We start from the raw sequence: 120,681 nt of genomic DNA, 5'->3' as shown, positions 1-120,681 counted from the left end.
CCTTTGAAATGCCTAATACCGGTTCAATACACATCCATTCTCTTCTCTTCGGGAGATGGCAGAATCCATGGAATAATGTTTGAAACATTCCATTTATGAATATGATATAAATGGATTCTGACAGTCCGCTCTCCTTAGAAAAAAGATGTGTCCATCTGTAGGGGAAGAAAAGAAAAGAGAAGAAGAAAAAACATATGTAAATGTTAACTTGGTTTGTTCGGATATTCTGTATGAAATCTCTTAAGCAGCTTTGGTGCTTTAACATGGTGTTTGCTGACCCATTCATTTTCTGAGGAGGGGAGGTGTTTCCAAGCCACTAAATATTGGGTTGTTCCATGATGTTTCCTGGAATCCAGAATTTCTTTCACCTCAAAATGTTGCTCTCCTTCCACCATGATGGGAGGTGGTGGTGGTGGAATTTTTGTTCATAGGGGAGATTGTTGTTCTCTCTTTATCAGACTGCAGTGAAAGATTGGGTGTATTCGTCTAAGATTTTTAGGTAGCCCTAATTCAACTGTTACTGGGTTTATGATTCTTTTAATTGGAAAAGGTCCAATGTATTTTGGTCCTAGTTTTTTACAGGGTTGGAGAGACTTAAGGTATTTTGTAGACAGATATACCATCTCTCCCACCTTGAACGGTGTGGGATCGGCTCTTTTCTTGTCTGCCTGTGTCTTGTGTGCTAATCTAGCCTCTGTTAACACTTTTCTGACAATAGGCCAGGTGTATTGTAACTGAGCAATCCATTCCTTTAGTTCTGGAATTACCGGTTCTTTTGGAGTTAGATCAGGTATGGGGTTGAAGCTCTGGCCTGTGGCTACTTGAAAAGGAGTGTAACCTGTGCTGGAGTGAACTGCGTTGTTATATGCCACTTCTGCAAAAGGCAGTAGATCCGACCAGTCCGACTGTTGGAAACTTATATAACATCTTAAATATTGCTCAGGTACTGCGTTAGACCGTTCCGCTTGCCTGTTCCCCTGAGGATGATGACTAGATGTCAGTCCTTGGGTAGTTCCTAACAGAGATAAAAATTCCTTCCAAAATGCTGAGGTAAATTGCACCCCCCTGTCAGATATGATGCGTTGTGGTGCCCCATGCAATCTGTAAATATGTTGTACAAAAAGTTTTGCTAATGCTTTTGCAGTTGGAATTTTTGGGCAAGGTATGAGATGGACTTGCTTAGAGAACAGGTCAGTGACAGTCCAGACAACGGTGTTTCCGTTGTTTTCTGGTAGTTCTACAATAAAATCCATGGCTATTTCTTTCCATGGGGCTGAGGGATTCGCCACTGGTTGTAACAGTCCTGGTGATTTCCCTTGTAACCTCTTGGCCATTGCGCAAATTTGACAACTGCTCACATAGCTTTCTATGTCTTTTTTCATAGATGGCCACCAAAATTGCCTTTTAGTTAAGTGTAATGTTTTTACAAACACGAAATGTCCTGCTGATTTTGTATCATGGCACAGTTGCAAGAAATTGGTCCTCTGGGTGGCAGGTATGTATAGCTTCTCACCCACCCAAGGTAACCCATCTTTAATAGTGCACACATGCCTATTTTTCTGGAACCATTCGTCCCCTTCCAAGGACTTTCGGAATTCTATTCCGGTTTGGCTATCCACTTCCAGCTTCATTTTTACTTGTGCCCTGGTGGTGACTGGTGCTGCCAGTTGTTGTTCTGGTAGAGTGGTTTAAAGTCAGTTACCCATGTGCTATTATATTGGGGCATGCGAGATAATGCGTCTGCCAGGAAGTTCCTCCCCCCTGGCAAGTGTTTGAGAGTGAAATTGAATCGGTGAAAGTGTTGGGACCAGTGGGCTTGCTTAGGAGTGAGTTTCCTGGGCATTTTTAGTGCTTCTAAATTTTTGTGGTCAGTCCAGACCTGGAAAGGTATTTTATTTCCTTCCAAAAATTGACGCCAAGTTAATAATGACCACAATGAGAATGCTTCCTTCTCCCATATTGGCCATCGTTGTTCAGTTTCTGTAAGTTTCCTGGATGTATATGCACAAGATTGCAACGCCCCCTCATCATTTTCCTGTAGTAATACGGCTCCGACTGCTACGTCGCTCGCATCTGCCTGTATTACAAAAGGTTTGTTGGGATCTGGGTGTTTAAGTACAGGTTCCACAGAAAAGAGTCTCTTTAGCCTCTCAAATGCTGCTTGACATTCCATTGACCATTTTAGAGGCTGGCTGGGTTTCACGGGTGACCCCCCCTTCGTTTTCAACAAATTTGTGAGGGGCATGGCTATTTGGCCAAATGCGGGGATGAATTGGCGGTAGAAATTTGCAAACCCCAGGAAACTTTGCAATTGCTTCCGTGTGCAGGGGGGGGTGCCCACTCTAGTACTGCCCTGACCTTCTCATGGTCCATTTCGATGCCCTCTGGAGATATGCAATATCCCAGGTAGTCGATTTTTTCCTGATGGAATTCACACTTCGATAATTTAGCATATAAATGGGCAGCTCGCAACTTCTTCAGGACTGCTCTGACTAGTTTGATATGTTCCTCTTTGGTTTCTGTGAAGATAAGGATGTCATCGAGGTAAACCAGGACCCCCTTATATAGGTGCTCTCTCAGCACGTCATTAATTAATTGCATAAAGACTGCGGGGGCCCCTTGCAGTCCAAATGGCAATACTTTGAATTGATAGCACCCCATTGGGCAGTTGAATGCAGTCTTCCATTCATCTCCTTCCTTAATCCTAATACGGTAGTATGCTTCCCTCAGGTCTAGTTTGGTAAAAAATCTTTCCTTTCAATAGGTGGGATAGCATATCCTTCATTAGGGGAAGGGGGTACAGATTACATTCACTAATTGTATTCAGATTCCGGTAATCCATGCACAAGCGGAAAGAACAATCTTTCTTCTCCCTGAACAGAACCGGGGCGGCCACTTTAGGTTTGGCAGGCTCAATAAATCCTCTTTCTAAGTTTTTCTTTATGAATCTTTCCATTTCTGCCATTTCCCTTGGGCTCATGGCATACATCCTGGGTTTTGGGAGTTTTGCCCCAGGTTTGAATTCTATGGTGCAGTCTGTGGGGCGGTGGGGGGGGAGCTCATCTGCTCTTTCCTCACTGAAAACCTCAGCCAGGTCCCTGTATTCCTCCGGTATCTCTGGTAACCCCTTCTCTTTCCCCACTGCTGCTGTCTCCTCCCTCTGGGTTGGGGGGGGTGTTTGGGGGTTTTACGTTTTCCTGTTCCCCTTTTGGGAAGTTGAGTTCTGCTGTCCTCCAGTTTATCCTGGGGTTCCATTTCTTCAGCCATTCCAGTCCTAAAATCATTGGGCATTCCATGCGTGGGGCCACTATAAATGTTATGTCTTCCTCATGGGACCCCAGGGACATGTGGATTGGTAGAGTGGCTAGGGTAGCTGGTCCCCCCCTGCTATAGAACCATCTAATTGACTGAAGGAGATTGGTTGTTTTAGCCTCCTCACTGGAATGCTCAGTTCCTCCGCCAGTGTTGGGCTGGTGAGGCAGTGGATGCAGCCAGAGTCTATCAGAGCCTTTATTTCATTGGCTTTTGGTACAGAGGAAGCTAATATAGTCACTGTCTTAAGTATGGGTGGAAGAGGTCCACTTACCAAAGGTTCTCCCTCTGAGCTGTCTTCCCAGGTGTCCACCGCCCCTGTGGTGTAGGCCGGAGTCCAATCCCAGGTTTTGGCAGGAATTGTGGACTCTACAGCCTCTGTCCCCTTCATGGAAGATTCTTTTGGGTTGCCTTGAGACTTCCCCAGCTTTTTGGAAGATGGTGCCTCTGTTTTGCGTGGAGGGGCTTTCGAACGACATTCTGCAGCATGGTGGCCCTCTCTCCCGCAATTGAAACATATCTTTGATTTTTTAGCCGTGGCTGGTGGGTTTTCCCCCTCACGTGTTTGCTCGAGTGGCAGGCGGCCCCATGGTTTTCCTCTGCGTTGTCTCTTCAATAGGTCTATTTCCACTTCCTCTGCCAGGACATACCAGTCGTCGAGATGGTAGGGGTCTCCCCGAGGCAGGCAAGTGTCATACAGGTCGTAGTTTAGACCATCTTTGAAATGGCTGAGGAGGATGTCTTCTGGCCAGTTCAGCTTGCTGGCGATGGCTCAGAATTCTTGGGTATATTCGGCCACTGTTCTCCTGCCCTGCCTCACCATTTTGATTCTCTCCCGGGCCTTCCGGTCAGCCAAAGGGTCCTCGAATCGTCGCCTCAAGGATGACATGAATCGGTTGAAGTCGTTGAGTTCTGGGGCATTGGAGTCATGCAGGTTCACCACCCAGTCTGCAGCCGTCCCATCCAGGGCAGATTGCACAATTCGGATGCGTGTTTTGTCACTGGGGATGTCCCGTCCGTACTCTTCCATGTAGCTGAGGACTTGGGTTAGGAAAAAACCCAGTCGTGATGGCTCCCCCTTGAACTTTGCTTCCAGGGGTGGGAATCTTTGGCTGGAGCATTTTCTGCACCACAGAGTGTATCGCTCCTCATCTCGATCCCCGTCTGTGGGTCTGTGGGTGGGTGGGTACCGCTGAGTCAGCGGCTCCTGTTCCATTGGATGGCCCTGGGGTTTCAGGTGTTGGATCCCTTCCATTACCCCTCCAGTTGCGACCCCAGGTGTTGTGTCGGTTGCAGTTTCCAGCTCTCTCCTCCCTTAGTGAGCTCAGGGTTGTTTTCATCAAGTCAATAGCTTTTTCCAGAATCCGCTCTTCCTCACTGGCGTGCAGGGAGTTCTCCATCTCTTGTTTCCATTCCGGTTGGTAGTCGCTCCGTCTCAGGGTCACTTCTCCCAAAGCCTTTTCCCACTCACTTTTCCTTCCAACGCCCATCGACCACCGGGGTTTTCGTTCGTGCTGCTCCGCCGTTTCCTCCCAGGAGGAATATGACGCTTCAGCTTCCCAATGTTTCTGGGAATTCGGCTGGGAGGAAGGCTCCTTCTCCGTGGGGCTTCCCTCCCTTCTTGCTTCATCGTCAGACATCATATTTATTTGCAAAGTCCCCTGGTAAGGTTCCTCTTCCCAGGTTGACTTTCAGTGCAAGTCCTGTCTAATGTCAGGACCCACCCCAAACCATGTCTTAGGAAGACAAAATTCTTGGAGTCAAATCTATTCCAAAAAGAATCTTTACTATGACATGCTTGGTTGTAGGAAACGAGACAGGACTTAATATTATTCCACGAAGTAAACCCTTATAAAGAGTTCCCGGGTTAACCGCCCTTAACCCCATTTGGTCAGTCCCCCATCCTTTATCTTGTATTATCCCTCTCCTGGGAAAAAGAAACTTAGGACCCTTCATGTTTATTGCTCTCTTCCGTGACACAAGCCAGATGCTAGCCCCCCCTTTTGTTTCCCCAGTTCAAAAGGCTTCTCCTTTCCTTTGAAATGCCTAATACCGGTTCAATACACATCCATTCTCTTCTCTTCGGGAGATGGCAGGATCCATGGAATAATGTTTGAAACATTCCATTTATGAATATGATATAAATGGATTCTGACAAAGAAACTTATTTCCATGTTAGTGGGCATAGAATCACTGGCTTACAAATGGGATCTTTTTTATTCAAATATTGGCTTGAGTGCTGGATTCAGAAGATGTGTGGGTCAAGATTCTGACCTTCATTTACCTACTTTGAAAATGTGGCAAAGCTGAATTTTATTTATGTATTTAAATAATTTATATGGTCACCCATCTCATAGCAATGATTCTGAGCAGCTTTACAAAGTTAAAATTAATGAATGGCCAAAATTCCCATGTTTTCTTTAAAATTCAGTAAGATTACTGCATAAATGCACTTCAGTTTGCTGCCTTTCCTACAGATGTGTTGTCATTATTGTTAGAATTAATAAGGGTTACAAAAAAAGAAATGTAATTAATTTTGTGTTTGACCAACACCAGAATCTGTCCACCAAAAATTAACTGTAATTAAAATGTATCAAAGCACATCTAGCAGATAACCACATACAGTTTCCCTTTGTCTAGCCAAATTAAAATATTGTCTAGCCAAATTAAAATAATATGAATCTGTCTTGCTCTATTTGAAAGTTTACCAGCTGAAGCTATTTTTCTCTTCTAACTTCAACTAACATCTTGGTTAATTATCTGACTTAAGAGGCCATTTTTTCATCTTCATCACAGATAATGTGAAGAAATAAGACAAATTTAGTGGTCTACTCAAATAAAAAGCTGGAAAATCTCATTCTAATAATCTGCTAAGAAGCTCTTCAATTTACACCCTCATGCTCTTATGCAGAATGGATGAGCTTTAGTTAGTAGATATAACACATTGTCATTATCCTTACATGTATAAAATGCCAGGTATAAAAATGGCACTTTATGAAGAACCTTTTTTTATACAGACACAGGGAATCAACAGAGGAGGAATGAAATGGAGGTAGGAAAGAAGAAAAATGGCTGGATTTGCAATGATCTAAACTATAATTTGTAACTATAGTTTGTTGAATAAAACAACCCCAGAGCCATGGTGGACCATGCTTGCATATAAAACACCTGCAATTCAAGCAAATCTCATTGTAGCTTATGTGGTGTGCAAAACAATACAGTATGATTTCTTCAACTTTCACACTTCGTTTTTGCACAGTTGTCAATTTTATCCCATGGGAATCACTGCCAGGAGGGGAAAGTGTGGATTTATCCTTTTTCTTTAACAACTTCGGTGAGAAAATATGTCAGTTTATGCTGATTTTAATTCTTGCAAAATTGAGATCGTTTGCAGTGAAAAACCGCAAACAAACCCAGCACAGTTCCTAAGTGCAGAAGACCTATGGCGGGAGAGCTCTGTGCACGGCTGAAATGTCTGCATGAAATGACTGGAAAGCACCAACACGGGAGGCGCCGCCTCTCCTCCTTCCCGTTCCTGGCTTCTCCGCCGGCGCCGACTGTTCCCATCCTCGGGCATCACGTCATTGTCAAAGGGGCTGGTTTCCTCTGTGGAGGAGGAGGAGGAGGAGGAGGACCCCGCTTTCCATCAGCACCAAGGAGAGCTCCTCCCGACCTTTTCTTCCCCTGTCGCCATTCGTCCGGCTTTTGTTGCTTTTTTCTCTGAACCATCCAAGAAGGGGGCTGGAGCTAATTTGGGGAAGAGAGAGAGGAGGGAGACACTTCAGAAACATCCGCTCTTGGGGGAGGTTGACCCAACGCCTTGTTTTCTGGGGGAAAATAGGGAGAAGAGGAAGGGGGAGGGGAGGGGGTGGGGAGGAAGAGGAAGAGGACGAAGAGGAGGAGGAAGAGGTAGCAGTGACACCACCCGGGCTATTGAGAGCATCTTTCCCCTGGATGGAATCACATTGTATCCGGTCTACCATGGCGCTGGGGTTGTCCTCCAAGAAAACCTCTTCCCGGAACATTTCAGTAGAAAGGAAAAACCTGATTACCGTCTGCAGGTAAGAGACTCTTTCATTGTGGGGGTGGGAGTGGGGGATGGAAGCCGACTGAATAAAAGGGAGTTCACGCATGCATGTTCCCTAAGATAAAGATGGGACGAAGGCCAGATTAGTGGGCAAGGTGGAAATGAAAGGTGACATTTCTCAATATTTTAATTCTATGTTTAATTAAAAAATTGAAAAAAAAGAAGTCTGGTAATGGCAAAAGGCTTACACAAGGTTTCACATATATTTTACATAGGTAGTATGAATATTCAGTGCTATGGGGGTAGGGGTAGAAAAGTTAAAAGGTGAAAATATTACTACATTGAGTGATAGAAAAAACAATCAGGGTGATTGGAATTCAAGAGACCTAAGATGGCAGGCTAGGTTGGGCAAACAAGCAAATTAAAAGTAAAAAAAAAGGGGAAGGGGAAAAACAAATATCAATGGTTGTGTAGACTCCCAAAGCACTAGACATTAACAGAAGATGGGCCACACTATTCATCACTCCACTCAGCATAGTCAATGGACATGTTAATTGGGAATGAAGTGAGGTTCAGTCCAGCACATCCTCCATTATGTTTTCAGCATATCAAGTTATGGATTAGAAACTCAAAGAAATTATGATTTCCAGAAATATATCCTTAATTAAATCTGTAGACTCTAACAACCTAGGAGGTTCTCCCACATGGCCAGTAGACTTCAGGAAAACACCATACATTATATTGGCCTAGCTATTTTCAGACTTGAAAACCTTATTTTCATTTGCAAGGTGATCAGTTAGCTGAGACAGTTTCAGACTGTCAGCTGGAATTGAAGCTCCAGGGCAAGGTGGAAAATTCTGGTAGACAAGAGAAAGGCTTTGTGTAATTATCACTTGTGATGGTGAATTGCTGCCCTTTAGAACTGAAAACATCAAAATTTGAATTCCATAAAGAAAGAAAAAAAACAGGAAACAAAGTCACAGGGAGCCCTTTCAATATTGGAATCTCTTTTATACCATTCTTTTTCTCAAGGAAAAGGAGCTCTCTTGGAAACAGTGTTGACAGAAGAATGCTATGGGCATCCATTTAGGGAGATATGAGATCTGGGAAGTGACATCACTGTAGTGCAGTAGAAGGGACAGGAGGAGAAAAGGAGGAGGAGTGGGCAGCTGCTATAGCAACAATCTTCGTTTTCAACAAAGGCACTGAGCAAAAGGTGGGAGAAGAAGGAGAAACCTAGTTTCTTCAACCTATCACAATAGCATGCTGAAGCAGAGAGAAGATAGTGCAGCTTTTGTTGGAAGGTTAATGTTTTTATTCAGATGGACTTGCTTAAAATAATAATAGGAAAAGAACAGCTTGGGAAATAAAAGCAGAAGAGACAATGGGCTTCTTCTATTAGAATGAATTCCATATATCTGACACCAAAGACTAGATGACCACTGCTTGTCTGTCAAAGTCAACTACACAGAAAGAGGAATAAATGTGAACAACCATATCTTGGAATCAACCAAAGCTTCATGCCTCTTCCTTCCTGGGGTTGGCCAGAATTTGATGGCCTGCCTCCAAGCACCCTATACCTTTTATTCAACAGGGTGACAGGGAGACTGTGCTTTTCGTTTTCCCCAATGAAGTGAAGGAAGATCACCTTAACAGACTTATTTTCAGGATTGAATGGGGTTTTTAAAATACACAATTCTGTTGCTTTTGGAAAGCTGGATGGAATGTTGATCATTCTAACTTTCTGAAAGGAGCAGAGGTGGAGAAGATGGAAAATGGGGAGCTAAAATGATGAGAACAGCTTTTTCCAGTCTGTCTTTCCAATATTTCCAGCCAGCACAATTGTTGACTAAAGTATAAATCACAACCCATCTTTCTTAGACAAGCAAACATCAATAATCAGGGCTTTTAAATTTAGGAGGAGGAAATAAACTCTGGGTGATGGATGTAAATCAATATTATTCACACTGTTTTTAAATACAAGTTTTCATGGTTTCCACTGAAGAAAAAAAAATCTACAGGAAGCATTTTTGTACGCAAGCTTTTGGTGCTATGCTCTTTTTCTTAATTTGTATAGTGCTTACATAAATTAGAAGAAAGAAAAAAGAGTAGATAATCTTGATTGATAAGATCCAAACATTATCAGCAAATATTTAAACTGACCATAATTCTATTGAATTTAAATAAGGCCATCTTCTAGCTAGTTACACATAAGGCTAGTCATATGCATAACTCTCTTTTTGTCCACATGACAGACATATTTGGTAACAAAAATACCACAGAAAAAATATTGGCATACAAAGTGGAGGAGAGGCTTTGTGGAGAATCTTGAACATGTACTAATTATTTTTCCTTACCTTTGGGAGTCAATTCTGTGAAAAGGCTACATTTTGAATGTTGCATTAAGGAATGAGAAATTGTGATACTCATTAACACTATCCATCCTTCTCTTCATTTTACTTTTAAAAATAAGTATATATATATATATATATTAAGAAACTTGATAAATACTCGAGTGATAAATTAATCAGCAACATTCAGAAAGGTACTCTTTGAGCAAATTCAGCCAAACCACTGAAGATAAATTACAGGATTATGCTTCACTTACTTTGACATGGTAATAATCTATATATATTTTTTTAATTTCCATTTATATCCCACCCTTCTCCGAAGACTCAGGGCGGCTTACAAGCTTAGCAGTAGCCTTCATTCTATGTATATGCCTGCTTATTAGGGCTTTCACACACACCCCAAGCGGCATTATTACAAAGTCAGCTTAATTGCCCCCAATAATCTGGGTCCTCATTTTACCTACCTCGGAAGGATGGAAGGCTGAGTCAACCTTGAGCCTGGTGGGATGCGAACCTGCACTAATTGCAGGCAGCTGGTGTTACTTAAGGAGGCATTAGCCCACTGCTCCACCAAGGCTCTGGGTGACAAGATGCCTAGGAGTGGATAGATATCACTATCACTTTTTTTCTAAGTGCATCTAACTAGTTGCTATCTGAAGAAAGAGAACTGAGTTTTAAAGAGAATTCGGTCAGATAATCCTGGTGTTATTATTTTCAGTCTTCAGGTAGTTCACAGAATGTAGAAGTTTAGAGATGAATAAAAACACTCATTGCTTTCTGGGCTGTGCAAATCTTTCATATCAGCCTGGAAAAAGATGAAGCTTCTCTAATATGAAAAGAGATGCTTCACGCATGTTTCCATATAATTTTAAAAGTTTAAACAGCTCTGGTGCTTATTTTGAATCACTTAAAACATATTTTCAATTAGCTTTCAGTTCATGATTTCATGGAACTTTCAGGAATATTTTTTTCAGGAATTGCAGCCACAGCATAGGTAGGAGATCATGAAAAGCCAATTTAAAAAATGATTAAGTTGCAAAGGCTATGCAAAACAGGCAGAAAAGCAAACAGCAAGGGACAATCTGAATGAGTTTAATGCCAAATGCATCACAGGAAGCTAACTGTCAGTAGATCAAGTAATCTTTTATATTGTTTTGAATCAGGAGTCTTTACTGATTGATTGATCCTCATTAACTGCCAGCTCCAACAGATTTTTCAGGCATACATTTGTACACAGCTGCTCATTTTAAGCTGGGTTGAACCAAAAAGCTTTTATGAGAGTTTTGGCCAATTAAGAGATCAGGTTAGCAACTAAACTGAATCCAAGGAATAATTGAAGGAATCAAGAAGAATGTTCAGTTTTCCAAAAAATTTTGGAATTATCAATTGATATTAGCCTTTATTAGACAGAACTGACTAATTTCAGGTGCATATTTAATGGAAAAATACATTATTTTTATTACTAAGCATTATGAGTTCCTCTTTGCTTTCTCAGAGTTCTAATTTTTTTGTGTGAACTTTCAATGAAAAGTCTACAACCTAGGGTTGATTTTCTAATTCATACTTGAATACTTAGCTAAGTAGCTGCAAAGTTTGTTTACAGACTATAATACTTAATTATTACACAATGCATTTAATGTTGTATAACATATGCAGTTTGAGCATCAAACAGAAGCAAAATACATCAAAATACAATACACTTTAATTAAGATATAACAGCAGAAGTTGTAAAATGCAGAAAAGTGAAACATTAAGTAAAAGGTATGTTTCTCAGACTCCTGAAAGCGAGGAATTCTTTATGTGAACTGTTTGTACACATACTTTGCTTTGCATTTAAAAGAGTTTACTTTTAACATATAGAGAAATAGAAATTATCTGCCCTAACAGAATTCTAATTACTATCATTCAAAGATATGGAAAGGTTTTCTGACTGGTGGAAAGCCAGCCTAGAGTGGTGATTCATGCAGAGATGCTATTGGTAGCCACTTCTGAGGATAAGTAATTTTTTAAGAGGGACCAATCACAGATGATGCACTATTGCCCAGCATCCAAGAAAACTTAGAAAAAATATGGCCAGAGAAGCGAATCATATGGAAATGCAACAGCTACTCTATTAACAACTTAATTTGTATATGATACCAATATCCCAATATTAATTTGCAACAGAGCACTTAAGCAGTATTTATATACTTAGAGATGTGGCTATAAGTCTCAACAGATTTATGTCAGAAACTTTTAAGTATTGCTTAATGCATTGCTGCTTAAAATCATTAGTAATAATAATAATAATAATAATTTTATTTATATACCGCCCTTCTCCCGAAGGACTCAGGGCGGTGAACAGGGCAAGAATAAAAATACAAAGTTACAAAAGTTAAAAAAGAATTAAATATATGCCCACTAAAAACAGTAAATACAAATATTAAAATAACAATAAAAAACCCCACCAATCCCCCATCAGGCCAGGCCGGCTTGTTCAAATAAGAATGTCTTTAGATCGTGACGGAAGGAGCGAAGATCGGGCGCCATCCGGAGCTCAACCAGTAACTGATTCCATAGCTCCGGGGCGGCCACAGAGAAGGATCTCCCCCTGGGGGCCACCAATCGACATTCTCTGATCGGTGGCACCCTGAGGAGGCCCTCTCTGTGGGAACGCACAGGGCAAAGGGAAGTTGATTATTTGTTATAGTAGGTATAACAAATAATTATTTGTTATAGTAGGTGTAGCAAATAATCCATTCAATAATTTTCCCAAAGCTGGATGCTTGATAGCAGTACTATTGAAACATAATACATTTGCAAGAAAATCAGTAATTAAAAATGCATGCCAGGAACACATTGAAATGATTATGTTTGTTCCAAATAAGGACTGGTAGAAGTTGGACTAATTCAAATTGCCCTCATTTTACAGGAGAAAAACAAAGAAGCACATAAATATAGGGAAGTTTAGAATGGTCATCTGTCAAGGATAAATTATTCCAATATGGGAGGAGATGAGTTTCCGGTACCTGAAGCCTGACCCAGTGCTCTCTCTTTCCCCCATCCCATGTGCTTACAAAGTCCAAGTTATCTTTCACTAATCTGAACAGCACTTCTACCCCTAGGATCCCCAATAGAAGTCTCCAGCTCTCCATTTCCTAAATAGCAGGATTTTTTATGACCAGTGATTAAGGCAGATTTTTTTTAAAATGCAAAACTACATTTCATCATGGAATTGTGATTGTGGAAGACATGAATGATGTTTCTAAAAGCTGTATTTGCTGAGCAAACACATGGGAACAACAGGCTATAATGAGTATTAGTGTACAGGGTCAGAACTACCTCATTAAGGCTTAGCCCAAGGTTTCAGCTGCTACTTTTTGAGAAAGAATCAGCCCATTATGGAGGAGGAAGAATTTTGTCTTATATTTGTATTTTACAAAGAATTTAAAAAGCTGTACCTGGTGATATGGCTTCTTTTTCTCATTTAATTCTGTTTATGTTTCCTTTTTTCATTCAATTGTAGATTTTCTGTGAAGACTTTATTGGAAAAATATACGATAGAACCCATTGATGACTCATCAGAGGAGTTTGTGAACTTTGCTGCAATTTTAGAGCATATACTCAGCCATCGTTTCAAAGGGGATCATGGTAAGTCAAATAAACGTATCTTGTGGATGAATAGGATGGTGGTGGTGGTGCTAATCTGCATCACAGCAAATTTTATATGAGGAGCTAAGCAAAAACTGCCAAGCTTATGCCTGACTGCTTAGCCTATGCCTGACTGATGCCTGTATAATGTTGAGGTGAAACAGAGATTTCAGATTCCTTATGTATCCAACATAAGGTCAGATACAAAAAAACATATAGAACAGAATCATAGAATGGGATTCGTAATGTTAAGTCTCCTGATGTCAATATATCTAATCTGAGGTGTCCAAGACTGAACTTAAGCACCTTTAAAAACCAATGGTTTGATAAAACAGTAGTTGGTCTGCATACCCCTCATTATTACTCACAATACAATATAAACTTGAGATATGTCTCAGTGCAATATAGTATTTTATCCTACTGCTTGGTAAACCGTTAACACTGTTTACTTCAAGGTCACTCTTATCAATCCAATCTGTTATATAAATAAGAATTATTGCTTTCTTAAAGACTGAAGAAATTATGTTATTATGATTGTCAAGAGATAACCATTGAATGTGATGGATGGATGGGTCTAGGAATATAAATGAAATCCTTCTGTATGAAACCAAAGGTTAATTCTATTCATAATTTTGTGTCATATATAGATCACCGATTAAGCAACCAGGAAGTTCTAATGGTTATCTTATGGCCCCGAATATTTAAGAGTTTAAGCAAACAGGCTAACTTCTGCAGTGATCCTTTAGCCAAGAATATTTGTATTAATTATTGTTATTTATATCCTACCTTTAAGTCCTCCCATGATAGTCAGTTTGGATAAGATGCTGAACTATAAATGAAGAAACTAAATCCTTGTTCTCTGTTAGGCATAAAAGCTGGCCGGATAACTTTGGCCCAGTCATTCTAGATGAGAGTGTTATGTACTCTATCCTGAATTGTACAAAATAAAAATAGGATATAAATGCTTAAAGGCAAATAAAAACAAATATTTTTATTTATTTTTAAAGAACTAAAACTGTTCTATACACTTCTTTCTGCAAGGCAGTTGGTGGTGGGAGTCCTGTAAAAGAGGTGAAAAGAGTACATCTGAGTAGGCTTCTAAGATAGTTATCAGCTGCCTTGTCCCCTTTCCATGAGTCTTCCCAAGGGATGGCAGGCAGTAACTGTCTCATTGTGTATAATAACAGATGTGGGAATGACCATGTTTGCTGGTGCAACTTCAAAATCCACCTTCTAAATAATATCTGAGATACAATTAGAGTTAAGTATATCTGACTTTGACATTTATACAAAATGCCCATTCATCCTAATTGTTATAATACTATATGTGTTGTATTTTTAGCAATCAATCAAATTGTTTTGTGATTCCTGTTGTAGCTAACAACTATTTTTCAATATACTCTGAGATCTACCATTAGAGACAGACCTGCCTTCTGATGAACTCTGATAAAAAAAGTTAGTCAAAGTACTTTATATTCATCATAGACTAGACTAGATTTAGAAAGTTTTAATACACTAGGGATGTTGAAGGAATGTGAATACATAAAAATGTTAATGTGCTTCTATTATAGATTTAAGATTAGACTCCTTAGCAAGTAGCAACTAATAGATAGCCATTCATTATTGATCAGTATTGTCTGCACTACACTACAAGTCTTTCCCCTCCTTCCCTCCCTGCTTCCTCCTAGGTCCTGCCAGTTGGTTTAGCTCTGATGGACAACGTGGCTTCTGGGATTACATCCGCCTGGCATGCAACAAAGTCCCAAATAACTGCGTCAGTAGTATTGAAAACATGGAAAACATAAGCACCTCCAGAGCTAAGGTCAGAAGATCTCAGGGACTGAGGGAAGCCCTGTTGGACCACCTCTGGCATTACATATAGCTAAGTGGTCACTTCAGGCAAAATATGTTGGCAGTTGTGAGTGGCAGCCAGGTGTGTGAAGACACAGCTGTTCATGCTATACAGCCTGCACCACCTCTCCAAGCTAACATGTTGGAGAGGATGAGACATTCTGACTTTCTAAAACATATTTATTAGGAAACAGCATTACTTGATGTTACAATGGGAACCTTCACTTGGTTGTCATCCAGCTTTCCTTAGATTTTCCCTAGCTATCTTTACTTCGAGTACAGATTCAGGTTGAACTAGATATAAATCTGTACATTTATTATAAACAACTTTTGTAGTGCTGCCTGTTGTAGCAAACTTTCTGTTTTAGGGCCGGGCGTGGATTCGTGTGGCCCTGATGGAGAAGCGCATGTCTGAGTATATTGCTACAGCACTTCGGGATACCAGAACAACCAGGTAAGAACATCTGTGCTTGTAGCAAATAGCCACACATCCTTTTCCTTTCCTTTTCCTGATGAAGTAGGCCTGGAGTCCAATTTCCTAGTTACTTTCCAAACCAAAATTACAACTATATGGAGGAGCTCATATAGGCCCACACATCCTATCAAATAGGAAGGAAAAAAGTGTCTGTGTTAATAAATGTAAATACAGCATAAACTTAAGATACATGTAATTAGTCACTGCAGAATTTCAAAAAGTGGATTCCCATTTGCAAAACTTGTACTCAGTATTGTTGAAAGAAAAATCTTCATCAGGGTCCAATCCAAGCTGAGAAAAAACAAAATGGAGACTGCTTTAGAAAGAAGGGTGGAGTTTATTGAAGAGGAGAGCCAGACAGAAAGATGGCTCTAGGAAAAACTGACCACATATAGCAGAGAGTGATGGGTTTTTATACCTTCTGGGGCTCTTGAGGTTGTTTCCTGTTCCTGTTTGAGGCTTTGTATTTCCTCTGTCATGCACTTTGACCTGAGTCTGGGTATGCCCTTTTGATATTGGTAAATTAATCCTATTATGTCCCCAAAGGTCATGTCTTTTAGAGTTTGGCTGGGTGTGTGTAGATTTTAGGGGTCTTTGTCTTCATAATCTCATCAGCTTCTAGCTTCCTGGCTCCAACCTTCCTGAATAGGATTATCACATCTGCATTTCTAAAAGCTGGCGTCTGCCTAGTTTCTGCTTGGGGCTATAAAAAAACTGGGCTTGCTTTTCTGCCTTTAAGCTCCTTTGGGGGAATATATTCTGTCTTTTTAATATTCCTCAAAATATTTTCTTCTCTGGGTGACCTCCCACAATCCCCCCTTTGTGCCGTATAAGTGTGGGTAACACAGTTTTACTAGCACAAGATTAAAATGTGATCTGGTCAGGAAGACTTGATAGGCACTTCTATGGGGCTCCAGGATGTGGGAAAACAAGCTTTTAAACTGTTAATGCAGGAAAAAAATGGGGTGGGGGGTGGGGAAAACACTAATAGAGGCAGCAGAAAAAGATCCTTGCAGAGGCTCCCAAAAAGGGGAAGCCTTTCTACCATGAAGATCTAAAAGTCAGGGCAAAAGTTCTGTTAGGCGGAAAATAAATTTATAGAGTCCAATATTCTGTACAAATTATTTTCAAATGTTGGATGTCACTTTGAGCTTCCAGTCAGGTTTGCACATTCCTCAAAACTACACACAGCCATGTTTGCCTCAGTACATAACCATTGGCTGCCCATTTTCAAGGGTTGTTTTCTGTCTTAGCACATAGTTCAGTGCATCCAGGTTTGTGATGTCCAGTTGAGCTTAGCCAGGTTTGCAGGCCAGTTTATTAATTTTTCTTAAATTGCACACAGTGAGCCCTAGGACTACCATTCTGAGTCCACCAGTGCAACATATTCAGGGCTTGGGTTTGGAGATCTCTTTCCTGCTACCTCCACAGTGAGAGCATATGAGTTGCAAATCACCTGACAGGCCTGGTTCCCTCCCCCTTGGAATTTGCAGGAGGTTGTGTATGCAAAGCTTTAATGCCACAGAGCAAGAATCAGGCTGGAGCTTTACTGAAGCTAGGTGAAAGGGATAGACTCAGTGTGATTCTGAATGGTGTGTGTGCATTTGTGTATGTAACTACTTATACAAAACAGGCAATACAAGCATCCTGTACAAATTTTTCCTCCCACCAGACAGAAGTCCAAGGTGTTCAGTACTTGCTGTGCCAACCATTTCCAAATGCCATCCCTCCATAAATACATTCAAATGGCTTATTACAATACAAATGAGGCAAGAAAGAAAACCTTACAATGAATTTCTACCCTCCTCCACGGTCTTTCCCTGTTGTCTTGTGAGGCTTCACATGGGGGCCAATGGTTCCAGGATTCCTTCCTTCCTCTGCAGCTTTCACAGACTTCTGGGGGGATGGTAGGACTTGGGAAGATCTGTTCCACTCTGGTTGCATGGTGGCTTTCTAGGGGATGTCTGAATTCAAACCCAATTCTCTGGCTCAAATGGATGGAGGCAGCATCTGGGTCAGTGTGCTGTGCTTCCAAAGGTTGTGGGGGTAATCTGTGCAGGGCTGAAAGACATAAGAACAAGGTCCCATCTCCCCTTTCCGGGTGGACTCTCCCAGGAGAGGCTTTGCTGATCATACAAAGGCATGGAGAACAGAAGATAAGAAATGGAGAAGTAGAGGCTTCCGGTCTGTGCTCGCGGCACTGGCAGATGTGCATGGAGAGCTTCTTTCCCCACTGCCCGGTTTCCTCCGTTAGGAGATCCTGAAAAGGGTTGAAAGTCGCCCTGGAGGGGTGACGACCATAAGGAGGCCCTCCGACTGATTGCGGAGGGGTGGTAGCCCCTCCATTTGATCTGGAGCAGCTCCTCTGGAGCGACAAAGAAAAGGTCGGTCATCAACATGGCCGACCATCAAGCCCTACCAGCCAAAAGCCAAAAGCACTAACAAGCATGACGAAAGCGATGTGGAGGAATTGGGTGAGACCCTACCTTTCTTATTTCCCCAACTACTTTCCTGTGGGAGCATTTTGAAATTTTCCTCCCCCCACTTTTTGGAAGAATGGCGTCTACCTACTTGGGGATTTAAAGTTTTGAAAAGAAAAAGAAAAATATAACTAAAATTAAATAATTTAAAATTGAACTTGCTCTTTTTGGACATTTGAGGTCCCCAAAACTTCTTATTTGTATGGGGACCTACTACCCTATCCATTTGCTAAGCTGAAAAAAAAGAGGAAAAGTCTAAACTGGATAAAAGACTAACTTGAGCTTGGAAAAGGATTCTATATGCTACTAAGGACATCTTGTGGTGAAGCCTGGTACTTTCTACTGTGAGACCTGGCTACAGACTAGCTGTCCTTGGCATTATCTAAAAAAGATAAGAATTTGAAACATCTGGCAGAGAAAAACTCCCAGGAATAGTGGAGGTGGACATTCACTGACTTTTATTAAAAATAGCCTCCACTAGAGAACTATCTGTAAACACCTTAGAAATGGAGGAATACTATCCACAACTTAATTATAAACTCATCCTTGAAACAATCCTTGAAATTACTTAGCAGACAAAAGCTAGATTGAAAGACAAAGGTGCCAGCCTAAACTTACAAAATGAAGCCCTGATTCCAACTAACGAATCTACAATCCAAAAATCAACAAGAGGAAGAAATTAATACCAAGACAGAGGACTTTAAAGAACAACAAGTACAATCTATTGAGAATTTTGATAGACAAACCCTGATCTCAACTATAGAATCTGCAACTCAAAAAACAACACAAACTGAAGAAATTACATTAAGATGGAGAGCTCTAAAGACTTACAACCACAACTCACTGAAAACTTAGACAACTATACAACACTGGATATGACCTCTCACCCAAGCCAGATGGAACTGGAAGAAGAAGAAGACCAGTCTGAACTGATAACAAATACACAGGCCCAAAAAACAGAAACTTGAACTATTAGAGCAGCAATTTAATGACTACAAAGGGGCTGGTTCCATTGAAAAATTGACAACTGGATGGTCTCCCTTGATACAAATAACATGTGTAGTAATGAAGGGAGATACATCTGAGGATTTAAAGGCACTAGTATGGAAGCCTGTCTGACACAAAAAGAAAGCCAGAGTTAGATTTTTTAAAACAAGGTTTTTCTTTCTTTTTTTTATCTAGAATGGAAGAGCCTTAATGGGTCAAGGGAAAACTTTGAAAGATCTTATTTGATTTAATATTTAGGATTTAGACTTACAATGGAAATTAAAATTACCTATTAGAATATAGTTTTGAATTATAATATGGAAGTTGGATTGAGATAATAACGGATACTTTACTAATAAGGGATGAGGTACTAGGATTACAAATAGAATATATTTGTGAAATATATTTGTGAAATAAAATAAGAATGTGTCTATCTATGTAACTTTAGATATGACAACCATTACTTAATGAAATAGGGGAAATTTGGGTCACCCAAAACTTAAATACTATGGATCTTAAAGGCTAAATTGAGCATTGTAACTAAAAATGGGTAAAATTTTAAAAAAACAACAGGATATGATAACTATAACTAAAATATATTGATAAATATCTTAAATGATTGTGGTATAATTAGAAATATATTAACTTGATTGTGACATAGTAATTATGAGAAACAGAGAGGAAATTTTTAGATGATTTAACCTGAGATAGGCACAAATGATTTTGTTACTGGACTATTGTTTACCCAGTCACCACGTTGCTTTCTAAATATTTTGATATTTTAATGTAAAGTTGGAAAACTAATAAAACTTGTTTTTTTTAAAAATGGAGAAATAGATGGAGGGGGAGGGTAGTTTGTAGGCAGAGTTTGAAAAGACATTACTGCAGTTGTTAAAGAAACGGATAAGCAGACAAAATGGGGACACCACAGATGTGGACGAAAGAGAGGCTGGATTCTGGTAAGAGAAAAATGAAAGGTCTCACTTCTGAAATTGAACATTTGCAACATGGTAAAGAGGACTTAAGGACTTGCAACTTGAAAATGCTGGGCATCTTGAGAATACTGAAAGCTCTTAATAATTTTAAAAGCCTAATATTTTAAGGTGTGCAATTTACCAGGGACTGGAGAGTCTACCTTTATATCTGTTTTCAAAATATTTTAAACATCATGACAGCATTTTGCCCAGCACTACCAATGCACATTTTAGATAAAAACACCACATTAGAAATTGAAAATAAATGCTTATGTGTTCCAGGATTAGTTCCATAGTAGTTTCACTGATTAGTGATAGGATAAGAAAAGTAACTTAAGAAGATTATTTTCCTATACAAGCAAACTTGAGCTCATGAGGCTCTTGTAGGTAGACATACCTCATGTTTCAGGAAAAGGATAGACAGATAAAACCCATTTACAACACATACAGAAAATGCACAAATACAACTTTTTCCTCTAAATGACCTTAAAACATTCCCTGATGACAAGGGAAGGCAAAAGGGAACTCAATTATCTTCACTTCATTCTATTTTGTTAGCCAGACAAAATAAGAGTGAAGGTATTTTCCCTTTGATGGCTTTTTTAAAGCAGATTTTTTAGCAGAATTTTAAAATTCTTTTCTCGTTGGATTAGAGTAACCTAACAGTTATATTTACTTACACACAAAGTCTTTCACACACACACACACACCAGGAAAATGAACAGAAAAGGAAACAGAACTCTTAGTTTTACACATCCTGGTCATTTCCACCATAAATCTCAGTTAGCTCAAATTAAGGAAAGCACAAATCTTAAATATGTCAAGCGGTTGCATAGAAAGAGAGAAAGAGAGACAGAAAAAAATCACTGTTCCTATATTTTAATTTCCTTTTTCTTTAAGTACCTTTATTTAGCCAATTTGGTTTTTCCTGCTTCATCCCTGAGCAGAGTTCACTCCTGCATAACTTGCATGCATACTTCTTACTCATTCCCACCTGGGCAGGCAATTTGCCCTGACCCAAGGTATCCATTAGCCTTCTTAAAGGAGACCTCAATGGGATCCTAGATCCTGAGCTTCCCATGCTCTTTCCTACCATCTGTAATGAGACTACAAGGCTTTCTCCTTGGTCCCTTGCAACCTGCGGAATACACTGCCCGTGAAATACACTGTCCCCAACAGGTGGAGGTACCTCCCAACCTGTGGTATCCCCTCAGTTTTTCAGACAAATGGCTTGGGAGGACTCTGTTCAGAGTACCTCCTTTCCAGAATAGGGCTCTGCTCAGTGATTCTTAGCTAATTGCCCAAATCCAATTCTCTCACTTACTTTTCCATTCCATTTTGACACAGCCTCTTCCTTTTTCCCTAACAAAAGGTCCTGTGCTCTCGCCAAACCCCCATGCTTTCCAGAGTGTCACTTGAACAGATCCTTTCTGTGGTTAGGAAAGGCCAGAGACAGCAAACTCCGACTGTGATTGGAAAAAAGGTCTTCTCAGTCACACATATAGACATACACACATTTCCCTCGATCCCCTGGGCTTTAAAATTAAAATTTAGAGGTACTCACCTTCTTTCCAAAGCAGCCTTTGAGCTGAAACTCTTTATTATCCTTGCTCCAAATGGCCAGGGCTTGGAAAACCCATCCACAGATAGAAGGGGTCTGCTGCTGGCAAGATAGGGCTTACCAGTCTCAGTCCATTGGAGAGGTTACCTTGGAGTCCCATCCGGGTTGCCAAATTATTGAGAGAAAAGAATCTTCACCAGGGTCCAGTCCAAGCTGGGAATAAATAAAATGGAGACAGCTTTAGGAAGAAGGTTGGAGTTATTGAAGAGGAGAGCCAGACAGAAAGATGGCTCTGGCAAAAACTGACCATATATAGCAGAGAGTGATGGGTTTTTATACCTTCTGGGGCTCTTGAGGTTGTTTCCTGTTCCTGTTTGAAGCTTTATATTTCCTGTGTCATGTGCTTTGACCTGAATCTGAGTGTGCCCTTTTGGTATTGGTGGGTTAATCTTATTATTTCTCCTGTCCTTAGAATTTGGCTGGGGGTATGTAGATTTTAGGTGTCTTTGTCTTCCTAATAGCTTCCTGGCTCCAACTTTCCTGAATGAATTATTATATCTGCATTTCTAAAAGCTGGCCTCTGCCTAGTTTCTGCTTGGGGACAGGGGCTGGGGCTGGCTTCTGTCTTTTTTAAAGATCTTCTCTATTATTCCTTTGTGGAAATATATTCTGCCTTTTTAATATTCCCCACAGTATTCTTACCACAGTATAGAGTGACTCTGCTGTTGTTTTTCTTCTTCAATATATAGTAGTCATAAATGAGTTTGTAATCTGGAAGTGCAAGACAATTACTCTCAGCTCTTGCTGGAAATCTGTGCAAGAAGCTCTTATAGTGCAATATCTGGCACTAGCCCAATTTTTGAATTACTTGATGCTGACCTCACATAGAGAGAAAGCTGTACCTAATGCTTTGCCTCTAGGATGCAAAAATGCCTCATATTCAAACTGTTGACTAAGTGGGTTTAAATGTATTATACACATCAGAATTTTTGGGTGGCTTAGAAATATGTTTTTTTATTAAAAAGTTTTACAATACATTTTATCTTTAACAACAACAAAAAACCCCTCCCAACCCCCTCCCCTCCCACCCTCTTCCCCCTCCCCAACCCTCCCCAACCCCTCCCTCCCTTTCCCCCCCCCACTTCCCAGAGCTGAATACAGGGTATAAAAATACAAACGTTCATAATCTAACTTACCCAAACAATCCTAAACTATTTAAACTATCGCACTTTAACTCATATAGATAAGCTCCAAACATATATATATCTTTTTTTTTTTTATTGAAAAGTTTTAAAAAATACAATTTTCCTTTAAGAAACCCCCCTTCCCCCTCCCTCCTCCCCTCCCTACCTCCCCCCTATCTCCCCCCCTCCCCCTCTCCCTCCTCCCTCCCCTGCCTCCCCCCCTCTACTTCCCCTCCTCCCCCCCTCCCCCCCCTCCGACTTTCCAGAGCAAAATACAAGGTATATATCTAAAAAGCAATCATAAACAATCATATACTAACAATTATAAACTCTAAAATCCATCACTCTCTAGCTTATATAAAGTAAACCAATCCTTAACAATACTAAATATATATAAAAAACTAAAATAAAAGAAAACTAGCATCATTCCCATCTATGTTCTTCCACATTTCCCTATTACCTAAACATATTCTCATTTACACATCACAAACACCTATCCCTATTAACCTCTCTAGCCAAAATAGACTATAATAGATAGTTCTTACACAAATTAACCCGCATTAACCCACAAAACTTTCTTCCTCTTCCTCTGTAATAAATTGTCCATTAATTCCAAATTAAAGTTTCTGTTACCATACATATCATCCCAAAACTTTTAAAAACACAACTACCACTTGTCTATAAGTATATTGTGGAAGTTCCATAGATTTCTGCTGGTCTTATTTTTTTGTCTTTTTTGAGCGTTTTAAGGCAGCACGCGTCACCCTCTGTTCTCTAATATCATCCAAAAGAGTTGCAGCTTGAACTCCTCCTGTACCCTTCTCGTCTATCAGTCCATCTTCATCCTCTTGATGTTCTCCTTCTCCAGATCCCTCTGCAGCTTCCAGAAGTGTTGATGGGGTTACATTTAAAACATTGTTGTAAAAGTCATGCGCTTGCTTCACATTACCCAAACAGTACCTTTTGCCATCATACATGAAGCTCAGCCCAGCTGGGATCTCCCATCTGAACCTTATATCCCTTTGCTTGAGCTCTTGCACAAGAAAAATAAAATCCTTCCTTCTCTTTAAAATCTTTGGAGGAATTTCTTTTAGAACCAAAACTTCTTGACCAGCAATCACAACTTTGGTATCATAGGCAGCTTGTATAACTTCATCTCTAACTTCCCTTTTTACAAAATAAACCACCACATCTCTAGGCAACTTTCTCTGTTTAGCAATCCACGAATTCACACGAAACACTTTGTCCATACCTTGTTTTACTTCAGATGCTGGATGATTCAATACCCCCTCAAAAGCCTCAGAAACCAGCTGCTTTAAATCTTCCTTAATATTCTCTTTTAGGCCTCTAATTCTCACAGCAAACTGCATCTGGTAAAATTGGGCCAGACTCTGTTCAGTATCCATTTTGTCTTTTAAATCTTCAATTTCCAAAACTTTTGCTTCTAATATAGCATTCTTTTGAGTCAAGTCTTGCACTTGGTCATCCAGCACCTCCACACATTTAGCAACTTTATGCACTGAGGACAAAATGTCTGCCTTCATCTCTCTAAGTTTCTGTTCCATCCTTTCTTCCATTCTCTGCTCCAATTTCTCCAATTTCTCCTCCATCTGTGCAAATTTAGCACCCATTGACTCCAGAATTAACTGGGTATGTCTTTCAAGATCCTTCGAAGTCAATACATCAGGAGAATGCAACGCCTGCAGTAATGATTGTTGTTGCACCGGAGAATTTCCAGCACTCCGAAAAGTTCTAGGGGGAGGTTTAGCCGCCATCTTTTACTTACAATTGTGACGCACTTTCACTTTAAGTTTTAAGCAAAGTCCATCAAGCTTGAGAGTAAAATAAAATAATCTTCTTCATCTCTTCATCTTTCCCTCTTGTACTGCTCTGCCTGCTCTTTTCCTTTCATAGTCTCTCCTTCAAGCAGGGATGGTCGCAGACGCCTGGCTCTGCTCCATAAAGTCCGGAGCAGAGACGCTAGCCAGCTGGGAGCAGCCCAGGCTACGGGGGAGTTCAATCCTTCAGCCGCCCAAGCTCCAAGCTCAGGCGGCCCCGGAGAACTCAACCCCCACCTGGGGGCTCACCCCCTCCTCTTCTCCCGAGGAGGGGGCTTCAAATTCGCCCGAACAGCTGATCGGCGCTGTTTCGGGCGAAAAATCACACAGCTGAGCTGCGGGCAGCCCGGGAAGGCTGTCTCCGGCGCCACGGAGCCACCGGAAGCCGAAACATATATATATCATATCAATAATTATTCAAATACAAAATAATACTTTTTAATCTAATACCCAATAAAAACAATCACAGATAAAACAATTTATATCAATTTTCTAAAACTATTCTTCTTCCAACTAGGCTTTAAATTCATACTAAAACCAAATTTATACAACCTTTCCTTCTCCTAATATATTATACAACTTAAAATACCATACATTACTTTCCAAACTTAAAATTTTTTATATAATCACATCATTCTTATATTTTCTATTACCTATTCCATTATTACCCATAAAAATATTACAAGTTAACTTTCATCTATAATTTTTCCCAAAATTGCACCAAAACATATCACCAAGTATATACCAACCATACAATATCCACCTTCTTATCACACCGTAACTATACGTACCAACCAAATAACAAATCATAACCTACAAAATATCAGTAAGCACTACTACAAATCTTCCCAATTAAATTTTCATAATCATCTTAAAACTAGAGCAACATAAAATATTACATAGTTATTTTATAAGGGTGAAAAGTATATCCCCAAGTATTTAGTCCTTCTAACAATTTTAATTCCCATAATCCTTATTACATTATTATCTCCTGCAGTTCTGCAACTAAATCTTCAGGCTTGGTTCATTCGTCCAGAAGCAGCACGCCTCTTCCAATTTCTGGCCTTCTCCAGTGGCACTGAAATTTGATCCACTCCTGTAGCTTTCACATCTGTCTGTATTAGCCCTTCATCATCTTGTAGATTCTCTCTGTAACGTTGAGACTCTCTCTCACCTTTTTTCTTTGTAGATTCCAGAAATGGTATGGGGGCTGCTTTTAAAATATTACTGTAGAAATCACGTGCCTGAATCACCGTAGTAAAACAATGCCTCGTACCTTCATAGGTCACCACCATACCCACTGGTATCTGCCATCTAAACTTGATATCACGTCGTCTCAATTCTTGTGTCAAAAAAGCAAATTCCTTCATTTTTCTTAGAATTCTTGAAGGGATCTCTTTTAAAATCAGAACTTTTTGCTCAGCAATTACAAAATCAACATTGTAGGAGGCCTGGATAACTTCATTTCTAATCATTCTCTTTGTAAAATAAACCACCACATCTCTGGGTAATTTCCTTTGTCTTGCAATCCAAAAATTAATACGAAAAATTTTATCTATATCTTCCATTATTTCATCCGCTGGTCGTCTCAGTACCCCCTCCAAAGCCTCAGAAACCATTTTCTTCAAGTTCTTCTTAGGATTTTCTTTTAAACCTCTAATCCTTAAAGCAAACTCCATCTGATAATACTGTGTTGAGATCAAATCATAATCAATTTTCTCTACCACATTTTCAGTTTCTGTTATTTTTGCTTCCAGTCTAATATCATTTTGAGTAAGATCTTCCACTCTTTCATCCAAATTCTCAATGCATTTAACCATGCCTTGCATTGCAGATATAATGTCTGCTCTCATTTCTGTTAATTTCTCTGTAATTAGCTAGTTTTTCTGTTAACTTCTCCTCCAACTTTTTATCCATTATCTCAGCAAATTGTTGCATTTGCTTTTCTATAGTCTCTTGCAACAAATTCTGCAAATCTTTTACTGTAAAAGCTGATGCAGATACAGGTGCAGGGGACAATAAAGTTTTCAACGAAGACTGCTGCACCAAAGCAGGAACTTTAGAAGATATAGCCACCATTTTCACCCTCTATTGTTAACTACGCACTTCCACTTTCGAGCTCAGCAAAGTCCATTGAGTTAAAGATCAAAACACCATCTTCACCAAAATCTCCTGCATCGCTCTGCCTGCGTCCTCGTTCTCAAAAGTTCTTCCTTGCTAGCAGGGATGGTTGCGAACGCCCTGTTCTGCTCCAAAAAACCCGGAGCAGAGGCGCCTCGCAGTCTGGAGCATGCCCAGGCTTCAGGGGGGCTCAATCCTTCAGCTGCCAAAACTTTAAGTTCTGGTGGCCCCGGAGAGCTCTACCCCTACCTGAGCGCTCACCCCCTCCTCTTCTCCAGAGGAGGGGGCTTCCGAGCCACCGAAACAGCTGATCAGCGCTGTTTTCAGCGGCTCTACGGAGCCACGAGGCTGACAGCCGAAGAATGGCTGCCTCCGGCGACGCCTTGCCATCCGGAAGTAGAAGTATGTTGATGCTGTCTGGTGGGATTGGACTTGAGGAAGCCAATGAATCTGTAAATATCTCTTGGTGTCTTTCAAGCTCCTACCTGATCTAAGTTTTTAGTCTTTTGGTTGCAGTTGGCAGGCTGCAGAGGAAAGCATCTGTCTTTAGCTTAATTTTTAAGAACACGTCTGGGAACCCAAATCATCCCCATATGCTTTTCTTGAAGAATAAAGTAGCCGGCTGCTGTGGCCAAAGGAGTTGGTTAAGAAGTACCCAACTGTCTAGAAAAAGAACAAAATAAAGCAACAGTTATCAGAAGTTTCCTGTGAAAAGAAGGATGGAGGCAATGACAGGCATTATTTCAGTAAAGTAATATTTTATAAATAGTTTTGACATGGGATGACTATCTGTCTATATGCATTGTGTGTATTCCTTTCTGCTCTAAGGGAGGAGGATGTAAATGTACCTATTTTGTTTTTTTCCATATTTGTAATACAGATAGCCCTTGAGTTCCAAAAGTTCATTTAATGAACATTCGAACTTACAACAGCACTGAAAAAAATTACATATATCCATTTTTCACACTTACAACCAATGCAGCAGCCACATGGTCACATGATCAAAATTTAAATGCTTGGCAATTGACTCATACTTATGACGGTGCTGTGTCTTGGAGTCACGTGATCCTCTTTTGCAAACTTCCAACAAGCAAAGTCAACAGGGAAGCCATACTCACTTAACAACCATATTACTAATTTATCATCTGCAGTGACAAGAAAGGTTGTAAAATGGAGCAACCTAACAACTGTCACACTTAGCAACAGAAACTTTGGGCTCAGTTGTGATTTGAGTCGAGGACTACCTGTAACAGCACAGTGGGAGATAACAATTCCCATATCTTTTTCCACATTTGTCCCTATTTAATCAACAAGCCTCTCTTTTTCCTCACCTCTCCCTCTAAAGGAGATTTTACGATGATGGAGCAATAATGCTGCGAGAAGAATCAACTGTCCTTACAGGAATGCTGATTGGCCTCAGTGCTATAGACTTCAGGTACATTGATGCCCTCTATTTTAATCATTTTTGTCTGGATAAGCACTGTTAACTTTAAGTAAGTATTGTGTCTTCCATTATACCACCTTTGAATGAACTATATTTTATTGCCTTTGCAGATTAAATTAAATAAACAATATTGTGGTATGCATGTGCCCAACTGATATTAGAACTGTGATACAGCCCTAAACTATCTATAGCAGAGATCCCCAACCTATTTTGCACCAGGGACCAGTTCCGTGGAGAGAGGTTTTTCTGTGGCTTGGAGGGTGTGTGGTTTTGTGTGTTGCCTATATCTTGTGGATGGGGCTCTGCTTGTTTGTGCAGACCGGTAGCTGCCAGTGCCATAGCCTGGTACTGGTCCACCGACCTGGGGTTGGGGACCCTGATCTATAGTATAAGTGCTCCAAAGACAGGGAACTTTAAATAACTTAATCCAATTTTTATTTGTTTTAGTTTCTGCCTGAAAGGGGAAATTATGGATGGTAAGACACCAGTGGTTATCGACTATACTCCATATCTGAAGTTTACACAGAGGTAATGGGTTTTCCTAATGTTGCCTTGTGTCATTAGAATTAGGCTATAAAGCAAAAGGTTCTCCAAGGCTAATAATGTATGCTTGATTGTTCAGAGTTTAAGATATGCATGTTTAATTTAAAGGGGAGCCTTCCATTAAAAAAAAAGTAAGAACACATTCTAAACTGGGACTGGCTCCACATGTAACATAGACTTGTGTCGCCATCATCATCATCATCTTCATCACCAATGGAGAAGGTCCTCGGTTTGACCATAAATTTGCATAGGATGAGAGGGAACAAATTATAAATGCCCTGCATAGTAACAAGAAAAAAACCTTTCCTGTGAACATAAAAAAAAATAACACAACAGATAGATGTATTAACATTCTTTTTGGAGGTTGATTTTTTTTAATGGGAGTTTTCAGAATGGCATTCTTGGGACTTGAAATGATTAGATATATCTATGTAGGCCAGGTATGCAAGATATTCTTTGAAAAAAAAACCTTTGGAAACCCCTCAAGGCATTCTTATTAGGATCACTAAAATATAGTGTTGCTGTTTGTAAACTTGAAATGGACTCTAGCGTGCAATTATGCATCCCATTTCAGTAACTTTTTTGCAGTAAACTTCAATCTCTCTAGTTACGATTACCTAAGTGATGAAGAGGAGCGGCACAGCCTGGAGAGCAGTACCAGTGAAGAGAGCTCTCCGGACCATCCGTATCTGCCCTTAGTGACTGCAGAAGACAGCTGGTACATTAAATGGCGCAAGATAGAGCAGAAGTTTCGCATCGTCTATGCACAAAAGGTACCTGCAGTTCAAGCATGAGCATAAGACCCTCAGGGTCAAACCTAAGCCTGTCATAAAAGCAAGATGTCTGAAAAGGCACGGAAATGTTCAGAGTTGCACATCTGAGACTGGAGTGAGATTTAGAAATAGTGCTCCAACCTAAGAGAGAGAAAACTGAGGAGCCCTTCCTGTGCTCCACAGAACTTCTAAAATCAGCTGTTTTTGAAATTAGAAAACAAAAGAAAGAAAGAAAGATTTTCCAGGAGAGGCTGAGAATTTAATAGGTCTGAATAAAACTTCCACGGGAAAGACATGGAGAGGGATTTCTACATGACTGCAGCATAAGGAAAATCTTTGCTCTTAAGATGTACTGAGGAAGAAACTTCCCATTGAGAAAAGTCAGATTCAGGGTTTTTCTCTAAATTGGTGATTTCAGGTATATTGGATGGCGGGCAGTGTTTGGTGACAGTTAAAGTTGTAGCCCAATATGATTGAAGATTATCAGATTACAGGAAAGTTAGCAATAGGTTAAGATAGTATCTGTTCAGAATCTGTAACCAATTCAGGAGTTAAGTAAAGTATATTGAATTATATATTTACCTTACCAAAGAGACAATTCTTAATATATGTTTGGTTTCCTCCTCCTCCTCTCAAGGAATACATCCAAGGAACAACAGGTTATTTATTTATTTATTTTGAAAATTTGTATCGCCGCCTACTCACACACGGCAACTCATGGTGACTTACATCAATAAAAAAAACACCTTATAAAAAATAAAATAACAAGAGGAAAAATAAAATAATAACCCCCCCCCACCTTCCCCATCCCAGCACACATTAAACTAGCTATTTGCTGGTCTCTATCCAGCTCTGAAATAGGACGCGGTGGCTCAGTGGGTTAGGACGCTGAGCTTGTCGATCAGAAGATAAGCAATTTGGCGGGTCGAATCCCGAGTGCCGCGTAGCAGAGTGAGCGCCTATTACTCGTCCCAGCTTCTGCCAACCTAGCAGTTCGAAAGCACGTAAAAATGCAAGTAGAAAAATAGGGACCACTACGGTGGGAAGGTAACAGCGTTCCGTGCACCTTTGGCGTCTAGTCATGCCGGCCACATGACCACGGAGACGTCCTCGGACAAACGCTGGCTCTTTGGCTTTGAAACGGAGATGAGCACCGGCCCCTAGAGTTGGAAACGACTAGCATGCATGTGCGGGGGAACCTTTACCTTTATCCAGCTCTGGGTTCCCCAGATCTTCAGCACCTTCCGGAAGAGTTCTAAAGTGGGGGCCAGGCTAATCTCTGAGGAAATGATGGTCCAGATAGAGGGAGCCACCAAGAAGAAGGCTCTTCTTCTGGGTCCCGCCAGATGCATCTCCTTAGGGGACGGGACCTGCAACATTCCTTGCCTCCCTGCTCTAGTGCAGGGTAGATGTGACAATCAGCACCTTGAATTGCACTCACAAGGAAAGGGACAACCAATGCAGCTCCTGCTGGAGAGGTGTCACACGTGCACACTGAGGTCTGTACAAAACCATGTGGACTGCTGCATTTTGTACCAACTGAAGCTTCCGGATGTTCTTCAGGGGCAGCCCCATGTAGAGTGCATTGCAATAGTCAAAACGGGAGGTGACTAAGGCACAAGTGACTGTTATGGAAGGCTGTTCTAAACTATTGATTATAATTAACTCCACAAAATACTTTTTGCCAGGCTTTAAATCATTTCACAGCTCCTGCTGCTATGTCCTAAAGCCACACGACTTTGGATTACATGCTAAAGAAATCCCGCAGAAGTCCTTCTCTATTCTTCCCTTTGTCAAAAACAGAACTGGGAACTGGGAATACGTCTTCTGCAATTGTGGTCACCTCAGCTTTGAAATACCCTTTTCAAGGATTGCCTGGTATAGAAAACATCTTTTGGTGCAATATTTTGGCTTAATCTGCTTTCTATAGACTTACTTTTACTTATTAAGACTTTTAGCCACCTGTTGGGTTTATTGGTTTATTGCTACTAGTTCTGATATGCTAGAGATTTCAGGCCTGACACAACTTTTGAAGGTTATTAAATAAGTAGTCTAAAAAGGTTAGCAGATCATGTACAATAGTTATTTTTTAATTCTTGCTTACTGGCTGTTTTTGCAGAGTTTACTCCAAAAATCCAATAATTTTATGCCAATTTCATTGTACTAGTGCATAGGAATTAATTTTTCTCCTTTCCACAACACCCCCCCCCCATTTTCTTTCTCCCAGGGCTATCTAGAAGAGCTAGTTCGGTTGAGAGAGTCACAACTCAAGGATCTGGAGGCAGAGAACAAACGCCTGAAGTTAAGGCTGGAAGAGGTGAAGGTGCAGAATCAGTTAGAGAAACAGGAATTGGAAGGCATCATCCTGGAACTGCAAGAGCAGCTGTAAGTAGGATACAACCCCGCATACTCTCCTTGCCGGTAATAAGCAGGCCCAAATGAAATCGGTTTTCCCTTTGTCCTATGAGACGGGGTCTAGGTTTGTCAAAGCTGGATCCTGTGTCATGTGGGAGGATGGCTCCTTGCCTTGAGTTGACAGGTTGCACTCCCTCGTCCCTGATCCCTCCTCCTGCTCTGCCCTCAGGATGGGCCTCATCCCTTCAGACAACAGCCAGTTTACCCAACTCTCCAAGGATACGGCTGCACCCTTGGTGAACCAGTGGCCGTCTTTGGGGATTCTGAACGGTAATGAAAATCATGCAGAACCCAAGATATTCAGGAGGTCAGTGTGTGTCTAAAAGATGTACCTTTTTCTCTAAGATCTCTTGTAGCCTCAGCATATTTGCTGGAAATCAGTGATGCATGTTTCCACCATTCCAAGACAAGAAAAATATATAGCATAAGTTTTACACTTTTCAGTAAATTTAAAATTCATGGAAATTAATTTAATCTTGTCCCCAGTTTCCATTTTCATCCCTGACTTGCTTATCACATGCCCCCCAACTAGTGTAGCATCTTTCCACTAAAATATTGCCTATCTCTGTTCCACATCTAATTCTCTATTTGCTCAGTCTAAATCAGACATGTCAAACTCGTGACGTTGCGCGACATATCGGAACTTTTTCTCCATTGCTGGCAATGGGGTGGGGGCGGTTTTGCATGGTGATGCATCCGGCCGGCAGTTTGACACGCCTGGTCTAAATCAACCTAACTGAACCATAATAAATCTCTTCTAATTTTTCTCTGGTTTCAATTCATCTTACTAAAATAGCCATTCTGTTTTTAAACAGAAGCAGAAAATTGATTCTTTTTCAGAACGAAAGCATCAAACTTTGATGTTCTGGGAAAAGTATTAAAACCGCCACCATAAAGAACACCTGTTTATTATCTAGGAAACATTTTAGCCATGGAAACAGGCTTGTTTTGGCAGTCCTGCCACATGAAGAAATAGGCACAAAAGTTTCTATATGCTGTCTACAGACGCTACAAAAACACAAACCTTATTTGCTGTCTTGACTCCATATTTGGCACATCAGTATGAATTATTCCACATTGACAAAATTTTGTAATCATTCAATATTAGAATTGGCTGAGCAAAAGAAGGGTGATTTCAAGAACAAAAAGAGCAGAATCAATGGAGAACAACATTCAAGGATTATCCAGAGCATCTGGGTCTGAATTAAAAATAAAAAAGCAAAACAAATTTGAGCTAAATTAATATTTGGATGGAAATAATCTGTAAATCCCAGGTTATATACTAAATGGGACAAAAATAAAACATGGCAGAGGGGGACAATTACAAACCATAGCTGTATTGTGGCTAAAAATGTCACTGAAAGTCTGCCCGAAAAACAGTCTATATGACTTCAGTAGTTTCCTTGTTAAGATGTGCCTCCTATACACATGAAAATTATATAGTCATGGGATGTTTTTCTGGCAACCTGCTCATGTCTTTCTGTATCAAGTCTTCCCAGGGGTACCTTTGGAATTATGAAACCAAGTTACAATACGGGCATCTCAAACATGGTTCATGTGATGGGCATGACCAAGGTCAATTATAAACCACCTACTTAAAGAAAAATCAAAGTGAAGATGCTTCCAGGATGCCTTCTGACATTTTATCTTCCTTTTTTTTTCAAAGTAATGGTTTGTAGCCATTCACTATTTCTATCATTTAGAAATGCCTCTGGGTCTATGTAGAGCCTAGATGGAAAAATATGTTGTATTTTGAGATTGAGGTCTTGTTTTAGAGCATCCATTTTTTATAATTAGATTTTTTTAAAAAAAATGAAGCTAGGTAGGACAGAATTGCTGGCAGATTTCAAAAGTTAATCATCAGAACACCACAATGTACAAGTTTTGGGAATTAGTTCAGAAATGTCTCCTAATTCTTTCTTCTTTTTTCCAGGCATAGCTTCATGAGCACAGATCAACTTTCCACAGAAATAAGCTTGAGTTCTGATTCACAAAGGATGGGTGAAGGAAAACACGAAGGGGAACCTTGGGGACCACTAGGTAAGAGTTTGCATGGTCATGGGAAATAGCTGTGACTGGAGTTGTACATCACTCAAAGTCCTTGTGTCATTTCATTTGGCTTAATGTTTTCCAAACCCAACCATATTGTGCTTGTATTTGTTAACTCCAAAAGGGCTTACTTTAGAAAACAAGATATGCTACAGCTTGTCATGCCCTTTGCCCTTCACAAAATGTGAAGGGCAAGGGGGATATGTGTTCTGTACCAGCCTGCTACCGGCCCTGCAGAAAAGGCAGGGACAACCCCTTTACAAACGGCAAGAGGCTGGAATTAAGCCTGCCAAATTTATTAACATAAAACAGAGCAAAACAAGACACCAACCATGAAACAGGAGCTATGAAACAGGAACTAATCAAGCTGTTGCCTTCAGCAAACCAGCCCTCCCACGCATTCCCCTTTTATACAGTGCAGGGCGTGGCTTCTCTCTGCCTCCTTCCGAGGTGCCCCATTGCCTTCCTCTGTTTACTCCTGATTGACTGCCTCCTGCGTCGGGCGTTCTTGAACAGGGCCAGCTGTGGGTCATCTTCATCCACGCTGTCAGGCTCACACAGCTGGGTCTCCGTCGTGAGGGGAGGGGCCTGGCTGAGGGCTCTCATCAGCAAGATCTTCAACCCCCTCAGCAAGCTCTTCAACACCCCCCTCCTCCTCTGAGTCGTCCGACCCAACTGCCGAACCCACAGGCTGACCCTGAATCACAACAATATGTGAGTGTTGGCTCCCAAAGAGAACATTTATTTATTAAATGTATAAGCCGCCCATCTCCCTGATAATTCTGAAAATTTTTGAAGTCCCATAATTAATATTTTCCAAGGCAAGTATATTACATAGGACAGGGCTTTTCAACCTTTTCACCCATTGTACCACTTATGGATATGGCAACATCTGAGTACCACCAGTTGCTTAGCAAGGTGTCAACTTGATGACCACCACCCCAAAAAGGAAAAAAATGAAGTACAGGTAGTCCTTGACTTACAACAGTTTGCTTAGTGACTGTTCAAAGTTAAATGGCACTGAAAGAAGTGCCCCCCAAGCCACAGCCGAGCAAGACACCTGCCTGCCTGGCCGGTGGCACTCTTCCTCCTGTCCAAGGTTTTCATTGTTGTGAGCATTTCTGTTGAGGATTGGCAGTGGGAGTGTGTGGGGGTGGTGGGATGTTTGGTTTTTATTTCCCCCGTCTGCTGGGTGGTTGCAGCAGGTTTTGGTCACTTTACATGAACCTGGGATAGTGTGACCATCATAAATATGAATCAGTTGCCAAGCATCTGAATGTAAATCACAAGACCCTGGAGATACTGCAACATTCCAGCTGATGAGTACATCTTCTTGGCTCAGAAGCACCAGGATCAGCACTGAACTCCAGCTGGAACCTGGCGCTGAGCCTGGCACTTCCGCTGAGCCCTGACAGCCCTGCAGCTCCAGCCATTTCTTGCTCAGGCTTGTGCGGTGCTGCCATTCCCCTCCCCCACTACTTTTTTAGGATGGTTGCGTACCACCTCTCAGGTGCCAATGTACCACAAGTGGTACCCCTACCACTGGTTGAAAAGCCCTGACATAGGAAACAGATTTTTGGTTTTGGCTCAAATCAAGCTTTCTGTGACTATGAAATCATTCTTCCTAATCCGTTTTCTTGATAGTTTCAACAAAGAAATAATTCCAGTAATAACAGTGGTCTCCCACAAAGCATAAGTTCTATTTCTTGTTAACCATTGTTTATAGAGCTTCCAGTGACTTCACATCTAGAAATAAAGCAAAACAGCCTTTGTTGTTCCACCTCCCTCAGTTGACCTTGTTCCCATTGATCTTCTAACATATATTACATAATTCTGTTCAAACTACCCTGAATATATTAGATTCAGTAGCCTTTTATGTTTTATGCTTAAAAGAATTATTTTTGTTATTTTTTAAAATCCCATTTATATCCCGCCTTTCTCCGAAGACTCAGGGCAGCTTACAATTTAAGCACAAACCAATGTGCTTAGCAATATTTGAATTATTAAGACATTACAGACATTTTAAGTTGATGGTTGGGGTTAGATATAGCATTTAGTAATTTCAAATTGATGCCAAGATTAAATTATTTGCCATTATTTGCATTTTGTCTTTAAATTTTCTCTTATCAAGACACACGCAGAACAGTAACATACAGAAGACTGGCTTCTTTGCAGGAACATGATTTTGTTCTGCATTTTAGGGACACTATTTAAGTAACATGGACATCCATCTTACTGAATGCCAGCCTTCCATTTCTAAAACAAATATGTAATTAATTTTTCAAGTTACAACTGCTGCTTTTGGATTAAGCTCTAAGTTTTTAATCTTTCAATAAAGTTTTATCGAGGAGTTATTAATAATTTAATAAATTATTGAAGGTGGTGCTAAGTACCTGCCACGTGCAGCTTCAGCCTCTTCAAAAGTTGTCGGTATATTTCTTTCGAAAACCAAAATAGAAATTCAACACATGGAGAAAGTTTTAATTTTTAATCTAGGTTTACCCTTCCTTTGTTGGAGTCTGGGCCAGCCATGTTCTCAGGGGTGGTCTGCAGTCATTTTAAAGCTATTCCTCTCTTCTTCTCTCTGCAGGAAAGGACCCAACTCCGTCAATGTTGGGCCTTTGTGGATCCTTGGCCTCTCTGCCTAGCTGCAAGTCTTTAGCTAGCCTAAAATCCAACGAGTGTCTGGTGAGCGACAGCACAGAGCCTAGCCCTGCTCATAGCCCCAGCTGAGACAGTGGTAGTCTGTTCTCATAAATCTCAAAAACGTCGATGAAGATTTTGGGTGGACAAAACATCCCGAGTCAAACCTCTTTGGCTTGATTTCAGTAGGTGGGAAGGGCAACTGAACCATTTATCCAGCTTGATGCAACAGGGCAACGTGTTTGCTTCCTCATCAAAATATTCTTAGACTTTCTTCCTTAAATTGGGAACAGAGAAAAAGAGAAAGCACCCCCTTGTCAGAAAGTGGAAGGGTTGTCCACAAAAAGCGCTTTTGTGACATGACGCTGTACATATGTATATTATATATGGTTGAGATTGGCAAAACGTGGCTGCCTCTGCAAAACAAGGTTTAAGAAAAAAATCCTCTGAATGTCTATTGCTGGAGGCAGAAAGAAGATCTACACCAGTTGAAATTTGCTGCACATCATTCAATGTGAAGATTTGCACAATGGACAAGGAAATTGCCTGCTCCTGTATCTATCCCCTTTCACTGAAGAGAATGCTCTGTGGTTGTGTTCCTGTTAACAGCATTTAAAAACTTAGCTGTGGGAAGGGAAGTAATTTATTACCCATCTTAAGCCGACCACCACACTTCAAATATAACTGCAGGATCTGTTTTGGTTAATCGTATTACAGAAAGGGGATTCAAGGCAACTTCAGATTCCTGGATATCTTTATAGCACAGGAATCATTTTTGTGTCTTCCTTGGTCCTGCCACTCATGAATGAATCTACTTCCTACATGTTTCTCCTGCATGTTGCTATCCCATTGGAACTTTCTGCTATGGGAATGGAAACATTGGAAGGTGAAAGAGTACCAATATCTTGACTTTTCATCTGTGCCATAGATCTGAAGCAGCAAGACAAGCTTAAGAATCTACTCCAGGATAAGTCAAGATCATCACTGACCAGAGCTGAGAAACTGACTGGTACCACCTAATGGAATTGTTAGAACGAACAGACATTAAATCAAATTAAGGAGCTGGCAGACAATGCTTACTGATTATTATTTTCTGGTAACAAATTCAGGCTGGGTTTTAAAATTCTGCAGTCACTAACAATTTCAACAGTAACAAACTGTGTCAAGAATGGGACAAACCACTTGGTCTTCCCATTCTTCCTTCCGAGTAAACACATCTCAACAGTTACATGTAACACAAAAGGGAAGAAAGCTTGTAATAATGACAGTATTGTCAAAATTCCAAAACTATAGCTAAAAACCTTTGGTATGTCTATGTGAGTGGTGAGGGAATTCACATGTCTCCCATTTTAGAATACTGGCTGTTTATGAGCATTGCAAACTTAGCCTATGTTGCTACTTATGGTTTGTGTAACATTGGCTTGACTGAACCAGGCAGACTCTACTATTTTAGTTTCCATACTTCTCATAAGCTATTGTCTGCATATTGCTAAAGAATGGGGAATTGTTCAAGACCAATTGATAAGCTGATGGTGGATGTACGAAACTCAATAGTTTCCTATTACTACCAAGGTTATTTAGGAGAGTCTTATCCCAGCGCAGCATTTCCCAGTATTAGACTATGTAAATATTCTGAGGCTCACTACCTGTGACAGAGGCAGGAATACAGCACCTGTGGTCACCATGTCATATAAGTTTTCCAATGGCTGTTAAATAAATTCAACTCATACTAGGGGCTATCTTCTGTATTTCTGAAGTCCACAGGCTGAGAATCTTTTGGTCTTAGCCAATATGCACCACCACCAGCTCTCAAAACCAAGGTTGGATCAAAGGGGAAATGTTCATGGCCCAGCAGTAGTGCTCTGCTTGTTGGATGCAAAGAAATCATTAAAATATTTAAGAGTAAAGGAAGTCATACAGAAGCCCAAAAGGAATGTAGTGTATCAAATTCCAAATTATCCACCATCAGATCCTCCAATCTGGAAAATCTGAACTATACCAGCAACAGAAATTAGATACATTGAAAATAACTTCTTCCTTATCAACTATATATATCTTAAAACATTTCTTATTTACGTTCTCTTTTAACTAATATATTAATCATGCCATTGTATCTATTTCTCTGCATTCCTGTCATGCCAGTGGTTTCATCTACTGGCCTCATATGCAGCAACTGTTTTATTTGGGCTGCTCAAAATTTTAAGTTTGCAGAGTGGTGATAAGGAAGTTCATGTTTCTGTTTGCTGAAGCAACACTATCAGAGACCTAATGATTTGCTGCTGGGTATTGCAAAGACATATGATCTACACACACATAATATCCTAAATTTAATTTAAAGCACCATTCCCATATTCACAAATGAGAAAAAGAAATCATTTTGCAGCCTGGTTTATCCAACACACTGACACAACACTTGAGTTTACATCTTCTATTGAAGCAAACTCCAATTTACCCTGGTCTACCACATTTTGCAAACCCACCCATTGAAACAAAGTTTCCTCTCTTTGTTCGTACAATAAAATATATTCATGGGTACATCTAGTGAATCAGCCTATCAGAGTGAGACAAGTAAAAGAACACTGAACATTTTATTTAGGAATCAAATGCATCCCTCTAATCATGGCAGTTCTCGCCATGATATAAAGGTTTTTATATAAGACCTTAAACTAGAATGGATATACTTTCTGTTGCCAGAGGCCCATGGCAGGGAACAAGATTTTATTATCACTGACTTGGGCTGGACAACACTGCTTGATTTTTAAAAATAATTTACCAATCATGCTATTCCCTTATGGAGTAAGAAAACCCAGAGAAGTATTAAGAAAAATTAAGCAAAAGTCCTGGAAATAAATAGGGCATTCTCATTAAATTAGATTATTTCAAAATGATTCACTACATTTCTCTATATCCCATCAAACTATTTGTAGTTCTACTGTATTCATACATCAATTCCAACAATTTATTTTGTTCTTCAAACTTGTCATTAGTCCTTTTTTTTTGACAATGTCATACCAAGATTTCAGGTAACAGCAGAAAATCATACTCTTCAGTGTTCTTCCTAAATTCTAATAGCATGGTCAAAAGATCTGAGATCTCAAAAAGAGTGACCTGGGTTTTCTAATAAAATCTAAGAGTACCTGATGAGGATGCAAGGAAAGAAAAACAGAAAGACATATCAACAGTCAAATAATGTGTACTGTTGTTTTGCTAAAAAAAAGTGAATTTTATTCAAGAAATAAAAGCTCAGCTTTTCCCCTTTCCACAAATATGTAAGCAACAGGCATATAAATTTACAACATAGAGGGGACAAGATATCAAGATGCTACATAAGATATCTGGCATCAAAGAAAACCTTGGCCTGCTATTCTAAGCTCTCCTTTAATATAGCAAATATTGAAAAGGAGAGCAGGAGCCCAAGCTGTCTAATTGTCATCCATGCTATTCAAGATTTCCGAATTCAGGCTGTTTGTGGTAGTATGAAGGGAAGAGCTGGGCAAAACCTGAGTGTTCAAAATCAGTGTTTCTATTCAAAGCTGTCGAAGTCCAGCTTAGGATTGCAACTTCAGAGAGCTGTATGTCATGCACAGGAAAAGACAGGTTTAAAAAAAAGCATGCAGAACCTTTGAAAATTAAAATAGAGATGGAAACATATGCTGTCTATTAGCAACTTTTACTCTCTGAAGGCCTATCAAAAATAATAATAGTAATGACGCAGGGGGCATGGCAGTGCTAGGCTTTTCCCTCTTTTTTTTACTTTTTTCCCTTTGCAACTGGCCAATAATCCCAACACACCAGGATCATACTATGCAGTTGGTTTAAACCTAAGGTATTCTGGAGCTCCTCCTCTTCAAATGAGCCAAAAGTTATAGCATCCAATCTTGACAGTACCTAAAGAGGAGAGGGTTTAAAGCCAAGAGGCTTAGTTGTCTATCAGGAAAAAAGAGAAAGGCAGGAGACCAGGAGTTAGTTAAAGGCACCTGGAATTTGCCTGATGAGTGAGAAATCCTACAAGGAAAGCAAGCAAGAGATTTATTGGTTATGTGGTCTTCTCAATCTTGATTATTATTCACAGCTGGATCTGCTTTTATATCCAACCCTATTAACAAAACGGGTTTTCTTTTTTGCATCTACCAAAATGTGTCCTTTCTCTTGCCATCAGCATTTCTTTGGTCCATCTGGAGGCTACATCCAAAGCTCTGTTTATAGGCTTCATAGACTATTTAACTGCTGTTCCTGGTTCATTTTCTGGAAGAAGGTCTTGCCAAATTCATATGTGCTAATCATGATAGCACAGGCTGGAGCCACCTTGATAACACGAGGCAGAAAACCTATATGGATTTTGGAAGGAAAGTGCAGGAGAGGGAGAAAGAGAACAAGTAAGTACCTCTTGCAAAATGCAAAGCTATCCTGCCTTTTTACTGATTTAGCTGAAGGGTCTAGCTCAGTGATGGCAAACCTTTTAGAGACTGAGTGCCCAAACTGCAACCCAAAACCTACTTATGTATCATCGGGTGCTGGGTGGGTGTGGCCCATTGGGTGGGCGTGGCTGCAGTGGTAACGGCAGACTGGGTGGGACTAAAAAGTTCAATCAGTCAATGCCAACTTTGCGAGATCTTTTTTTTCCCTGCAAGAAGTCGAAATTGATTGATTGAACCTCTTCTCTTTCTTCGCACACAGCAGTGGAGGCCTAAGGCAAAAAAGTTTTATAAAACCCAGCTGAAGGCCCAAGACTGGGGTGATGGCGTGGGTGCCCACAAAGAGGGCTCTGCGTGCCACCTGTGACATGTGTGCCATAGGTTTGCCACCACAGGTCTAGCTGATTGCCACTTCTCCATCATTCTTCCTGATTTACATGAGGAAATGGAATCCTATAGTTCCAGTTGTCCAATCTGGCAATGGTAGCTGCAGAAATGCAAATGAATGTTTATCTTCTTTTAAATTTAGTTGTCAGACTGCACTGACATTACACAGACCACATTAACACTGTCAAAAGCAAAGAAGTAAAATAATAGTTCTGATGATTATAGAATTGCTTAAGAGTACAAGATTACAGGCAGCCATAATTTTCACCACCAAGAAGCCCATCTTGCCCAAACATTAAAACAAGATTTTAGTATAAAACTAGAAATGGCACCTGTAAAGAGCCCTCTTGTGCCAGATTGTGCCCAAATCTTCTGCATAAGTAGCCAGGTCGATGAGGATTTAGGTGTGGTAACTGGGCAAGAAGAAAAGAACAAGTAGTTTAAAATCTATCTGCTAAACATTTCCCTTCCAACAATTGACACAAAAAGTGGTCAAACTGGCAATAATTTATGTAGTAATGGCCATTTGGGATACACTGAATACAATTCTATGTAAACCGATGTAAGAAGGGATTCTACAGAATTGAATAGGGCATTTATCCAGCAAGCCTGCAAGGCACTGTAATGAAAGAGATGATGGAAAATGTTTGTTTCCTTTTGCCGGAACACTTCATGTCACAAATCAGACTATAGCTTGTTCTCTGCAATGATTGCAAGTCTGTAGAGATATAGTCATCCCCAATACTATTGGGGCCTTCAGGAAGGCAGAAAAAACTATGACTTTTCTGTCAGGATAAATGGAAGCCAAAATGAATGGAATTTCCATGGACAGGGATAAGAGTGTGACTTCCAGGTTCAGGAATTGATTAATGGTCTGGATTTTAATTGAAATTATTTATAATTTGTTTCTCTGATGAACTGTATGCTTCCCAGAATGGCAGTGTTCAAAGTAGGAGACCATATACATTCTTTAAACAAATCCAACAGCTATAGAGATTGTTATATTACATTTTCGTATTTGCAGGCTTGTATTCATATGAACTCCATTATGTTAGGTTACACATAAGCAGGTACAAATGAGTGTGTGAGAGTGGGGGCACTATAGTGGGGTGTGTGTGTGTGAGAGTGTGTGAGAGTGTGGCCACTATTTTTATTTATTTTAATTCCATTTATATCCCGCCCCTCTCCGAAGACTCAGGGCGGCTTACAAGCTTAGCAGAGAATTCTTATAAGAGAATTCTTTTTTTTTTCTTTTCAGAAAATCTGTCCCCTCTATCATACAGGGTGTATTGTAATTTTATAGCACTAATCATGCAACCGTCACCTCAAAATTACAAAACAGTTTCTGTATAGAGCCTGCACAGAATGACACATCTCTCTCTTTTCAATTCACCACATAGTTTTTTCTTCAGCACAGACATAACATGTTAATGAGATTATTTTAATTACAATCAAGCTAAAAAAGCCTTGTTCTCACCAGGGCAGACAAGTATGTTGCTAAAATGTTCGTCCTACTAGATGCTGTGAAACACAGTGCAAATACTTTAGAGAAATAGGATTGGACCCTAGAAGAGGCAAAACATCAGGCAAACTCTGTTGAATAAGAAACTGTGTGCCTATTAGACCAGAAGTAGTTAATCCTTCAGGAAATTATTCACTTGGCCAAGAAGATAACTGTGAAAAATGAAACTTGAATATGATGGAATTTGATTGGTTCTTACCTGCAGCTTTTCACATGTGAATAAGAACCAAAGGTAAACTCTTTTGATCAAAAGTTAAAGGTAATCTTTCTTGCCAATGAGCTAGGTTTGCCTCTTCAGTTCACCATTCTCTGTCTTCTTCTTTTCTTTATGACTTTTAAATTCAATCCTTTTCTCCTCTATCAACTGTAAATTCCTCCCACCACTACTAATTCAAGTATAGGCATATATGTTCAAAGGAACTATCTACTGTTCGACAGTTACCCATTATCCTTGGCAGCCGCTCACTTCTTACCTTGAAGTGTCTCCATGTTTCCTAGCTCAATCTGCCGCTGGGTCTTTACAACATCAAAGGGCAAAGTCAAAGTAGCAGCCACCTGGAGAACAGGTAGAACATTCTGTTAGCCACTATCTATATAACATTTACACGGGATGAAAGCAAATTTTTTATATAGCATTCTCCATCTCAGGTTCTTAACTTGAATACTTCTTTCATATTGCTGAAAATAGTTACATACTCCTTTCCAGGGTGGATCTGATTTAAATCAAATTGATTTAAATCTCAATTTAAATCATGATTTAAATCATTAATAAAAAGGCTTGATTTAAATCAACTCAACTTAAATCAAAATTGAGCAACTGTTATCTCTATCCCGCAGCGGCTCCTCCTCTGACCCGCTGTTGACTCATCCAACAGTCCCATTCACTTTAATGGGACGGCTGGTGATGCGGCAGTGACACAAAAAGGTGAGGGACGTGGAGGGCAGCAGGTGGCTGTTTAAATATAAGGACTCTGTCAACGCTGCTAATATTGGATGTTCTTGCTTTGACAACAGATGGAAATGCAGCCATTTTACTCTTTGCTTTTAAAGTTAGTTGATGCTGGGAGGGGGAATGTGGATGAGAGTCCAGTTAGTCATAACAATAATAACTCAGCCATGGGAATCCAAGGTTATTGCACCCAGAGTTGATAAAGATTTGGCAGACTGGAGAGCTGGGGAGAAAGCCTGAGCATCAAGCTAATTGGGGAATGTGATTTATGACTGTTAATTGGGGGAGAGAATTGTGCTTTGTTACTTTGTGCTCAGGGGAGGGGAATTCAGTTTTTGGCTTTAACTATGTAGTGCCGATACTTTGTTTCTCGAATAAAAGATTCTAAGGTAAACAATGCCTCAAAGTTCATTTGAAGAGTTTTCATCTGTCGGAACCATGACAGGCTCATTTTTGATGGTAGTTAAAATCTTTAATATTATTATTTGCAAACAAAATGAAGGTTTCCTATTTAGAATAATAAGCTGTCAGGTTAGTAAAACTGTGATATCAGAACCGATTTTAGGTTAATAGGTTAATCACACATAGTTGGAGAACTACTCAAATTCTTTTATTTAATTAAAACACTTAAGAGCATTTCTCTTCAATCATACAGTTTGCTGTGCACATAGATTTGCAAAAGGATGGGATAAAGGAATATTCCTAAACTTTGTTTTATGGTTTATCTCATGGTTACTGTGAAATTGTGTAAATGCATCAATGCAGTGCATGTAATCTCAGCTTGCAGAGCTTGGATTCATTTGAGTTTACCGAAAATGTAAATATTGCAGAATATACAGCCTCATGCTACATAACTAAGCTCCATTTCATACTGAATAAACTAAATTATTAATGTATCTTAAATAGAAAATTATATTTAGATAGATTTTTACTCCAAAAGCATTTTATTAAAATAAATTTGATAAAAAGGGAAAAAAAATCCAATTTTAAAAATCCATTTTTTTTGTTTTTAAAAAAATCATTGATTATTATCCACCCTGCTCCTTCCTAAAACTGATAAAAACTTATGATGCAAAGGACTATATTAAGCAAACTATGGCAGTCTTAGAAACTTTCTTCTCCTGGTGTCCAGTTAAAGAATTAGCCTAATGTGTCTTTAACAGAAAGAGGTATTGAGATGTGTTGACTTCCACCACTCATTGAACAGTATAATTTTAAAGTAAGATATTATTAGCTTCTATGGCCCATGGACCACACAATTTAACTGCAAAAATTTCAGGTTCTAACGTAACCTAATGGTTGTGGAAAATAATTTTACTAAATAAAACTAGGTCCAGACAGATATGGCTGAGTTGTTTAGCAGTGAAAATGAAGATGCTACTGATGGGATCCACAAAATTAACTAAAATGGATTTCCACCTCTAAAAGGCCCCTTCAGCTATTGGCCTGGTCCACTGGCTTAACCAAAATGTCCAGTGGCTGGGAACTTGTAGAATACAACTCCCAGGAACCCTCTTTATTGTGTTAACTGAGCCAGCGGGTATTATAGCACTGTTACATCAAAAGCCCACAGCTTCTTCTCCACTGCCTGTTATAATGTTCATGTAATTCTAGCACATTCTGGATCACAGGTAGGTCTCACGTTTTCACATTTATGCAAAGATCTGTAAAGCTCTGGAACTCACCATGCCAGAAATGGCTCCAGCTGAAAAACTGATCATGAAAGTGGCTTCATCAAGGCAGAACTGCCCACACAGCAAATCTTTCATTAGTTCATAGTTATACCAATACAGAGCTGTGGGGAAGCAAGAGAAAGGGAACCATGAGGAAAGCAGAAAGAGGTTGTAGGTATCGGTTCACTGTATTTTTCTCTGCATAAGAGAAGGTATAGTTACTGTACATCTCCCGACCCAGTAACACCAGGGATAATTTTGCTCCGATTAAGTCACTAGCTACTGGGAAAGTTAGAAATGACTTCCACTACCTAGACAGGAGTGGCCTGGAGACCTAAGCAAACCCTATCTACCCCTCTGGAAGATTAACTCTGAAGTGAAAATGGGTTCTTGTGGGCTGTATAGCCACAGCAATAGCATTTAGGCTTATATACTACCCCATGGTGTTTTACAGCACTCTCTGGGCAGTTTACAGGGTAGAGGAATTATTTGCATATTGCCCCCAATGTGAGTTCTCATTTTACTGAACTCGAAAGGAAGGCCGAGTCAACCTTAAGCCCCATCAGGATCAAACTCCAGGTTTTAGTCAGAGTCTGCTTTCAATACTGCACTTTAGCCACTTGCCCCATCAGGGCTGTTATTATATGTATAATCGTATACTGTATTTTAAAACAGTATGCAAATTTCTTCTTTAAAGTGTTCAAGGTGGCAAGCTGCACAACTTCCTTATCTAACAACTAAGAAACCGATAGATCTTTAGCTTTAAAACAATACCCATTTAGTGTTTCCAGTGTCATGCATTCTCATCTCCTTAAATACCTCTTGGGCTAGTGAGCCAGATCCCCTTCTTCGGTCCATACCTGAGAAAGGAACATCCCGTAACACTGTCGGACCCCAACCCCTCCAGAGAGACATCCATCCATCTTGCGCCACTGAAGACTGGATGCAGACACGTAGTTCCCGGTAGCTCAGCTGACGAGACTGCATTTTTGTCCGTATGAGTTCCAAGGGGCTGATCATAGTTACTGCACCCACTATGGAAGAAAACCCAACCTGGCATGAGAAACCAACTTTTATCCCTCAGTGCTACTTCCTTGTGCATCAGGCCAAGGGGCCCACTAGAATACCAGGGTGGCCGATTGGTTTCTTTTATAAAAATCGCTGGCACAGAAACCAAAATAGGCCTTAGGTGGCTGAACATTATAATACCAAGGGAATCAATAGTTTTAATGAAACAGCTATCTAGCTCAAGCATCAAATCTTGTCCCGGCTCAGCAGTCTCTCTGGATTGGATAAAAGAGTCACTGAAACCAGAACTATTTTCTAAACACCAGGCTGCAAAGTGACCGTGAAGTGGATAACAAGGATTAACCTGGGAGGACTTAACTGAGCACAGTGTTGATTATGGTCATAAAAGGCAATTGATGCTTTGGGGTGCTTCATAGAAATACCCAATTTTATTTAATCTCCCAGGAGTCCAATCACCAACCACCTTTAAACATAGAAAGTACACCTAGATGTAAGTATGATTTTAAGGAGAATATCAAGAGGGCATTTACTCGCATTTCAAGTGTTTCAACAATTGCAGATATACATCATTCATACACATGTATAGGTGTAGAGCAGACCATACCCACTCTATGGCCTCACCACCAGTTCATCAGAGATTAATACCTAAGAAAAGCTTCCTTTGGTCGATGAAAATCTTTGAAGAATTTAAAAGCAGACCTATGGAAAGCTACAAAGAACCAACATTGGATGGAACCAATGGAGGAGCTGGCAAATGGATCTGGCGAAAACTGAGAAGTACAGAAATTGTTGATCCAGAGGCACGCAAAACAAATGGGGCTATCTGATGGCTTCTGCCCATTGCAATTGTGGTGACATGCAGACAACAACGCACACACACACGCACACATATATATACTTGTCCTTAAGTACTGATCAGTGTACATTTGAGGACTTCATGGTAAGCACGACAAAACAGCAATTAATTAATTTCTGAGCAATATCTATTTAAGTTGTTCATATTTTAATCTTGTATTTTACATTTTATATTGTACAATATGCCTTATTTTAATTGTGATGCTTCTGACACAAATAAACAATATGCACATGTGTGTGTGTGCATACACAAATTTCCTACTGAAGATGTCATTCAGTGGGAAGTTTCTAGCAAGCAGTTACGTTTTTTCTGACACAGCTGAATCTGACAATAATGATACAAATCTCCTAGGAAAAAAAATTAGCACATTTGAGCATAAAGCAAATAATAAACTAGCTGTTTCTAATATCTCTGCTTATGTAACATAGCAGCATTTCAAATATTCCATCTGATTCATATACAGTATCTCACACAAATGTTTTGTATAATAACCCAGTAAAATAAGCCAATAAAAACATCATATGGCAGATGGGCAACTGAGGCTCAGGACCTAATGAAAGGCTGAAGTGATTTGAATGGCAGAATGCCGGTTCATAACTTGTACTTTTGGTCAGCTTCTTATCAGATTCCTAAATTATTCTAAAATAGATTTTGAAAACTATCAACCTTAATATTGTGGAACCCCAGAGGTAATATTATAGCTATCAAAAGCATTTCACAAAGCACTTCTCCTCAAATCCAGAAAGTGGCCACATCTTTTAGAAGACTTCTGTGGCCATATTAAAGTCTGATGTCCACATACATTGAGGGGGGAAAAGTATTTGATCCCCTGCTGATTTTGTACATTTGCCCACTGACAAAGAAATGATCAGTCTATAATTTTAATGGTAGGTTTATTTTAATAGTGAGAGACAGAATAACAAAAAAACATATATCCAGAAAACAAGCTGAGATTAGGAGCAATCTCATAATCTCAGTTTGTTAGCTGTATAAAAGACACCTGTCCACAGAAGCAATCAACCAGATTCCAAACTCTCCACCATGGCCAAGACCAAACAGCTGTCCAAGGATGTCAGGGAAAAGATTGTAGAACTACAAAAGGCTGGAATGGGCTACAAGACCATCACCAAGCAGTTTGGTGAGAAGGTGACAACAGTTGGTGCGATTATTCGCAAATGGAAGAAACACAAAATAACTGTCAATCTCCCTCAGTCTGGAACTCCATGAAAAATCTCACCTCATGGAGTTTCAATGATCATGAGAACAGAGAGGAACCAGCCCAGAACTACATAGGAGGATCTTGTCAATGATCTCGAGTCAGCTGGGACCATAGTCACCAAGAAAACAACTGACAACACACTATGCCGTGAAGGACTGAAATTCTGCAGTGCCTGCAAGGTCCCCCTGCTCAAGAAAGCACATGTACAGGCCCGTCTAAAGTTTGCCAATGAACATCTGAATGATTCAAAGAACTGGGTGAAAGTGTTGTGGTCAGATGAGACCAAAATCGAGCTCTTTTGCATCAACTCAACTCGCCGTCTTTGGAGAAGGAATACTGCCTGTGACCCCAATAACAACATCCCCACCATCAAACATGGAGGTGGAAACATTATGCTTAGCTGACAGGACAACTTCACTTCATCCAAGGGATGAAGGACAGGGCCATGTACTGTCAAATCTTGGGTGAGAACCTCCTTCCCTCAGCCAGGGCATTGAAAATGGGTCGTGGATGGGTATTCCAGCATGACAATGACCCAAAACAGCAAGGCTAAGGCAACAAAGGATTGGCTCAAGAAGAAGCACATTAAGGTCCTGGAGTGGCCTAGCTAGTCTCCAGACTTTAATGGCATAGAAAATCTGTGGAAGGAGCTGAAGGTTCGAGCTGCCAAACATTAGCCTCAAAACCTTAATGACTTGGAGAGGATCTGCAAAGAGGAGTAGGACAAAATCTCTCCTGAGATGTGTGCAAACCTGGTGGCCAACTACAAGAAACGTCTGACCTCTGTGATTGCCAACAAAGGTTTTGCCATCAAGTACTGTCATGTTTTGTGAAAGGGTAAAATACTTATTTCACTCATTAAAATGCAAATCAATTTATAACGTTTTTGAAATGCTTTTTTCTGGATTTTTTGTTGTTTTCTGTTATTCTGTCTCTCACTGTTAAAATAAACCTTATAGACTGATCATTTGTTTGTCAATGTGCAAATATACAAAATCAGCAAGGGATCAAATACTTTTCCCCCTCACTGTATGAATATTTATGCACAAACAACATTTCTGCTGGTACTGCCTGCAAAGTAAAATGGTTGTGCACACACCCATGCCAGAAGGGCTGTAGACCAGCCCTCCAAAGAATCGTGTAAGTCCACCAAAGGATGTGGCTGCTATAAAACCTCCAAGAGGTTTTATTCATGCTATTGTAACCCACCTTATAAAATATTTGTTTCAAATGCTTTGCACAAATGGCCATGTGCATTTGAAAGGACAGTTTTACTCCCCTAGCTTTAAAGCAATTTTCAAGAAACAGCTAAGTCTACAGTTCCTGCAAGTATACAAAAATGGATGAAACTCACATCTGGCAACTGCACCAGCCACCAGTGGGATATGGTGTCCTTGGCTGTTCATCTTAACATGCAACAAATCACGTAGTTGATCATAAGAAGTGAAATAGATCACAGTAGCAGGGACAGCCATAACTCTGAAGAAAAGAGAATGTATACACGTATAGAAGCTCTACTAGATCTGATCTATTATCAATATCTATCTCATCAAATCATGCTCCAACATTCTGCATCAAAACAAAAAGTGCTGTAACTCAACAAGCAGCACTAAGAGATAACATATTGTAATTCTGAAGAACCTAATTCTGGTCTTCTGATATTCAAAAGTTTGAGTATTACACAGTTTGGGCTGCAATCAATTAAATATTTTAGTTTGCCCCAAACTAGAGCTACTTGTTCCTTTCCAGATGAATAAAGAGAATGAAATTCTCAGAAGCTATGTAGGAACAGTTTTGGATGCAGGTCAATGGAGTTCTATTCGTCAGCAAGGACAACTGTGATATTCTCAATAAACATCTCCTTGTGAGACTGCAGATTCAGAATTTGCATTTCCATAGAAAGCCATGGCCCTTTGTCTTAGGCACAGATCTCATCTCAATCTTGGAAATAGAAAATGTTAGCTGTCTGAAAGAGACAAAGGCAGAACTGGAGAAGGGAATCAAAGAAGTTGCCAGACCAAGGTTGAGAAAAGGGGAGACTGATACCATTTTCCAGAGGTTTAGAGTGAAACTGGAATTTCCACGAAAAAAGGAAAGTAGAAGGAAATAGGTGATTTTGCTTCAAGAGTCAGTATTTCTGTAGGGAGATATTCTGTACGTTCTACTCAGGATTTAGATTGGATTGTGCTAAGTCTGTTTCTTTTTATTGTACTTCTAGTCAAGTTAGTAAATTCTATGTAATTTCAACTTTTTCTCAATCTTTGAGTTGAGCATATGAATATTTACAATGAGTTACTGTATAACCATTTGAACTCCCTGCAATCTCTCTTTCCAGATTCTGCCAAATAAATTCCTATCTGACATGCCATCTTATGCTCAGCCTGCAGCATTTCTTCTGCATTTTGTTGCCTCAGTCAGGGCAACTATGTAATTCCTTTGCCACAATCTTGAATAATTTGCATTTAGGTTTTAAAGTTTAAAAAGGGGTTATATTTGATCTCTCCCTTTTTTGTGGTAACATTTTCTTAGCTCTCTCTCTCTCTTAAGAAAGAACTGAAATCCTGTAACTCCAAACTACTTGCCTAGGAGGTTGTAGACATTATTCTTGTTTTTGTTTCATTTTGCTTTTTAATTGCCAGATTGACAGTAAAGATACAACCCAGCTGGGATTTAAAGACTAGACTGCAGAATGCCTCTACAGGGATCAGACAAACAGCTAAAGCTTGCAAAGACCCAGCGACCTCCATTTTATTGCACAAGTCTTTAGTTGGCTAAATTCCTGGGGTTTTGGTTATTTTTCTTCAATGCAAAGGAAAAAGTTGCAAAAAAAAATTTCTTTCCTTGTTTGCCCCCATTCCTCTACTCTTCAGCCTGGAGTCAAGATAAACTTTTAACAAGCTGCCTACGATACCAAAGTTGTGATTGCTGGTCAACAAGTTTTGGTTCTAAAAGAAATTCCTCCAAAGATTTTAAAGAGAAGGAAGGATTTTATATTTCTTGTGCAAGAGCTCAAGCAAAGAGATATAAGGTTCAGATGGGAGATCCCAGCTGGGTTGAGCTTCATGTATGATGGCAAAAGGTACTGTTTGAGTAATGTGAAGCAAGCGCATGATTTTTATAATAATGTCTTGAAAGTAACCCCATCAACACTTCTGGAAGCTGCAGAGGGATCTGGAGAAGGAGAACATCAAGAGGATGAAGATGCACAGATAGACGAGAAGGGTACAGGAGGAGTTCAAGCTGCAACTCTTTTGGATGATCTTAGAGAACAGAGGGTGACGCGTGCTGCCTTAAAACGCTCAAAAAAGGAAAAAAAATAAGACCAGTAGAAATCTATGGAACTTCCACAAAATATTTATAGTTAAGTGGTAGTTGTGTTTTTAAAAAAAAAAAAAAAAAAAAAAAGTTTTGGGATGCTATGTATGGTAATAGATTTTTTTTTTTTTTAATTTGGAATTAATGGACAACTTACTACAGAGGAAGAGGAAGAAAGTTTTGTGGGTTAATGTGGGTTAATTTGTGTAAGAACTATTTATTAATGTGCAAATGAGAATATGTTAAGGTAATAGTGAATTGTGGAAGAACATAGATGGGAATGATGCTAGTTTTCTTTTATTTTAGTTTTTTATATATATTTAGTATTATTAAGGATTGGTTTACTATATACAAGCTAGAGAGTGATGGATTTTAGAGTTTATAATTGTTAGTATATGATTGTTTATGATTGCCTTTTAGATATATACCTTGTATTTTGCTCTGGGAAGTCGGGGGGGGGGGGAGGGGGGAGGAGGGGAAGTGGAGGGGGGGAGGTAGGGGAGGGAGGAGGGGGAGGGGGAGGGGGGGAGATAGGGGGGAGGTAGGGAGGGGAGGAGGGAGGGGGAAGGGGGGTTTTTTTAAAGGAAAATTGTATTTTATAAAACTTTTCAATAAAAAAAAAAAAAAAAAAGATAAACTTTTAAATGGAATATAGACTGGAGGCAGAGACTTTAATTTTTACAATTAATTGGAGGGGAGGGGAGATAAACAAGTCTGTCCCTCTATGCTGGCGAGAGCAGGGATGGCCGGTCATTACTTGAGGCAGTTCATTTAATGTTCTCCTGACTTCAGACTATCATGGGCAAGCTCCATTATGGTTATAAGACAAGGATTATCTGGTACAGGGTGCAGCAGCCCTGTTTCTCTAGGGAAAAAAATGCTAGGTGAGGTATATTTGGAAGATAGGTGGTGAGAGCTGGAGTGCCTCCACGGTTACCGGGAAGTGAGGTTACGGCTTCTAGATGTGGAGGTTTGAAAATTTCAGCCTTCTATTCTATAAACTCAATTGATTCTTTTTTACAATTAGTAACTGGGGGAGGCATGGAGAATAGTTAAGAATATTTTAAAGCAGTAACAGTAATAGTTTATGACCCAAGATTTCTGTTGACTGAATTTTTATTTTAATCCTCTTTGTACTCACAGGGTAGGTGGCAGACCACTCCACAAGGATCGAATACCTTCATGCCGTATTATCTTCACAAAAGCATCCTAAAATGAACAAGAGCAAGAAAGTATAGACATGAAGAGACAAGTTACCATGAAAAAAAACATCTGTCTTTGAAACATACAGTTTGAACTCTCTAATTTTGCTAACCGCTAAGCTGGAGCAGAGTTACATTTTCAGTCACCTAAAACTGTATGCAGGTGGGTGAATAGCTAGACAAGAAAAGAACATTCTTCTGGCAATGCACTGATTTTCTGTTGGAAGCATCAACGTTTAAAGCAATTTTTAAAATCCCCTTTCTGCAGGTCTTTTTTTCATGCTCTCCTCTGTGGTCTGATTGGAAACAGGCTTCAAATGGGTCTCTTACTATACCTTTTACATGTTTATTTGCCACACTATTAAGCAGAATCATCTTTAAATTGGTTGTTCTACTGCAGACAAATAAATATAAAGAAATCTGGGGAAATTTTTCAAGAAGAAAGAAGTAGCTTTGGGAAGAACACTATGAACAGTAGTGCAGGGGGAAATAAATATAGCACCTTTCTTGTAGAAATTTCTTTGCACCAGACCATCATCTCCAGAATCTTACTTGTTTTCCATTTCTATTTGGATCTGAGGAACTAGACAGAGTCCTGCCCTGTGAACTTGGCCAATGTATTCTTTTTAGGGAAGGTTATTGAGAAGAGATGAAATGGACTACCTGGAGCACTTCTGTGAGTGTTTAGACCCATATATGGGGCAGAAACAACACTGATCACACATCTGTATGATCTCTGGTGGAAGCAGGATGGGTATCACTGACCATGGTATCCTTCTGGATCAGTTTTGGGGTAAGTAAGCAGCATGGTGTTGCACTGGCTCATGTCCTTCCTCCAAAGCTGGCTTCAGTTAGCACTGATTGGAAGTGAGAGGCGCAGTTCTCAGCTCCTACTTTGTGGGGTTCTTTCGTGCCTGATGCTCAATCCAGTCTTATTTAATCTCTACATAAAGCCACTGGATGAGATTATCTTTCACCACGGGGTAAGGTACCATCTGTATGCTGATGATATCCAGTTATACATCTGTACCCCTGGTAAACTGTGATGCTATTGATATCCTTCCTTGGAATCTGGTGGCTATGGGAGTCTAGATGGGAACAACATTTCAGACAACCATTTGTCCGAAATTGTATAGGGTTTCCTACCTAAGCAGGGGGTTGGATCAGAAGACTTCCAAGGTCCCTTCCAACTCTCATTATTCTATTCTATAACGAACGTCAGCTAAAGCTTTACAAGACTGAGTGGGTTTAAATTTGGGGCCCTTCTGTATTTGGGGATTTACCACCTATAATGCTGGATGGGGCTGCATTTCCCCAGACACCTCTGTTGTGCACTCTTGGGATCCTTCTGGCGGCAATCACGGCAAGAGGTCTTTTGTACAGCTTTGTGCTGTGTACCAGAAACACTCTTTCCTGGATCAGATGGCTCTACTCTAAGTCATGAGAGTAAGGTACCCATTTTGTTTTTCTGATTTTGTTGTTTATCAGATTATTTTAATTAGGACTGTTTGATTCTATATTTTAACTGTTTTTTTCTAGATCTGTACACCATCCAGAGTCCTTCGGAGTTGGGAAGCCAATACATTTAAATAAATACATAAATAATAAAACTGATTGAAGGGGCCATTCTTCTGCTTTATAATTTCCTTTTTCCAACTGGATGCTTCTCAAATAAGCTAGACTACATCTCCAATGGCAAACCATCTATTTAGGAGCATGTGAGTAATCTTGATTCAGAAAATGCAAGAACATAACTTGACTTGTTTCCAGGTCTTAACAATAAATGCTTCCTTTTTAGAGGATTTTGATGCTTTAGGTTCCATTTTGTATTTTAATAGGCATGAAGCACTACAACGTCTCGAACTCCCAGGCAGTCCAGGCTTTGCCCATGCTGATTAAATAGAAAATACATCTGGTGGTGGAGGATAATTGGTCTAAACTGTTAAAGTTACCATAGAGTGAAGGAAAAAAGCATGTGATCTCCTGCTGATTTTGTATGTTTGCCAACTGACAAAGGAATGATCAATCTATAATTTTAATGACAGGTTATTTTAACAGTGAGAGACAGAATAACAAAAAAATTAAAAATCCAGAAAAACTCATTTATAAATTGATTTGCATTTTAATGAGTGAAATAAGTATTTGATCCCCTGTGAATCAGCAAGATTTCTGGCTCCCAGGTGTCTTTTATACAGGTAATGAGCTGAGATTAGGAGCATTCTCTTAAAGGGAGTGCTCATAATCTCAGCTTGTTAGCTGTATAAAAGACACCTGTCCACAGAAGCAATCAACCAGATTCCAAACTCTCCACCATGGCCAAGACCAAACAGCTGTCCAAGGATGTCAGGGAAAAGATTGTAGAACTACAAAAGGCTGGAATGGGCTACAAGACTATCACCAAGCAGTTTGGTGAGAAGGTGACAACAGTTGGTGCGATTATTCGCAAATGGAAGAAACACAAAATAACTGTCAATCTCCCTCGGTCTGGGACTCCATGAAAGATCTCACCTCATGGAATTTCAATGATCATGAGAACAGAGAGGAATCAGCCTAGAACTACATGGGAGAGTATTGTCAATGATCTCAAGTCAGCTGGGACCATAGTCACCAAGAAAACAACTGACAACACACTATGCCGTGAAGGACTGAAATTCTGCAGTGCCTGCAAGGTCCCCCTGCTCAAGAAAGCACATGTACAAGCCCGTATGAAGTTTGCCAATGAACATCTGAATAATTCAGAGGATAACTGGGTAAAAGTGTTGTGGTCAGATGAGATCAAAATTGAGCTCTTTTGCATCAACTCAACTTGCCATATTTGGAGGAGGAAGAATGTTGCCTGTGACCCAACATCATCATCCCCACCATCAAACATGGAGGTGGAAACATTATGCTTTGGGGATGTTTTTCTGCTAAGGGGACAGGACAACTTCACTGCATCAAAGGGACGAAGGGCAGGGCCATGTATGGTCAAATCTTGGGTGAGAACCTCCTTCCCTCAGCCAGGGCATTGAAAATGTGTTATGGATGGGTATCCCAGCATGCCATTGACCCAAATCACAAGGCCAAGGCAACAAAGGAATGGCTCAAGAAGAAACACATTAAGATCCTGGAGTGGCCTAGCCAGTCTCCAGACTTTAATGCCGGAGAAAATCTGCGGAGGGAGCTGAAAGTTTGAGCTGCCAAATTGTAGCCTCAAAACCTTAATGCCCTGGAGAGGATCTGCAAAGAGGAGTGGGACAAAATCCCTTCTGAGATGTGGCCAACTGCAAGAAATGTCTGACCTCTGTGATTTGCCACCAAGTACTAAGTCATGTTTTGTGAACAGGGATAAAATACGTATTTCACTCATTAAAATGCAAATCAATTTATAATATTTTTGAAATAAACTTACCATTCAACTTATAGAGTTATCATTTCTTTGTTAGAGGGAAAATGTACTAAATCAGTAGGGGATCAAATATTTTTCCCCTCACTGTATTTTTGGTTATTTCTAGGAAAATGTATATTTATTTTCACACTTTACTTGCATATAACCAAATGATGGTTTTAAAAATAACGCTCAACAACTAACTTTAAGCAATAATAGTGTCTGATAAAATAACAAATAAAAGCGTAGTCTAATAGTGTATATGTTTTTTTTTAAAAAAACCAGTGAGGCAGATAGCTCCACACTTCAGTGGGAGTAACTCTATCCACTAACCTTACAGCCCATAAGTAAGCAGAAGTCCCTCCCTCCCTCCACGTGCTGAAAGGAGATAAAAATATTACTTCTACTAGTTTCTACCTTTAACACACACTGGCAACACAGGAAACTTAAGTAATTTGCTTAGCTCATGTGGAAAACACAATCTACTTGATCGCCTTAGCTGGCAGAGGGCTCAGCCCTTTCCCATGTGGGGCCTTACCAAGGTGCCAGTAAAGTGAGTGGGTGCCTTATACCAGGCTGTGCAGCTGTTTCCATTCTGACAAACATAGAGATGGTCCATGAGGCCATTGCAATAAAGGAAGCATTTCCCTGTTGAAGAGAGGAAGACAAAATGGCACATAGTTCGCGGATTTGCTACTTCCAAGTAATCTACTTCTAAATACTGCCTCCCATAAATTGTTTCCCAATGTTTACATTTATATCAATATTCAATGTTCCTCAAACATAGCTGCCTTGGTTTCATATGCTCCCAACACTAGCCACATAAGCAGAGACCCCAAGTACCCAGTGCAATTTTGTGATTGTAGATGCAGGAAAAAGCTTGCAAACATGCGGCCTGCAGCTGGGGTTTTCTCAAAAGCAGGAAGAAAAAGAGAGCAAAGGAGATTATGGATGCTCAGAGATTAGGGCTTCAGCAACATGCATAGCTTCCTCTCTAAACGAAGGATCTACCACTTACCTAGGATTCAAAATTAGATCAGCTATGGCTACTGCACACTCACAAGTATATCATACTCTCAAGGCTATACTATTATAATACAGCTTTTTAAAAAATCATCCTTGAATAAAAACCTTCCACCAGCACAAATATGGATGGTCATTGCTACCAGTGACAAGGAAAAAGAGACCCAACAGCAATAAAAGCTTATATCCAAGAGATAGGAAAAAGAGACCCAACAGCAATTAAAGCTTATATCCAAGAGAAAATCTATGAGGAAAAATGAGAACCTGCTTACATGTTGTGATCAGATGACAAAACATAATTTGTATTTCTACTTTGCCCAGAAGAATAAAGCCCATATCTTGATTTTCTTGTAATTCAGATGATGACTCCTAAGAAAGGTAGGCTTATATCTACAGGCTACACAAGTCTGCTTATTAAAAAATAGAAGAATTTATTTTATCTGAAGCCAGGGCAGGAAGGATTATTTCTTACGAAGCACCTTGCTTTGTTGCTTCCCAGTCCTACTTTTGTTGCCGGTTTTTCTCAGACATTAATTTAAGCTGATTAGTTATAGACTAAATCAGCGAGTGCCCAGTTTACTCCATGTCTGCATTATCCACAGGAAGCCTGAAATACCAGCATTCCTAAATTCAATTAAAATTTTCCTTTGGATTTGTGAGTCGTCATATTGATATAAAAATTATACAGTTGTCATAATTGAGATATTACTCTTTGTTAATCAAATTTATCAATGTATATTTCGTAGCTACCATGACCAAGATCTGGAGAAGTCATTTATTTTTAAGTGCTATTTGTGTTTAGTAGTGCCTGACACATTGCATGTTGTATAACCCATCTCAAAGAATGTACAGTTTCCACCACAACAGAATTAAGAGGCCCAAGAAAGCTGTTTTTATGAAAAGGAAACAGCATCCATGCAGGATGATATCATCTAAACCAGCGGTCCCCAATTTTTTTTTGGCACCAAGGACCGGTTTTGTGGGACACAATTTTTCCACACACTGGGAGAGGGATGGTTTCACTTTCACTCGCTCGCCCACCTCTTACCTTCAGCTGTGTGGTCCAGTTCCTAACAGGCCACAGACAAGTACCAGTCTGTTGCCCAGGAATTGGGGACCTCTGTTCTGGACAGTATTCCCTTGGAAAAAAATCACCAATTCTCTGAAGGTAACAACACACCAAGCAAGCCAAACCACAGCTTTTTAAAATTAAGAACCCAGATTGGATGGAAGTCTAACAAGTTAATGAGAAAAACCATGATTTACTGAAAGAAAAACGAAGAGAAATATGCATGTTTAGTTGAATGCCTGTGAACTTCATTGGTTGGGAGATGGAAAAGAGAAGAAATAATTACCCACTATCACTACATGCAGTGATGAATGCATTCTGTGCTACTTGACTGTTAGTTCCATCTATACAAGAGACTCAGCTTTTCATTAATGCATTCTATCTTACCTGATTACAAAATAAAATGTAAACATTTCTAGAGCGTTTCCCTTTCCTATATTGGCAATGAAAATGAAAGAAGAAAGTGAAAATTAAATCTCTAAAATGATCACGGAGCAAGATTTTTCTGAGCAAAATCTAACATCTGGGAAGATATTTGGCACAATCATTTCTGATCAGAGAATGCAAATTTGCAGGAAGATATTGAATGCAAAATGCATACTGATCCAACCACATGTCTCTCACGTTAAGGAATTACATCAAGGAAGAGAAGAAGCTACAAATCCTCTACTCAGAAGAATAGATAAAGGAAGACTCTACTTTGAAAGAGTATGGTGCCTTATAAATTATAAAGTCCTAGTCTATATAGGATTACAGAACCTAGATTACAGCCAGTAAAATAAGCTGATCAGCTACAAACTACAAACTACTACAGAGGAGGGAGACATTCCCTCAGGAGTAACCTATCGGAAGCTGAAGAACAACAGGGCTAAAGTGTACATTTTTAATATCTCTTGCCAACTAAAGGGATAGAATTCTTCTACCAGACATCTTTAACTGATCCCTTATATCTGAAATTAATATCAGAATCACATACAACCTGATTCAACACTGAAAAATACTTTTTCTTAAGTTAGGAATTAGACCAGGAATCAGAAAGCTTTGGGGTAAACTTTCTTACAATATGGTACCTAACTGCAAGATTTTTATTTAATGAGAATTTTCAAAGAAGCTATTCCCTTTCCTGCCTGCTATATTGCATATACTTTGTGTATTGGATGACTCTTTTCTCCCACTTTCACTCCCTACAGATCACATGTCTAACCCACGGCTGTGGGCCACATGTGGCACTGGACAGCTAGTAATGTGGCCCCACAAGATCATTAACATTATGTGAATGATATACATTAACTATACTATATAATTTTATATGTGGTCCAAGACAATTCCTTCCCCCTCAATGTGGCCAAGGCAAGCCAAAAAGTTGAACACCCGTGCTATAGATATTAACTTAGAATAGCTGATTTTGTGGAGATCTTGAGAGACAAAGCAGTCAGAAACCTTCTACTGCACAGCTAACAGCTCTAATTGACACTATGGCTGTTCCAATTATGCCATTGCTGAGATTACCAGATAAACTTGGAATCTTTTCACTAACCTTCATGACCTGATCAATCACTATACACTGCGCTTACACTCAAGTTTACTTTTCTCTCATTTCTTTTCAGTTTTGTTTCTGATAATAGCAATAGCAGTTAGACTTATATACTGCTTTGTAGAGCTTTACAGCAGGGGTCCCCAACCTATGGGCCACAGCCCACTACCAGTCTGTGGCCTATTTGCAACTGGGCCATGTGAATGCCTGTGTTCTGAACCAGCCTGCTACCGGCCCTGCAGAAAAAGCAGGGACAACCCCTTTTACAAGAAGGCAAGAGGCTGGAACTAAGCCTGCCAAATTTATGGATACAAAAGCAAACAGAACAAGACACCAACCATGAAACGAGCTATTCAAGCGGTTGCCGTCAGCAAACCAGCCCTCCCACGCATTCCCCTTTCATACAGTGCAGGGCGTGGCTTCTCTCTGCCTCCTTCCGAGGTGCCCCATTGCCTTCCTCTGTTTAGTCCTGATTGACTGCCTCCTGCGTCTGGCGTCCTTGAACAGGGCCAGCTGTGGATCATCTTCATCCACGCTGTCAGGCTCACACAGCTGGGTCTGCGTCATGACCAGGTGGGAGGGGCCTGGCTGAGGGCTCTCATCAGCAAGCTCTCCAACCCCCTCAGCAAGCTCTTCAACACCCCTCCTCCTCTGAGTCGTCCGACCCAACTGCCGAACCCACAGGCTGACCCTGAATCACAACAGCCTGGCTGGTGTGCTGGTGTGCACAGCCCCTCACGCATTGCGGGGGCTCAAGCCCCACTGGCACAAGCTTTGTAGACACTCGGGGCCCCACTTGTGCAAGTGTCACGGGTGTTCGCGGCCTCACTTACGGGTGCTCATGCGTGCGCCTGTCCTTCCCACAAAACCATCCCCTCTTTCTCCCCCCACCCCGGCTGCCAACCCAGAAAGCTTGAGGAATTCTGCTTTATAGCATTCTATAAGCAGTTTACAGAGTCAGCATATTGCCCATAACAATCTGGGACCTCATTTTACCAACCTCAGAAAGATGGAAGGCTGAGTCAACCTTGAGCCAATTAGGATTGAACTCAGGGCAGTGGGCTGTCAGCCTGCAATAATGCATTCCAACCACTGTGCCACCACAGCTCATATAATATATAGGTAGTCCTCAACTTAAAATCATAACTGAGCCCAATTTTTCCATCTGACAAGCAAGACAGCTGTTAAGTAAATTTTGTCCCATTTTACAACCTTTCTTGCCACAATTCTTTAGTGAATCACTGTGTTATTAAGCTAGCAACATGGTTCTTAAGTGAATCTGGCTTCCCCATTGACTTTGCTTTATCAGGTAACAAAAGGCAATCACATGGCACTGCCAAATATCCAAATTTTGATCACATGATCAAGGGGGTCCTGCAACAGTCGTGTGAAAAACGGTCATCACTTTTTTCACTGGTGTTGTAACTTCAAATGGTTACTAAAAGAATAATTGTAAATCGAGGACCATCTGTAATATGCCATTTGGAAGTTTACCCAGCTCAAGAGCTAAACTAAATATGGAACCCTGGTTTCCACCATTATTTTGATAACATATTATCATGATTGATCCATGTGTGTATGTTGGTATGTATAAACATCTCAGAGTTCCTTACGATAATTCCATTTAGTAGGATACTATTATCTTTGCCTCTGAAATCTTGGAGTTATAGGATCCAAGTCTACTAGAGTAGCTCGCCTAAGACCATTTTGTAATTTTCAGCAGAACCAGGGTTTATATCAAAGACTTCTTGATTTTCAACCCAGCTGATACATTGCAGCAATGCCTTCCCATTATCAAACATCAGGCCATCACCGTTAATGACTTAAGTGATTACTGGAATTGTAGTCCCAAACATTAGGGAACAAAATCAGTAAAACTGCATTGTCATTTATTTTCCATTGCAGACGAATGCAAATTTCTCAAGGAATAAAGGATATGAACATTTTCTCCTATACAAATGAGGAAGGAAGGGAAGGACTAAGAACCTATAACACTCCTTTGGGAGCGAGAACAGGAAAAGAGTCGGAGAGGTGATCATGGCACCTTAGATGGGAAAGCACCTGAAATACTCACATTTGGGCTGGTGAATGCTCCAGGGCATAGACTGTACTGACAACACTGAAAGAAACAACATGGACACACTTAATGACAATTGGGATTAGGAAGGAGCAACAGTTGCCTATAGGGGTTGTTCTTCAGGAGCTTCAGCAAGAGCAGGAGGAATGAAAAACCGCCAGGTAATTTATTATATTAGGTGTTTCTCCTTTTTGATTGCAGAAAAAAGATGCTGATGATTCCATCCAGCTAAGTTTCTTCTTTTTAAACACACGCCTAAATAATATGGCTTATGGTGATGAGTTTGAAAATGTGTGACCCATGCCTGATTTAAGAACTGAAAACCTCTATAAATCTTCCAGCAAATGAAGGACACCCCTCTGAAGAAAGATATGTAAAAGAAAATAATGTCTTAGCTACAGAAAAGTTTAAACAATTTTATCCAAGCCTGGATAAAAATATAAACTGGAGATAAAAAATTACAAATCTGCTCAGCACGATCCCCTGCAATAAAAAATACACTTCCCTCCAGTCAGCCCCATTTATGCACTAGTGGTGCCCTTCTTGAAAGTTAGTCTTCAAATCCAAAAAATGCAGTTAGTGCAGTTCTCTTGCACAATATGATTTTAGAATCTAGATGCAACCCCATATGAAAAAGCTATTATAATAAGAAAGTGCTGATCTTTTAAAGCGCAGAAAGCTTTTCCAAGCAAGAGAATAGGGAGAGAATTTTTTAAAGGACAAAGTGATAATTAAACCATTTGCTTCAGTGATAGAATCAACTTGGATTAGACAAATTTACAGAGAGAAAAGCAGCCAATTACTATATTGTAGTCATATATAATGCCAAAACACCTCCCTCAGAAGGTAATTGCTGAGAGTTTGCTACTGTACTAATAAACATGATTTTTCCAAAGGTGTCTGCTGATAACCACAGGAAAACTACACTGGACTGGACAGGCTATTCATCTGATTTTATATTAGCACTTCTGATGGGTTGAGAGATCATATAAATATACAATACAACCTAAACTCCAAATTGCTACAAAGGGCTTGCAGTGTATGTTTGTCCTGAACATGTGTGAGTCTCTGTAGGTTAGAATACTCCCACAATAACATTTTTCCCCTTCTGTAATCAAAGAGTAATTACTTACCTTTAGAGAATGGGGTTCTCTGAGCCTGCAATCGGATTTTCACTACATCCAAAGGTGTGACTGAAAACACAGTATTGAAATGGTTGATTATGTGAAACTTAAGCAATATAGCATGTCAAAGCACTGAATAAATGTATTGTTCAGGACCAAGTGGAGTTTGTATTGGAAAAGAAGTTTTAAGTGATACAGTCCTTCACAGCATCTCTGTAAAGCCTATGCATGTGATATGGCTTTTTTCCAGTCTGGTTCTCTTCGGATGTACCATAGAATTTCCAGTCAGCATAGTCAAAGACGAGGAATTCCGACATATGAAGGAAAATAATTTGGAGAAGGGTGATCTACTACAATGAAAATATTGCAAAAATTATCCTTCTTTTCTCTTGCCACCCACAAAAGTACAATGGGGAGAAGAGAAGTAAACAGGAAGAATACTCACATACTGTAATGCCACTAATTTTCCATGTCACATTAAAAAGTGTAGCAACTTATTTCCTGAGCTTTGTAAATACTATTCAGCCACACTTCTGCTGAAATAAGTTTACTTAACAGAAAAAGAAACAAGGTGACCTTTTATACTAAAGGAAGTACCTTATCATCCCACTAAACTCATACATGAGTAGAACATAGAAACAAACTTCACTGAGTCAATAATGGGAATGACAAAAAAAACCTCACTCAACCCTAGGTTGTTGGAACGCTCATTGGAGGTATGCTGAGTTGCATTTTTTAGTATTTTTTTCAGGTTTTCCCTATTTATACACATTAATGCTAAATTAGTAAACAAAGACCTTATTTAAATATTTTTGGTAATTATACACTTGAAATTAAATTGAACAGAAGAATGGCATGGTATTTCTTGTTCTGCTTTTTATGGAATACAGTTTGGTTAGTGGCCTAGTCCAGAGGTGAGGAACTGTTGTGATTCAGGGTCAGCCTGTGGGTTCGCAGTTGGGTCGGATGACTCAGATGAGGGGGAGGAGGGGGGTGTTGAAGAACTTGCTGATGATGGCTTTGAGGCTCCGCAGAGCCCTCAGCCAGGCCCCTTCCACTTGGTGGAGACCCAGCTGTGTGAGCCTGACAGCGTGGATGAAGATGACCCACAGCTGGCCCTGTTCAAGGACGCCCGACGCAGGAGGCAGTCAAGTAGGAGTAAACAGAGGAAAGCAATGGGGCTTCTCGGAAGGAGGGAGAGAGAAGCCACGCCCTGAACTCTTTATAAAGGACTTGTGTGGGGAGGGCTGGTTTGCTGAAAGCAACCGCTCAGATAGTGTTTCAAAGCTCCGGTATCTCGGTATCTCGGTTCATGTCTTGTTTGTTTTTATAATAAATTTGGCAGACGTATTCCAGCCTCTTGCCGTCTGTAAAGGGGTTGCCTTTTCTGCAAGGCCGGTAGCAGGCTGGTACAGAACAGGAACAATGTCCCCTTTATGACCTGGGGATTGGCTGGCTTGGGAATTCTGGGAGTTGAAGTCCACAAGTCATAAAAGGGCCATCATTCCCCACAACTGGCCTCGCAGAAGAACTCCACAGAAACATATCAGTCAACAGGCCAGAGAAAAAGTTTCCTTTATAGTATCAGGACACATTCATGGTATTCCAAAATGCAGTTTGCAATGAAGTTAAAAATATTAAAAACAATAAATATCTTACAATATCACCAGACTTTGCAGAATTTCAACAATTATAGATAATTGTGCAAACCTGGTTAGTTCTTGTAAGATCTGGGGATATTTGCAATAATTTTAATAACTTATTTTTTTACGGGACTCATCGCATTGGTTGGCCCAGCTTTACTTCTAAATGAATCCCACTCACTATATTTGCATACGTCTTTATTTTTTGTTTTGTTTAAAATATTGAAAACCAAACAGAGGGAAGAAAATGGGGGAACACCTCCAGGAATACTGGCTTGGGGAAATACATGTTTCACTATTTCAATGGTATATCAATCTAATTGGAAATTTTGACAGTCTGGGCATGTATTTGTAGATTCAATGGGAAATGTTTCACAGAAAAACATATTTAAGCAAGAAAAAAACTAAAAAATATACTATTTAAACTGGACTAAGTAAATATTATGGTAATTGGAAAGAAGCAATAGAGAAGAGAGATAGGTTTGCAGAACTTATTATATTAATGGTCAGCCAGCTGTTTAGACTGGATTTGACATTTTTACCCACCTACTGAATCCTTCCCAAGGACCTGGGAGAGCAGATGTTGTCTGATGGTGTTAAAAGTCTTGTTGCAAGACATCAAGTAAAGCTTCCTTTTGCAATAGACTGATATTACTATTAAATAGTTATTATTCTTAACAAGATTCTCAGTTTGGTTTACAGTAACATTTCAAAATGTATTATCCGGATGAAGGAGGATATTAAGAGAATATACTTTTGACAGAAAAATTAATGTCATAAAATTTATTTTACATCAAACTGTTAAACTGGTAGCAATGCCTTTGCTGTTTTATTTAAACATGTTTAAACAACTGATATGGGCAGTCCTTGTTTAAGTTACAATCTGTCCTTGAAATTATGACTGCTGCACACTCTCCCCTATAATCATGACTGCATTTTGGGTGCTTGGCAACCAGTTTGCATTTACTGGCAACTGTAGTGTCTCATGATCACATGACAATTTGCATCATTTTTTGCAAGTGTCCAACCGGGGGGGGGGGGGGGAGAAACACCCATTCAGGAGAATGGATTCATTTAACGACCACGTAGTTCGCTTAACAACCACGGTGACTCACTTTACGAGTGTCATGAAATCAGTTGTAAAAGTCCACATTGTGATCTAATAACTGTAATTGCTTATAACCAAAATTCCAGGCACAACAATGGTAGTTAAGTGAGATCTATAATTGTTAATTTTTTATAGAACAAACATATACCCAAGATCTCCTTACATATTTCTCACGATTATGACAGTTTTAATTTTCCTAGTGGTAAATAACGTAATTGGGCCTATTTATTAAATTCAATCAAGGACTGAAATAGAACAAATAGTGAATATGTAACCCTGAGACATACTCTGAGAGTTATTATTGATTATCCCTGCTATCTAGTAAGTTCCTAGTACTAATTATAGTAGGTACTTGATTATTTTTCCCACACTAATAGTGATTAGATATATCTATCCTTCTAAGGGACATTTAAAAGAAAGAATTAGAAATGTTCTTAATGTATTACAATAGTTGGAGCAACACAATGAAAACAAGCTGCCTTAATGTTTATTAATGCAGAAAAGGCTTTTTACAATTTAAACTTTCCTGTTTAAAATTTTGGAAGATATGAACTCTGAACAGAAATTTATTTACATGCATGGTTCATAAAAATCAGAAATAATTGTGAATGAGGAATTGACCAAGTCCTGTGAAATACAGAAAGGAAAGAAGCAAGGATACGCACCTTCTTCTCCATTGTTATTCTTTCGTGAAGTCTGTAAATTAATGGCACTCATTGATCATTTGATTCTAAATTTGGAGAGCCCTTCAAGAGGGATGGATGTATTAATGGAAAAACTATGAGAATCTGGTTGCACTGGCTGGGTTTAAAACACGGAAGAAACAAAGATACTGACAAAGAATATGAAGATGGAAGACCAACTAATTGTAAGTGGAGGTATCACATGACCACTGAAGGCTGCAATTGGTCATAGATGCAAGCCGGTTGCCAAGCACCTTTACAGTCTCCCTATTGTATGCAAGAGACATTCTCACCCATACAGTTGTTTCAAGTATCCCACTACAACCTTCCACACAATCCTAACCATTGTCTGGGATACTACACATCCTCTTCACGACCTGTTTTCTTTGTTACCTTTTGGGAGGAGGCTTTGTGGTTATCCGAAGCAGATCATCCAGATTCAGTCACAGTTTTGTTCCATATAGTATTAACCTTGTGACCTCTAAAGTTTCCTCTTTCCGTTATGTATTCAAGATGGACAATGATTAATATTTATGTTACTTATATGTAAGGGTGTATGTCTATACATATGTTGAACATAGTATATTTAAATGTGTGTTAAATATGTGTACACTTTGAGAGCAAGCAACTAAATTTCATTTTTAATGTATGCCATTGTGCCCACAGTAAAAAATGACAATAAAAGTTATCTATCTGTCTATCCATCCATCCATCCATCCATCTTTAGTAGATGATATAGTAATCGAATTCCCAAACATCACATGGGAATAGTATATATTGTTTGGTCTAAAATAGTAAGGAATCGATAGTCTCTCTATTGCTCCGTCACAACTTCCAATATGCTACACATTAACCACATTGGTTAAGAATGATGGGAATTGAAATCCAATACTATTTAACAAGCCATAAGCTTCCTAAAATCTATATAAATATTTTAATTGAAAAAGCGGTCCCTAAGCATTGGTCAACTATATTAATCAATGTTAAAGCCAAATTATATAATTCTAATCACATAGCTGACAATATACAGATCACTTCTTCACCATAGTTTAAACACTTGGCTACTTTTAGTATGTCACAACACTGAGAATCTAGGCTTTGGTGATCAGGAGGGCTAAGATATAGAAATGTGGGAAAATATCAGGAGCACTATCCAAATAATTCAATTCTCACAAAGAAATTCAGCCTGCGTATTTTTGTCACTACAGATAATCCTTAGGTTACATCCATTTTTTCCAACAACCACTCGTAGTTATGACTACGCTGAATTTAAGGGGGACTTAAGAAATGTGTGTGTCCTCAGAGTTCTAGTCAGTGCTGCATCTCTGCAGTCACATGATTTCAACCTAGGAACTCAGTGCCTGGCTCACAAATATGATGTTGCAGTGAGCCAGAGCCACATGATCACAATTTCCAATGTTTCCTGCTTTCCTTCCCACAAGCAAAGTCAATAAAGAAGACGGCAGGAAGTTGTGACCACATGAGGTCCTCACTTAACAAACTGCATGGTCCTCATTTAAAAATGGCAACCAGGACTGCTGAAACTGCCATTGCTAAGCAACACTGCACTTTACCACTGGGTTGTTTGGCAACAGAATTCTCAGTCCCAAGAGCTATTGTAATCTGAGAACTGTACACATTTTTTTACCTGCATGCACATATTTCAAATTATTTCAAATGATACTGCTGTTAACAATGTACCTACCAAAAAGGGAGGTAAAAAGGGCTCCAGTCCCAGACGCCAACATCTGCTGCAGAGGAGTGATGCCAACCAGCTTCACAGACGAATTTTCAGACATTGTGCTGCTCACCTATACAAAATACAACATCACATCGCATTTGTGTCAGAAGCACCGAGGCACTTCTGGGTGACATCATCATTGCCTGGGGGACACCCAGTTAGGGCTCCTTTCATTTTTCCATCAAGGAGCTATGGAGTTAAGGATGGGAGCTCATCCTTCCCCATAGCAGCACTCCACTCAGGCTTTGAATGCAGGCTTGCTAACATCCCACACAACATCCTTACCACACGAGCCATCATGCTCCTATAGAATACAACATTAGTGCATTATATTCTTAATGATAACGCCACTTTAAATTTGTAATCACAAAATCCTTGCGCTCACATTTTCTACCAACAAAAGCAGAATCATGTTCGGTGTGAGATGGTGCCTACAGAAGGGAAGGTGGTATGATGGACTACAGTGATGTGGCACTTTCCCAGGAAAGATGGAGTACATTTCGGGTGGGGCGGGGGGGGGGAGAGACAAGAGGCAACACAACTCAGAGCTAAATTGTAGACAGAGAATTAGGATAGCCACTCCTAGAAATCTCTCAGGGTGAGAACAGCACAGTAGCAAGATTCTGTCTATTGGATATAAGCAAATAAAGAACACATTGGCTGAAGTGTTCTATACCACAGGTCTGCAACCCGCGGCTCCGGAGCTGCATGCCATGTGCAGTCAAAAAAAAAAGTGGGACTAAAAAAGTTCAACCAATCAATTCAAATATGCAGGGTAGGTGCATATCTCGCCTTGGCTCCACTCTTCAGTCAAACCCTGTTCTGCGTATGCTTGCATGTATGCACATGCACACATATTTTTTGCGGCTCCCAGTTTTTCATTTTGTGAGGGAACCGGTTCCGAGTGGCTCTTTCACTGTTTCAGGTTGCTGACCCCTGTTCTATACTGTTCTTGGGACTCACCTGATATTTGGAGATTCACGTATCTAAGCATTGGGGTGCATTATTTAAGACACTGACATTCAGAAAATCCTTACATTAACATATAAAGCAGATGTAACCACAGTTTGAGGATTCAAGGTTGCCATTCCACTTTCTGACCTTCTGAGGGGCCTTAGGAAGCTATCTAGCAATTTTGCAGTATCATTTGAAAGGATGTAGCTAAACATTTGGGGTCCTTTTTGATGGATGCCTGAACTACCTGAAATTCTGAAAAGCAGAGCTGAAATTTAACTCCTTTGTTGTCACAATATATACAATATCAGGATGCTGGAGTTGTATGCAGTTTGTAAGATTCCCACCTCTGATGGATAATCACAACAAGGGATGAAAGAAGCAAAAACAGGAAAACAATTTATTAAATGGTCATCTACAACCTGGGAAAAAAGTTAAAGCCATTCTGAAAGCAAAAGACTGTACCACAAAGAGGAAAACCAGAACATGCAAGGAATGTGGGTCTCATAGAGAGTTATAGGCAACTACAGTAAAACAGCTATTGTATCCCACTGTTTACATTTTGTTCTAATCAGTGTCAAAGCAATCTTGTCCATATTTATTCAAAAGAAATGTAAGAAATTTATTCAGAAGCAATGTAACTTAAATCTACAGGGTCTTGCTTCAAAATTAAATGGAAGTTGTAGCCATGATCTTCAAAAATATGTTTTGCTTTACCTTGTTATGAACATGACATTTGCATTAGAGTGAAGGTATTTACTGAGGGATCCTTGGTGCTCTCTGAGCTTGGTTGTTTTTCTGTAGACCAGACATGTCAAACACAAGGCCCGGGGGCTGGATTCGGCCCGCAAAGTGGTTTCATGTGGCCCGCGAAGCCATCCTGGAAACAGTGAGGGAACGGCCCCCACTGCCTTGGCCCTGGCCCAGAGACCCTCCTTCTGCCAGAGACCCTCAGATCTGTCCCACTCCTGCCCAGGCCCCCATAGGCACCCTTGATGCGAACAATGTACAGCTGGCCATGCCCACCCAGTAGGCCATACGCACTCTAGCCACGCCCACTCAGTAGGCCATGCCCACCCTGGCCATACCCACCCGGCCCCCTGAGGGCAACCGCAATGCTGATGCGGCCCTCAATGATATTGAGTTTGACACCCCTGCTGTAGATGTTTCATTACCCAAACTAAGTATCATTATCAGCGCTAGTCAGACTAGAATGGGTAATGAAACGTCTGCAACAACCAAGCTCAGAGAGCACCAAGGAACCTTCATTTCAACCCTGAGCTACAAATATTCTCCTTTATTGAAAGTATTTACTTTATGCAAGAGTAACATAAATGAGTTCAGAAAATACTGGTGCATCCCCTGTTTTAGATTTCAGTACAGACTTGCAGCAATCATGCCCTGGAGGTATTCTTTTGAATTCATTCTCAGTTGACAGGACTATTATCTGCGCAGATACAGAAATGGGAGAGGCCTCCCTTCTGAAACATTTAGCCTCTCAGAAGACGGCATAATGATGCCAGCTTAACAACGATAAGCAGCAGTGTCTGAGCAACTTGCAGAAAGCACAGGATAAAAGTGTAATACATCACCTCACTATATTTTAAATAAAGCTGCTCCGTTTGCCTAGCTTCCAACAATAATACTATTAGGTTATTTGGAACATCTGGTATTTTTATTTTGAATAAAAATAGCTGGATTGCAGAATAAGCCATTAAATATCAGAAGTTTGCATCATGTGTTTGTGGCTAAAAATGCAAATAGGAGAGGCAGACATGCTTAACAGTAATTCCATATAATAAGCATGAAAGGCATTTCACTAACACAGCCAGTCCTCAATAGACTCTTCTATCTTTAAAGCCATTAAAACTGAAAAGCAAGTCAGCATGGGGCAGAACACTGAATTTTGAAAATAAAGAGAGCCAGTCACAAATTTCCACTGGTAATTACAAGACTGCATTTACACTTCGTTCTTGTATTAATTTCTGATGTGGCAAGGTCATCCAATCATTCCTGTTTTCCTCAACTGCCAGATCGTTCATTTGACTGATTATAATTCTTATCTCTTGCTATTCACATGATCATTCTTTAAAACAGGTTACGCAATTATTTGACACTCTACGTACTTGTTTCTCTCTCTCTTTTTGCTAGCCTTACTGCTACTGCAATTTGAACGTTACCACTATATTCTCCCATGCTATTGCAGCGTGTGGGATTACCGTATTTTTCGGACCATAAGACGCACCTGACCATAAGATGCACCCAGTTTTTAGAGCAGGAAAACAAGAAAAAAAATATTCTGAACCAAATAGTACCAGTATACTAAAACAGGGCTTTTCAACCTTTTCATCCATTCTACCACTTTTAGGACAAGGCAATCTCACCCAGCAACGTGTCAAAAACTTGACACCCCCCCTAAAAAAGGGAAAAAATGATAAAGTACAGGTAGTCCTCGACTTACAATGATTCACTTAGTGACCGTTCAAAGTTATGACACTGAAAAAAGTGACTTATGACCATTTTTCACACTTATGACCGTTGCAGCATCCCCAGGGTCATGTGATTTACATTCTGATGCTTGGCAATCGATTCATATTTATGATGGTCACATTGTTCCAGGGTCATGTGATCTCCTTTTGCAATCTTCTGACAAACAAAGTTAGTGGGGAAACCAGATTCACTTAACAATCATGTTACTAATTTAATTTCTCTCTCTCCTTCTCTTTCTCTCCCTCTCTCCCCCTCCCTCTTTCTTTCTCCTCTCCTTCTTTCTTTCCCTTTCCTTCTTTCCCTATTTTTCTCTTTCCCTCTATTTCTCCCTCTCTCTCTCCGTTTCCCTCCCTTTCTTTCTCCTTCTCCCTATTTTTCTTTCCCTCTATTTCCCTCCCTTTCTTTCTCCTTGTCTCTCTCTCCCTTTCTTTCTCTCCCCCTTTCCATCTCCCTCTTTCTCTTTCTCCCTCTTTCCCTCCCTTTCTTTCTGCTTCTCTCCCTCTTTCTCTCCCTCTCTATTTTTCTTTCCCTCTTTCTCCTTTTCTGTTTCCCTTCCTTTCTTTCTCCTTCTCTCCCTCTTTCTCTTTCTCCCTCCCTCCCTCCCTCTCCCATTGTCCCTTCCTTCTTTCCTTCCTTCCTTCTTTCTTCCTTCCCTCCCTCTTTGTCCTTCCCTCTCTGCGTTAGAGCAGTACCTACGGAGGCAGCCCTGCGGCCCGGCTTTCTCTTGCAGAAGGCAGGCTGAAACGGAGCAAGGAATGCGAATCGGCCGATCTCGCGCTCCTGCATTCTCCTCCGCTCGGTTTCAGCTTTTCTTGCTACAAGAGAAAGCAGGCTGAAACGGAGCGAGGGAATCTCCCTTGCTTTGTTTCAGCCTGCTTTCTCTTGTAGCAAGAGAAGCTGAAACCGAGCAGAGGAGAATGCAGGAGCACGAGATCGGCCGATTCGCATTCCTTGCTCCGTTTCAGCCTGCCTTCTGCAAGAGAAAGCCGGGCCGCAGGGAGATTGCAGGAGCCAATTGCAATCTCCCTTGCTTTCACTTGCGGAGGTTGGGGCTGGCCATACGGATCACCTTCGGACCATAAGACGCACCCTTGTTTTCCCCCCCACTTTGGGGGAAAAAAAGTGCGTCTTATGGTCTGAAAAATACGGTAACTCTGCTTCAGTCTAACTTACTGCCTTAGCATGGATCCTTTTTTTCCTCCCCTAACCCGCGTGGCACACAATTACTGTATTTATGTAGTGTTACGCAAAAGAACCATGCAACACCACCGCATTAAACCAGTTCTCCATGCATAAACAAGCAGCAATTCCATGTTCAGTGCAGGTAGTCCTCAATTTATGACTGGTTGCTTAATGACGATTCAAAATTATGATGGATTCAAAGTTACTTATAACCAGTCCTCAAACTTATGATTGGTCATCATGTGATCACATTTCAAAAGCTTGGTAAACAGCTTCCATCTTGATTCTCCTCAGATGTTAAGCCTCATTAGTCCCTATCACTTTCAGTTAGCTGTATGTTTGTGCTGAACCTTTAACAGAATTCCACAGAGATTAAAGTGGCACCAAGTGGCACAATCCCCACACTACTTGTCACCCATTTCTACTGCCCATATCTAGGAAGAGGAACAAGGCTTTGAGATGTTTTCAGTGAAGTCTATCAACAAAATCATATGTCAAAACCCAGTCCATAATAATCCTATGAGAAATTATAAAGTTTGTTGCTATAATCCAATAATAATCTATAACAGGCCTTCACATCATGTGGCCGACCAAGCAGCCCTGTGTGTCCCGTCAGCTGCTTTGAATCCATTAACAAATCCACTGCCCCAAACAGTTTGGCGGGTTGAATCCCGAGTGCCGCGTAACAGAGTGAGCGCCTGTAACTCATCCCAGCTTCTGCCAACCTAGCAGTTCGAAAGCATGTAAAAATGCAAGTAGAAAAATAGGGACCACTATAGTGGGAAGGTAACACCGTTCCGTGCGCCTTTGGCGTCTAGTCATGCCAGCCACATGACCATGGAAACGTCCTCGGACAAGCGCTGGCTCTTCGGCTTTGAAACGGAGATGAGCACCGGCCCCTAGAGTTGGAAACAACTAGCACGCATGTGCGGGGGAACCTTTTCTTATTCACAGCCATCTCCATTCTCAAGGACTGCCAAGCTCTGCTGCTGCTGCACCAGGCCACTAGCTGATCAGCACACCAGCTACTCCTCTGTGGCCTGTGATTGTTTCTAAGATATCAATGGGCTTCCCCCATTGCATGCTTGGTCCATAATATAGATTTCCAAGTATTATTTTAACCATTCAGTTGGGTCTGGCCTTTGGTAATTTTTTAGGCAAATGCTCCCTTCCTGTTACCTTTTCAAGCACAACTTCTTTTAATTTAATTTAATTTTAATTTATTAATATTTCTATACCGCCCTTCTCCCGAGGGACTCAGGGCGGTGTACAGGGCAAGAATAAAACATGAAGTTACAAAAATTAAAAAGTTATTAAATACATGCCCATAAAAAAGCAATAAATACATTAATAAAACCCCCGATAAAATAGTAATAAAAACCCCAGCAATCCCACCCTCAGGCCAGGCCGGCTTGTTCGAACAGGTATGTTTTCAGATCGCGGCGAAAGGAGCGAAGATCCGGCGCCGTCCGGAGCTCAACCGGTAACTGGTTCCATAGCTCCGGGGCGCCCACAGAGAAAGCTCTCCCCCTGGGGGCCACCAATCTACATTCTCTGACCGGTGGCACCCTGAGGAGTCCCTCTCTGTGGGAACGGACAGGGCGAAGGGAAGTTGACGCCGGCAGCAGGTGTTCCCTAAGGTACTCCGGCCTTTAAATTGTTGGATGTCCAACTTTGGATTTTCAAGTATAATATACTAATTGCTTATGCTTCAGTAGACAAAGTTTTCATGATACCTTTCTCAGTTTAGCATGCTACAGAACCCAAACCCCATAGCTATGATAAACATGGTTTAACATAAACCAAGTTTGTGCATAGAAATAGATTCGTTGAGAAGTACAGGTTGGGCTGACTGTCATATAACAGACAGCTTTAACTTTCATCATTTAATCTCTCTTCTGCAGCAACCTGCTAACAAAAAAAACAAATGTCCTGTTTTTTTATTGACTACAAAGGCAAATTGGTTAACTAGTTTTCAACATAGAGGAATGACAATGACAACTTGCATAAAAGACTGCGTATCAGGCAAAAATGTATGTTTATAATCTCCATATTAAAATGCTTATTGATATATATCACTGAATGGGTGTGGCTGTCATAAACTAAACTATGGATTGTTAATTATGATTAACTGAACAAACCACTACTGATTGGATTCATATAACATGCTAAGTCATATACCATGGTTTATAGCCATAATGGCTGGATTAACTCAATGTGATAAAATCATAAATTATGGCTAAGCAAGATGTGTAAAACCTATTGCTGACAGAAACTGCTTAGAACTAGACCCTAATATATGGTTTTCTTTTTCTATATAGTAAGGTAAATTTAAATTTTTGGATAGAAGCTCCAACTCAATTGGTAAAAAAATGTTTGTACCCAACATTGATCAACTATGTCAAAGACAATGTAGAATTGTATTACACTGTTACTCCCTGAGTAAGAGTGGTTATGTCACCTGTGCTCTCTCCCCTCCAAGAAAAACTTGAAAGAGTAGCTATGAGAGGAATGAAAGAGGCCTTCTGATCAAAATCCCCAATATGGTGATCAAACTCCATTTCTCTAGCTTTTCTAGGAAAAACTATGATAATTAAAGCCAAAGTCAAAAACTAATTCAGCATGACCTAGTGCTTTAATAGCTAAACTTGTTTTCACCTGGAATTCCAGATTGTATAAACAAGTAGAGAAAGGGGGAAAGGTAATAGTTCATATTTGCTTTACTTAAAATAAAGCCTCTTCGTATCACAACAGATTCCAAATTTCAGTCAGATTCCTTGAGGCTGGGCCAGCAATAAGATTTCATGGACCTATCCTAAAGAATAAACAGTTAGGCTTGGAAGTTTGCAAACACATACCAACTGAGTTATTTAAAAATGCAACTAGAGTTTGTTCTTCATATATATTTCCAAATACTCTCACTCCAGTCCCTTCTAATATGCAAATACTCTTTTTCACGCAAGTTTCTTCAGGAAAAGTTTTTGTACTACTTCAGAGTCACCTCAATAATTCTTAATAATTGCAGTGAAAACAAGCAATCTGGAAAGAAAAACTTTAGAAATCATTTGTAATAAAAAGGATATGAATATATTATCCAAAAGAATTAAACATTTACTGTGTGGTCATAGTTCAATGTCTAATTGTGCACAGAATGATCTTTCCCTCCCTTTATCTTACTGGCATCCTAGCTTCTATTCCAACTAAGGCATATTTCTGTGGTCTTGACCTCCAAATATCTTGTGATACCATCACATATATATCACTGTCAGCTTTAAAGTCATACATTTCATTCTTGGCTATAAAAGCCAAGGTCATACACCAATACCAATCATAGAACAGGAATGTAGTCAGATGCTCTTCCCAATTCTAGACACTTATATCTTAATTTTTACTTTGTGCATCACATACATATATTTCTTAGATGATATACTGCTCCTCTTTTCTTTTGCATCAGAATAGGTGTGGCAAATATACTGTAAGTCAGACCTGTCAAACTCACGACATCATGTGACATCACATGACGTATCGGAGCTTTTTCGCCATTGTCGGCAATGGGGTGGGCGCAGTTTCTTCATGATGCGTCCAGCCCGTGGGCCGGCAGTTTGACATCCCTGCTATAAGTTTTCTTTTGCTAGCTGGTCTCCTCCAGACTGGTTAACCTACAACTTCACCACATGTGGAGGGTATTGGTTGATAAAGTGAATTTAATTATGACCACTTCATGCTCATAAGTGTTTGCCTTCATGCAAAGGATACTGGCTATTTTTAAGCATGAATAACAGAGTTGGAAGGGACCTTGGAGTTCTTTTAGTCCAACCCCCTTCACAAGCAGGAAACCCTACCATAACAAACAAAGAAAAGACAAAGAAAAGACCGTTTTAAAAACCTGCATTACATAGATAGCCAATGCAATGATTTTACTGGAGAGAAATCCACTTGAGTATCATCAATGAAGTATCACATAAGTATATTAATTGCCTTGCAGGGAGAGCCAGCCAACCTAGAGATAAGAAGAAATTTCTTGACAGAATATTTGATCAGTGGAAAGGCTTCCCTTCAGAAGTTGTGGGTGCTCCATCACTTTCAAGAAGAGATTGGACAACCATTTGTCTGAAATTATCTAGTCTCCTGCTTGAATAGGGGGTTGGACTAGAAGACCTCCATGGTCCCTTTCCAACTCTTTTTATTCTATTATTCTGCTGTATCCTGAATTTTGCTTCAGCATCTACTTTTACAAAGGTGGTGGTGGGGAAATCCTTCTTATTTTTTTAGGGGGGGAAGGATCCAAAACTGCTAAGGAGACTAATAGAAAAAGCAATGCTCTTTCTTTACCATTTGTAACCTAGCATCATTCCCAATAATTTTCCTAATTTCAGACAAAATTCTGAGAACACTTTGAGAGGATATTCAATTGGGGGAAATTGCTTTAGATAGGGTATAATTTACCTTTTTTTTAGAAGATATGAGACCTAAAAGACATGCACCTACTGCTTAGGCTAAGCTATTGGTTACTGTTGCATCATACCATCTTGCATACAAGTTCAAGAATGGCTATTAATTGTAACTGTTCAATTAATTACTTCGGGTTAGTAGCAGCATATCCTGAATTCCAGGTGCTGGAGATGAACACTGAAGGTAGGTTGTTACCTTTTACACCTCACTTGCACACTTCCCGAAGGCATTTATCACCCTAGAAAACTGGATTTAGAACCCTGTGGTGTAATCCAAAAGGGTTCTTCTCCGATCCCCAGGACAGGAGCACGGCAAGTATTCTACCCCAATATAAACTACACACAGTGCCCCCCGCCCAATCTTCACGTTTCGGTCTTGCCTCGGACGATCTCCGCTCAAGGCCCGGTGACAGGTTTCTTCGCGCTCAAGGCCCTTGACCCGCCTGCGTGCGCCCCCCCCCCACCTCACCTCCTCACTCTAGCCATAAGCACACTTGCTACTTCTGCTCCCGATGCATCCATAAATACATTCACGAGGGGAGGCGTCCGGATTTCTCGAGACACACGCTAGCACGAGCGCAGTCACCCGAATGTCCGGGATTGGAGAAAAAGCGTCGTCGTCATCGAGAAGCGCGCGCGGCCGCCGGAGAGACCTGCGCAGCGTTTCTCCTGGCAGACTCTTGGGAAAGGCAGCCTGCGGTTTCCTGATTGGTCAGGTGAAAGGCGGGCGCATTGGGCCAAGAGCACCAGTGAGGCTCATGCCTTTGCTCAAGCGCAGGCGCGCGCAATTCTTTTTAATTCTTATTTTTTTTTTGCTTGCGTCGGCGGGGAAGAACTCATTTTGTAAGCGTTGATCGTAAGGCGTGGTTTCTTGCGGGGAGATGTTTGACTTCCTACCATCACTGAAGAACTAGCCTGCGATCTTTTCTTTTTAATTACGCACACATATGTATACGTGTAATATATGCGTGTGTGAAATAAAAATGTATTGTTTTTATATTTGTAAGTGTTTCAATAGTTCTGATATTTTTTGACTATTGGTTGCACACCACCAAGAATGAGTTCAGTGAAATGGCAGCTGACATAACTGTTAAATAAATCTAGGGCTTAAGAGTTGGTGATTGGCCCAAAATCATCCAATTGGTTTATTGGGCTGTAGACTGTTGATTCCCCATGAAACCAGTTTCGGTAGAAACTGATATTACACAAACACTGATTGAGGCAGAGTCCTGACTGAAATCTACATTGGTTAATAAAGCAAAGATGGTTTCACAACAAGCCCTCCTTGAAGGGGTCCCATTTGGATCAATATTATGGAGATTATGGTTGAATGGCTTTCAGTCTTTTTGATGTAATCCATGTTAACAAAAATTGTCATTTGTGAATTTCTTACTAGATTTTTATCCCATCATTATTTTTAAAAACCTAGTATTTATTCATGTTCAGTCCCACAAGCACTTAACTGTTGGGGAAATATTTATGACTTAGAAAAAAAACTAGTACATGAGGCAGTATATTCAGTGTGTGTCGGGGAGAAAATTGCCAATCACAAGAGGCCCATAAAAACCAAGGTAATGCTGGCTTCATTAAAAATTTTTCTCTGTTCTGAATTGATGATTACTTTGTCATCAATTTAGTACAGACTTAGGGAATTCCTTGATTCAGACCCAGACCCTTCCCATTCAGCAGGGGTGTCAAACTGCCAGTCCACGGGCTGGATGCATCATTGCAAAAGTGCACCCACCCCATTGCCGGCAATGGCAAAAAAGTTGTGATATGACATGACACATCATGTGATGTTGCAAGTTTGACACCCCTGCCATATAGTCACCTTACCACACCGCTACATTGGTGCTGTATTCTGCTATATGTCTCCCTTTGATAGATGAGCTGTTCTGAGTTGGCTCAGTTGTGATAAACAGCAATTCTGAAGCAGAACCAGAGAGGAGTAAAGAATATGCAGCTGGAATTCTTATTTTGTCCTTCCTTGCAGCTGTTGGGTTGTACCCTGTCACTGCAGAGGTTTGGCTAGGAAAAGATGTGGGGCTTTAAACCTCAGCAGAAGAAAAGATGTTATGAGAGTTCTGCAACTCTTTCTCACAAACTTCAAGGTTTTACTCTAATACAAACCAAGAATGCTGCTGGAAGTTAGATGGTTACTGGATGATCATTTTTGTGCTTTCCCTTTGATAGAGTTCTGATTGGCTCACAAAATGTTGCTAAGTGAGACAGTTGTTAAGTGAATTTTGCCCCATTTATGACCTTTCTTGCTACAGTTATTAACTGAATCATAGCAGTTGTTAAATTAGTAACACAATTGTTAAGTGAATCTGGCTTCTCCATTGATTTTTCTTGTCAGAAGGTTCCAAAGATGACTACATGATCCTGAGACATGCAATCATCAAAAATATGAACCAGTTATCAAGTATCCATGGGGATGTTGCAAAAATTGTGTGAAAAATGTTCATGTCACTTTTTTCAGTATTGTAACTTTGAATGGCCACTAAATAAATAGTTTTAAGTCGAGGACTACCTGTATTTTGAGACAGTGATGAGAATGTGATGACTGCACCCACGCATGCACGCAAGCACGCACACACACACACGCACACATGGTGGTGGTGGTGTAGTAACCAAGAGTTGGTCAAGCCAGTCAGACGTATAAAAAGGAAAATATCTTGTGCGGGAGGGTTAATGGGAGTCTAAGATGGCATATAGTCCTAGTGAAAGAGTATCATTGCTTCTTTATAAACTGTGGTGAAATAGACTGAAGAGTTAAATATCTGTTTCAGATTGGCAGCAAGGTAAGGAGATCCAATTATTCTATCCTCTCTCATCTTAAAACATGGCTGATGCAGGGGATACTGTAATTTGGGTTTGACGTGTGCATCAGCCTAAATATGTTCATACTGGGCAACTCAGTGGTGATTGTTTTGTTCCTGGCTGAGTTCCTGGCTGAGTTCCAAGGGGCCACTACACTAGTCCATGTGACTGGCATTAACAACACTTTCCTGTTGACTTGTGATTGAGCACCAGGCAGGTAAATTCGATAAGCCACCCAAACCTGTTTCTTAAGTTGTGCTTATGTTTACCTTGGACAGTTTTTGCAGAAACATTCAGGCTAGTAAATGTGCTTCCTATTTTTGTTTCATTATTGAGAATATTTGGTGACAGTTGTCAACCCCCAGACCTTGCCCCTGAACTCCTCTTTACTCAACCACAGTTTTGAATTAAATGGGGCTGTTCTTTCCTTCTGGACTAAGTTTGCAGTGGAAAAAAACTCATTTGTCCTGAAATGAAGCTAGTTGTTTGACTGGCTCAACAAGCTGTTGCTGCTGCTGCTGCTGCTGGTTTTGGAGGGGTGTGTATCCCGGATGAAAGCAGCTATGCTTACAGCCAGCTCAAATTTTAACCACATTATTCAAAACAAAATCAGACACTCTTATTCAAAAGATATGGTTGCCTTTGCCACCATTTGTACTGCGTAGAGGATGTTGGAACTGAGTTATCACTGGGTAATCTAGTGTAACCTGGTGTTTTTTTTATAAGGGGATAGAAGAGGAAGAAGTGACATTGAAGAAGTGATATTTCTTTGTCAAAGAATACCTGGCATATAAGAAGAAGGTCCTAGTTTGCACATCAAACTTCTTCACTGTCTTTGGAGCTTTTCTACAAGCAATTTCAGGAACTGGTCCTCTGGAGGAAAGTCACTCCGTTTCATAATAGTGTGGATTCAGAAGGCACAGCAACTGATGAATGTAGATTGACCACCTTTCTTTTTACTCAGATAACTGGTCTGTTCATCAATGGTGAACCTGTTATGAGAGAAATGTTCAATAAAAATCACACGGGTATTCCAGAAATGGCAGCTAAATAACTTTACCAGTTGACTCTAAATTGCTTCAAATTTTTACACAATCAGACAGGCTAGAGATTAAATAAATAAATATTTTAAAGAATTTGAGTGATTATTTTAATAAAACCTAACAAATAACTACAAGGAGGGATATTTGAATACCTCAAAAATCTAAACTGCTTCTCCCAACACAACCATGCATTGAAGCAAATTGGGTTTGCACATGAAATAGGTAAATTAAATTGATTGAACATGATTTGGAAATGCACATACCTCTCTATAGAAGGCCTCACAGCTGATGATGCATACCTTAGCAGAGCAAAAGCCATGAGGTCAAAGGAACTGCCTGCAGAGCTCAGAGACAGGAGTATTGCAAAGGACAGATCTAGGGAAGGCTACAATAAAATTTTGCTGCACTGAAGGTTCCTAAGAGCACAATGGCCTCCATAATTCTCAAATGGAAGACGTTTGGCACAACCAAGAGCTGGTCGCCTGGTTAAACTGAACAATCTGGGGAGAAGGGCCTTAGTAAGAAAGGTGATTAAGAACCTGATGAGCTTCAGGGATCCTGTGTGGAGATGGGACAATCATCACTGCAGCCTTCCACCAATCCAGGCTTTATGGCAGACTGGCTAGACAGAAGCCTCAGTGCAAAACACATGAAAGCTCACTTGCAGTTGGAAAAAAAAATACCTGAAAGATTCTCAGACTGTGAGAAACAAGATTTTCTGGTCTGATGAAACTAAGATGGAACTATTTGGCCTCAATTCTAAACATTATATCTAGAGCAGGCATGTCAAACTCGTGATGTCATATGACATCACGCAACGTATTGTAACTTTTTCCCCATTGCCAGCAATGGAGTAGGCATAGTTTCAGCATGATGCATCTGGCCTGCGGGCTGGCATTTGACATGCCTGGTCTAGAGGAAACCAGGCACCGCTCATCACCTGCCTAATACCATCCCAACAGTGAAGCATGAGGGCCAAGAGAGGAAAATTCATAGAATGCATATAGTAGTTAAACTGTGGAAACTGCTGCCACTTTGAATGGTTTTAAAAAAGGACTGGACAAATTCATGTATAGTATAATTAGGTTATCAATGTTTACTCTTACTGAGGGTTGTGTATTTTTTTCTGAATACCTTAAACAGTGAGCGCTGGGATGTGAATGTGGAGGGAGAACTATTGCCCACATCTCCAGGCTTATTAGCTTCCCAAAGGCATCCAGCATTGTAAATGCAGAATGCTGCTCCAGATGGGACTATCACTTGATGCAACAGAACCATTATGTTTTTAAATAGTCTATACAAATATCTTAACATAAGGAAAGCCACAGCTTTGCCATTTTAATGACTTACATACACATTCCTTTCTCCACCTCAATTCTTCCTTCAATCTAACCCAGCATCTTTCAGCCTGAAAACTTTAAGACATGTGGACTTCAGTTCTCACAAAGCCTGGAGGACTGTGGAAGCTAAAGTCCCCACCTCTTAAGGTTGCCAACACTGAGAAACGTTGGTATAAATTCACAGATTCTAATACTCCAATAAAGGATAGTGTAAATAAAAACTAATGTAAAAGAAAGGCAAAGAAACAATACATTCCCTTATGGGACATCCCAGTCACCCCATTCTTTTGAATTAGCTCTTTCTTTAGCAAGTGTACTTTTTTTTTACTTCTCTCAAACTCCTAAATAGGAGCTCTAGTCTTCTGTCTGAAATAGCCTCAATCTTTTAATTCTTTTCACAAAAGTCTGCTCTTCCATTAATTGTTAACTTTTCCCATGCCTCTTTGCTCTATACATTGTATAGTGCTCAACTTATGACCATTTGCTTATGACCTACCTGAAAAAAGGGGACTCACAACCCGGATCTGAAGCTCTGATGATTTTACCCTTCACAGTTATGTGACTGCAGTTTGAGCACACAGCAGGAGGGCCACATTTATGACCATTTGCAGCATTCTATGGTCTCATCATGTTTTATGATGGTTTTGTGAAAACCAACACTTACTTCCAGTTTTCACAAAAATCATGTCACAGTGAACAATGGGTTCACTTAACAAACATTGTAAAATCAGATGAGTCATGTGACCATCCATTTTATGACCGTTACAACTTACAGCAATAATGGGCTGGCTCCATTATGGTTGTAATTTGAGTACCATCTTACTATGCTTTGGATCCTTGATACAGGTTTTGGGGAAGAATAATTATACAATAGATGGTTTGTTTTATTTGGCTTAACATGTGAATACAAATAAACCCAACTACAATGGCTCATAAATCTTGTCTTATGGCTTAACTTGATGTGTAAAATCATCAGTTGTAGCTTATTAAACAAATAATGGCTTACCAATATGTTTGCACCCAGTCAAATGTAGAAGCAAATGTTGTAGTTAGTGTAAAAAGCTTCTCTGTTGCCTGTTTTCAGTCTCTTCAATCATCCAGGCCCCTATTATTGAGCATTAATAGAAAAGAATTGCTGAGAAAATCTTGTTACACACATAAAATGCTGAGGCAAGAACCTGGACAATTACTCCCTTAAAGCATTATTCTGAGATTCTTAATTTTTGTTTTTCCTTAATATTACCCTAGAGCTCATCCAACCCAGGAGGATTATAAAAACATCAATTGTGAGGTTAGTTGTCTAGCTGGCTGCTATGGTGACAGGGGCCTTACTAATACCTTAGGCAGACAATCTGTCAGACTCATTGTGGAACCTTAAGGGAGTCACTTAACCCATTGTTTGTCCATCTGTACAATGGGGAGAGTGTATTTTTTTCCTGGACATCAAGGCAGGGCTGTGTTTTATAATGAACAGGTCCTTCTGCTAAACTGAAAGCCATAGGGATGAATGCTTTTGCCTACAGATAATAACAACCAGGTATTACATATCTACAAAGTGGAACCCAACTTGCCTGCAGATTGACAATTACCCAAAGTGCTTTGTGAGAGTTTCCTGCAAACTAAACAAAGGGGAGGTGAATTATAGGCCCGTCTTGAAAGAAAATTGTACCTCAAGAGAGTTTAAATGATATATCCACGGAAAAATTATCAGAATAACCTTTTGTAAGGTAAGCCAAGCTCCTTCAAACTGAGCTTATCCCTGCTGACTTTATGGAGATGCCCATTTTCATGGTTTGTTTTTCAATGTTAGTGCTTGTTTGTTTTCAAATACTGTTTTTCAGTCTAGTTTATGGCTTTGGTAATCCTGACAATCTTCCACCTAAATGTTTACCAGCCTTAGTACTGTTTAGCTTTGGGGTTCAAACAAATAAATTGGAATAATATTGGTATGCATGCATAGTTGTTCAACCATGCAAATAGCTACCAAAAAGCAAATGCTAATTAATTCATAATACCTTCTTTTTTGTCCTCAGAGAAGCATTAAAGGGGTTATTGCAGTGGTAGTGTTCAGCCGTTCGCACTACTTCGGCAAAACTGGTAGCTAATTTTTTGTTGCCCAGGCCCAGAACTGGCTTCTGGAAGCGTCATCCACACAGAGAATCAGTTGTTCACATATTTGAATCCCACCACTGGGTGTTTCTCAATCTTGGTAGCTTTAAGTTGGGTGGACTTCAATTATTTTGTTGATCTGGACTTTATTGACATGTACATGTGAATATGGTGTATTTGCCAAGTATAGCATATCAATATATAAAATGTTGCTAGTAAAGTATTCATAGAAAAGTATAATATTAAAGGAGCAGTTAAGGAAAAAATAGAATTTACAAATATATATTTTGGAATTGTAAGTTTAGCAGTGATCAGCCATATTTGTTTCATATATTAAGATTGCCTTATGAAGTACTTGCATATTGTTCATAATATCACAACCGCTCTACTGTGCCTGATAAATATTTGCTGCTGAAAAAACATAAATGGTGAAAAAAAGATGATCAATGTTTTTCTTGCAGCTGATGAAATAAAATAATATTCCACTTATCATTCAAGAAAGGTAATTTTAAGGTCTATGCCTAAAGCTTTCATTTAACTGAAATTGTTACTTTTGGGTTCTCAACAAGCATAGGGATGTTAGTTCTATCTAAGTGATGAGAAATATCTATTGAAAGGAGAAATTGACCTATTTTTTATTTACAGCTGCTGAAATATAAACATTCTATGGTGGATTATAAACAAAATAAACCCCATGAAATTCAAAAGAAAATACAACGATATCCTCAAATATATTATAGAATGCATAGGGAGTAGAATCTAAACTATATCAATACAGCCATTTCATGCATGGAATTAGAATTATCTTATAAAATACTATGGGCTTACAATCCTAGAATGCTAAGATAAGGAAGAATCAATCAATCAATTTATTATTACAGCCAAAGGCCAACACATAAATTGAACATTCAAATAAAACAAAACTAAACAGTACCAACACAAGAAAACATAGCAATATATCACAATTAATGATCTAATCAATGGGTGACCAAGGTCTGCCTAGTTTTACAAACAGTATAACAAAAACTAGCTAGCTTCAGAAAAACTGAATCATACTGATCTGACAATAAAAATACATTGAGAGAAGTCTAATGCTGAATAAAAACATGTAATAAAATTAATTATAAAAGATTATTAAAAGATCTAAAATGATTATTTATGTTTCTGGAGAATCCCCAATGCTGCTGCACAGAATCTACCACCTGCGCCGTGATCACTGCCTGCTCATCCTTAAGCAGCCACTGGAGATAAATACTTTCCGAACGACCAGGATACCTAACAATTATGGGGAGGATATGGTTTTTCTGAATAGATCTATAGAAGGAACTTTGAAGGAGTATGTGTCCAATGGTCTCCACCTCTCCTGAACAACAGGAGCAGAGTCTTTCAGCCAATGGTGTCTTTTTTTACTTGCTGTACAGGACAGCCGATGGAAATGCATGGCACCGTGCAAGCGAGAATGCTTTCCGGTGGTTTACTACCAACTGACTAAGATAGCTGGCAGGTGTAACCACGTATCTAATAAAGTCTGGAGCCAGAACAGCGGAGCTATACCTAAGTCCGTTTATCTCTCGATGTCCTCTACCGTTTGACGCAAGGTTTGTTTTGCTTGGTCATAGTCCAATTTGAGAATTGAGGCTGACGAGAAGCCTAGTTTGGCAAGGTTGGACTTGACTGCCTTATCCATGAAGAGGAGAATTTATCTTGAAGAATTAATGGAGCAAGGCCTTGCGGAAAGTAATTATGCTTTAACCAGATGTTTCAGGAAGCTATACAGATTCTTGCTTTGACTTTTATCAATCCTGTCTTCGTAAGAAAGGGGACCAGATGATTTGGTAATTTTACCAGGGACCCACAGATTCCCATGTCCATAGTTTCTGGCCCAAACCCAATCGCCCATTTGCAGCCCCCTTGGGGGTTTTGGTCGAGAGGCTTCTGCTGCCACTCTATCTGGATGCAACCTGTCCAGTTTAGTGATCAGTCACCTCCCCCAACGAAGTTCTGCAGGACTTTTGCCTGTAGCAGTGCAGGGCATAGAATGCTGGCAAAGTAAAAAATCTGCCAGTCTGTGATGCCAGTCCCCTGTTACTATGTGTTTAAGTGATTCCTTTGTGGTCCTCACCATATGTTCAGCTTGACCATTAGAGGATGGATGAAAAGGGGCAGATGTTGCGTGTCTGATGAGATTTGCTCTTAGGAAGGCCTGAAATTCAGCAGCAGTGAATTGGGCCCCATTGTCTGAAACTAAGACATCTGGCAACCCATGTGTGGCAAAGAGTTTTCTCAGCACCTGGATGGTCCTAGCAGTAGTCATGTTAGCAACAGGGATTACTTCAAGCCATTTGGAGTGGCTGTCTACCACTATGAGGAAGAGCTGTCCCTGAAAGGGCCCAGCGTAGTCTATGTGAATTCCAGATGAGGGAGTATGCGTTTCCTCCCACCTGTGAACTGGGGCGTGTGGTATTTCAGGCCTTGATTGCTGGCATGTATAACATCCATGTACCTGTGCCTCAATGGCCTTGTCTAGGCCTGGCCACCAAAGGTAGCTTCTTGCTAAAGCTTTCATTCTGACAATGCCTGGATGGCCTTCATGTAGTGACCATAATACTCTATCTCTCAGTGAAGTGGGGATTATGACCCATAAGGGAACCCTTGTGAGCTGATAGCTCATGTCTTCTAACAAAGTAACTCTGGAAATCAGAACCTGGGCTTTTATCTAACCACCCTGTGTGCACCCATGAAAGCACTCTACTAAGTGTTTTATCAGTAGCTGTTTCTGCAGCTATGTCCCCAGCATGGAGGGGAAATTCTGGCAGGACCTGAATGGACAGAATTCTGGCTGCAGGGGCCGGGTCTGGTTCCGTTAGTGGCAGTGGGAGTCTGCTCAGGCCATCAGCATGGCCCATTTCTTTGCTGGGTTTGTAAACCAGCTTGAATGTTTACGCAGAAAGGAAAATAGACCATCTCAACATTCTTGGGGAAAGTATGTGGGGAGTTTGTTTGTCTGTTGTGAAGAGTCCCAGCAGTGGTTTGTGGTCTGTGAAGATCGTGAAGTCCCTGCCATATAAATAGTCATGGAATTTTTTAATTCCAGCTACAATAGCTAAGGCCTCTTTGTCAATTTGAGCATAGTTATGCTCAGCAGAGTACAGTGTCCTTGAATAAAATGCAATAGGGACTTGTGTTCCATTCTTTTCTAAATGACTCAAGACTGCTCCCACCCCATAAGGAGATGCATCACATGCTAAACAGACTGGTTTAGATTCCCTAAAATGAGTTACAGTAGATTTAACTGACAATAGTGCCTTTAAGTCCTGGAAACTTTTCTCGTGAATGCTTGTCCATTTCCATGGAGCTTTTTTATCTAAGAGCCTATGAAGAGGCTGAGCCAATGCAGCCTTGTTAGGCAGAAATGCATGGTAGAAGTTGAGGAGACCCAAAAATGCTTGTAAGCTCTCCTTTGGATTTAGGATTAGGAGCCAATTGAATGGCCTTCACCTTGGATTCAGCAGGGTGAATGCCATTAGCATCAATTTGAAATCCCAGAAATTCAGTTGAAGAAACCCCAATACTACATTTACTCTTTTTTAATTTGAGGCCTGCTTCACGCAGCCTCTGTAGGACAGCCCTGAGCCTGCTGGCTAACACCTCTGTAGATTCTCCAGCAATAAGTACATCATCAAAACAAGGGCAAACACCCTGAATGCCTTTAAGTGTGCGTTCCATGATTCCCTGGAAAATGCCTGGAGCAACACTAACCCCAAACTGTAAACGCTTCACTTTGAAAGCCCCCTGTGAGTCACGATCTTCTGAGCAGTGGCTGTGGCCTCATCAACCGGCAATTGCTGATAGGCCTGTGCCAAATCTAATTTAGCGAAAACAGTGCCCCTTGCAAAGAAGCTAAAATGTGATTCAGCACTGGGACAGGGTAAGTATGTTGTTTAAGGGCTTTGTTAATTGTACATTATAATCTGCACATATTCTAATTTCTCCATTGGCCTTAAGTGGTGTAACTATAGGAGTTTCCCACTCCCTACCATCAACTGGTTGTAAAACGCCCTGTTCTACAAGCTTGTCTATTTCTGAGTCAATTTTATGTTTGAGGGCAAAAGGGACCCTTTGAGGCTTAACCCTAATGGGGACAATGTTGGGATCTAGCTTGAATGAGATAGGCAGGCCTGTGTATGTTCCTAGGGCTGAATCAAAAACGTCTGCAAAGTCCTCGCAAACTGACAATAGATTTGCAGCTTGTGTCCGGTTGATACCGGTTACTTGAATGCCTAAAGCATCAAACCAGTCGAGTCCTAATAGACTCGTTCTCTGGCCCCCTACTACTATGACATCCAGGTGCCCATAAAACCCTTTAAATTTTACGGCCAAGGTGGCTTCCCCCTTAACTTTGACTTGAGCATTTTGAAAATCAGTTAAAATTATGTTGGAGGGCCTTAGCTTGGCCCATTTCCTACTGCAACTGCACACAAAGTTAAAAGTATCCAGGGAAATAATAGAGACAGCAGAGCCTGTGTCCAACTCCATTTTACAGGGGATGCCTTGTAGCTCTACCTGCAGTTTGAGTTGGTTTGAGGGGGCGTCGGGCCCTGGTGCGGCATATACTTCTACGGCTTTTACAAAACCCCACACTAAACAGTCCCTGGGCCCCGGTACTTCTCCTGGTCAGATCTTCCGACTGGTGTTTTGGTGGCTGGTCCCTCTGGCAAGCTCTGCAAACCACTGCGATGTGGTCTGTTTTGCCGCAGGCCCTGCATGTGGCTGACTGGAATCTGCAATCAGCACGTTGGTGGCTGCTGCCACAACCTTTACATCTCAGTAAGAGAACTGCCTTGTAAAGATTCTCTTGCTGCTGCGGTGCTGTGCGTCAGGTTGCTTGTGAAGCTTGTTGACTTCTTCCTCCGAAGATTCCTCCGAGCGTTTGGCATCCTCATGGTGGACTGTTTCTTTGTGTTTCATCGTTTTGGTGGGCTGGACTGTTTGGACTGCACCCCCGGTGGCTTCGTCTGCCATGACTTCATCTTGGGCTTCAATGAAAGTTAAATTCGGTCTGGCAAAAAGTCTTTGCTGGAGCGTTCAGTTCTGTAGGCCGCAGACGAGCCGGTCTTGCAGTCGCTCTTCAACGTCCGAAAATTTATACAGGTGTGCGGCCTGCCTCAAAGCCGCGATGTATTCTGACGCTGTCTCACCGGGCTGCTGCATTCGCTGTTCAAAAGTGTAACGCCAAGCAATCACTGACATCTTCGGCTGGAAATGCTCTCCTAGCTTCTTCTTAAACTCAGCGTAGGAGACTGACTCCAGCAGCGTCGGGGCGAAGAGATTTTCGGCCAGGTTGAATGTGGCTGGGCCGCACACACAGAGCAGCGTGGCGGCCTTCTGTCCATCTTCTGCAACCTGTTGCCCGGAGGTAATTTTCTACCTGGGACAAGTAGGATGACCATCCCTCTGGGTGCTTGACGTCGAATTCGTGCAGCCTTCCAACCTTCAGTATACTTCCGGTCTTCTCGGCTGGTTCCTGCGTTTTCAGATCCTACTTCTCCAAGGCCCAGGGACTGAATCCACTGAGCACGTGGTTGCTAGTGTGGCTGGCTAGCCAACTGAAGGGGGGAGGAAATGCCTTTTCCCGCCAGGCGTGTGCTGCCTCTCCCCTAATGAACTTCAGCTCTTACAGAGAAGCAGTATCCCACCTTTGTTGCCAATGTTGTGTAGTGAGTTCTTCGTGCAGGAAAGGAGATGAGGCAAGTGAGTTCAGCAAAACTCATTGTTTATTGCTTGCACGATCTGAACTGAGGAACAGGCTGCAGCCTGCAGCAATTTATAGCCTGGCCCCTAGGTGGCAGCCAATAGGTTTAAAGCAACCCATTGCCGCCTAGGGACAGCCAATAGCAGCACTGGAGACAGGGAGTCTGAGTTGCTGGAGAGCTGTTAGCTGCTCCAGCTTACCACGTGGTGTTACAAATGACCCCAATACATAACATATGCAATAAATCTCTTTTTAAAATATATGCTTTTTATTGTTGGCCTAACAAAATGCAAAGGGGAAAAACCTTTCTATTAACACATTCTACTCTTCCCTTCCTTCTTTTCCCCAACCACTGTTCTCAATGTATGCTTTACATTAACATTTGAAGATTTTTACTAGTATCTTTTTATTTTATTATTTTCATTAATTGCGTACATTTTTTCCTAAATGTGTATTCTAAATGTCTAAATTTGCCCTGTTGTATAATGTATAGTATACATGGGAGCCATTCTCACTTATGTTTGGTTAGACTTTTATTATGGATACAAACTTCAAATTTAGCATTGCTGTATATTTTGTGTTTATTTGAAATAATAAATTTTTAGTACAAGATTTTTACATAAGTTTAAAAATAACACAATAATAAAGGAAAAGAAAAAGAAAATAAAAGAAAAAGAAGATAATAAAAGAGAATGAAAAAGAAAAGATATCTTAGGAAATGACATCCAATCTTATCAGTAGCAGTTACAAAATAATAATTGGTATTTCTACCCTCCCAAGTTGCATATCATTATTCTCCTGTTTCCACAAACAGATATTTTTTAATTAATGAATCCCTAAATCCCCAATTCATTTTTATCCCTTTTTAGCAAAAAAAGTCCATAAGGGATTCTGGTCTTTTGTATAAGTAATTGTAGTTCTCTCCTTAAGCAAGTCAGTTTAACCATTTCTGCAAAGTCAGGTATTTTCACAACCTTTTCCTCCAATATAGGTAGAATGTTTCTTTATTCTTCCATCTGTACATATAACAGCTTTACTGCAGTTACCATATCCTTTGCTGCATATTCTTCAGTTTTGATCCCCTAACCCAGTGTTCTGGCTGGCTGAGCCCTGAGGAGGCTGTTGCCTGTTGCATGGCCTCGGCTGGGCACCGGGAGTTCCCGGTGCCGTAACAACTTGCAAAGGCCGCAGGAGATGTTGGTGTGCCAGTCCGGGTCCGCCGGGCCTGACCCGCGACGGCGGCAACGTTTCTGAGGCCGCCGAATATGAGTCGGGCGGCGGGGAACCTGGACCTAAAGTGGCCGGGCCGTTCCGAGCGATGGGGCGCCTGGGGCCTGCAGCGGAGTGCCTGGGAACGCCTTCTGAGCCCGTTCGGCATTTTTACCGAACGGGCTGAGCTAGACGGGAGGGTGAGTTCTGGCTGGCTGAGCCCTGAGGAGGCTGTTGCCTGTTGCACGGCCTCGGCTGGGCACCGGGAGTTCCCGGTGCCGTAACAACTTGCAGAGGCCGCGGGAGATGTTGGTGTGCCGGTCCGGGTCCACCGGGCCTGACCCGCGACGGCGGCAACGTTTCTGAGGCCGCCGAATATGAGTCGGGCGGCGGGGAACCTGGACCTAAAGTAGCCGGGCCGTTCCGAGCGACGGGGCGCCTGGGGCCTGCGGCGGAGTGCCTGGGAATGCCTTCTGAGCCCGTTCGGCATTTTTACTGGGCGCCAAGGCGCCGGGACCCATGGCAGCTGGAATGCTTCGGCGAGGCTTTTCGGCCTATGAGGACTAGGGCCCGCTCGAGGTGCTACCCGGGTGGCGAGACGCCTAGGGCCTGTGGCGGCCAGGACGATCTTCTCATGGCCATTTGTGACCCGGGCGGAGGGGCGCTTGGTCTGGGATGGCCGAGTGCTCAATCTGACAGTTGGTTGGTAGACTTTCCCCTCCGGTGGAAGTTCCGCGGGGGTGGAGACATGCCAACCAAGGGGCCATTTTATTCTTTTTTATTTTATTTTATTCTTTCCATTCTATTGATGATCTTCTGCGGGCACTTTGCTTGCCCTGAGAGATTCCCCCCTCTCCCAGGTGTGGCCCTCTGGTTTGTGCCGCAGATTCCTTAATGACGGATCCTGGGATCCCGAGAGGTGGCATGGCACAAAGAGGCTTAGGGATTTTTTATGTAAACTTTTTAATGGGTTAGGGAGGGGGGAGGGATGTAAGTTCCAGCAGAAAGTTGGGGGGACTGTGCTGGATCTTTCCCAATCCAGGTTGGTAAATGGTCGCCGCGGTGGGGGGGAAGGTTCTGGGGCCCGAGGGGATGGGGTGGGGACATTAAATAAATAGCTCCGGTGTCACTGTTACAGTTACACTAACAGGAGGAGGACAGGAGGAGACATCGCAGTAGTAGATCGCCGATGAGCAGAAGAGCGCCAGTGGATCTGGATTTGGAGGAAACATGAGCAGAAGAGCAGAAGAGCGCTGACTGATGCATCTGGATGGAGACATGCGCAGAAGAGTGCTGAGTGTGATGGACAGCGGCTATCTGGAGGAGACAAGTGCAGTAAGTACTGAGTGACAGTGAGATACTGCAGTGATGGATAAGTTTTTGAAAAGGAAAGAACTGGACTCTGAACAAAATTTGGAGCCAGATGAGAGCCCAAGTATGAGTGGGGATCAAAAGAAAGCAAAGATGGTTAGCTCAAGGCAATATAGCGAAAGCTATATTTCATTTAGATTTACTTTCACCGGAGATGCAAACAAACCAACTCCACTGTGCGTGGTGTGTGGTGAAAAGCTAGCTAACAGTGCTATAGTCCCAAGCAAACTTAAACGCCATCTCCAAACGAAACACCCTTCGCTTCAAAACAAGAATGCGGACTATTTTGTTCGCCTGCGTGAAAACATGGAGAAACAGGCAACTTTCATGAGAAAAACCACAAAGGTAAATGAAAGAGCTCTTAAAGCTAGCTATCAAGTTGCTGAACTTATAGCCAAGTCAAAAAAGTCGCACACTGTGGCAGAGACATTAAGACTTCCCGCCTGCAAAGCTATTGTAGAGGAGATGCTCGGACCTGAAGCAGCTAAGGAAATAGCCAAAGTCCCTCTCTCAGACAACACAATTTCCAGACGTATTAATGACATGTCTGCAGACATCGAAAGTGTGGTTTTGGAAAAGATCCGTATCAGTGAGAAATTTGCATTGCAACTTGACGAGTCTACTGATATCAGTGGACATGCTCAACTCTTGGCCAATGTGCGTTTTGTTGATGGTGATGCAATTAGAGAAAACTACTTTTTTTGCAAGGCATTGCCAGAAAAAACAACAGGAGAAGAAATTTTTCGGGTCACATCAGAATACCTTGAACAAGGAGGACTTAAGTGGGAAAACTGCACAAGTGTCTGCACCGATGGAGCTGCAGCCATGGTCGGGCGCAACAAAGGCTTTGTAAGCAGAGTGAAGGAAAGAAATCCAGATGTGATTGTTACGCATTGTTTTTTACACCGTGAGGCCCTCGTAGCCAAGACTTTACCAGCAGACCTAGTTCATGTGTTGGATGATGTTGTGCGCATGGTAAACTTTGTAAAGTCAGGACCCGTGAAAAGTCGCATATTTGCAGCTTTGTGTGAGGAGATGGGAGCGAAGAATAAAACCTTGCTGTTTCATACGGAGGTCCGGTGGTTGTCGCGTGGCAAGGTCTTGGTTCGTGTGTATGAGCTGCGGGAGGAACTTAAAGTGTTTCTGACAAATGAGAGGTCAGATTACGCAAAGCTGCTTGCAAGTGATGAGTGGTGTGCAAGGCTGGCATACCTGGCAGATATATTTCATCATCTGAATGAACTGAACACACGAATGCAAGGCCGAAATGAAAACCTGCTTACAAGTACAGATAAAATAAATGGATTCCGTTCAAAGGTGCAACTCTGGCATCAACACGGGGAAAGGGGCAATCTTGAAATGTTCACACTCACCAAGCAATGGCAAGGTGTTCACACTGCTGCACTGTGTGAGATAATAGTTAAACATTTAAAAATTCTCGAGGAGAAGTTGTCATTTTATTTCTCTTCAGTCTCCACTGAATGCCTTGACTGGGTTAGGGACCCTTATAGCTCAGCATCAGTTGGTGGAAAGGACATGACTTTACAGGAGCAGGAGGAACTGACTGAACTGAGACAAAATCGTGGTTTCAAGCTAAGATTTGCTGATCTACCTTTGGACAGTTTTTGGTTGTATACTGCCAAGGAGTTCCCCCTTCTGGCAAACAAAGCTATTTTGACATTGCTCCCATTTTCCACTACATATCTGTGTGAGATGAGCTTTTCAAGCATGATTGCTATAAAAACTAAATACAGAGGGAGACTGAGAGCTGTTGACGAAGAGCTACGTGTGTGTCTTTCTTCGATTCCAGCCAAAATATCAGCTTTGTGTTCAGCCAAACAGGCCCAGGTTGCACACTGAATAAAGTATTTTATAATTTTTCATATTTCTGTTTTTACTATTTCATAATAAAGTAATTATAACATACTTTCTTTGTGTTTATTTGATTCCTATTCAAAAGAATTACTTTATATATAGTCAATATAGGCACAGAGTTAAATTTTTTAACATTCAAATAAATACTAAGAGCCAGAATGCGTGAGTGATTCAATCACTGTGCATGATCCTGAACCCACACCCCTGCCAATTTGAGAACACAAAAAATTTGCAGTAGGGAAGCAGAACTTATTCCTTCTTTCATCTGCCATTTGTCTTCCACAACTAAACCCCAAGCAGCTTTTCTCAAATTGATTCAAAGAAGATATGAGCAGGGAAGCTAAAACAAGCACATATATGGTGGGAATGATGAAAGAAAGAGAATGAGAGCCCTACTTTCAGCTCTGACCTCACTCACTCCTCACTTCTGCTTTGCCACAATGTGAAAGAGAGAGAGAGAGGAGGGGAGGAAGGAAGGAAGGAAAAAAAGCAGGAAGAAAAATTAAAAAGAAATGCAAGTAGCTTCCAGATTCCACAACAAGTAGAAAGCAAGAAATTGAGAGAGGGAGGGAAAGAAAGTGGGAGAGAGAAAGGAAGGAAAGAAAGGAAGAAAGATAGAAAGAAAGAAAGAGAAAAGAAAGAGAAAGAAAGAAAGAGAAAAGAAAGAAGGAAAGAAAGAAAGAGAAAGAAAAATAAATGAAGGAGAAAAATGCAGAAAGAAAAATTAAAAAGAAATGCAAGTAGCTTCCAATTTCCACAACAAGTAGAAAGCAAGAAATTGAGAGAGGGAGGGAAAGAAAGTGGGAGAGAGAAAGGAAGGAAGGAAGATAAAGAAAAGAGAGGGAGGGAAGAGAGGGAAGGAAGAAAGAAAAGAAGAGAAAAAAGAAAATACAGAAAGATAAATTAAAAAGAAATGCAAGCTTTCCTTTTCCTTCACAGCAAAAACAAACAAAAGCCCCAAAATAAAATAAAATAAAGAGAATAATAATAATAATAATAATAATAATAATAATAATAATAACAATAATAATAATAATAATAATAATAATAATAATAATAATTTGGAAGGGACCTTGGAGGTCATCTAGTCCAACCCCTTGAGAACGCAGGCCATTCTCAACTTACGACCATTCGTGTAGCGACCGTGGGGAGGCCCAACGGTGAGGAAAACGGTGGAGTGCCTCATGATTTTTTTCATGAAACAAGTGTGCCTTTGCCCAAAAAAGGTTGAAAAACACTGCCCTAACCAGATATTGTTGACAAAATTCCTCTTTTCTAATGTTCTTACAACTGACGGCAAATATCTTAATAGTGGTACCCTAAGAGAATAACAAAGGTGGAAGGGATCTTGGAGGTCTTCAGCTCTCTCAATGTGCTTAAGCATCACATATAATAAAATGTTCCTTTTTATGGCATTTCCAAGATTTATTGTTAAATGATTTGTCTATCTTGATCATTACTCATAGAATTATACACCATCTGCAAAACTGTACATGATTTCTTCCAAATTATAAATAGCAGCAAATGTTTTTGATTTTCCCGTAGCTCTTCCCATTGATGTACTGTGATTATTTCTTTGAACTTTTGCTTTTCTGCTTCAATTCTTAACTTGTTCCATCTCTGTACTGTACAATTTAAAATACATTTTAAGAGATGATCTTGGCTCTGTATTGTTTTAAATTCTTTCATCCAAAGTCTACTCATTCCTGAAATCACTTTTTATTCTTCCAGCAATTTGTAAGTATATCAATTATAGCAAATGCTTAGCTTTATTAAGCAATTTTTGCTGGGTCTTTAGTTAGTTTCCTGAGTCAGTTAATCAAACCTCTCTCAAACTTCCTTCCTCTTTAGCAGCCTTATTTTTTTTTTTAATTCCATTTATATCCCGCCCTTCTCCGAAGACTCAGGGCGGCTTACAAGCTTAGCAGTAAGAGAGGAAAACAAACTTTTTTGTTTGCTACCATTTTAAAATGATTGAAAGTAAGGAACTCTTGGTGATTTACTGAAAATTTTCCAAAATTTTCTGATTTCACATGATATCCATTAAAAATGACATGGTACAGGTCTAGTGTTATTTTTTTTATAAATACTTAACTATAATTTATATTCTTGTTTTAAATTAAATTAAATTATTTGGGCATAATTTATTTGCTCCCTGAAGTTGTGTGTGTGGGGGTATGTGTTAACCTAAAGTTAATTTCTTCTTTGGTCCTCCATAGAAATGGGAGTATAAAGTAATTAGAAAACAAATATTCTCTTTACTGCTCTTTTTTTTTTTTGCAGGGATGAAATAAGGATATCAAAATGGAAATAAAAACAAAACCAGTGCTGGCTAGGCATTTGCAAAGACACTAGCAGTCTGTAGTGTTGCCATTGCAGACATTTTCTCATAGGCCAGCTTCATACATCACTCTGAACATACTTCATTCTGGTTTAAAATGGTATATGAATCCAGACAATTATGCTTTAATTGTTATTCATTTCTTTGAAGTTGGAAGAATGTGGCATTGTTATAACGGTGTCAGGCTGACACAAAGGTTAAGATTCTAATTGGATCATTTAGTTAACTATGAGACTTTGGACCAGTTGTAGTCTCTCAGCCTAGCCATTTTTATAGGATTGTTCTTGAGAGGTTAGAAAGGTGACATCGCTAGTACCCTGTTGAGCTTCTACAGCAGCGGTTCCCAAACTTTTCTATACCTCATACCCCTAGAACGCTTCTGATATATTCTCGCACTCCTTACAAAAGTTCAAAATATTGGCAACAAATTATGCATATATGCTATAATTTTGAAACTTCTAAACCCAAGTTTTCGTACCCCCTTGAATATCGTCTCGCACCCCCAGGGGGTGTGAGAACCTGCAGTTTGGAACCCCTGTTCTAGAGAAAGAGTTTCCAAACCCGGGCCTTGTATCGATACTGGGCTGTGGCATTTTAAGAACTGGGCTACACAGATGGAGGAGAGCAACATCCAAGTGAGCAAAAACCCCAGCTCCACCTCAGATCATCACGCATTAGATTCTCATAGGAGCTCTACTGAAAGGGGTTTGTGCTCCTATAACAGTGGTGGCGAACCTATGGCACACATGCCACTGCTGCCAGCAGCTTGCGCAGGTCCATTGGGCTGCCACCCAGAGCGGCAGCCCCACCCAGCATAAAGGAGAAGAAGTGGCCGGCTAGCAAGCCCAAGTAGAGATGGTAGAGCACGCCTCTGGCTAGGATTGCGTGCCTCTCCCCCATCTTTGCTGGGCCTCCTGCCCACCGCCCCACCCAGCAAAGGCCCCCTGGATTTCCCCTAACCCTGCCTGACCCCCACAGGCGTGCCCCCCATGAGCGACATCGAGGTGGCCATGCCCACCCCAGCCATGCCTACCCAGTCTGCTGTGACAACCGCAGCCACACCCACCCAGTGGGCCACACCCCCATGCTCCCCCTAAGGGTACCACAATGCTTATGCAGCCCTGGCACTTTGTGATAAATAAGTGGGTTTTGGGTTGTGGTTTGGGCACTCGGTCTCTAAAAGGTTCACCATCGCTGTCCTATTAGAATCTAATGTGTGATGATCTGAAGTGGAACTGAGGCGGTGATGCCTATCTGGGGAGCAGCTGCAAATACAGATGAAGCTTATTGCGCATGCAAGGGATCTAGGTTGGTGCTCCTCCTCCCCCCTCCCCCCGAGTCCATGGAAAAATTGTGTGCCAAGAAAACAGTCTCTGACGCCAAAAACGTTGGGGATTGCTATTCTAGAAGCAAGATATATTATCAAATATTTATTTTATTCATATTAGCTGTTCAATTTGTGGATTTGGATTTACTTCTATTGCTGTAATAATAATAGTAATGTTTACTCCAAAGATGTGATTACCTTTAACAAAGAATTCATCTGAACCAACAAGACAAACACTTTTAAAATTTAAAAATGCAAATAAACTAGTATTCAGTGATAATAGTTATTCTTATTTCTGAGCAATCGGGCATTTCTTCTTATTTAAATGTAATTGTGTATTGTAATGTGTGGTTGCATAGTCAGCTAGATGTTAAGACTAGATTTGGCATTTTTATCCACCTATTGAGTCCTTTCCAAGGATAGGGAGATGTGATTTCATGGTGGTTTGATAAAGAAATTGTCACATTATATAAATTGTTCCAAGTAAAGTTGCCTTTTGATGGTGATTATGTTAATGCCAATGGTGTTCAAGTGGTGCTCCAGATGTTTTGAGATTGCATCCAGAACCTATTACTATGGGTACTATATTTGCTTTCTTTTCTTACAGTCATTCTACTTCTATTTTAAGGTCCTTGTATTCCTCCTGTTCTTCTATTCTGCTGTCTCCAGGAACTGCAACATTTACTACCTAGACTTTTTTGTATTTCCTATTGACAATTAAGTTTCGAGTGTTATGTGGCAGGTGTTTGTATTGTAATATTTTTATTCCATTTACCCTGTGAGCAGGCTGGCTAAGAGGGAACTAGTCCAAAGTCACCCAGCCAGTTTTCATGCCAAAGGGATACCTAGAATTCACCATGTCCTGGATTCTTAGGTTTTCACCTTCACCACTACATAAATTGGCTTTTATATAAAATGCATGACACAATATTATTAACTTCTGGAGAATTCTTATATATGTTAATCCTATCAAAGGGCTAAAAAAAATGGCAAGACGCTTCTCTTTTAATTGTCAGAGAATCAGTAACAAGACCAAACAGGTCTTTGAGGGAATGATTCAGTATGGCAAAGGCTTGAGTGTGGCAACATTCAAAGCTTCTATAGCAAAATGAAATAGCTGTTCTTCTTCCCACTATTTGCAAGTCTTGGAAGGAGAACAAGGCAATTTAAAATGCTTTATTGAGACAAGCTGAAAGATTCAGATAGGATTGCAAATTCCCTCAGGTAGACAATTACGACTATATGAAAGAATAATATTTACCTCTATTATTTCAAATTATTAAAATGAGTCAAATGAGTCAAAGAGTGGTACAAAAATGTATTTTTTTCGGCTGAGTATTCTTCTCTGCTATATTTAAACTTTCTTCCCTGTTTAGGGGATTTTGATTTTAAATTTGTATTTCACATAATCTCAAAAGCTCTGCACAGTTGAAAGTGTGTCATAGCACAATGAATATGCTTGACGACACTATTGATCCATAGCCTGATCAAGAGATCAGGGCATTTTAGGCACCAAGGAGCCTTCCTTTCTCCAACTGTGGCACCCTTCCTCTTTCTACATAGCAGCCTACTCAATACAGGCATCTGATGGTGGGATAGGCCATCCTGGCCATAGCATGGTATCCCTGCACTAACTAGTAAGTGGCAAGCCTCTCCCAGACTAGGAAAGCTGGCTTGCCTCATCAGGAGTGCCATCTGCATGAAGATGTCATTGCCGTACTTTATTCCCTGGAGGTAACTATGGTGTCTGACCCTGTACTTTGTTCTCCTATCTCTGTCTCTTTGTCATGAAAGGCAATAATGCACATATTTTTGCCAAAAATGGGATGATTATTACTTGGTAAAGACAGACTTTTACGGCATGCTCCCTTCTGTAGAGATGAGGACTGTATTTTACATCCTGTTGGTTTCTCAGCCACTTTAAAATAGGTTATGTTGAACCTGTTTGATATTATGAGTCCTGCATGCTTCCTATTCTGTGTCAGAACCTATGACGCTTCATAGAATGGTTGCACTGAATAAAGCCTGAGAACAGGTAGCTGGAGGGAATGTGTGACATAGCCAAGGTAAAATCCAAAAGGACAAAGTGGTTAGTTTAGAACAGGGGTGTCAAACTCAATTTCATGGAGGGCTGCATCAGCATTGCGGTTGCCCTCAAGGGGCCGGGCGAGTATGGCCAGGGTGGGCGTGGCCTACTGAGTGGGCGTGGCTAGTGTGCGTATGGCCTACTGGGTGGGCATGGCCAGCTCTACATTGTTCGCATCAAGGGTGCCTATGGGGGCCTGGGCAGGAGTGGGACAGATCTGAGGGTCTCTGGCAGAAGGAGGGTCTCTGGGCCAGAGCCAAGGCAGTGGGGGCCGTTCCCTCACTGTTTCCAGGATGGCTTCGGGGGCCGCATGAAACCACTTTGCGGGCTGCATCTGGCCCCCGGGCCTTGTGTTTGACATGTCTGGTTTAGAAGGATCTGCAATGATTTAGCCTGCCAATATTTTCTGATATTAACATATTTGTAAAGAAAAACAGAGATACCTTTGAAGAAAATATGTTGCAATCATTATAAAAATATACATTAAGCCCAGGGAAACAGCAAGGAATGAAGAATAAATTTCAGACTGGCCCACTTTAATTTTTTTTAGGTATAAGAGGGAGGAAAAGAGAATGAATTGTCTTTACAAAGACAGACGCGAGACCGTAGGCAAAGATTCAAAAGTTTATTCGGTTCAGCTCCTGGCAGCTGACTGTCAAAACACTCCGGGTTTATATAGGGAACTGTCAAACAACACGACCAATCAGGTAACAGTATTTCCCCGCCGTTCAGAGAACGGCCAATCAACAAACAGTACTTTGACAGCTCGGCGGCTGTCAGGGAATTCCTCTCAGCTGAGCGCTTAGCTCAGTTCGGAGGACCGAGTTGTAGACTGCGGATTTGACAGTTCCGGGAACTGTCAAATCTGACGCGTGCGCGTTGGCCCCTGGCCGCCCTCTTGACAGCTGTCAACGGGAATGGCGGCCGGCCGGGCGGTGCGCGTGCGTCGTTGCTTCGGGCGGCCATTTGACAGCTGTCAACTGTCAAATGTCTGCCGGCCCGGCTTTTTACTTGCGGCTTGGAAACTCCCGGTTTCCAGATATGATTCACCCCCTTTCCCCCCCCCCTGAACAGGTATGTTATGCATAACAACAATTGAACGTTTTAAAACAGTATGGTTAACAGATTTTTTGACAGATGGAGGGTTTCCCTTCCATTCAAAGTCCGCGAGGTATGCGGGGGGTCTTCTGGCTCGGCTGGACCGTCGGGGACAGAGGGTGCTTCCTTCGGGTTGCGTAGCCGGAGGAGTTGTTTCTAGATGGGGCTCGGCTGGTGGTTGTGGGTCCTGGGGAGGGAAGAATTCATCAGGTCCGGGGGTGTCGGCTGGCGTAGGCTCACCCAGAGTTGGTTGTAGAGGGGGGTTGGGAAGTGACCTAGGTCGGAGCTGATCTGTGTGCCTGCGTTGCGTGAGTCCTGTCCCAGTGTCCACTGAGTATGATAATGGTCCTGTTTGGTCCAGGATAACCCCCTGAACCCACTTATCCCTTCCCCCATAATCTCGGGACCAAACATTTTGTCCTTTGGAGAATGTTTTTGGCTGGGTGTTTGGTGTCATTTCAGCTGCCGGTCTGTCGGGGTGGAGTCTGTCGAGCCGTGTCACCAGGCGGCGGCCCCATCGTAGTTCGGCTGGGCTTTTGCCGGTGGAGGTGCAGGGGGTAGAATGGTGGGCTAAGAGAAATTGTGTCAAGCGATGGTGCCAGTTCCACGTGATGATTCTTTTGAGGGCGTCTTTGGTGGTCCTCACCATAACCTCCGCAAGGCCGTTGGACGATGGGTGGAAGGGAGCCGATGTCGAGTGCCTAATACAATTGCTCCTCGTGAAGATCTGAAAGTCATGAGAAGCGAATTGAGGGCCGTTGTCTGATATAATAACGTCGGGGAGACCGTGTGTGGCGAAGATTCCCCTGAGGGCTTGGATGGTTGCTGCAGAGGTTGTGCTGTGAACCGGGAGAACCTCCAGCCACTTGGAATAACTGTCTACAACTATGAGGAAGACCTGCCCTTGGAAAGGTCCGGCATAATCAATGTGGATGCGGGACCAGGGGTTTTTTTGTGAGTTCCCATTTGTGAATTGGGGCTCTGGGTTGGAGTGGGCGGGATTCTTGGCACAAATAGCAACCTGCGATGTGTTTTTCTATGTCTTGGTCTATTCCCGGCCACCAGACGTAGCTGCGGGCCAGGGCTTTTGTTTTTACGATGCCTGGGTGGCCCTCGTGTAAAGTGTGCAATACTTTTGGTCTGTGTTTGAGTGGTACGATTACCCTGCACCCCCAGAGCAAACATCCCAAGTGTGACGTTAACTCATTTTGCCTAGAGAAATACGGCTGAAATTCTGTGCCTGGACAGGAGGTTTGCCAGCCAGTGTGTACCCATGCTAACACTCTGCTAAGTGTTTTGTCTTGGGAAGTTGCGGCAGCAATATCATTCGCTGTCAGTGGGCATTCTTGGAGTTCTTGAATAGCTAGGATGTTGCTTGCTGGGGCCGGGTCTGGTTCTGTGTGGGGTAGGGGCAATCTGCTGAGGCCGTCAGCGTGACACATTTGGTGTCCTGGCTTGTATATTAGCTGGTAGGAATATGCTGCGAGGAATGTTGTCCAGCGCAACATCCTGGGCGATAAGATTTGGGGGGTTTGACGGTCCCAGGTGAATAGTCCTAACAGAGGCTTGTGATCTGTGTAGATCACAAAGGGGCGGCCATAAAGGTAATCGTGAAATTTTTTTATTCCCGCCACAATTGCCAAGGCTTCCTTATCTATCTGGGCATAGTTTCTTTCCGTTTTGGAAAGAGTTCTGGAATAATATGCCACCGGGGCTTGGGTGCCGTTGCTGTCTAAATGGCTTAAAACTGCTCCAATCCCGTATGGGGATGCGTCGCAGGCTAGGCAGAGAGGTTTGTCTTCTTTATAGTGGGAAATAGTGGCGTTGCTGGAAAGCATTTGTTTGAGTGTTTTAAAACTGTTTTCATGGGCTGTTGTCCACTGCCAGGCTGCCCCTTTATCGAGCAGCCTGTGGAGGGGTTCTGCGATCGTTGCCTTCCCTGGCAGGAAGGCATGATAAAAATTTAAAAGTCCAAGGAAAGCTTGGAGCTCGGTTTTATTTTTTGGGGTAGGGGCGGCTTTGATAGCAAGGACTTTTGAGTTCGTGGGGTGGATTCCTTGCGAGTCAATTTTGTAGCCTAAGAAATCTGCAGATGGGACGCCTATGGAACATTTTTCACGTTTGAGTTTTAGCCCCGCTTTCCTAAATCTCAATAATACTTCTTGTAGCCTGTCTGCTAAGTTGTTTTCTGATTCCCCTGCGATGAGTATGTCATCGAAATAGGGGCATACACCTGGGATTCCTTTTAATGTTTTTTCCATGACTTCCTGGAAGATGCCAGGAGCCACTGAGATGCCGAATTGGAGGCGGTTTACTTTGAAAGCGCCGCGGTGTGTGACAATGGTTTGGGCCTCAGCTGTTTCCTGGGTGACAGGTAGCTGAAGGAAGGCATGCGCTAGGTCGAGTTTGGCGAATATTGAGCCGGACCCTATCTCTGACAGTACGTCCCTGACAGCAGGCACTGGGTATGCATGGGGATTTAATGCGCGGTTTAGAGTTGCTTTATAATCCGCGCATATTCTCATGTCCCCATTTGGTTTGACAGGTGTGACTATGGGAGTTTCCCAGGTTCCCCCGTCTGTTGGTTCCAGGACCCCAAGGCTGACTAAACGGTCTAATTCGGCCTCAATTTTTTGTTTCAGTGCAAAGGGGACCCTTCTTGCCTTGATGCGGATGGGACCTACCTCAGGTTTTAATTTGAGGTCTATAGGGGTGCCTGTGTATTTGCCAAGCGTTCCGTTGAAAACGTCCGCGAACGCCTGGCAAACCTGTTCTAATGTTCGGGATTGTATGCGGTTGGTGCCCTCCAGGTGGATGCCCAGAGCCTCGAACCAGTCTAACCCAATGAGGGTGGACCTGGGTGCCTCAGTAATCTGGATCGTTAAATGCCCAATGAATTTTTTGTATTCTACTTTTACTTGTGCCTGCCCCTTTAATTGAATAGCGGCCCCCTGGAAATCTGCGAGGAGTATTTTGGAGGGCTGCAGGGGAATACGGCGTCTATTTTTAAACCCAATTTTTTGAGAGTGTCCCAAGACATTATTGAAACTGAGGAACCAGAGTCGACCTCCATTTCGCAGGGCACCCCTTGAATTTTAACCCAAATCTTAATTTTGGGTTGTAACTCATGGATGGGCGAGATTTTTTGTTTGGCTCGAATGGACAAGACTGAGGGCTGGGGAATTTCTTTGGCGGGGGAAGGGACCTTGGTCCTACCTGCCGGAATTTCCTCAAGCTCGTGGAGGGTTTCCCGGTTCAAACTGCGGCACGCTGAGTGAATGTGCCCGGTCTTCCCGCATCCGTGGCATTTGGCGTTTCTGAAACGGCATGTGGCTCTGGCGTAAGCCCCGCCGCAGCTGGCACACTTTGGTTTTGGCCCTGTGGTGGCGGGTCTTGGACCCAGACTGGCTGGCCTGGATGGCCTGCGGTTCTTTCCGTGGTCGGCGCTCATTTTGCTGAAGCGGGACATGATGTCGTCGACGCCGGTGTAGGTCTCTGGTTGCTCGTTGTCCGGTTCCCCGGCGTGGTGGACTGAACCGGCCGGGCTGCTTCTGTACACCGGAGAGCCCTCACGGTGGCTGTCTTCGTAGGCCATGATCTCTAACGTGAGTTGAGCGAGGTCCATCGTGGGTCTGGCTACCAACTTCTGCTGGAGCCGCTCGTTAGAGAGACCGACGATAACCTGGTCTCTGATGCGGTCTTCCAGGTCGGGAAATTGGCACCTGCGGGCGGCGTGATGTACCCCAGCGATGAAGGCTGTGGTAGTTTCGCCCGGTTGCTGGTGGCGGCGGGCGAAATGGAGGCGCCAGTATAGCTCGGACTGACGGGGCATGAAGTGCTTGCTGAGGCGGTCAGTCAGCATGGCGTATGGGACGGTCGCGATGGGGTCAGGGCTGCAGAGCCCTACGGCGATGTCGTAGACGGCGGGCCCGCTGAGACAGAAGAGGGCTGCAGCTTTGTGGCGGTCCTCCGTTATCTTGTTGACAACGAGGTAGCCTTCAATTTGTCCCCAGTGCGACTCCCTTCCCTCAGGATGGCAGACGTCGAATTCTCTGACGTGACCTAAATTTGCCATGGTCTGGGTCCACAGTACTGTTCAAGCTGCTGAAAAGGGTTCCTTTGCCCTCCAAGTGGCTTCAGCAGTGACTTGTCAGCGGGAGGGATCGGAACTCTTTTGCGGTGTGACTCGGCTCAGCAGGCAGCTCTATAGTACCGGGATCCCATCTTCGTCGCCAGGTGAATTGTCTTTACAAAGACAGACGCGAGACCATAGGCAAAGATTCAAAAGTTTATTCGGTTCAGCTCCCGGCAGCTGACTGTCAAAACACTCCGGGTTTATATAGGGAACTGTCAAACAACACGACCAATCAGGTAACAGTATTTCCCCGCCGTTCAGAGAACGGCCAATCAACAAACAGTACTTTGACAGCTCGGCGGCTGTCAGGGAATTCCTCTCAGCTGAGCGCTTAGCTCAGTTCGGAGGACCTAGTTGTAGACTGCGGATTTGACAGTTCCGGGAACTGTCAAATCTGGCGCGTCCGCGTTGGCCCCCAGCCGCCCTCTTGACAGCTGTCAACGGGAATGGCGGCCGGCCGGGCGGTGCGCGTGCGTCGTTGCTTCGGGCGGCCATTTGACAGCTGTCAACTGTCAAATGTCTGCCGGCCCGGCTTTTTACTTGCGGCTTGGAAACTCCCGGTTTCCAGATATGATTCAGAGAAAATGTGTCAGTTTTTCAAAATTATGTTACTTTAGCCATATCAAGAGTTTTAGTATTGCTCGTAATATTGTTTTTTTATTTGGTCTACCTGGAATACCAACACTTTTCTTTGGCAAGAAAGGCCTAATTATATGCCCTCAGGTTTTTTTTAACTGCTAACCACCTAGTTAGATTTTCTCCATTATGATTTATCCCTAACCCATTCTTTAATTTTCCTAATAATGCACTCAACTGCGTCACTTTGCTTTTGGTGCTCTCTCTTTCTGGCTTTCCCAGTATTACAGCCTTTTCAGAGAACTGGGTCTTCACAAAATTTGTGCAAAGTATGAACCTAGTCATTTGTGCCCTGAATGAGAATTTTGGGGGTTTTTTCTTTGATGATTCATTGATTTGTTTTCTTGACTATCCATGGCATTCTCAAGCGTCTTTTCCAGCACCAAATTCAAAAGCATCAATATTCTTCCTATTTTACGTACTTCTTCAAAGCTCAACTTGTGCTTCCATAAAGTATGCTTGCATAAGTCTGATCTTTGTAGATTTAGACACAGGACGGCATTTGAATATCTTTTCCAAAGACTTCAGGCTGCTTTACCAAGTCCTAGTTGGCAATGTATTTCTTGATTGCTTTGCCTTTATTGCTGATGGTTGATCCTAAAAGGCAGAAGCAATTTAACACTTCAATATCTTCATTCTCAGTTTTAAGACTGGTTGTTCTACTTGTTGTCTTTGACAAGAGTTATCTTAAATGCAAAGGAAGAGAAATTCCTGCAAGAACTATTGTTGCTTTTGATAATTTAATGGGAGGTTTATTTCTTTCTGAGGGAGGCGGTGGCTCAGTGGGTTAGGACGCTGAGCTTGTCAATCAGAAGGTCGGCAGTTTGGTGGGTCGAATTCCAAGTGCCGTGTAGCAGAGTGAGCACCTGTTACTCGTCTCAGCTTCTGCCAACCTAGCAGTTCGAAAGCACATAAAAATGCAAGTAGAAAAATAGGGACCACTACAGTGGGAAGGTAACAGCATTCTGTATTATATGTATAAACATCGTTAATATCTTTAAAATATAAGTTAACAAATCAGACGATGAGGTAAACCGATTTGACAGAAGAACACGCGGGAACTTTGACAGCTGTCAAAGTTCCTCGCAGGGCGCAGGCGCGACCACTGACAGCTCGCGGCTGTCAAAACACCGAGCCATGCGGAAGCCGGAGCTGTCAACACAGACGACGCGGATTGGACAGGAAAGACGCGGCGCCAAATAAAACAAACCTGATTGGCCCTCACTGACAGCCGCCGGCTATAAAAAGCCGGCAAGTTATTCTGTTGTTGTCTTGCTCTTAATAAACCTTAAGTTAACTAGCCTGTCGTCCCGAGTGGTCCTTCGGCTACTTCACTGGCGACGAGGGTGGGATCGCTCCAGAGCTGAAGTCACGGCCGCGGAAGAGAGTTCCTGGCCAGAGCTGTCACTGGAGGTTTTAACTTCCAACGGAGCGAGACCCAGGACCGGACGACATGGCAAACTTCGGCCGCGTGAGGGAATTCGACACCCGACATCCCGAAAGGTGGCAATCACACCTGGGCCAAGTCAAGGGATTCCTCCTTGTCAGCAAAATCACCGATGACAGAGCAAAGGCCGCCACGCTACTATACATCAGCGGACCCCCCGTCTACGACGCTGCCGTTGGGCTGTTCAGCCCGGTACCCATCACCGAGGTATCCTACGCGGACCTGGTAGACCAGCTGACGAAGCATTATATGCCAGCCCGATCCGAACTGTATTGGCGGGTTCAATTCGCCCAGAAGAAACAACGTCCAGACGAACCCGCAAACGATTTCATCGCGGGGGTCTGACATGCCGCGCGGAACTGCCACTTCCCCGACCTAGAAGACCGCATCAGAGACCAGGTGGTGATCGGGCTGAGGGACGAACGCCTACGGAAAAAGCTGACAACCAAGACCGACATGAGCCTGGCCGAGCTGACCAGAGAAATCATGGCCTACGAGTACAACCACAAGAAGAAGCCGACTACCACGACCCCAGAGAGTCCAGCGACCGTCTTCCAAGAGAGTGCAACCCTCAGCGACAGCGATGAGTCGGTGGATTTCACCGACGGAGAAGCCCTGCAGCGCAGAATGGAACGCAGGCAACCGAGGAGAAGCGACACTTCGGACCGCCGAAGGTCCAGGAACCCCCCTCCGCCACCGCCGCGTTACGAGCAACGAGCCGCCTGCGCCAGCTGCGAGGGCAACCATGCCCAAGGAAGCTGCCGGTTCAGAAATGCCAAGTGCCACAATTGTGGGAAGACTGGCCACATCAAACCGGTGTGCCAGAGCAAGGGCCGTGACAACATCAATGATTTGGAGGCCAACTCCCCAGGTAGGCCAGCTACCCAGGCCAACAGAGGAAAAACGCCAGGGGCCCTGGTGGAAACAATTGACAGGGTAAACAGCCTAAGCTCAAAGGTTAGGATCAGGGTAAAAATTCAGGGGGTGTCCTGCCTCATGGAGGTGGATTCAGGGTCAGCAGTCTCCTTAATTTCATTTAAAACATATCAGGAGATCTGTCAACAAGGCAAGGGGAAAATTCCTCTGAGGCAAACCCAGGTCCACCTAGCTGACTTCCAGAAAACCCCTATTCCTCTGGAAGGGAGGGCTAAGGTTACAGTAGAGTACAAATCTTTCAAGGGTCCCCTAGAAGTGCTGGTAACGCCCGGAAATCGCACCAACCTGATAGGGCTGAACTGGTTCGGGCCGTTAGGGATCGCCATAACGGGGGTAAATTCTATACAATCACCCAGTCTCGAAGCCGTTTGCAATAAGTATGCAGACGTCTTCGATGGCACATTAGGAAAATACACGGGTCCCCCCATCTCTTTACAATTAAACCCAGCAATCCAACCCATTAAGATAAGAGCTAGGAGAGTGCCCTTTGCCCTTAAAGAAAAAATTGAAAGGGAACTAGAGCGCCTCGTAGGGCTCGGGGTACTTGAACCTACGGAGGGGGGAAGTTGGGAGACCCCAATAGTCACCCCAGTAAAACCTAACGGGGAAATAAGATTATGCGCGGACTATAAGGCGACCCTCAACTTAGCACTCAGCCCCCATGCTTACCCGGTGCCAGCGGTAAGGGACGTTTTTGCTTCCATCCGCTCCGGCGCCATTTTTGCCAAACTTGATCTCATGCAGGCGTATTTGCAACTGCCTGTCACAAATGACACCGCGGAAGCCCAGACAATTGTCACCCACCGCGGTGCCTTTAAAGTAAAAAGGCTACAATTCGGCATATCAGCAGCCCCGGGTATTTTCCAGGGTATCATGGAGAAAACCCTGAAAGGACTACCCGGGGTCTGCCCCTACTTCGACGATGTTCTCATCGCCGGAGAAAATGAAGCAAATCTAGCTGACAGACTGTCAGCTGTGCTGAGCCGGCTCAGAGAAGCCGGCCTCAAACTTAAGCGGGAAAAGTGCTCCATTGGAGTCACATCCACAGAGTTCCTAGGGTACAAAATAGACGGTCAAGGTATCCACCCTACCACAGACAAACTAAGGGCTATTCAAACGGTGCCAAGCCCCAGGAATAAACAAGAACAAGCCTTTTTAGGGTTATTAAACTTTTATCATGCCTTCATTCCCCACAAAGCCACTATCGCAGAACCTCTGCATAGACTCCTAGATAAGGGAACTGCCTGGTCCTGGACCAAAATTCAGGAAAATAGCTTCCAATCACTAAAAAAGATTATTTGCAATAGTTCAACGATCACCCTTTTCCGAGAAGATACACCAATATGCATCGCTTGCGACGCATCTCCCTATGGAATTGGGGCAGTATTAAGTCACGTATACAAAGACGGCACCCAAAGACCCATAGCCTTTTATTCACGCACTCTGTCAAAAGCAGAAAGAAATTACGCACAAATAGACAGAGAAGCCCTAGCAATAGTCGCAGGGGTTAAAAAATTTCATGAGTACCTTTATGGGAGACCCTTCACTATATACACAGATCATAAACCCCTATTAGGGATATTCACTTGGAATAAAATAACACCTCAGATTCTCTCACCGAGAATACTTCGATGGTCCACATTCTTATCTGCCTATTCTTATCAATTAATCCATAAACCAGGAAAGGAATTAGGACATGCAGACTGCCTCAGCAGACTGCCAATTCCTAGCAAGGACCCAGACCCAGCCCCAGCTGGCCTGATTTTAGCAATTTCACAACTCCCAGACTGTCCCCTCTCTGCAAAGATTATAGCTAACAACTCAGCTAAAGACAAAATACTCAGCAGAATTCTTAGGTGGACCACAACAGGGTGGCCAGCACAAAACCCACACTCCCAATTCCAGCCATACTTTAACAGGAAAAATGAAATATCTACACATAGGGGATGCCTGCTGTGGGGAAATCGAGTCATAATACCTAACAAAAACATAAATCAAACATTAGACATCCTACATGAGGGACACCCTGGCATTGTCAAGATGAAAGCGATGGCCAGGAGTTATGTATGGTGGCCAGGCATTGACAAAGAGATAGAAAAATACGTGGGGGGGGTGCTACACTTGCCAAGCAACACGGAACGAACCACCCCAAGCACCAATTCACAAATGGGAAACGACAAAAAATCCATGGTCACGCATACACTTAGATTTTGCAGGACCTATCCAGGGACAAAGTTTCCTAATTGTAGTGGACAGTTATTCTAAATGGTTAGAAGTCACTCCCCTTAGGAAAACTACATCAGGAGCCACAATACAAGCCCTAAGGAAAATATTCGCCACACACGGCCTCCCAGACACCATAGTTTCAGACAATGGGCCTCAATTCACCTCTCGTGAATTTCAGATCTTCGCTATGAAGAATTATATTAGGCTGGTCACATCTGCACCTTTCCACCCATCGACGAACGGGATGGCAGAAATTATGGTGCGTTCTACAAAAGAAGCTTTAAAAAAATTTGTCAAGGGGAACTGGCAGCGACGACTCAGCCAGTTCCTAATGTCACAACACGCAATGCCATGCACAACAACGGGCAAATCACCGGCGGAACTAAGATGGGGGAGAAGGCTGATAACGCGGCTCGACAGATTACATCCTGACACATTTCCGGAAGAAAACGAGCAACCACAACCAAACCGTACACTCACACCAGGCCAAATGATATGGGCGCGATCTTACACAGACAAAAACAAATGGGTCCAGGGGACAGTGCTTAAACAAACAGGACTCATTTCCTATCTCATATCCACACAAACTCATGGAAATCTACGCCGCCATATAGACCAACTCAGACCCAGACAACCACCACATACCCCAGAACCACAACCGGAGGAACATGACCACCAGCCCCCAGAAATACTACCGTTGCTGGACCAAGAGGAAGAGGGACTAAGAGACGTGCTACCAGCACAACCAGACATCGCCCCTCTTCCACGCCGCTCCGACAGAAACCGAAGGGCCCCCGCCTACCTAAAGGACTAGCAGTGGGCAGGGTCCAACAATCAAGGGGGTGGGAACGCTCCAGGGGAGGGGTAAGGGGTGTATTATATGTATAAACATCGTTAATATCTTTAAAATATAAGTTAACAAGTCAGACGATGAGGTAAACCGATTTGACAGAAGAACACGCGGGAACTTTGACAGCTGTCAAAGTTCCTTGCAGGGCGCAGGCGCGACCACTGACAGCTCGCGGCTGTCAAAACACCGAGCCATGCGGAAGCCGGAGCTGTCAATACAGACGACGCGGATTGGACAGGAAAGACGCTGCGCCAAATAAAACAAACCTGATTGGCCCTCACTGACAGCCGCCGGCTATAAAAAGCCGGCAAGTTATTCTGTTGTTGTCTTGCTCTTAATAAACCTTAAGTTAACTAGCCTGTCGTCCCGAGTGGTCCTTCGGCTACTTCACATTCCATGCGCCTTTGGCGTCTAGTCATGCTGGCCACATGACCACGGAGACGTCCTTGGACAAGCGCTGGCTCTTCGGCTTTGAAACGGAGATGAGCACCGGCCCCTAGAGTCGGAAACGACTAGCACGCATGTGCGGGGGAACCTTTACCTTTACCTATTTCTTTCTGCCAGTTTTCAACAGGAAAAAAAATACCCCACCCCATTTTACATCATGACAAATGAATGTAGGATCACTGAAATAGTTGGAATAAGCTATAATGAATGGGTATTAATTCACAATAGTTTTGTCAAGTCAGAGACCAATTCCAAACATTAGTTACTCAGTTAAAAATGGTAATAGTTCCCATTAATCATCTAAGACTGTGCTTCCCAATTTTTTTCCTTCCTTATCCAAAACTGCTTATCAGAAAGTTGTTTTTAACTGCTTATCAAAAAGTCCCAACTTAAATGTTCCTATTGTGATTGGGTAATGGTTTTGGGTTTTACCTTAAAAAAACCCACTTTTACACAATTTTGGGTAATTTATCCAGGTTTGAGAAGCACTGATCTAACTCATTGATTATATTCTCCTTTAATAATAACATTTCAGATTAACAGTTTATGTTTACTCTGGAACCCTACTTAAGAGCCATTGTTTATTGAATGTAGTTTTGTACTGCAAGAGTTGCTTGCAGTACAAGAGATGAGCGGCAAATATATCAAATAAATAAATAAATACATATTCAATGATCTACAACAGCATTGGTTAAGAGTGCTTTTGAATCATAAAGCTAAAAACATCTGGCGTTGGGGGCCTAAGCTGGAAGAGCTGTTTTATTGGATGTAACCGTGCCTTATTCTGTTATTCAACCCTGCCAGTAGGTGTCACTGTTGGTTTTTAACTGCCTTTAGTGACTTCTAATAGTTTTGACAAATGATTTAAAATGGGTTATGTATCTTCAAATATTACTTCTCTTCTTAATTAACTTCTGAGTTTTGTAAGTAAACTTCATATATAATTTCCATACTTTGCTCCTTTGTACTTTCCTGTTGACTGCTCTTGTTCCTTATCTGTGGACATTCATTGCCAGCTCTGATTTATTTTCTTCCTCTTAAAAAGAAAATGCTAGGAGATTAATAGATTTGACTTGTGGATTATAATGCAGTAGAGCTGATGAATGGAAGATTTAGGTCAAGGTGGTAAGTTCCAGCTTTCTTATTCAGTACATTGTTCCTACATTTCAACCTACCCTCACTTGCAAAAACTCTGTGACAAAATGACTACACTTTCAAATCCTCTAGAATTATCTATGATCAAAAGAGCTACTCTATGAATGATATGTGATATTGCCATCTCATCAGTTAGGATATTTTTAAAAATAAACTGTGCTCTAACTGCTACTTATTACCACTCCGTACAAAAATAAACCCCTCACAATTTCTAGCTCCTATTTTCTCCATATTTTCAGAAGACAGGTGCAATTTCTCTCGCTATTTGTGTCTGCATACATATGCATTGTTTTATTGGCAACTAGTTGGGTAATCATGGTGCTACAAAGATGCCATTTTTTCTTTTTTTATAAAAAATCTCAGGTAGCAGTGATGCTGGAAGGATAGAATGGTGGCATTTTTGGAATCTAGCTTTCACCCTGGGTGTAAATTGCATTGCAGTGCAGTATGAAGCCTCTGTGTTTGCATGCAAAGTAATGATAGTGGTGGTGGTGGTGATAATAGCATCAATTTACCTGAACTCAGAGATTGTGAGATAAAAATTCAATGTATATTGCTTACATGTGTGTGGAAAAGCTGCTGACCTAACACATAGTGAAAAAAAGTCAACTCCTCCCCTTTTTTTGCAAGAAGAATTAAGACTAAAGTTGCATGTATTCTTTCCTTGGCATAGTTAGGTAAAGCAGACAATAATTAATAATAATAAATAATAAAGGATGGGATTATGATAAAAAGAGAGCAAAGCCATTAGAAAACCAGGTAAACTCAAAACCTTGGTGTTACAAAACAATAAAAAATAAAGCTTCAGCTTTCTGCTAGCATCAAATTTACTGATACATGTCAAGAAAAACATAATCTAAATGATTAAAAAAAAACACTATGCCATGTAGCAGAGTTGGTCCAGGGCCAATCTGGATGAGAGTCCAGAATGAGAATCAAATAGAAAAGTGAGAAGTATATATTAGAAAGTGCAAAATATATCCTATTGAAAATATTTTTTTAGATTGTTGGCTGAGAACGGCAAATTTTTGGCTGAAATTTGGGAAAATATTATTTTTATATATATTTATAGACTGACTCAATTTTATAGACTCTGGCTATTGTATAAGATTGAAGTGGTAAAGCTGTCAGTACATTCACATAACACACTCGGTTATTAATCAGTGATCTGGAGGCAGACAACCCTATAAACAGGATAGCACTGATTGCTAGCACATTCTACTTGTTGTGCTTATATATTTACACAGGTACCCTTTAAAATGCTCTTTTTGGGAAAAGCAGCATTATGCAAAGTGCAAGAAAGATATGAAACAGATGAGATAAGAAAAAGGAAAAAGAAATATAACTAATTTGAGTTTTTACCAACACCCCATATACTTCTCCATATTATATATTTGAATGCATTCTTCTATCCATCATTCCCTTGTATCACTTCAGATATACTCCTTGTTCTCTAAGATTCTCATTGCTCTCTTTTTGAGGATCTTATTAACTCCATGCAGCGATGACTTTTTCAGGTTTCCTTTTTCTCACCATTCAGTGCCTCTTCTTTTATTGTTTATGATTCAGTCTTCATTATCTGCATCATCAAACTGCCTCATGTTTATTTGTAGCAGTCAATCATTTTTATATTCAATCTATAGTCATACAGCACCCATTCATTCACTACCTACCTCTTCTTATTTTAGTAAAAACTTAAATTCCTTATTCCCACTGCATTCAGCTACTCCTTTTGACATATAGTCCTCAATTTACAGCAGTTTGTTTAGTGACTGTTCAGAGTCACAACGTCACTAATAATGTGGCTTATGACCATTTTTCACTTAACAACTGTTGCAGCATCCCCATGATCATGCGATCAAAATTCAGATGCTTGGAATGGGTTCATATTTGTGACTTGTTGTATGCCAAAGTCACGTGATCACCTTTTGTGACCTCACAAGCAATGGGGAAACAGGCAAAATTCACTTAATAGTTGTCTTTCTTAGCAACAGAAATTTCTTCATTGTGAACATAGTTTTCAAATAATCAAACAGTGCAAATATACACAGGCATCAGATGGAGCAGCCCGCCACCCCGCAAAATCTACTTTACTATATCATTGTACAAGGAGTCAGAAGAGCTTAGTCATAAGCTCAAAAAGGTGGTCAGAAGCCAACTGTGAAGAAATCACAAACTGTTCAAATGCAAGTTACAAGTAAACAAAATAACAAAAACACCCAGTTTCCACAATATGATCTTGAGCATATAGCCACTATTTTCAAGGAGATAACCAGGAATTATTTAGAAGTCCTGATTTAGAGAAAATGAAGTGGTTAATAAGAATGAACCGAAAACCAGACAGAATATCAGAATTGAAGTGAAAAGAGAAGAGAGGACACTGGTCAAAAAAGACCAATATTTTAAGAAGGAACTTAACAAAAAAAAATCAGAAAGCTGTATAGATGATGATATTACATCATCTATAAAGATGCTGAAGATGTAAACAGACATGGAAAAAAAAGTTTTCCAAGTGATTTCTGAACTTAAGAGGAAATTCTAATTTTGAATTTCCATTCTAAAGGTCACAAAAAATCAAAGATGGAAGGAGTATAAAGAAATTCTGGGCAGGAGACATATCAACATTAAAAAAAAGATTTTCTTATAATATTAGAAGATGAAGTTAGGTCAGTACTCCAATCATTACCAAGTTGGAAGGCTACAGAAATTGATGAAATTCATGAAATAAGGCATGAAATATAAGATTCAGTAATGATTTTAATCATGCTGTGCTAGGAAATTTAGAGAATGACGTAGTGGCCAATAGATTGAAAGAGATTAGTTCGTTTTCTGTACCAAAGAAAGGTGGCTTATTAGTGCAAATTATCATACAATATTCTTAATTTTATTTTCAGCAAAATGATGGTTTGGATCATTTAATTCAGATTACAGTCCTTCCTGGAAAAAGAGATTCCAGAATATTTAAGATAACTTTAGGAATGGCTGAAGAACAAGATTCATTATTGCTGATGCCTATTGGATAATTGAGAAAGCTGAAAAACAAAATCAAAGAACAAAACCAAGAGCAACATGATCAATATGTGTTTCATTAATTATGAAGCTGTGATATATCCTCAATTAATCAGAATCTCAGAAGTTCTCATTTTCATAAGAAATCTGTGCACAGGTGGGGAAGCCACAGTCTAGACAGAACACAGTGAAATAGATTGACTGCATGTCAGTAAGGAGTGAAACAAAGCTGTTTACTTGCTTTTCTTATTTATTTATCTACATGCTGAAAATATTGAGGGATCCTGAATTGGAACAAAATGGGTATACTTTTAAAACTTGAGAAAGACTGTACTGTTCTGATATTACTCTGTTAGTTTAAAATGCAAATAATGTAGAAACTACTAATACGAATCATGAAGCACAATGAAAAATTTGGATAAGATTAAATAGCAATCATCCTTAGAATTAACAAAGAAGTTACTGAAGTGGTCTTTTGGAAATGACTATCCACAGGAGAGGAACTAGTAATCAAGAAATATAGAATAGCTTGGTAGGGTACCCATGTGGCTTTTAGAAAATATACTCAGATATGCCCATACTGACAACAATCAGAATTGTACAGACAATGTTTTGTTTTGATGAAGGATAAAAAGAATATTGAGATGTGCAATTCTTAATCAAGAAATATAGAATAGCTTGGTAGGGTACCCATGTGGCTTTTAGAAAATATACTCAGATATGCCCATACTGACAACAATCAGAATTGTACAGACAATGTTTTGTTTTGATGAAGGATAAAAAGAATATTGAGATGTGCAATTCTTGTTTACTGAAGTTGTTTGCTTGCAGACATTTCTTAACCCAACTAGGTAACATCATCAGTGGAAATGAGTGTGGGGTTTGCTGCCTATTACATATACATTAGTAGCTGGCCCTGACAGCTTGTTGAGGCTATAGTTTCCTCCTTTTTGTTCCTTGACTATTACTTTCTGATTGTTGGTCTAATGTTGATCCTTGCTTATCAGCATATTGGCTGCTGGACAAGATATACAGGTAGCCCTCAACTTACAACACTTTGTTTAGTGACCATTGAAAGTTACACTGAAAATTGTGACTTATGACCATTTTTCACAGTTACAACTGTTGCAGCATCCCCATGATCATGTGATCAAAATTCAGATGCTTGGCAATGGGTTCATATTTATGACTGTTGCTGTATCCCAAGGTTACATGATCACCTTTTGTGACTTCTCACAAGCAAAGCCAATGGGGAAGCCATGTTCATTTAACAACTGGGTTATTAACTTATCAGCTTCAGTGATTCACTTAACAACTGTGATAAGAAAAGTCCTAAAATGGGGCAAAACTCACTTAACAAATGTTTCACTTAACAACAAAATTTTGGGCTCAGTTATGGTCATAAGTTGAGGACTACCTGTATTCTGATCTTCCTCTTTTTCTTTCTGGGTTTTTTATTGTCTCTTTTGAATGGAGTGCAAATGTGGTTTGACTCTATCAATGGCTCATTGTCTGAATGTCATGTTTCAGGCATTTTCCTGAAATGTTTGGATTTGGTGTGGTCTAAGGTGTTAATGATTTCCCAGTTGAAACTGTTATTGAGACTGACTTTTTGTTGTGAGCTTTTGTACTACATTGAAAGTTTTGAGCTCTGCTGTTGGAGAAGATTCCTATAAGTCCAGGTGGACTTCAGTTAGCAATCACTCTAGCCATCATTGAAACTTACGACAGTGCTGAATGAGTGGTATTTATGATTGGTCCTCAACAGTCAGGCCATTGCAGTGCCGCTGCCACATGATCATGATTTGGGCCCTTAGCAACTGGTCTAGATTCCCAACCATTACAGCTTGCTGCCTTCACAATCATGTAACAGCATCCCACAAGTAAAGTCAATGGGGATGCTTGCAGGAAGTTGAAAATAATCCTTGTGTGAGGTCCTTGAATTGCTTAGCGATGGGAATTCAGGCCCCAATTACTGTTGTTCAATGAGAACTATCTGCTCCATGAATAGCCAAGAAAACATGCTTTTGTATCATTGAACAGATCAGAGTTCCCATCACAGCACGCTTGACACTAGGCTCAAGTTATCATATTTTGGACACATTATGCACAAATAATGGACATAAGATCCAGTTCTCTTGAGAAAGCCCATAATGCTGGGAAAATTAGAGGCAAAGAGAGGAAGAGAACAATCAGCAACAAGGTAAATTGTAGCAATGATGGATTCACTGTTGCAAGACCTGAAGAGCCAGATTGAGAAATATCCCAGAGAAGGTTTATGTAATTATTAAGAGTAAACACTGATTTAATGACCTATAATAGAAATCACTTTCTTCCATATATTCATCAGTTAGATAGCATTAGATCATTCAGGTTTATTACATCTTTTCCTTTCAATTAAGGCTCTTCCTCAAGCCTGCATTAATACAGTATTCTTCCAGTCCTCGAGCTGGTAGAAAGGTATGCTGGTGTAATTTGTGCTACCTGATACCTATGCTCTGAATAAAATTGTCAGTGAGGTTTGCATGTAGTATTGTGTTTATAGTATTGATGCAGGATAAGTTAAGCATTGATTCCTTCAGCTGGATTTCTTCTGCTTCAGAACCCATAAATCAGGAAAAATGATAACTAATAATTCTCTTTTAATATGTGATGAGGTGCAGTGGATGAATTGGGTGGGTGTCTGGGGCATAAGCTATTTAATTATCTTTCAAGTTGCCCAAGTGACAGGTCACTAATATGGTAGTGCTCCATGTTAGTGTCCTGTTACATGGGCTATTTTGGAATATATGTCAAGTAGGCTTTTGGCAACATCCCAAAATAGCTGACTGGGTGCAGAGGTGGAACACAGCAGGGTTAATTGGAAGGGAACTGTCCAGCACATTGAGAGAACTGTTTTATGCATCATCCTGTGCTCCTCCTCTGTCTCACAACTTGTTAGCTAGGCTATTTTTTTTTCTTTACCAGGGTTTACCATTCTTTCTGAAGCACGCTATTCCCATGTCAGAAATGGCCTGAGTGATACATTGCCATGTGCAATGAAGAAATTGCAAAGAGCATTTGGGTGCTCCCTCCCATGTCACTTTATTTATTTATTTATTTATTTATTTATTTATTTATTTATTAGTTTTTATAAACCGCCCTACTCCCGAGGGACTCGGGGCGGTGTACAGAGGAAGGGAAGGTATACAGACCGAACAATAAAATAATAAGAAACACTAATGCACACAAACTGGGACCCCAATTAACGCTATCATGCCAGGCCAGCCTGCTGGAACAAAAAAGTTTTTAAGTCGCGACGGAAGGTACGGAGGTCAGGGGCCATCCGGATTTCGGTAGGTAAGGTGTTCCAGAGGGCTGGCGCACCCACTGAGAATGCCCTCCCCCTGGGGGCCACCAGCCGACATTCCTTGAGCGGTGGCACCCTGAGGAGGCCCTCTCTGTGGGAGCGCACAGGACGGTGGGGTGCTGACATCGGCAGAAGGTGCTCCCGTAGGTAGTCCGGACCCATGCCATGTAGGGCTTTGAATGTCATTGTTAGCACCTTGAACTTCACACGGAAGGCAATCGGAAGCCAGTGCAGCGCACGGAGGAGAGGTGTGATATGGGAGTATCGGGAGGCTCCCAAGAGTGTCCGTGCCGCCGCACTTTGCACCAGTTGAAGCTTCCGAGTGGATCTCAAGGGCAGCCCCATGTAGAGAGCGTTACAATAGTCTAGGCGAGATGTCACAAGGGCATGGGTGACTGTACGTAAGGAATCCAGGTCTAGATAAGGCCGTAGTTGGCGAACTAGTC

General features: G+C 41.2%; 3 protein-coding genes and 1 long non-coding RNA gene across 12 annotated transcripts; 2 read left to right on the top strand and 2 right to left on the bottom strand.

Moving 5' to 3' along the window:
• Positions 1–6,920: 6,920 nt before the first annotated feature.
• On the bottom strand, positions 6,921–27,402 carry LOC310649644. 3 transcript variants are annotated; one of them, XR_014494272.1, is made up of 8 exons: positions 27,277–27,402; positions 21,652–21,861; positions 21,412–21,553; positions 17,435–17,707; positions 15,837–15,937; positions 14,107–14,564; positions 13,131–13,272; positions 6,924–7,059 (listed from the first exon to the last, which is right to left on the bottom strand). It is a non-coding gene; the product is annotated as an uncharacterized lncRNA (long non-coding RNA). The 3 variants fall into 3 exon arrangements; XR_014494274.1 differs by lacking the exons at positions 21,412–21,553; positions 21,652–21,861; positions 27,277–27,402 and having other exon boundaries at positions 17,435–18,047; XR_014494273.1 differs by lacking the exons at positions 13,131–13,272; positions 21,412–21,553; positions 21,652–21,861; positions 27,277–27,402 and having other exon boundaries at positions 6,921–7,059; positions 17,435–18,047.
• On the top strand, positions 7,056–38,513 carry RUNDC3A (RUN domain containing 3A). The gene is made up of 11 exons (XM_083378248.1): positions 7,056–7,373; positions 13,196–13,320; positions 15,009–15,142; positions 15,540–15,625; positions 28,137–28,226; positions 28,683–28,763; positions 29,386–29,551; positions 31,779–31,936; positions 32,136–32,273; positions 33,900–34,006; positions 36,606–38,513. The coding sequence occupies exons 1-11, from the start codon at positions 7,267–7,269 to the stop codon at positions 36,746–36,748; spliced, it is 1,335 nt and encodes a 444-aa protein (XP_083234374.1). The 5' UTR covers positions 7,056–7,266; the 3' UTR covers positions 36,749–38,513.
• A 1,332-nt stretch (positions 38,514–39,845) lies between these two features.
• On the bottom strand, positions 39,846–78,363 carry SLC25A39 (solute carrier family 25 member 39). Of its 7 annotated transcripts, none has more exons than XM_083378251.1 (12): positions 78,141–78,363; positions 68,559–68,664; positions 63,429–63,488; positions 62,293–62,337; positions 57,131–57,240; positions 53,165–53,232; positions 50,063–50,187; positions 46,465–46,638; positions 45,617–45,726; positions 43,456–43,537; positions 41,793–41,873; positions 39,846–40,986 (listed from the first exon to the last, which is right to left on the bottom strand). In XM_083378251.1, the coding sequence occupies exons 2-12, from the start codon at positions 68,650–68,652 to the stop codon at positions 40,868–40,870; spliced, it is 1,068 nt and encodes a 355-aa protein (XP_083234377.1). In that variant the 5' UTR covers positions 68,653–68,664; positions 78,141–78,363; the 3' UTR covers positions 39,846–40,867. The 7 variants fall into 7 exon arrangements, with proteins under 7 accessions (XP_083234377.1, XP_083234379.1, XP_083234378.1 ...); XM_083378253.1 differs by lacking the exon at positions 78,141–78,363 and adding an exon at positions 77,868–78,096; XM_083378252.1 differs by lacking the exon at positions 78,141–78,363 and adding an exon at positions 77,801–78,093.
• A 14,952-nt stretch (positions 78,364–93,315) lies between these two features.
• LOC310650143 (zinc finger BED domain-containing protein 5-like) lies at positions 93,316–97,487 on the top strand (the record flags this gene model as incomplete). The annotated part of the gene is made up of 2 exons (XM_083378979.1): positions 93,316–95,026; positions 97,477–97,487. The coding sequence occupies 2 exons, from the start codon at positions 93,316–93,318 to the stop codon at positions 97,485–97,487; spliced, it is 1,722 nt and encodes a 573-aa protein (XP_083235105.1).
• Between the last annotated feature and the right edge of the window lie 23,194 nt (positions 97,488–120,681).

Source organism: Vipera ursinii, assembly GCF_947247035.1.
Source record: "Vipera ursinii genome assembly, chromosome: Z".
Classification (NCBI taxonomy): domain Eukaryota; kingdom Metazoa; phylum Chordata; class Lepidosauria; order Squamata; family Viperidae; genus Vipera; species Vipera ursinii.
Note: the sequence above shows the minus strand (reverse complement) of the source record. Positions and strands in the feature narration are given on the sequence as shown.

Bases quoted from the DNA above. Each gene is read 5' to 3' on its own strand.
- RUNDC3A (XM_083378248.1), top strand. From the start codon at position 7,267: ATGGAATCACATTGTATCCGGTCTACCATGGCGCTGGGGTTGTCCTCC. The intron at 15,626-28,136 runs GTAAGAACATCT...CTCCCTCTAAAG, and splicing joins CGGGATACCAGAACAACCAG to GAGATTTTACGATGATGGAG. The intron at 28,764-29,385 runs GTAATGGGTTTT...CAATCTCTCTAG, and splicing joins TATCTGAAGTTTACACAGAG to TTACGATTACCTAAGTGATG.
- SLC25A39 (XM_083378250.1), bottom strand. The intron at 45,727-46,464 runs GTATGGACCGAA...GCTTCCCCACAG, and splicing joins ACGGGATGTTCCTTTCTCAG to CTCTGTATTGGTATAACTAT. The intron at 41,874-43,455 runs GTAAGAAGTGAG...CTTCTTGCCCAG, and splicing joins AAACATGGAGACACTTCAAG to TTACCACACCTAAATCCTCA.